This window comes from Hippocampus guttulatus, chromosome 1 (genome assembly GCF_054856545.1).
Source record: "Hippocampus guttulatus isolate MCC_2025c chromosome 1, RoL_Hgut_1.0, whole genome shotgun sequence".
NCBI lineage: Eukaryota > Metazoa > Chordata > Actinopteri > Syngnathiformes > Syngnathidae > Hippocampus > Hippocampus guttulatus.
This window is the reverse complement of record NC_141261.1, coordinates 35,599,057-35,743,235: the sequence shown is the minus strand read 5'-3', so window position 1 is coordinate 35,743,235 and position 144,179 is coordinate 35,599,057. Positions and strand designations below refer to the sequence as shown.

Sequence of the window (144,179 nt, the reverse complement as noted above, 5' to 3'; positions counted from 1 at the left end):
GCCTTATAATACACTTAGACAAAGTCAAAACAAGAAGGCAAAGTCAAGTCAGGGGGACCTCCACCATTAGCTTCCGGTGCTAGCCACAGATTTGCCATGTGGGCCAGCTGCTATTGGCAAGATCACATGTTATTAAGGGAGCGTTTTATTAATTTTACATTTTAAAGCAGTAAACTTGTTGCTTAATCGGTTACATTAAAAGAAAGCCTATTGAAAAAAAAGACATCAATTTGACCCTGGAGCAAGTTTATATTCATTTCCGTGATTTTCTATGGGAAAACTTTTTTCGAAATGCCAATTTATAACGGATAGTGTTCAACTTTGGCGGTTCCACAGTTCACACAGAGAAGTCAAAGCTCCGGTTAATTTGCTCATGGTTGCACTTCCGCTGATCAGTCACACTTGGCTGCAAGACTGCAACTGTAAATATTTAAGCATTTGTATTGATACAACTTCTGATCCCTTTGCTTCGATTGTTTTTTTGGCTCTTGTGGGCTCAGAATTTCTCAGGCCAATCCAATCAAGAACTTAATCGGATTTTAAACATTGTTCACTGTATGAAACCGACCATGCTACTCACCCACCCAAGCTCAAATTTTTCTTTTTCATTGCCATCTTCTCACTGATGCCTGAAAAGTAGGCCATGTTCATTTTTGCAAAGATTTGTCTTTTTTTTTTTTAATTAAAACTGCTGATGCTGTACAACTGAACTTGAGTTTGCTCTCAGATTATTATTGAATTTGCGTACCGGTACTAGAAGAGGCCATTTCACTCATAATGCCATCATGCCACAATACAGTAAACACAAAACATAGTGTTTATAACGATTGGCTGTCCACTCATGCCCTGCAGTTTTATGAGACCCCGACCAACCTCTGCTTAACTCTCTTTCACATATGGAACAATTCTGCTGGTGGTTTGGATGGGAGCACGTGCATGAGCTTGCAGACACACACAGTAAATCGCCTTACACATCAACTCCCGCTGGTTGCATTTCTACTTACACACTACAGCGAAATGCCTACCTCAGCGATATCCAGTTGTTTTTGTATGGCGGCCTCGTTGTGGCCCGTGACCTCCTTTTTTCAATTTTGCTAAACGTGAACAGATTTTCAAGGAAAGGCAGTGAGACATTCCTTGCATTAAAAAAAAAAAAAAGACATCTGACTGAAACACCCACCGGCTTCTCCCTGCCAATGTTTTTGTTTGATTCACATCCCCCACCCCCCTTTCCTACAGTATAGAGCTCCGCGTGAGTGTTGGGTGCTCAGAGGACTGACCCACTTGGCAAAGGATCAGCAGTGTGGTTGTCGTGGGATGAAGACAGTTTCCCTAACCCACAGGCTAGCACATTTCACACACTACCAGTAGGACCGATTTAGAAGAAAACTGCAGCTTTGTTGGGTCTATTAGGTGTCTTTTTACTGATTACTTGCACGCTGGACGCAAAAGCCCTCATTAAGTTCAAACAGTCAAAACGCTGCAGTTAGATTACGCAAAATAAATATTGGCAAAAACCCACTTTATTTCCTCATCGCCAAAGTTTAGCCATTCCACTTCTTTCCTGTGCTTTCAACTAAAAGAAGTGGTAACATATCATTTAGTTTTCAGCGAGAAATGCTGAAACTTGAGTGACCATTCATCTGAACCTTTTGCTTCAAATACCCCAGTTACAAGCCAGCCAAAGATTTCTGGAAGTGGAACAAAACTTCACAAAGTCCACAAGTTTGTCTTTGTCTTTCTGTGTCTTTCATGATGCCAAAACAAAGTGGACAAAGCGGAAAGGTGACTGACACTCATCGAACCAGAAGTTGAACTAGCCCCATATCAAAGTGGGAAACACATCTCTCTCTGTTCTCTCAGTACAAGATGGTTATGCCAACAATAACACTGGTCAAGAGCAAATTTTAATCAGAGATGGCTTTATTTGTCCCAAAATATATTATGAACACTGCTTTAACAATTGCCTTTACTTTTTTCTAGCACATTAGGTTTGTGAGATATTTTCATTTTTGTGTTTTTAAATTTGACCAATAAATGCATTGTAATTTATAGCTCGGACTATTCAGAATTAAAATTCCACCTGTTACTGAACCTAACTCTTTATTACTAAATACTGTACTTTATATTACTATATTAGATTATATATTATGTTATAAACCTGACATGGTAGAGGGGCGCCCACAGGGGTCAGCTGTCGGCCTCACAGTGTCGATTCCAGGCTCCGGTAAGTGTGGCGTTTGCATGTTTTCACCGTGCCTGCGTGTGTTTTCTCTGGGTCCTCGGGTTTCCTCCCACGTTAAAAACACATGCCTGGCAGGTTACTGGAACACTCTAAATTGTCCTTAGGTGTGAGTTTGAGCACGGATGGCTGTTCCTCTATGTATGCTTTGGCTGGCAACCAGTTCAGGGTGTCCCCTGCCTCCTGCCCGAAGACAGCTGGGAGAGGCGCCAGCACCCCCCGCGAAACTCGTAAAGATATGTGGTTTGGATAATGGATGGATGGATGGATGATGTGCTAGATAAACTGTGCAAAACTTGTATCGCTGACAAAAATAATCTGTAAAGATTTTCTGACCAGTGTAATCAAAAGAATGAAATGTAAAATAACCTGTTTAGTCGTACATTATATTCATCTTAATCTCCATCTGCACGTTCATCACCTCATCTGTTTCCGCTAAACGCTAACAAAGTTAAGATTGAGTACACATTTTATTGTGTGTCCTGTTTGAGATTAACAGCAGTGATTTTTTTTTCCATTATCTGTCTTAAAACTAAAAAAGATTCACCCTATGCAAGTTGACTTCCCTTCATGAATCATATTGAGAGTGAGATCGCAATTTATACTTTTATGACTGCGATTGTCCAGTCCTCTTCTTGGACCAAAGACTGCTGGGGCCGCCTCCAGCTTGTTTGTGACTCTGCAGAGGATAAGTGGCAGAAACTCAATGACAGTTAAGAATATTAAATTGTTGCTTGCAAGATTGATAATAAAGTTACTGAGGGTTTACCCTTGAAGAAATAAATGCAATTTCCATGATTCCCTCTTGGAAAATGTATTCTTTTTCCAAAGAATTTGGATACATCGTGCAACATTCGAGAATTGATTGTCAGCTTGCAAAAAAAGAACACCTACAAGCATGTACAAACAGAAGAGCTGAAGACATTCAAAAGCAAACCAAAGAGAACAAAAGTAGAACAGTATTTCAAAATTCTTAAAAGAAAGTATATTGACAACATTGAAACACATTTACAAAGAAAAGATTTCAAGGTATTTAAAAGCAAAGGAAAGAACTCAAAGTACACTGAAAAAAATAGTGTGCTGAAGGTACTCAATTTTATTTGTCAGTGGCTGCACAAAGGAGAATACATTTTTTATAAGTATAGATATAGTCGACTTAAAAAGTGTACTGGAGTGTAGCTTTCTGAAATAGTGACTGTGTCGTGAAATTGATTTTAAAAGTCCTTAATCATAAAATCAAAGGAATGTGGCAGGGGGGGGGGATTATTTTAAAAAACATTTTAACTTATATTGAAAATCATTTATATTTGCGGCTGACTTCTGTGGGCAACCTCAGAGCCCTACTGTGTTTATTTTCCACCAGCAGTTCCCGAATGTATTCAGGACCCAACTACAAGAAGACAAACAAATAAGTCACGTGTGGTGAACTTCAGCCACTCCTAAACGTAGCTCTTGGCAGCCAATGGCACAATCCCCACTCCCCACCACCCACCCCACCCCTAAATGTGCACAGGGTGGCCCGTCAGTGTGTCAAATGAGCTGGAAAGGAGCAAAAACAAAAGGCGAAAAGTGCATCATTCAACATCTCCCGAAAATAGGCCAAATGGCGCCCAATGAATCTTTCCTGGAGGAATACAAACCATGCTTGAAAATGAACAGTATGGAGAGTCATATTCTTGCTAACCTGGGGATTTTCACTGCTGGCAAGGAACATACTTTTTTTTGTCTCTTTGTGATGAAGTCAGGGAAAAGATGCATCATAATGAGTAGACGCATGTGTACCAACAACCACATGTGCACGCCTCTACTTTAGAGTATGTTTGTTGAGTCTTCAGCCATGCTCTGCAATGCCATCCATCAATCAGGTGAGTAGGTGTGCTGGAGCCTATCCCAGCTTACTTTGGCGCAAGACGTGGCGTGCCGTGTATACCCTCGCCTGGTCTCCAATCAATCACAGGACAGATAGAAATACACAACCATCCATCCACTTTCTGATCCGCTTTATCCTACCCCGAACTAGTTGCCAGCCAATCGCAGGGCATCGACGAACAACTCTCACACCGAGGGACAATTTGGAGTGTTCAATCAGCCTGCCATGCATGTTTTTGGAATGTGGGAAGAAACCGGAGTACCCGGAGAAAACCCACGGAGGCACGGGGAGAACAATCAAACTCCACACAGGAAGGCCGGAGCCAGAATCGAACCCTGCACCTCTGCACTATGAGGCCGACGCGCTAACCACTCGTGCACCGGGCCGCAGAATACACAACCATTACCACTCTTATTCGCAGCTATTACAGTTTAGAATCCTCAAACCCACGCAAGCAATGGGAAAACATGCAAAATTATTTATTCTTGGAAAACCTTTCGTTTCCAATTCTGACCCGCAGGATTAGACAAACCTTGACTTGCTGGGAATTAGCAATCAGAGTTGGGAAACTAAAGCATGCAATCTGTCTCTAATTGGATACTTATCCATCGTAGTCACAGGGATATTCTCTTGATATACGTTGATTGCTGTAAACAGCCAGTGAACAAAATTACAGACTTCATCTTCTGCCACTCAAATTGGGCCAAGGCCCTTGTGCTGAAAATGCTTTATTTATCCTTGCTAATCTAAATTTAGATCTGCAAGTATGAATCAAACATCCCCTGTGGATGTGGCAAGGTGCACGTTTCCATCTTACAGTAGGTCACATTCACCTCACTTGTATATTTGTAGGTCAGGAGTGTGGGCACCACTGCAGAAGAAAGCAGAAAATACAATGCATTCAGCCGCCACGGCCTCATTGGAAATTCCCTTTGTGTACTTTCCATGGCATCAGTGCGCCTGTTCCTGTGATTCACTGTTTCACCATACAGAAATGGGGCCATGGCTGAAACTGCGATTGGAAACACCCATTTGCCAAGTGTGACTCAAAGTGAAACATGACAGATTTTTGAGCAGCAGTATATCATTGTCACGTTCACAGTAATATCTTGGATAAAAGCCTCAACAAACACCACATTACACGTTTTCTTTATTGGACGATGATGCAATCAGAACGGCTATTAACTTTACAAGAGTTGGAGTGTTTCTTTGTGCATGTGAAGGCGGCTGTTCGAGGATCAAGACAACAAGTCCCATAATCCCACGCAGTTCCTCCAATTGGCCAGCTATGGAATTTACTATACATTTCCACGCATTAAAAAAAAAAAAATCACAAAACTCTGTGAAAACAAGAATGTTAATGATAAATAGTGAGGTTGTGCATCTGTCGGAAATTAACCATATGGCAGCAATTACTCGCAGCCCACATCCCTCAAATGCAATTTATTAAACTCCACATAGAAAGAAGCCACATTAAGCACGACAGCAACACTTACTGTATTATTATTGACGCCTCACATCTCTGTGTGTCTGTATATGTATTGTTTTACACGTGACGATTAATGATTAGCTATTGTTCAGATTCCTGTTCTGCTGAATGCAGGCCACATATTGGATCGTGTTCTTCCATGAAAACAAACAGTGTGCCCGCATGAACACAGGTATTGATGCTGTTACGCCCTCACTTTCCTTTGTTAGATATTTAGAGACAGCAAATAACTACATTAATGTATAATAAAAATAAGAAAGAGGAATTATTATGTTTGCCCTCTGGGAGAGTGACGTCACGTACGAGCCATGACATGTTTTACCCATATGAAAATTAACAAAAAAAGTTGCCAGTCCACGAACAGCATGTGCTTGTCTCAGCTGGTCCATGACGCAAAAAAGGTTAGTGACCCCTACCCATAGATGATGAAATCCCGAGTTTTCTTGCAATTGTATGGTGAGCAACATTGTCCTTAAACCGTTCGATCATTTTTTCCCCGCAGTTGTTCACAATTATGTGAACTTGGCCCCATCTTTGCTTGTGAATGAGGGAAGCTTCTTTTATAGCCAATCGTGGCACCCACCTCTTCCCAGTTAGCCTGTTCACCTATGGGATGTTGCAAATGGGTGTTTGATGAGCCTTCTACAACTTTCTCCATCTTTTTTTTACCACCAGTCCCAGCTTTTTTGAAACGTGTTGCAGCCATTAAATTGAAAGTTTAGGATAATTTGTTTAAAACAAGTACGGTAAGCGCTTTGAACTTGAAACATCTTGTCTTTGTATCATGTTCAATTAATATTATAAAAGTAAATTATATTGGTTGAAAATAATTTAGAAAAATCATTGTATTCTGTTTGGATGTATGTTGAACACAACGTCCCAACTTCACTGTATATAAAGCATGGAAGCAAGAAATTCCTACTCCCTTGAACATAATAACTGTGTTGAATGAAGACTGATTTCTTTCTTTTTCCTATTTTATCTACCTTATTTTCTGTCAAATTATTACTGTATATGTTTTATGTTCAATAAACAAACGAACCAAACCAAACCAAACCATGGCTTTCGAACAAAATAACAGCAGTGAGGTGAGATTTTCAGTGCTCTGCCTAACAGATTGCATTTATGATGCATGTAATTCAAGAATGCAATCATTTACTTTTGAGAGATGGTAGCAACAAGAATGGCAGTGGTGCAGAGCGTGAAATTTAAAAGAGGGTTTTGCATTTCAAGTAGCCCTGATGGTTTTCACTGTAGAACGTTTGATAGAGCACTGAAACCGAAATGTGAACTTTTGAGAAATAGGATCGGAATGTCAGTGGAAACAAGCACCTTTGTGTTCCAGAAAATAATCAATTAATAATTTTGAGGAAGCCAGCAGCAGTGTAAAAGCCGCATTTGGTTTGATTTAACTCACGACGAGTGTGTGACAATTGGATGTCTGCACCCATCCAATGCTGCTTTTAAAATTTGGTACAGCACACCAGGAAAATTGTCCGAGGAGAGGCCAGCAGCCCAGCATCATTCCTCATCCTGCACTGAACTGACCCAGCTGCACGGAAAGGAAGAGCTGAAAGGAGTTTTGTCATAGGTCACATGGCATGACTTTTTCCTGTGACAGGTTCCATGTCAAACCTGACATCATTCAGAACCTCTAAAATGGCATTGCTAGAGAGATGATGTGTCACGATAACGTTTCTGACGTTTCAAAATGTTTGCATGAATGGAAACATTTTCCCTGCTATCTGTCATTTTGCCTGCGCTTTGCTGGCATCTCTGAGGGTGTTGGTTTGCCCCTGGAGCCCCGTTTCACCCTTTCATGCACGCCTGTAACCTGAAAGCATGATAAGCTGTCCACTGTAGTAACTAACCGCTGTCCCTCAAAGGCTGAAAGACACAAAATTAGTTAATCATATCATCCATGCTCAATCGTCCCAGAATGCATTTTGCATGTTTGCCAGCCGCAATTCTGGTTGCGCCCAGTTAGTCGATCAGCTATCCTCAACTGTTTGCAAAACCCATTTTTGCATGTGCAAAATTTGGTTTACCACATACAACATTTATTTTGAGTTTATGTTGCACTTACTTTCACTCACACACATACACACACACGCAAAATGCTGGGGTGTTTTATCTAACTACTGCGGAGTTATGAAATATTTAATCAATTTTTGGTTTCCGCAAAATCCCTCAATTCAAAACGTATTTTATCTACTCAACTTTAGGGTTATGAAATGTTTTATCCATATAGGAATAGTTGTTCCAATTGTATTAATTTTTATGTTTTATGATGTGTTAAGTTGTATTATTTTTATTTTCATCATTCAACACAATTATTATGTTCAATGATGAAAATAAAAATAATACAATGGTCAACTGGTCACCTGCTCTGTAAAGCACTTGGTTAAAGCTGCAGCTGTTGTGAAACTGCGATATAAATAAAGATGCATTGTATTGTATTGTATTCTGGGTGCCCATGACCCTTGTGAGGATGAGCGGATCAGATAAGTGATGGATTTATATTGAGCATTTGAGTCATGTGTGTCGGTTGTATGTTGTGACATCATCCTACCTTCACGACTTCCATCCATCGACCTGAGACTTCACACACACTTTGCGGTCCAGGCTCCATGAGCACATTATACCTGCTTGATGAGGTAAATTTCAGATTTTATTCACACTACATATGATTTACATTGTCGTTCTGTAAAGCCCTATAAAAAAGCCGCAAAAAGAACAATCCCACGCGGTTACCGTCACCAATTCATACCAACATGGGACGAGGAGTGTGACAGCCACTACAAAGACTTCCTGTCTGCCGCAACCAGTGAAGAAGCAACCAAGACTTCCACGACCTAGTGCAATGCCTCGACGCGAACCGTAAGAAACGTTGGGAAGACACGGTCCAAAGCATAGACTTCACTCACTCCAGCAGAGTAGCTTGGAAGACCTTCAATCGCCTCACAGGACGCAGCTCTCAACCCAAACGCTGCCCTGTCACTGCCAACTCGATTGCACATCAGCTATTAGCTAATGGAAAGTATAAAGAGGCTGACAAAGTCCATGACCTCCAAGTGAAACAAGAATGCACCAGATTATGGAATGCTCCAAGCGTTGATGGCTTCCTCTCAGCTCCCTTTTCCACCAAAGAGCTAACCTCTGTCATCAAACAGATCAAGACTGGCAAAGCTCAGGGCCCTGATAATATTCCATCTGAGTTCTTGAAATACTGTGGCCCAAAATGCATGAACTGGCTACGCAAATACCTCTCAGCCTGTATGAACCACCAGTCTATACCGAAGATCTGGCGGAAAGCTACTGTGGTTTCCCTGCTGAAACCACATAAACCTCCCGATGACCCAAGGAGCTACCGCCCTATCTCACTGCTATGTGTTCCGTATAAGATCTTGGAACGACTTCTCCTGACCAGACTTGACTCAGTGGTTGACCCCCAGCTGCCTAAAGAACAAGCTGTCTTCCGACATGGACACTCTACCACCCAGCAAATAATCAAGCTGACCAGTACTATCGAAGATAGCTTCGAGAAGGGAAACAAGGCTGGAGTTATCTTGGTTGACCTAACTGCGGCATATGACACTGTATGGCATCATGGCCTGATACTGAAGCTTCTCCAGATGATTCCGGACAAGCAAATGGTTCGCTTCCTGAGCAATATTCTGGCAAACCGAAGCTTTGTGCTCAAGACCAGCGACGGACAACGCAGCCGACCCCGCCGCTTGAGAAATGGAGTACCACAGGGATCATGCCTCTTGCCTATGCTCTTTAACATCTATATCAGCGATATGCCCAAAACCAAGTCTCATCAATATGGATATGCTGACGATCTTGCACTATGCTACTCCCACAAAAGCTGGCGCATGGTGGAAGAATCACTAACTGTTGATATGGCATTGATAGCGGAATACCTGAGAAGGTGGAGACTTAAATTGAGCTTGGCAAAGACTACCACCACACCTTTCCACCTAAACAACATGGAATCCAAGCGCCAACTCACTGTCTACTTGCATGGGACTCCACTCCCACATAACTCATCCCCCACGTACCTAGGAGTGAAGCTCGACCGACAGCTCACATATAAACAGCACATAGATGCTCTTCGTGCCAAAGTAACAGCTCGAAACAATCTGCTGAGACGCCTAGCTGGCTCATCCTGGGGTGCAAGCACTCCCACACTCCGTACAAGTGTTCTTGCGCTTACTTACAGCACAGCTGAATACGCAACACCAGTGTGGTGCCGAAGTACCCATTCAAAGAAGATTGATGTTGCCCTCAACGACACCATGAGGATAATCACCGGATGTCTGCGTCCCACCCCCACGGAGTTCCTACCAGTATTGGCAGGCATTGCCCCAGCCAGCTTACGTAGAGAAAAAGCTACCCACTGCCTTGCTCAACATGCTGTGCTGGACAAAAACCATGCCCTAAACCAGTTGATCGCCGAGGTACAACCCGGAAAGCGCCAAAGGCTAAAATCTCGCCACCCTTTTCCTCATCATGCTGCAGAACTTCATGATTCCAACTTTAACATCCTGGAAGCTTGGAGAAGTAGTTGGGATAAAACTGCAAGACCCAACCAGTTCATGGTCCAACCCAACACCGAACCCCCACCTGGCTCAACGCTACCCCGGAAAGTCTGGGTACGACTCAACCGCCTAAGAACTGGGGTAGGCCGTTTCAACGACAACATGTTCTGATGGGGTCTCGTCGAATCACCATTCTGCGACTGTGGACCAGAACTCCAAACTGCAGAACATCTCCTCTACTACTGTCCCATTGATCGACCACCAGATGGCAACTTGAACCTCACAGCACCTAATGAATCTACTGTCCAATGGCTGCAACGTCTGGACATTTAACACCGCAAAGCTGCCCTCATACGCGAGAAGAAGAAGAACATTGTCTGTGTTACGTTTCCTATTGGAGTAGTATTTTCAGTTTTTCTAACTACATCGGTAGTCATTTTGCCGCACACAGCTTCTTCGGCCCCTGTGGTCCTTGGCTATTTACAAACTGGGCGGCCAGATGGTCCAGTGGTTAGCGCGTTGTGGAGTTTGCATGATCTCTCCGGGCCTGCTTGGGGTTTCTCCGGGTACTACGGTTTCCTCCCACATTCCAAAAAACATGCATGGCAGGCTGATTGAACACTCTAAATTGTCGCTAGGTGTGGGTGTGAGCGTGGATGGTTGTTCAGGGTGTCCCCCGCCGAGTGCCCAAAAACGGCTGGGATAGGCTCCAGCACCCCCGCGACCTTTGTGAGGATTCAACGGATCAGAAAATGGATGGATGGATGAATTAATGAAACTTGGTCATGATGCCTGTGGTCATATTTATGTCGAATTTTTCTAACAGTCAATTTGCTAGGATAAAGTTCGCTCAATTTACATGCATGCGCTTTTTTACTTAAATATATTCTAACAGTGTTTCATGTCGATTAGTTCAGCCCGCCACAAATTATTTTAAGGCCAACTATGCACCCTCACTATCTGAATATAGAGAGTGGGAGGTCTCTCCATCCATCCATCCATCCATCTTCTACCGCTTATCCGGGGCCGGGTCGCGGGGGCAACAGCTTTAGCAGGGAAGCCCAGACTTCCCTCTCCCGAGCTACTTCTTCCAGCTCTCCCCGGGGGATCCCGAGGCGTTCCCAGGCCAGCTGGGTGACATAGTCTCTCCAGCGTGTCCTGGGTCTTCCTCGGGGTCTCCTCCCGGTGGGACATGCCCGGAACACCTCACCAGGGAGGCGTTCAGGAGGCATCCGAATCAGATGCCCAAGCCACCTCATCTGGCTCCTCTCGATGTGGAGGAGAAGCGGCTCGACTCTGAGCCCCTCCCGGATGACCGAGCTTCTCACCTTATCTCTAAGCTCGTGACCATAGATGAGGGTTGGAACGTAGATCGACCGGTAAATTGAGAGCTTCGCCCTTTGGCTCAGCTCCTTCTTCACCACGACAGACCGATACAACGTCTGCATCACAGCAGACGCTGCACCGATCCGCCTGTCAATCGCTCGCTCCCTCCTGCCCTCACTCGTGAACAAGACCCCAAGATACTTAAACTCCTCCACTTGGGGCAAGATCTCCCCCCCGACCCGGAGGGGGCACTCCACCCTTTTCCGACTGAGGTCCATGGTTTCAGATTTGGAGGTGCTGATTTTCATCCCAACCGCTTCACACTCGGCTGCGAAACGCTCCAGTGAGAGTTGGAGAGCCCTGTTTGAAGGAGCCAACAGCACCACATCATCTGCAAAAAGCAGGGATGCAATACTGAGGCCACCAAAACGGACCCCCTCAACGCTTCGGCTGCGCCTAGAAATTCTGTCCATAAAGGTTATGAACAGAATCGGCGACAAAGGGCAGCCTTGGCGGAGTCCTAGCCTCACTGGAAACGATTCCGACTTACTGCCGGCAATGCGAACCAAACTCTGACATCGGTGGTATAGTGACCGAACAGCCCGTATCAGGGGGTTCGGTACCCCATACCCAATAAGCACCCCCCACAGAACCCCCCGAGGGACACGGTCAAACGCCTTCTCCAAATCCACAAAACACATGTAGACTGGTCTCTCCATATTTCATAAAATGGCTGTTCAATAATCACCCACAAACTATCTTGTTTTCTTAACCTTGAGTTACATTTTCCTGCTCGTCTGTATGCTTTTGTCTTGATGTATAGTTATGTAAATATATAAAACAATTCACACAAGAACAATTTTATTTTTGCTCAATTTTTTTTTTCAGTTATTGTTTTCATTACGGTGACAAAGTGACCGCTGACAAAATGTTAGAGCACTGTGTGAGTGTGTGTGTGTGTGTATAGGGCCCAATGGCAGAGGTGGAGACAGATTGGCAGAAAGAGTGATGGTGACAACAGTGATCCAAAGAGAACAGTTCCAGGTCAAGGAATGGAATTCAATTGATTGCAGGGCACGGGGCTGGCAGGCAAGGAACAGGGCAAAAATGATCTGAGGTATGTAAGAAACAAGGCAGAACCGTAAAACCACTTGGCTGATCCACAAACTCATGATGGAGTCTGTTGATCTCTCTATGAAGTGGAGTCCGGGACCAGCTTAAGTACTTCACTGATGAAGATTGTTTGCACCTGGCCACAGCATCACTCGCCCCCCCCCCTGCACCCCCCCCCCCACCTCCTCCCACACACACACAAAAGGTAGTCGTGTGGAGATCAAGGTGCAGACACAGAAGACATTGTAGAAAGATTCAAATGTAAGAAAAACAAAGGTGCTGATTGGACAAAGAGGAGACGTGTGTTTTGCAACGGATTACTCTTCCTAAAGTACCCGAACAACTGTCAAGCAAAGTGAATTCGTATGGAGATTTGAATTTGTATTTGGAAAACTGAATATGAAAATCGATTTAAATGAAAAGACATGCGCTGCCAGATGGGGATCCGAGGGCGACTGGAGGGCTTGCGGCACTGGAGTTGGCTTGGTCAGAGGGTGGCTGTATCACTTGCACTGCTGGAGGAGGGTTGGAGGGCAGCCACAGGATTTGCGCCGCTGTAACAGGGTCGAAGGGCGGTCACAGAGCTCCACCGGTGCAGTTTCGGAGGGTGGCCTCAGGGCTAGTGCCGGCACAGCAGGTTTGGTGGACGGCCACAGGGCTTGCACTGGCAGAGCAGGTTCTGTGCTCTGTGTTTTTGTTTTCAATACCAGCTGGAGTGGAGACCACTGCTGATCGTTCCCCATCAAGCCTTGCCTAGTATTTAAGGAATGTCAAGTTTCCAAGTCTTCTGTAGGATTATTGACCTTGCTTGCTGTTATGCTCAAGAGATATTTTCTTCACGTTCATCGTCGCCCCTTTTCTGACAGTTCCTTGTTTTTTAAGTATTTTGGTTTTCCAATTATTCTTGTCTGATTTAAATTTCGTGTGTTTGGGTCCTTGCCATTACGATTTGCGTATTTTCAGTCGTCAAATTTACCTTGCAAGTGCTTTATGTTCATATTTGGTTTTCCTTATCGCCAGGGATTTCTATTCATACTTTATCGGTCCTTCGTTATTCTATAAATAAATATTTTTGTTTCATAGTTTGTCTAGGTCTGCGTTTGTGGGATCCGCACACCATCTGTTTAGGTTACGGGCCTTGTCAGGTTCAGAGAGCAGCCGGAGGGCTTGCACCGCCAGGGCAGATTCAGAGGGCAGCCACAAGATGTGGGCCGCCAGAACAGACTCGGCGGGCGACTGCAGGGCTTGCACGCCTGGAGTAGTCTCAGAGGGCAGCCGCAGGGCTTGTGTTGCAGGAGCAGGATCGGAGGGCGGACGCAGAGTGTGCAGGGTTAAAGAGAGGCCGCAGGATTTGCACTGTTGGAGCAGGGTTGAAGGGTGGCCGCAAGACGTGCGCCATCGGAGCAGTGTTGGGGCCTCGTGCTGCCGAAAACTGGCAAGGGCTTTAGTAACGACTGGGGAAAGGAGTAGAAAAAACATATTCAATGTCAAAATCGGAATCGTAAACAGAAAGTAGCTGAACTAAATCAGGGCCATCTTCACAGTCCAAAAAGTCTGAGTCTAAAAATAAAACATCGGGTGGGAAAATTGAAAAGGAGCGTGAAAAACTAGGACAAGTACATGGCACAGGTGAGAGAGAGATGTGGAGGAAGAGAGAGGCTGTAAGAGGAAGAACGGGGCTTGTGACGGCCTGGGCGACCCATTGAAGAGAAACACGAGGGGTTGCCGGTGAAAAGGTGCAGCAACAGCCGATGTGGCGATCACTCCCTGATTGGAGGTGGAGGGATGGTTAGGAACAGTGTGTGTCAGTACATACTGTCACGTGAGGAGTGGAGTTTGGACTCTGAAGCAGACGTGGAAGTTGAAAAGTAAAAGTCTTTACCTGCGAAAATACAAAGTAACTCCAGAGAGCAGGGCTGAATGCAGAAGACATAGAAGAGAGCTGACATTCTCACACAGAGAAAGCTTGACTACTGACAACATGCCACTGAGTAATCCATTGGTGAGACATCAAGCCTGTTTGACAGAATGCAGGACCAAAGCATAAAAGTGCCAGAGCAACTGAAACATGAAGGAGGAACAAACAGTCACAACAGGTTTGCAGTTTTACAGTTTTATCGGTCATGCTCATCTAATGCAATTAATATTTACACATTGTACGGCAATGTATTAGAATTCATTTTGTGTGTTGGTTAAAGTGGCCGAACATTGGAATAGATAACTAAACAAAAAACATACGTATGTGCAGGTGTTGAAACAACCCAACAATGTAGTAAATTTGAACCACCATTTAGGGAAAGTATTTAAGAAAAACATTTAGTTGAAACAAGACAGAGTTGAGGTTAATTTGGCCCATAATTTGGGAATGATAGATATCAAACACGTTTCTTTGAAACAACCCGGAAATGTTAAAAAAAAAATGACGCAGCACATGGGGATAACAACACATTTAGTTGAAAGCACCAAACATTTCAGTTGATTTGACGCAGCATTTTGGGACAATGTGACAAACACGTGTTTGAAACAACCCTGAATTTTTGTTGATTTGATAAAACATACTGTACAATATAATTACAATGTACCGATCTGGATTGAAAATAAACCAATTTGGATTCGTTTTGATTCATCTGTTTTGCATGTGTGCCTTGGGAAATTAAGACAAGAGTCTAGTTTTTGGGGTGTGATGTGTGGTGAGATTTTTAAAAAATTATAATAATAAAAGAACAAAAACATTGGGTGGATTGTAATAGGATGTGATTGTCTCTTCTGACATTTTTAACTAAACCTCACTTATTAGTAACAATGTTTCAATAGCTAATTTAAAGATGAAAGCCGAGGATCGCCCCAGGTTTAGTTTTATACAGTATGACCAATAAAAGAGATGTTACAGGGTCATCAAGCAAGATATACACTGCCCTCCAGTGGTCACAAATGAATAAGATTTTTCATTTTTTTAAATAATTTGAAAAGTCGTGCAAACGTCGTCATGTTGTCTTTGTTGTATGATATTTACTAACACAAAAACACTGTTGATAGCCATCCCTTTAAAAATGAGCGCTATTCCTGAATCATTGGTGGACAAACTTTGGTCACTTCCGCCAATACTTTTTCCATAAATTTTACATGAAAGCCAAATCTCCCTAACTTCTTATGAGCATTGGTCGATATATATATATATATATAGAGAGAGAGAGAGAGAGAGAGAGTTGGGGGAGGGGGGGTTACAAGCCATAAACAATGCTTTATTTGTTCTTATCAACGGAGATGTTTCTAACAATAAGAAATAACATATGTGAAATTTGTTATTTTCTTCTCTCTACAAATCAAAATTTGACCACAGTGCTATGGTCTCATTCTTCACGCATTCTGCCAGAACTATCACTGATGAACAATTTGTTCTGCGACTCGCCATTCATCCAGCAGGAGGTGCTGTAGGCCATTACATCGCTGGAGATTGTGTATGGCTGCCGCAATCTGTCAGGGATTTTGCTGAAAGTTTGTGACCTTTTTATTCCATACCTTCGATCAAAGCATCGCAAAGGGAGGACTTCCATATAACATGTCACAAGTACTAATAAACCTAATTCCTAAAACGTTTAACATTTGGTATATAGTACATCTGCTGATTGTCCTCAACTGTCTTCGTCTCAACAGTACTCTAACAATGTTGTTCAGATGATGAAATTCCACCAAGAGCTCCTCAAACTCTATCGTAATTGCAATGAATGGATCCCGGGGGGTTTTTTTTATTCCAATGATCAGGAGAAAGTTCATTCCAAGTCCAATAGTGAGGAGAAGGTTCTCTGACTTCTGTCAGTGCGGTTTGCTGCTGGTCTGACTGACGCACATCTACTCTATTTTATCCAGATCGTGAGTCATCCACTTGAGTCCGTTCATGCTTTTGAAGACTGCTTTAATCACTAACAAGCAAACAATCAACATACAATATGACACGGTAAGAGAACCATGTGTCTCAGCAGCTAAACATTTCCTACCTGAACTTTTTCTCCCGCAATACCCAAGATGAAAGCCTCTTATTGGACACTATGTGTGATTAATAAAGACAGGATAACGATGACATAACAAACATAAATAGTGACATAGCTCCAATCTGTTGAGCCACACAACTTATTTCTAATTATATTTGCATTTATTCATTTATTAGTTTTAGTCATTCTTGTTTGATTGACTTGTGATTGTCTTTTTTTTTTCTTCTTCTTTTTTTTCCCCCTTCTGTGCCGTCGCCATCTACTGGTCAGTATGAGAAAGGCTGTCGGTCACAAGCCCTTTTCCCTTCGGTTCTCGTGCTCCATCATATTTTCAGTTTAGAAATACAAACGAGAGAAATGGATCAGACTTTCCCTTACTCGTTCCAGTCAGCAAACGAGAAAATGAAGCAGTATTTTGGTGTTTCCATTTTAAAATGAAATTCAAACATCTATTTTAACTATTCTAGTTTGTATATCGGTTTCGTCATGTAAATTAAGTAAGTACAAATATTTACCAAAAGAGACACGGACCCATCAGCATAGACTGCCCTGGAAAAGCCCATGTGATAATTCATCTATCTTCTGATCCACTTTTCCTTACAAGAGTCGTGGAGCGTGCTGGAGCCTATCCAAGCCGTCTTCGGGCAGTCGGCGGGAGACACCCTGAATTGGTTGCCAGCCAATCGCAGGGCACACAGAGACGAACGACCATTCGCACTCACACTCACACCAAGGGACAATTTAGAGCAGTGGTTCTTAACCTGGGTTCGGTGAACCGGTCTCAGTGTTTCGACGGAGCCTCTGCCATGGAGGTGAAGACACACCCGACTCAAGATGTCAATTAGTTATGACACGGTCTCTTGGCCATCGCTGGCTGCGGGTGATCACATTACATTGCTAATCAGGTGCTTGTCAGTGCTGCGGGAAATTTAGTTCCCTCAGTCGTCACCGTGTAACGGTCTGATAGTATGTCATACAATGTTAAAAAAAAAAACATGCTTATGCCATGCAATTTTAATTACTGTTATTTGTTTTGAATAAATGTGTTTTTTTTAATACACTGTATCTTGAATTTGTGGGGGGAAAAACATTTTTATTTTTCACTAATGAAGGGTTCGATGAATATGCATATCAACTGGTTGGGTTCGGTACCTCTAACAAGGTTAAGAACCACTGATTTAGAATGTTCCAAAAAACAAACCTACAAAAAACAAATTCTCACACGCGAATTCCTCCTAATGACCACCAGAGGACGACTCCGCCATTTGTTTCACAAATGTTTTCAGTCCAAATTCAATGTCTGTCAATCTGTCATTCGACTTCGATGTACCATCAATGCAGCAAAACGTGTACAAATGAAGCCCTATTTATCATATTAATATAGTTTTAACAGCTACATTGTGATTGTGTTTAGAGAGTCACGTTGTCATCCTGAAGGTTTTATCCACAAGTCTAAATAAGCTTCACTTCTCATCATGTTTCAATCTACTACTGGACCATGCAGCCCCTGTTGAGCTCCCCCAGCAATCTTATTTATTTCTTTATTTGTATTTAGCAATACCTGAGAGAGCGGGAGGAGGGAAGGACAGGTTTTCGCTTTACAATTGACGAATGACGAGAAACTAAAAAAAAAACAAAAAAGAAAGAAAGGCCAAGAACGGATGGAAGTGGGTTTTCGTCCGTCAGTGTAACCATCACGACCGACAGACCTCTCATTCCATCACTGACGGACACCCGTTTTGCTGATGACTGACAGAAACCATCCCCGCCTGTCTCGGGGGTTTCATAGAAAGGAATATTCAATTCAATCCCACTGAGAAGCGAATAATTGCGAGTGTTTTTGAAAGCAGTGAATGTTGCGTTCGTCAGGCTTCGTTACAGTCGCAAATGGTGGACATTCGGCTGTACTTTTTTTCTTAAAATGAAATTTTGAACATGTTCAAGGAAAAAAAAATTTAACTATTGGTAAATATCTGGTGAATGTCTGGTAACCATTTTGCGAACATTCGCGACTCTGACGTGAACATGCATTTTTCCAACATTGCCAACAGTCGCTATAGGATCAAGGCTTTAATTAAAAATATATAAATTTAAACTATTTTATTTCATTTGTTGTCCATATTTTCAAGTGGACTATTTCTGTAGTGCTTGCTGTACATTTCATGTCCACGCTTTTGTCCACCATTCTGTTTTTGTACTCGCAATGCATTGTGGTCTATTTTTCCCCTTTGAGTGATTATTGATGCTCATTGCTTTCCAAGTGCAATGTGGGTTATTCTGAGTGCACACTTTATTTTTCTACATGCGCAACGGCGTAACCCCTTAAAGCATAGGTGTCAAACTCAGGTCCTGGAGGGCCGCTGCACTGCATGTTTTCCAAGTCTCCCTGTTGCAACACACCTGATTGAAATGATCAGATCATCAGCAAGCTCTGCGCAAGCCTGACATTGAACCTTTTCATTTGAATCAGGTGTGTTGCAACAGGGAGACTTGGAAAACATGCAGGACAGTGGCCCTCCAGGACCTGAGTTTGACACCTATGCCTTAAACCCTCCAAATTTATAGTTTGGCCTTTGCAAGTTCATCTCTTTTCAGTTTACAAATGGGTAGTGTACCATTATTTGCTGAAAAACTCACCTGTTCTCGGTTTTTGTGCTCGTGGGTCAAACCATAAAAATAATAACTTTGGTGCCATCTTTTGGCATCTTGGTGCCGAGGGGCTTTGCTGAAGTGAGTTGAGGAGTTTCATATATTCACACTTGCACTGCGTGGTCCACTTCAAAGGCCACCGGGCTTCTTTTATGCAGGCGTGATTACACACAAACGAATCCTGGTGTGAATACGAACCATATTAAATGAAAAAAAAAATCAGCATTCTTTTAGACCGAACCATACAAGCGATTGAAGTGAGCTGAGGAGTTTTATTTAAACAAAAATAATTCTTTGATACCATTTCATGGCATCTGCAGGCAATTATGAACCTTTCAGGGGGCATCAACCACTCGCAGATTTCTGTTCTTTGTAGCAGGGCACTGGGGAAAAAAAACTCTGGAGACCCACTTTTGCATCCATCAAATTTCAGTTTCTTTTGTCGTCATTGGCTTGCCGGGTGAGCTGAAGGTTTTCCCAGCTGAATTTTGGCCAGAGACAGGTGACACCATGGACATATCACCATGTTGACTCAGGTTATTATTTTCTTTCTGTAATTTAACAAACAAGACCTCCTTCCCCCAGTGCCACTGAACAACTGTCATTCGGCCATTTGTTTTATAATGTGCCACCGCGGTAACATGCTGGCATCTGAAAACCCCGTCAAGCCGCGTTTTCTTTTTCATCACCTGCCTCCCCCTCCTTCCTCATCCTCCTCTTCACCACTTCCGCCCACTCTCCACTTTTATTAACTCTTGGCCTCAGAGTGGGTGCTCATGGACACGTTTTTCTCAATTTTTGCATACATTTTTCTTCATCTGCATTTTTGCTCAACACGTTGCTAAGCTTGGTCGCACTGTGAATGAGCAGTTGGCATTGCTACCTTACAGCCAGAATGATCCAAGTTCAAATCTTGCCGATATTCCTGCTATTGAATTCTTTCCACAGTGTGTACAGGAGACTGGACCAAACTTGCCATGTTAGTGTTTCTTTCCTGTGTTGAGTTAGTGGTGAGTACCCCGCCTCACCCGAAAGTCAGCATCGCAGACAGTGGAATAGATGGATGTTAATGAATGCTTCCAAAAAACTGATATGGCCTCAAGGTAATTTTCGATAGCACTTGTCGTTTTGGGGTCAGGCCAGAGGCAGGGTAGACTGTCAACTGGTTGCCCAAAAATAGCATGGCACATATGCCTATTGTACAGACCAACAACCACACAACTCCACGTCCACACTTGTGGGCGAGTCTTCACTCAACCTATCCATCCATCCATTCATTTTCAACACCGCTTACCCTGAACAGGGTCGCGGGAAGTTGCTCCATGGAGCCGAAACCAGCTGACTTCGGGTGGAAGGCAGACTGCACCCTGAACTGGTGGCCACTCAGTCGCAGGGCACATATGGAGACAAGTGACCATTCACACCCACACTGAGTGGGAATCGATCCCACGCTGCCTGCAAACAAGCCCGGCGTGTGTACCACTACACCATCAGTGATGCTTCACGCAACCTCACATACGTTTTTGGAGGTGCGGTGGTTGACTGGTTAGCACGTCCGCCTCACAGAGCAGAGGTGCAGGGTTTGATTCCGCCTCCGGCCTTCCTGTGTGGAGTTTGCATGTTCTCCCCGTGCCTGCGTGGATTTTCTCCGGGTTGTCCGATTTTCTCCCACATTCCAAAAACATGCACGGCAGCTGAATGGGAACGCTCTAAATTATCCACAAGTGTGACTGTGAGTGCAAATGGTTGTTGGCCTATGTGTGCCCTGCAATTGGCTGGCAACCAGTCCAGGGTGTTTCCCGCCTACTGTCCGATGGCAACTGGGTTTTAAGCCCCAGCATGCCCGCGACCCTCGTGACAATTAGCGGGTTAGAAAATGGATGGATGGATATGTTTTTGGAGGGAAAGGAAAATTGGGCCTCTTTTTTTTAATCCCTCAAGCAACTTTATTTTACATGACCAGCAACAATCTAGTGACTGTGTGGTGTTGTTGGAGGCCTCTGGGGACTCTGACCCTCCCTCTAGTGCAGCAAAATGCAAATGCAGGCTTCTTGTACAAGGCCACTACTGGTGAATTTAACCAGAGTCAAAACCCCACCGCATGTGGTCAGGGCCCATCAAGATATCACTCAAGAAATAAACCCATGCAACAGGGAGGATATTCAAACCTGAAATCCAAATCTCCTGACTGGGAGGCATGTGTGCCGACCTCCATTTCATGGTGCTTTCCACTCACAACTACTGTACATCGAATTATTTTTACTTTGAAAGCGATCCCTGTTAGTCAATGACAGACTGTTCTTTGTTTCCATTCGTCAATTTCTCCCCTCTTTCACAGTATTATAAGCAACTATTGTCAGGTAAGAATTATCTGGCTAATTTTTTTGTATGGCACAAAAACACTCTTCTCGTCAGCAGTGTTCGCAACCGACTGTTGCCATGGCTCTTGCGAATCTGCCAGCGTCTGGTTGTCAAGGCTGGTATGTTTGACAAAGATATTGTCTGGAATGATGATTCACTTCGCACTCAGTGGCAATGCAGAATGTGTGTGTGTGTGTGTGTGTGTGTGTGTGTGTGTGCAAACTACACAGGAATGCAAACTATTTGCCCACTCTATCAAGGGAACCGAGCATATGAAAGTTCAACAAAAATTACTTCCTTGCAATAAAAGAGGATTAGCGGATTTACCCGACATATTTTGAAGATTGCCACTGACACGATGGTCCGTTTGTTCTGAAGACCCACCGACTTGTGGAGAATTCAATCAGAACAGGCACCACTGTGTGATGAACTTACGATGTTCTCAGTATGGTGATATGAAATGTTGTTTTTTTTTGCTGCAGCGTGGTTGAGCTTTGCCAGAATACGCCCACGGGCCTCATGTGTTCCTCCGTGCCTCTCTAAGTGCACGAGCTGCACACAGAAACACTTAATATTACATTCAATTCATCATGGCTCAGAAATTAGCCCCTGGTGTAAGGTTGCCTCGAAGTACCACCACATTGAAAGTATCCAAAAGATGTTCAGGGGCTAAAAGTATTGAATTAAAATGGACAAATTTGCAAATATGACTACGATTTTTGAGGGTTCAAACTTCGGTCAATGAGGGCGTGAAGTCTAGAGCCAATAAATTCTTTCCTCCTGGAGTTGCCTTGGGCATCTGCAGCCACGTTTATTTGTTTGTGGGTCTTACTGCCTTCACCTTCGTCTTTAGCGATTAAAAGGCATGCTCATTATGCTTGAAATCAAGCTAGTGGAATTGCCACTGAGGAACATTTCATTTATTTTCCTTCAAAATTCCTTCCATTGCTTTCACATGTTTTAAGGTCATTATTCATTTGAGCTGTCAAATATCATCCCTTCATCATATTTTGTTGAATGTGCGCTCAGGGTAGTCGATACAGCCTCACAATTGGTCGACTAAATTGTGTCAGGAGTCGCATCACAAATACACACCAGGAAGTGGGTTCCATGGGTACCATGTTTGAAACATTTTTGGCTCACAAACTGTTCCTTAACTTGACCGATTTACATTGAAGGCATGTCTTGATTGTAATTGTTCAAAAAAATGCCAACTTGCTCCAGCATATTCTTGACTTCTGAAGACGTTAAAATGCTCAATAAAGAATGGTTTGGTCATTATCTGCTTTTACTTGTTCTGAGTTATTCCAAAACTAATTGCAAACTATTGGAAGGAGAAAGCCGAATCACCATTTTCTGCCCCCACCGACAGCAAGCATCATTTAAAAAGTGAGTGAGAGATACTGTACATCATGGCTGCACCTGGTTTTAGCCGGTTTGGAGCCTTTTAATCACCATGTGCTACAATGTAATGTAATGCAATGTACACAGTTTGCTGGCTACATGACAAATCCACCAGTATTAAACCTTCAGGGACAGTGTTAAAAACAGAATGTCGGTGTTGCATTAACACCACTCAGTAATAAAATAGAATTATAAAATGTCCTCCCACATTCCAAAAACATGCATGGCAGGCTGATTGAACACTCAATGTCCCTGTGTGTGACTGTGAGTGTGAATGATTGTTTGTCTCTGTGTGCCTTGTGATTGGCTGGCAAAAGGTTCAGGGTGCCGACTGCCTGCCCTAAGACGGCCGGGATAGGCTCCAGCACCCCCGCGACCCTTGGGAGGATAAAATGGATGGATGGATGGATGAAATCCCATGTATTTGTGAACTTGGAGGAGCCCTTGACCACACGCAAACTCGCCAACGAGTTGTGTGTGGCCTACTAGGTAAGGAGCCATTCAGTCTAATGAGTGTCATTTGTCAGCCACTTGACAACTAATATGCCTATCCTCCAAAATGTAACATGTAAATGAGATGATGTGAAAAGCCAAGTAACCTTCCTCCAATCTGGGAGACATGGCCTCAACAACTAGTATTGGGTTGCACAAACCTCTTGCGTTTCCTCTTTTGGCGATGTAGGTCTACAGGAAATGGATTTGAGTATGTAATGTTAATTGTTTGGTGTCCACATTCGTCTGTGTTGCTTCCATGTAATTCTGAAAGTTCCAAAGGTTCTGCAAGCCTGCTCAACACCTGAACAGCTATCCGGTGTTTCATAAAACGTTTGGCGAACCAGCCAGTTGTCAAGGTGCACAATGAACTCAACATTCACACGTAGAGGGATGCTACATTATCCATAGAAGCACACCAAGTCTTGTCCAGAATGCCGAGAGTTGCTCCTACCTCCTTAGTGAAAAAAAACTACGGAACTGAATGCCAGAATGAGATGTTTACATGTGGGGGGACTGAAAATTATTTTCCTACTTTTGGGGAAATCGTTGACATCTTAACGACGATAAAACATTTCTTTCTTTTGACCACAAATATTATTACAATGGGTTTTGCTGGTTACCCAAATGTATTTCGAATTGAGGAGGATTTGTTCACTCTTATTGACCTGATTTCATGATTGGCATCATCATGGTCAGTTTTCACATGAGAACGATGAAAGAACATCGTGCCCTTCTGCTGTTTTGTATGAGCTGTTTGAAATCGAGATAATCAACGAAATTTTGGGGGAAAGTGAAATCTTGTCATCTTTGTTTGATTTAAGGTCGTGAGACAGACTCCACACTGGATAGTGTTGGTACGAACACTCATTAGTGTTAATTTAAACACTCAGTGTCATTATTAGTGCATCATCAACACTAGTTTTCGTTGCTCTTACACACTATTATGTGTTGAATGTGTAACACTTGTAGTGTGGATGCATATAGACACTTTGTTGAATGAATACCAGCAGATTAGGTTTGTTTCACACTCCTGTCTGCTGCCAGGTTTGCATTCCAAATGAGAGTCTGTTCTCAGTTGCCTTACCTCAAGAGTGTCAAACTCATTTTTGTCACGGGCCACTTTGGAGTTACATCTTCCCTCGGAGGGCCATTGTGACAGTGAAACCACAAAAATGTTGAATTGTCTCATCGCATTATAATAATAATAATAATAATAATAATGCATTTTATTTAAAAGCGCCTTTCATGCCACCCAAGGACACTGTACAGACAATAAGAAAATACAATGTAAAAATTAGTAAACGAGATATTATATAAAAACAGGACATAAAATCATAAAAACATAGGAAATGGAAGAGCTATGTGTTGTAGGCAATCCTGAACAGGTGTGTTTTTAGACGGGACTTGAAAGTGGAAAGAGGTGTGCAGTTTTGGAGGTCTGGAGGTAGGTTGTTCCAAAGCTTTGGAGCAGCGCGACTGAAGGCTCTGGCTCCCATGGTGCTCAGTCGGGCAGGGGGCACTGACAGGTGGAGGGAGGACGAGGATCTGAGGGAGCGAGAGGGGATATGCACCTGGAGAAGGTCGGATAGGTAAGGAGGGGCCAGGTTGTGGATGGCCATATATGTATATAGAAGCAGTTTGTAATTAATGCGATGTTGAACAGGGAGCCAGTGGAGCTGTTGGAGAACGGGGGTGATGTGCTGCTTGGAAGATGTTTTTGTGATGATGCGAGCAGAGGCGTTTTGAACCAGCTGGATTTTATGAAGGGACTTTTGAGGTAGGCCGAAGAGGAGAGCGTTGCAGTAATCAAGGCGGGATGTGACAAGACTGTGGACAAGAATAGCAGTGGTGCGGGGGGTGAGGGAAGGGCGAAGTCTGGTAATATTGCGGAGGTGGAAATAAGCAGTGCGGGTGATGGTGTTGATATGTGAGTGGAAGGTGAGCATGCTCTCCAGGATGACACCCAGACTCTTAACCTGGGGGGAGGGGGACACTAGGGAGCTGTCAATGTTGAAGGAAAAACTGTTTACTTTGGATAAAGTGGATTTGGTGCCAAGAAGGAGGACTTTAGTTTTATTAGCATTTAATTTAAGAAAGTTTGTTGTGAACCATGTTTTGAGTTCGTAGAGGCAAGAGGTGAGGGAGGGGGGTTGGAGTACGGAGTTTGGCTTGCAGGAGAGGTAGAGCTGGGTGTCATCAGCAAAGCAGTGAAAGTGGATATTAAATTTGCGGAGGATATGGCCAAGAGGCAGGAGGTAGATGATGAAGAGAAGGGGACCTAGGACAGATCCCTGTGGTACACCTGTGGTGACTGGGGAGGGCTTTGAGGTGAAGGATTTGAGCTGGACAAACTGAGTGCGGCCAGTGAGGTAGGAGTGGAACCAACTGAGGGGAGTGTGGGAGAGACCAATGGAGGAGAGTCTATTGAGGAGGATAGGGTGAGAGATTGTGTCAAAGGCAGCGCTCAAGTCTAAGAGGATGAGGATGGAGACTAAACCGGAATCAGATGCTATGAGGAGATCATTTACAATACGGATTAGGGCAGTCTCTGTGCTGTGGCGGGGGCAGAAACCGGACTGAAAGGGTTCATAGAGAGAGTGAAGGGACAGGTGGGAGTGGAGTTGAGCAGCAACAGTTTTTTCAAGGATTTTCGAGATAAATGGAAGGTTGGAGATGGGGCGGAGGTTATCAAAGTTGTTGGGGTCAGAGCCATGTTTTTTCAGTGTGGGGGTGATAGCAGCAGTTTTGAGGAGTGATGGGACAATACCAGAAGAGAGTGAGGAGTGGATAATAGCAGATATGAGAGGAAGCACAGAAGGAAGGCAGGATTTAACAAGGGATGAAGGGAGGGGATCAAGCTGGCAAGTGGTGGGCTTGGATTTGAGTATGAGGTTGGATAATTCAGCAGTCGTTGGTGGAACAAAACTGGAGAAGAAATGACAAGGAGAAGAAGGTTCAGATGGGGGGGGGGGGGGGGAGCAGGCAGGTTTTGATGGAGTTGGTGATGGATCTTAAGGATGTTGTGATTGAAGTGTTCCATTATGGAGTTGCAGGTTGCTGTGGAGTACAGGTGGAGGGGGAGAGAGTTTGGTGGCCGGAGGATTTTGTTCATGACGGAGAAGAGAGTTCTTGAATTTCCTTCGTTGGAGAGGATGAGGCCGGAGTAGTAGCTGGATTTGGTTTGTGCAATTTGGTCCTTGTATTTAGTGATATGGGTAGTGTACATGTCCTTATGGATGGTGAGACCGGTTTTCTTATAGAGTCGCTCAAGTTGGCGGTTTTTTGATTTCAATGATCTAAGAGCGGGTGTAAACCAGGGGGCAGATGTAGAGAATGAAGCAGTCCTGGTCTTCAGGGGGGCGAGAGAATTTAGAATATTTGTGAGGCAGGCATTGTAGTGAGCGGTGAGGTCATCCGGGTTTGAAAGGGCGTCTGGGGGCGGGGAACGGTCGATAATGGAGCAGACGGTGTCAATGTTGATATTTTTGGTATTACGAAAAGAAATGAGGCGGGAGGTTTTGATTGTAGAGAGACGGAGTACGGTGTTAAAAGTGAGGAGGAAATGATCGGTTTCAGGAAAAACATCAGCAGTGGGCTTGGAGGGGGAGAGGCCAGAGCAGCAAACCAAGTCCAATGTGTGGCCTTTGATGTGGGTGGGGAAGTCAGTAAGACAGTGTATCGTGAGGCTCTCCAGGTAGGATGTGAAGTCTCTTGTGAGTGGCAGGTCGGGGTTGTCCATGTGAATATTGAAATCTCCCAGCAAAATTAAATTTGGCGAGAGAGTGGATAAGTGTGTGATTAAGCTGGAAAATTCATTGATGAAATCGCTATGTGGCTTCGGGGGGCGATAAACTGTGGCAATGATGGTTGGCGTTGGTCCAGGGAGTTTAAACACCATGCATTCAAAAGAGCTTGATGCAGGAACGGAGACTGGTAAGACTTTCCACTTCTCGCGGTGGATTACCGCGAGGCCTCCTCCACGGCCGTTGCCACGGGGACGGCAGATGTAAACAAAGCCGGGAGGAGTGGAGTCATTCAGAGCAGCGAAGTCGTTTGTTTGTTGCCAGGTTACTGTTAAAAAGAGGAAGTCAAGTTTGCGTTCGGCGAGGACGTCTTGAATGAGGTGTCCCTTGTTCGTAAGTGAGCGGATGTTCAGCAGTCCAAAGTTGACAGCGGAGGTGTCATGTTTGACGGCGGCAGTGCTGTTAGCCGACCTAGCCAGGCGGGCTACTGCATAGTAGTTGGTGTTGCGGCCGCGGTTTCTGGGAGGACGTCGAGAAGTGGACCAGGTCGATTTGATTGAGCCAGGATCTTTGTAGTCAACATGTCTACGCGACCCGCGGTGAATGTAGCGACGTCGAGGCAGGCGAGCGATGTCAGGATGATGGTGCAGTTCCGGCGGTGGAGGCTCCGGTGCAATCCTCCGGATCCGGAGAAGATCCGCGACAGAATAGTGGAGTAGTCCTGTCACTGGATGATGGCAGAACGTCAGGAGTATCAGAAATAACCCAAAGGCGGCGAAGTTGTGCCGCCCCATGACGAGGGAGAAAGGCCGGTGCGGTGACAGCCGGTAAATTTAAGCTACCGGCGTTAGCCCGTGGACTAAGTTACGATTTGGGGTTTGATTGATCGGGTGAAGCTATGATTTGTTACATCAATCACAGTCCAAACAGTCCAAAAACAGAAGGGCAAAAGAAAAATCAGAAGAAATATCTGAGCTTTTGAAAAGTTTTGGAAAAGTTTTGGAGTGAGAAGCGGCGACATACACGCCAGCGTATTTACTACACATGACAATTTGACGTTTCGGGACAGATTTTAGCAAGGATCATGTCATCGCATACATGATAGATTGTGCAAATTAACACATGATTTGATTTCGCGGGCCACATCTGGCCCCCAGGCCTTGAGTTTGACAAGTAAGTGCCTTACCTGGATAGATTATGGTTAAATAAATAAAGATGTTTTTTAATTTTAAAATGAATAGCCTCAAGTCAATGGAGCAAGCCTTCCACTGATTAAAGCAGAGGTCCCCAACCTTTTTTGCCCAACGGACCAGTTTCATGTCAGACAATATTTTCAGGGACCAGCCTTTTAAGGTCGGATAGATACAACAATATAATATGATATGACCTGCATGAAAAGTGTGGTATTTTCGAAACATAATAATAAACACGAATCATGACACGAGGAACGTCCTATCTGGCCGCAACATTCTCTGGTCACTGTGGTAACGTTTAAACGTGCCTTCAAAATAAGATACACAAATAAAAAGTGCGTGAAAAATACGACTCACCATCGCCGTTTATTCTGCAGAGTAGGCTTGGTGCGTGCGAATCTTGAGATGAAGTCGTATTTGAAATAGGACTCCTGATACTGTCTATTAAATGTAGCCTTCTCTTTCTTGAAAGTCGTAGGCTCCTCCTCTTCTGTCTCCTGGCTGGGCCTTTTCGGCTTCCCGAAGAAACTTTTCAAAAGACGTTTGTTTTTTTATGCGGTAACCTATCACGTGAAGCATGCATTCACCTGCGTCAAGAGTGACATACAGTAGACTAATATAACAGAGAATCCGGTAATTTTTCATAATAAAACGTCTTTCAGATTGAAATGAATAAAACGGAAGAAATGTAAATTATTTATTCTTTCTGTGCAGCCCGGAGGTTGGGGACCCCTGGATGAAAGGTGCGAAGGCAGCAAGACTCACAGACGAGGAGCAACTGAGCATTGAAATGTGTCCATCTTCATGTCAGACAATATTTATATAATACCATCTTCAGGATGGACACATTTGGATTGGATCAAATTTTATTGTCAAGTCTACTGTATGTGTAACATGTAACATACAGCACAGATCAAATTTCTTCCCTCTCAACATAAAACAAGAGGAGCCGCTGCAGGTGTCATTTCAATCAAATTTGGTATTATTTTATTTGAAAACCACAGTGGGGGCAGACAAAGAAAAAACCCTGTCCTTGTCCATGTAATTTGTTGTTTTCACATGAATCAGTAGCTCTCGCCTGCACTGGTTAATCCATCATTGTCATAAGCACAAACAACAGTCGGGACTGGTCCGCCCACTCAAAGGCAAAGAGAGGCTACCCTGTTGTCCACCTGAATGAACCCCAATGTACTGGCACCAAGCCGGAAGGCAAAAAGTAAGCCCGTAGCTGCTCAGCGCCTCTTACCGTGTACAACCTCGAGTGGAAAAGAGTCCAGCTCCTCTCGAGGACTGGTACCATGAGAGCCCAAGCAGTCTGTTGAGGCGACCCCAATGATGTCTCGTCCTAGCTTCTCGATCGACCGCACCATCTCGGTCTGTTTCCCTGCCAGAAAAGTGATATTCCACATCCCGAGAGCCAGCTTAGCTGTAGCTGGAGATCGCACCGCCAAGGTCTCTGCCTTCGGCCACCACCAGGCTCACATTGCACCTGACCCCTATGGCCCCTTTTACAGGTAAGAAGCCCAAGAGAAGGGGAATCGGCCGGACCCCGTGCCATGGGTGCAGGCCTGGCCACCAGGCGTTTGCCTTTGAGCTCCACTGGGGAGGGGAAAAGATAATCCACTTTTTATCATCGTCATAGGAGTCTTTAAGCCGAGCTTTGTTTGGCCCTACGCCAAGAACCTGTTTGCCATGGGTGACCCTGCCACGGGCAGAAAGACCCATGCAGACAACTCGGATCACTGGGCCATGCAAACCCCTCCGCCTTGAGGCGTAAAATTGAATTAATTTTTCAAAATGTTTGCCTTCCCCTGATATTTCCTGTATTGATGTTATCTACGGATTTCCACAATTATTTGAATCGAAGCAGTTCAGCATCGAGTTAAATACATTCCATACCTCTCATATTTACTCTGCTGCAACACAACACCAGAAGCTGTGAAATGCTTTTCTATATTCTTATTCTCTCTTGTTTGGTTGCATTGTTCCAAAGAATAGATTTGGGGTTGTTTTTTATTGAAGAACACATTTGAATAACCGTTCTCCGTCAGCGATTCAGTCCTATTTTTGCAATGTGACTCAAAAGCCTGAAGCATAAATTCTTTTAAAGTCTGAACTCGTGTTCAAATGAGTACCGCTTTCAAAACCCCACAATCCTGCTGTTGATTTGCCCTTGTAAAGGTCTGCTCGCGCACACACACACACACACACACACACACACACTCACAAAGACAAATGCTTAAGTATGCACACACCTTGAGTATTGGTATGCTCACACACCTACACAAGCATGTAGGCTGTGTGTGGACGTAAAGGCTGTTCATACATGCCGAGCAGAACAGAGCTATGTAAGGGAGGATCTTTGATCTCAGCCGGGCACACCGGCAGCTTTTCTGCTATTTGCATTTAACCTCCTGAGTCGGCTTTGGCTTGTTGGCCTCTCAACAACGTCACTTGCACAGGCTCCCACACAACTGCTGCTCCAGTGTGTGTGCGTGTGTGTTGCGTTTTTGTTTGTGCTACTTGAAATAAAGATAGAGAAATGAGAAGAAACAATACTGTACCTGCTGAAAGGTAAGAGTGCCAGTGAGAGACATGGGGTGAAACATCGATTGCTCTTGGAGGCAAAACAAAGTTGTGCAAGCGAAAGACTTAGTGAAGAGGAGATGAACAAATGTGGACAAATAGAGAATGGGAGTGTGAGTCCTCTCCCACTGAGTTTCTGGATCTCTGCTCTTTGTGTGCCACTGCACATTCCTTAGCAACAACCACACCAGTCAGCCAGGAGTTCCAAAAATGACACAAAATAAAGGAAAGACATCTTTGGCCAAAGCTCTTGCTGGTGAATTTGTCATCTTTCATTTCTTTCTGTGATGTTGCTCCAATAACTTAGCTGCAAATCCCTTTTCATTCCCTCCTACTTCTCAAACCTTGAGCCATTTTATGCCACACATTATTTGATTGAGGTATCTGATATCACTGTATTCAAAGTCTCAATGTTCGATGGAAGAATTTGATTCTGTCACACGGCTGATTCATTTTATTCGGGTCTTGCAAAGTGAAGGTTGTGTCGTTTTCCTTACTCACCGCATTCTCAAATGCTCTCCCATTCTAAACTCCTTAACAATATGCAGATAACAGAACCAGCGGTTTTCAAAGCCCACTCCAAATACAATATCTTGATTAATAACATCCCGATACGACAATAATTACCACAGCAAATAGTTTAAATTGTGCTCATTTCCTTCATTTCATGTTTTAGGGTCCAGACCAATTTGCTTCTTTTTCAAAAAAAAATTTAAAAACCCACTACCACCCATCTATCCATTCATCCATTTTTTTTTACTAATCGACCACACTCGGGTTGCGGGTGAGCTGGAGCCTACCCAAGTTGACTTGGTGCAAGAGGCGGGATACACCGTGGACTACTCGCCTGCCAATCACAGGACACATCTCAGCACACCACAGCATTCAAACTCACATTGTCACCTCAAGATAATTTCGAGTCGTGCAGGTTTTTGAAATGTGAAGGGAAAACACGTCAACTCTCCACGGGGGGCCAGAGATGAGAGATCGAACCTGGGACCTCTCAACTGTGAGCCAGATGTGCGAAGCCCTTTATCCCCCCCAACCTCCAAACGGGTCCACCCATTCCAAAATCCTTTCTTCGCAGCCATTGACCAGAAGCTGAGATGAAGCCTCAGCATATCATAATCATATCTTAATATTTATATAGGCTTGAGCTGGACCTCCATTTTTTTTTACCTTTTGGCCACTTTATGCTCTTGCCTTTGCGGGAACCGTGTAAAGACTTAGTGGGTTGAGTTTGTTGCGGCAGAACTTGGCTGGACACACACCATTCCTTTTTGCCACAAAAATAATTTGACTGACAGCAACTTTCGGCACATTTGGAAATGTCTTAAAAATATACAAGTGTCACTCACGGGCTCTGCCGCCCATAATGCACTTCCTGGTGTGCCACAGTCAGGGAGTTCACGCTTGTTCCTGTCGGTAATTTGAAATGTAATTACCTATAATTTTAGAGTGCTCCACAAGCCTAACACATTAATCTCTCTCTCTGCTTTTCTGTCTGTCTCCCTACCCCACATACGCTAACCTTCATTTTAGCTGGCTTTATTTATTTATTTATTTTGCATGATGGATTGTATATTTTTTGCCCACATACTTTTTACTGTACATGCTGTCCCCATCCTAACCTTTATAAACCATTTGAGCTCTGCAACACTTTAAAAAATGGCTGTAGTATTTCGAGGAAAATATTGTCAATTCTCAACCTATTAATAATGCAGGCATGAAAGCCATAACACAGTCAAATTGAGTAATATGTGAAATTAAATAGTTTTCTTAAAATTAAAATTACAGCAAGTGTGTGATTATGATCAACTTTTGTTCAAACTACAAATCGTACTAGTATAAACAGAAAAACATACTGTACTCCAATCAATATTTGGTTAAAATGACGCTTAATTATATATATATTTTTTCAGTTTCTTTCAAATCCACCCCATTATGTCAATGATGTTTTTGATTGATTGCTTAGTGAAATACACCATTATACATTGGGGTTGGTGTAATTTGTGTTGCGTGAGTAGTCAATATGCCTTAAAATCCAAAAAGGTAAGAATGATTCAATTTATTTATTAATCTTATTAGTAAATATACACCAATGCTATTTATAGGGCGGGATTAACCTGTATAGTCAGATTTAATTTTCATTTCAGATTGATAAAATATAAATAAATTAGTGCTGTCAGTTTAGGGTTAGGGTTAATCTATCAGGCTTTTATCTGCATTAATTTAACGTGATTAATTTTTTTATCGCGAGATTAACGCGGCAACACGTCACAGCGGATGTTACATTGCTCTATAAAAAAACCGGAAACAAAACAACAAGCGCGCTGCACAGGTCCACGCCCATGTCTGTTTTGCCAGCCATGGCAGCGCGAGACACTGAAAACGGATACTTAAAGAGTTTATGAATGGAAAGATTACTTTTAAAAAGTTGCCAGATGGTTCCACTGACAAGACCAAAGTTACCTGGATGTTTTGCGTAAACTGAGCTATCATCATAGCATGTCGAGTCTGAAATACCACTTAATGGCCAAGCACACAGCTGATGAGAGTACTCCGCCCCCTCGTCTAAGACAGACAGCTATGGATCATTTCAATGCAAAGAAAATGGATAACACGACGAAGAACAAATTTGCTGAAGCCATAGCTAAATAATTTAGCTATACATTTAGTCTAAATGTATGGCAACTGATGCAAGCCTGTCAACATTGTCCACAGCTAGACTCTAGCTGAAATCATTCGCATTGCATCTAACGACTCCACTACGGATTGCCAGCGAGAGCCTCCATTACAAGCTGTGTACAGAAATTGTACGTAGCGGAGAAGGCTAAGGTACACCAAGCGGGAGAAGACACTGTTTCGGGAGAGAAATAAGAGACTAGGTTAATGAGCCTCTGGTGAATAGAGAGCAGGTAGCCTGTTGAGTGTGATGTATGCCACTGACACAATTGTTACTTGTTTGGAACTATTTTGTGTGGAAGGTTACCGTGTTCCGTGTCCATATAAATAAAGGGGGTGGAGCTCCCCTGTGTTCGTCTGACAGTGACGGTGCGCTGAGGCACGTCGAGAGTTCAGCGGTGGAGTGGTAGCGACGACACTGAAAATAAAACGTCTCCAGTGTTGTGCCTCGAACCAAGTGTAGTCATACGAAATGATGTCTACACAAAACCATAGAGAGACATCCGCGCAAGAAGGACCAACAGAATCCACATAGCCTGACTGCTGTGTTCAAAGCAAACTAGAGAAAAACAAAGTATGCAACCATGGCTTAAATCCACACTGTCATGATTCGGTTTAGGGACCAACAGGTGGCACTGTAGGGCTCCCCCGGCAGCTGCACACCTGTTGGTCATTTGGTAATTAGTTGTTTAAAAGGACTCCCAGCCCGAACATTCAGTGTCGGGTCATTGTTGCTTCTTGCTACTGTCATGTGTGTTGTGTTGCTTTTGCTCTTAGTTTCTGTCATGTTTAGTTCATTGTTATGTTTTAGCTTTAGCCATGGTTTTTGTTTGATACTTTGGACTTTGTTTGTTTTGGATGTAGTTTTCTTTGTTTTAAATACAATTCTTCAAATACACCCTGCTCCTCCCTCCTGCCTGCTTTTTGGGGTCCACCACCACCTCGCTACGTGACAGAATGACCCGACCACCTGGACCCCGCAGGTACTAAGGACTGGTCCCTGTTCCACCATGTGCCTGGCGGAGCGCGTCTGCGGCCGACACCCCTTTCCCCTTTCAGGCAGCGCTGGGGATGCGGCTGTCCTGTTTTCGTCTCGTCAAGCCACGTCTACGGTGGGCCGAGTCCCGTCCGCGTCTACGTTGAGCCGAGGCTCGTCACGTGTCTGTTGGAGCTGAGTCGCATTCACGTCGACGACGAGCCGTGCCACGTCCACGCCCACGTCAGGCCGAGCCCCTGTTCACGTCCGGCTGTTCCATGTCCCCCGTTACGTCGAGCTCCGTCCACGTCAGGCCACGCCCAGCCAAAAGGATTGCCGTCGCTTTTGTTCCTGTTCCCTGGCGAGGTGAAGGTCACCGTCGCTTATTGTTCTTGTATTTCGGCGAGGCGAAGGTCGCCGTCGCTTTTGTTCTTGTTCTGCGGCGAGGCAAGGGTTGCCGTCGCTTTTAATTCCTGTTCCCCGGCGAGGCAACCCTTTTGGACAACTTTGGGACATCTGGGACCCCTCCCTTGAGGGAGGGGTACTGTCATGATTCGGTTTAGGGACCAACAGGTGGCACTGTAGGGCTCCCCCGGCAGCTGCACACCTGTTGGTCATTTGGTAATTAGTTGTTTAAAAGGACTCCCAGCCCGAACATTCAGTGTCGGGTCATTGTTGCTTCTTGCTACTGTCATGTGTGTTGTGTTGCTTTTGCTACTGTCATGTGTGTTGCTGTTTGCTCTTAGTTTCTGTCATGTTTAGTTCATTGTTATGTTTTAGCTTTAGTCATGGTTTTTTGTTTGATACTTTGGACTTTGTGTGTTTGGGATTTAGTTTTCTTTGTTTTAATACAATTCTTCAAATACACCCTGCTCCTCCCTCCTGCCTGCTTTTTAGGGTCCACCTCGCAACGTGACACACACAGCCTCTCGCAGTGTTTCGCAAATAGTGGGGCGTATCCCCCTGGGGCGGTGCGAGGCTCCGTCAAGGGGGGCGTGCTTGACCTCAGGGAACATGCTTTTTCTTTTTTTACTGTCCGTTAATAAAGTGCAATTGCACCTCCACTGCATTAGGGGGCAGTGGCGATCTCATTGACAGAGTTTGTGCAGGGAGCATTGTAAGGGAGGAAATATGACGAGGCTATGTAGCGCTTGGCTCCACTGTGACTACGGTGCCAAACGAGGAAAGGTTGGTGTGCTTACTGTGTCTAAAAATGATGGTAGCGGACAGCATGAAGCCAAATAAATTAAGGCGTCACTTAAGACATTACACGCTGATAAGCTACTTGAGTTCTTTTCAGCGAAAACGTGCCGAATATTGCCAACAATAATGCCGCTTTTGTGACTGCTACTTCAGTAAACTAAATACACATTGAGCAGGAGCCGAGAGTTGCTGTGTCCTGCTTCAAACCTCGCTTCGAAAAGCTGTGCATTGCAAAACGTGCTCATTGTAGCCATTAATCCAGACATCATCTTTGATTAAAAAAAAAAAACACAAATTATTTTATATTTTTTTGTTTTGCTGGTTGAAGTTTTTTTAATATTGTGCTCCTGAGATCATGTTGGTGATTAGTTTGAATGCATTATTAGTTATTGATTTAATGTAATTAAAATTTTCAGTATCGTATTGTTTGACATGGTCAGTCAAAAAATATCCATCCATCCATTTTCCGAACTGCTTGATCCTCACTAGGGTCGTGGGGGGTGCTGGAGCCCATCCCAGCTGTCTTCGGGCAGTAGGCGGGGGGCACCCTGAATCGGTTGCCAGCCAATCGCAGGGCACACAGAGACAAAGAACCATCCACGCTCATATTCACACCTAGGGACAATTTTAGAGAGTTCAATCAGCCTGCCACGCATGTTTTTGGAATGTGGGAGGAAACCGGAGCACCCGGAGTAAACCCACGCAGGCCCGGGGAGAACATGCAAACTCCACACAGGGAGGCCGGAGCTGGAATTGCACTGTGAAGTCGACGTGCTAACCGCTGGACTACCGGGCCGCGTAGTCAAAAAATATTTATAGTTAAATTAAGGATTTAATGTTATTTTTGAATTTCAGATGCATCTTTTCTGTTACAGTTAGTTAAGCTATGCTTTGGTCCATATATCTTTTTTTATTCTCTTATACGTTAATAAGGATACAGTGTTATGCAGAGGTGTACTTGTAACAATTTTAAAGATACTATTTATAGTCGTGCGGGTGGGGGGGGCGCGAGATGGTTTCCTCTTCCTGGGGGGGGGGGAGCATGACAGAAAATAATTGAGAACCACTGGCCTATAGTGACTTTTGGCTGAGTTCTAGTTTACCTTAGATGTACACTTTATAATTTTATATTGCTCTGTTTTGATTCCCTAAAAAGAGCTGTTAAAGGAGCTGTTGTGTGACAAAATATTTTTTTCACTGTTGTTGGTGGACAGTAATATTGTGTGAGAGATTATGTGTGAATAACTGCTCCAAGTGAAAAATGTTCATGTAAAATTGAAATTGTAAATATTTGCATTTTGCACATAGAAAACTGATCCATGATTCCATGTTGATGAGAGCATTAAAACGGGAAAAATTAGGACAAAAAAATATATAAAAGGAAATTTAGAAACGATAATGTGTGAGTAATCAAGATTAATTGAGTTAATTTTGACTGTTGTGTTTTTAATCCCGATTAAATATTTTAATCGTTTGATAGCACTAAAATAAATATAAAAAATAGTTACTTTTCCTACTTCCTGTTCTCCTTTTCTCTGTAAATATAACCTTTTTTGTTTAAGTACAAAGTGTGAAAATCGATCTCATTCAGAGTGATTCTCCGTGACTTTTCCCTTTTGTTCCACTGGGCTTTTGGGATTTTCCTCACTGAGAAGAACGAGGAACACCCAGCAGGGCAGCTGTTTGTCTATTTTCTCATGTCAAATATATTTACCATTGCTGTTTCCAAGCTGTTCATTTTTTGTAAATCAGTTATATCCGCGGAGCCTGGAAGGAATCTCTTCTGATGTCGGGCTGTACAAAGAAAAAAAAAACATTGAATTTGATTTATGTTTGCACCTTCTGTTGCTCTGCGTTGTACGTTGTGATGTCCTCTCATTGACATATTGTCATGCTAATAACATAACTAATAACTAACTCAAGTTTTGCCTTTGAGATTAGATGGTGGAGAGTCATTTCCAGCAAAAAAGAAGTCATTTGGCACAAAAAAAAAGAAAATTGAGTTAGACTGTTATTAGCGTGACAACATTGAAAGTAGACGGGAAAAAAGTAAACGAAGCCCCATTCACTCCTGTAGGGCCTTGTCGTCATCTCGCTTGGAAAGGACATTTCCAAGGCAAAAAATGAGAATCTCAAGCGTTGGAGTCTGCGCAATGCGAACTGTCGCAGCTGACTCGCGTTGTTGATTGGATAATTGACGTCGAAGCAAACACTGGCTCACGGCTGTGGCTAATGTCGCCAAAGACAGAGCAGCAACAGTAGCGCACCTTTACACCTGTGTCGGGAAAAACGGAGAGTGTCCGATCACAGCTAAGCAAAGGTAGTGTTTTTTGGTTTTTTTTGCTATAAATCCAGAGAAAGGAACCAAAGCAGAGCTGCAAAACACAAAGGTGAACCCTTGAGTCATCACTCATTGAAGTGCTGTGACTCCTGAATTGTGTCTCCAAATGAACTCTGTAAAAGCTCTCTCTGCAATCACTGACTGTTGTCTCACAGAAGAGGAATTCAAAGTTGACATTTTCTTTTCATTATGTCTCAATGTTGAAATCAGCATAATCCCAAGAGTTTTTCTGAATTGCTAAGAGGTAGGTTTTTTTCCAATGCTAAACTCAAACATTGCATTTGTTCATTGATTCTTCGGTTTGAATGTAAAGTGTTCATTGTGTTGACCACTCACTTCTTGAAAAGTGTTGGCCTATTTTACTGGGATACAAACTTTGCCGTGCCATCCCTCAGTTTCCATGCCAGGCTGTGGAAGGACTTTATAACCACTAAGAAATTTAAAGGTGTCGGCAGGTAGCAGTCGCTGCTCAGGTCCTACTATTTCCGTAGGAATGATTATCCTTCTCTGCAAAGTATGGCACTTTTGAGACCCTAAACATGACCAAAATCTCACCGAACTTTGCACACACATTGGACTTGGTGGGGAACGTTATATTTTAAAGTTGGCGTGCACAAGTACAAAAAAAAGGGTCTGTCGCCGAAATCTTTTAACTTTATACCTTTCATTACTCCACATGGCGCACCCATTACATAAGTGCTCATTTCCACCTCACAGCTCCTTCCTCTTGCGTCATGTGATCGTTCTCCATGTCACCCTATCCTCCACAGTTTTAACAGAGCCCTATCCCAGTAGGTTTGACTCAGTTCAACGAAAATTGGGTAGGCTCATGTCGCACTCTCAGTCATAGACAAAAGTCTTTGGTCGCCATACCCTAACATGTACAGCAACATTTTTTGCGCATTTACAAGAGGTTTCATGCCACTGACTTCAAACTTGGGTATCAAAATATCCATCCATCCATTTTGTAATCCGCTTCTCCGAATGAGGGTCTCGGGCATGCTGGAGCCTATCCCGGCTGTCCTTCGGGCACTAGGCAGGATATACCCTCAACTGGTTGCCAGCCAATTGCAGGGCACACATGGACGAACGACCATTCGCACTCACAATCACACCTGAGGGCAAGTTAGAGTGTTGCATTGACCTGCCACGCATGTTTTTGGAACATGAAAACCCACGCAGGCACGGGGAGAACATGCAAACTCCACACAGTGAGGCCGGAGTTGGAATCTGCACTTTGAGGGCGACGCACGAACCAGTTGACCACTGGGCCGCCCCCAGATGCAGTCCTTGCTTCCCAATTATGAACACTGAAAAATATGAGTCCAACTGTCACCCCTGTACAAACATACTGTCAGTAATAGTTTGACATCCTTGAGAGCCATATGAATATACAGTAAGTCACCCACTGCGTATTGCATGTTGTATTTTCATATCAGATATTTCACTTAAGATGTGAAAACATCCATCCATCCATCCATAAGTTTTTTTTTTCACCATTTAAAACAGTTCATAGTCGTCCAAATAAAACTTGGACAGTTCTGTCTCATGCAAATGTCGAATAAGACTTCCATTCTCATGATCGCGTGATACAGTAGGTCAGCGGTCTCCAAACTACAGCCCGTGTCCACATTTTGCCTGGCCCCCTGAACAATACCAGAGATGCATTGTCATTTTTCTTTTCCAGTCTTCCCACGTGATCAAGATTTGTACCTGCAAAGAACGTAACATACTATTAAATTAGTTAAATTGTGAAGACAATTCAAATTCAAAACGGCTTGCTCACAGACATAATTTCACAAACACAGAGATAGATTACAAAGGGGTTCATTGGTTGTTGAATGGCAAACTTCATGGGAGGGTGGATACTCCAGACACTCAACTATTTCTATACAAGCAAATAAAAAGTCAACTTTACATGATATGTCCCCTTTAACAACACAGTAACAATTGTGCAATTGATGATTGACTCCCTCGTCCATGTTTTTGTCGACAATACACGGCGCATCTTGATTTTCGTAACGCGACCATGTTTGGAAATTTGGCAGACCGCGTTGCGCCCTGCTGGGCATATGGAGTGTCCTCAAAGGTCCTCAAAGGTCCCCGTCCTGCATGTTTTCCATCTCTCCCAGTTGCAGCACACCTGATTCAAAAGAACAGGATCGATATCAGGCTTCTGCATAGCTTGCTGATGATCTGATCATTTGAATCAGGTGTGTTGCAACAGGGAGACATGGACAACATGCAAGGAAACGGCCCTCAAGGACCGCAGGTGGTACTGGAGCCTATCCCAGCTGTCTTCAGGCAGTAGGCGGGTGACACCCTGACCTGGTTGCCGGCCAATCACAGGGCACACATAAACATACAACCATTTGCGCTCATACTCACACATTCACAATTTAGAGTGTTCCATTAACCTGCCATGCATGTTTTTAGGATGTGGGAGGAAACCGGAGTACCCGGAGAAAACCCGCGCAGGCACGTGGAGAACATGCAAACTCCACACAGAAAGCCCAGAGCTGGAATTGAACCCTGCACTGTGAGGTCGAGGGGCCAACCAGTCGACCACCAGGCTGCCTGGCTGAATGCAGCTTCACCATGTGATTTCGTCCTCACCCTTTAATTAATTAAAAGGCCAGGGCAATGCAACGGTTTTAAAACTGGTGTAATGTGTGTGTGTGTGTGTGTCGTCCCCCCCGGTCCTCGTCAGGACTCGTGCGGCTGAGTTCTGGAGTAGCTGTAAGCTTGAAATACTCTTTTTATAATCATCTGAGCGACAGGAAATAAAAGCACGCATCAGCACTTCCTACGAAAGAAACTGGACTCTGGCTATATTCTCGAGATGATAAAGACCAATCTCAGTTACATTTTTAATATGAGGAATAAAACTAAGCTCGGAAACAAAAATGACGTTCTTCGGACATTGTGAGGGTTTAAAATACTGTATTTTTGGTAAAAGTTTCTCTCTCTTCGCTCTTCAGGGCCAATAACTAAAACCTCAGTTTTGTCCTGATTGAGCTGTCGGAAATTTTCTGCCATGCATGACTTAATATCTAAAATACAATTTAAAAGGTGTGTCGCCATGAGATACGGCATTAGACAGCTGTGTATCATCAGCATAGCTGTGGAAGCTGATGCCTTGTCTCCTGATGACATCCCCAAGGGGAAGCATTTAATGATTAAAACGTATTAGCCCTAAAACTGAACCTTGGTGAACCTCACGTTTAATTTTCATGGTTCTGGAGGAACAGGTATCCATACTTACAAAAAACATCTGTCCGTGAGAGAGGAATAAAACCAATTAAAACCAGTACCAGAGATGCCCACCAGGTTTTTAAGTCTGTTTAATAAAATCTGATGGTTTATTATATCAAAAGCAGCGCTGAGATCAAATTGCACCAAGACTAAAACCCGATTTGTATTTCTCAAAATTTTTATTTGTATTTAAAAAATGATTGAGTTGGAGAAAAAAACAAATTTTAGAAAATCTTACTGACAAATATTAAGCTGGATGCAGTTCTGTATGTATGTAAACTGCTCTTCTTCAGAAGGAGCTTCACCAGACGGAGCTTAAAGTTGATAGGGAAGACACCTACCTTCAGAAAGTAATTGACTATCTGTTGCTCAAAGAATCCACAAAATGTCTTTCAAAGTGATGTGGGAATTGGAACTAAAAGGCAGGTTGTTGGATTTACCTTGGAGAAAACTCAACCAAGTGGCCTTGCATCAACCAGGGCAAAACTTTCCACTGTTTCCTCTAGGAAAAATGACTGTCCAGGTTTATTAAAACTTACATTACATGTCCGGTGACTTGCCAGTTATTAAAATTCTGTTGCAAGTGGCATGTAAAATTGATAAGAACTCTGAAAACTCACGAATAAAGTGGAGTGATGGGGATGTCTGGAGACAGTGAAACAGAGAATAGAAGAACTGCTAAAAACAAAGGCATGTTGTTTAAAGGATAAATACCTGTTAAAAATGATCTCCGTTGAGATAAGAGCAGTGTTAAAAATTGATGCAGTCCTGCCTCCTCTTTTAGCATACCTGGTAGAAAAAATCCATCCATTTTCTAATCTGCTTAACCTCACGAAGATCGCGGGGGGCATGCTGGAGCCTATCCCAGCTGTCTTCAGGCAGTAGGCGGGGGACACCCTAAACCGGTTGCCAGCCAATCACAAGGCACACATAGATGCACAACCTTCCGAGCTCCCACTCACACCTACGGACAATTTAGAGTGTTTCATTAACCTGCCACATGTGTTTTTGGAATGTAAAAGGAAACCGGAGTACCCAGAGAAAACCCACACAGGCACGGAGAGAACATGCCAGAGCCACAATCGAACCCTGCACCTCTGTACAGTGAAGCAGACGTGCTCACCAGTTGATAAAAAGGTAACATTTGGTGGGCAACCCTCGGTGAGAGTAACAGGAGCATCTATGCCAAGTCATTTCTCTGACAAAAGAATACCTTCTAGATTGTTGTCAGGTCATTTATAATAAAGGTTTTGTTTAAAAGAGAGCAAACAAATGTTCGCCCCATGCCTGCGTGGGTTTTCTCCAGGTCCTCTGGTTTCCTCCCACATTCCAAAAACATGCCTGGCAGGTTAATGGAACACTCGAAATTGTCCCTAGGTGTGACTATGAGTGTGAATGGTTGCTTGTCTATGTGTGCCCTTCGACTGGCTGACAACCAGTTCAGAGTGTGCCTCGCCTGCTGGGATAGGCTTCAGCACGGTCCGCGATCCTCGTGAGGATAAGCGGCTAGCATAAGGGATGGATGGCTGGACACAGCACACAAAAACCCAAAACGCGACACGGGCTCGCAACCAACTGTAAGCTCTTCAGTCTGTCCTTGCATTTATTCATTCTTATCTGCATTTGCCTGCCTAATTACGTGCTGCCTGCTCTAAATCGTGGTGCCTTGCTCTCTGCTTCTGTTAACAGAACAGAGCGGTAGAACTGCGCATGAGGGGCATTTTACAAAAAAATAGCTTCTGATATTCTTGATCTTATGATTTACAATAAGAGATCAACTGCCCGCTCCTTATTTCTCTTCAGAAGAATCTATCTATCCATTGTCAACAGTGCTTTTTCATCATTGGAGTGGCTGGTGAGATGGATGGTATCCCAGCTGACTTTGAGTACCTGGCAAAAACCAATTTAAGCATGGGGAGAACATGCAAACTAAACACAGAAGGACCTGAAGCGAGACTCAAACCCAAGACTTTGCAGCGCTGAGGTAATCACTAACCGCCCGGAATCATCATGACTTTTTTGCTTTTAAGCCAAGTTGGGCAGAAGCTACCCATTCAACCATATATGTAGTTAACAATTAATGGTTGGTTATCTTTTATAAGCGCTAACAGGTGGCTTTGCCAATGCTGAGAAACAGCTGGCGATGTTTGTGCGTGTGCGCATACGTAGGTGTATGCAGTGGTTAAGTGATGAGCCACTGTGGAGGCTGAGCGCCCTGGAGAGTGGTGTGTGTGGGTTGGAAGCCTCTTCTCCTCCCGGTGATACAGACACACACACACACACCCACGGGGGGGGTGGAGGCAACCGAGCTCTCTTTGCTGCGTGTCCATTGAGCAGTGGAGTGGTCGGAAGCATCAAAAAGATCAGTGTGGTGAGGAGGAGAAAGGAAAGTTGGAAGCACCGAGAGGCGGAAGAAAGCCAAGAGTGTGAAGGGACTGCGGCAAGAGCGGAGCCCTGCGCGGCGGCATCTGGGGGTTGCCTGGGGCTTTCGGAGCCTCAATGACGCCTGGTAAGCATTTCATGTTTCCATTTGCCCATTTGTATGCCTTGCGTGTCCCCTGTGCCGCCCAAGCTTGTGTGTCACTGCAGAGAGAGAGAGAGAGAGAAAGAGAGCAAGGGAAAGGGAGAGTGGGGGGGGGGGGGTGCGCACAGGTGTCCAAACCTTATGGTTTTGCACTGCAGACAGCCTGTTGTGTTTTCAATTAGAACAGCAGCCTCCTTGCGGCAGAGCTGTTGCACGATTAATTCATTTAGTCAGAGCGCGAGCCGGCGTGAAAGTGGGGAAATCAGAATCAGGGAGGGGAATGCCAATCTGCAGCAGCCGTTTGTGTCATGTGCATGTATTTCTGGGTTTCCGTGAAATGTCACGTCGGGTCGATGGAGTGGGAGGAATTGACAGTGCTCATTGGCTTTGCTCAATCTCAGCCAGCCAAACAAATCTCAATATGAACGATTCGGCACTGCACCTGCTGGCTACAACACTCTAGAACAGCCTTTCCCAAAATGAGGATCAGGACCCCAAATCTTTCTTTTTAAATACTCGATGCTAGTGTAGATCATGAAACAGGTTGCACACATATTGTTGGGAAAGGGCTTATTGATTCTTGAAATGTTGTGTTGATCATCATTCATCTCTATGTGACCACCACATTAGGGCCATAATCATACGTGTCTCAATCGAGATAAAACATTTGCCTCACAAAGAATATAACGCCGAAGCTAAATTGATGTGAATGCTTTATTGATTCAACAGTATGTTTCAATATTTTGAGAGGGTCTATGTGTCTTTGAGAGGGTTTAAAGTGCACTGTACTTTCCCGCGGTCTGTGTCTACAATTTTGGCTCATAAATCTCTCAGATATGGCTCTCTACACCACTCCAAACTTACAATTTCAATGATTAACATTGTTAAATGAATATAGCTACCCGATGTTGTCCATTATTACCAAGGTAATGAATGTTTTGATCCAAATCTGCTTCTCCTCCGATCGTACAAGTGTCCATATTGTTATGGCTTGTGGTACATAGCCTATATGGATTGTATCGATATGTATTGTGATAGGAAGAAGTTGGTTATTTTTTTTTTTTTTTTTTTTGGGTATTGAGTTGAGATCGTTTAGGTCGACCCTGTTGGAATCACAAGAATCACTGCATAATCATGCATCAACCTTTTAGGTCACGGATTCCAACACGGGGAGCCACGGGAGGGCCGCACACCGCCGTTTGTGCACCGGGAAGGCAGGGGCTGAAGAATCCCTGCGATTACATCGAAGCAGCACACACGCTGACACACAAGCGCTGCAAAACAGGCACTCCTTCTCGGGGACACGCGGCCAACAATATGGGTAAGTGCAGCTCGTTTTCTCGCTCACGCAGACAGCCGCGTCAAACGGGGAAAGAGGTCGCCCAGGGAGAAGTTTGAGCACTTTGTTTCGTTCGTCCGCATCTTTGCGTCGACCGCACGCGTCAGGCGAGAATCTCACAACTCGACGCAGGATCGGAATGGATAGGAGTCCAAACATTTCTCCGTCGTCGGTTTCTGATCGCCGCTCGCGACGGTTCATTCCAACCTTGGCCGAAGCAAACTTTCGCTATCTCGGCCACGCTTTGCCGCGACCATGCGGCGCCCCTGGAGACCATCGTTGTGCGTCCGTGGAGGGGAAAAAAAGTCTTAGCACTTTCAGTCGTCGTGGGGTTTACTAAATCATCCTAAATTTCCCCTCACCGTGGTGTTTTAATGTAAAAAAAAAAAACTTGAAATGGTTCACTTGTGTGTGGGCCAAGTGCATGTGTGCATGGGTGGGGAGGGGGTGCACAAAGTGTGTGGTCCCCAAGCCACACGCACACGCACGCAAACTCATAGAAGAGCACACGTACTGAAATTCGGGAACATGGACATGCATCTATTTTTCACGCAAGAAAGATTGGGAGCAATTGATTGAGGAATGCAATTACATCGAGGCTTCCTGTTGCTCACCCCCGCCCCTAAATTAAAAAAAAAAGAAATTTGGATTTTCTGCGTGATTTCTTTTTAAGTTGTGTTTCTTTGATAACCACACATGATCTCTTTGCCATCTATCTGCTAAAATAAACTGGCTAACCATAACAAAGCGTTTTTTATGGTTTCAATCCATACGCTCTTTTTTTGTATGATAAATTAATGTCAGTTAGAAAAAATAATTGGCTGGTGCTCAGAGGGATACAGAGTGCTTGTTTACCACTTTGTAGTCGTTGTAAGATTGTTGAAACGCCTCAATATCAAGGTGCTCTTCTAGTTGCTTTTTCCATTTTTTTTAAATCCGAGGCTGGCCAATACCTCGTTTTCAAAATAATATGTGCGTATGAGTTGTGAAGATGCATTTGTTTATTTTGGATTCATTCTGACTGTCGTACAACTTTGGTGTTTACAGTGTGTTTCCGGAGCACTCGTGCTGGCTTGACTCTAGAGAGGAGAAGCTGGGAGACGGGGGTTCGCCCCTGTCTGCTGGAGAGGGGCGAGAGGGGGAAATTCTTCTTGTATTTGGTATGCGATTACCCAGCGGAGAACCCATGACTGGGAGGGCTGTGGGGGTGGGTGGCAAGGGGTTGAATTTAGGATACATTCCTCGCCTTCCTCTTTGAGTTAACTGCATTATCGGAGCTCCTGACAGGATGCCGTCTCACATGATGCCCATAAGCTCCCAGCTGATGTATTTGATCTGGACAAAGTGGTCAGATGACCTCAGCGCTGGCATTTTATTTGACTTTTTTGGTCCTATGGATTAAAACGTAAAAGTGGTGGCGTTGCTGGAATGCGGGAGACTGGACTGCAATGTCTTGTGAGAAGCTGACAAACTTGTCTTTTCAGCCCTTTTTTTTTTTTTAAATAGACACCACGGCTACTCTGTGAAGACATCATGAAACACAAAAAGTGGCCTTGACTTCACTTAATTATTTCATTTCATGCTCTCGAAGTGATGCAGAAAGTTTCGGCTTCACACAATTCCTCTGATTGATTTAATTATAAGCCTATTAAATGTTCTCAGCACAAAAAAGGAACCATCTGATATTAAATGTCATGGGTGCTTTGCATAAGAGTCTTGCGCCGTGCTCTGTATTCCTGTCAGAACCGCAATCGCCCACTTGTTAATCACAATTACTGTAATAAACCAACTGTCAGATTATGCCGCTAAAATGGTTTTCACACAGATCTCCATAATTGCTCTCAGTGTATGTGCACCTGGGAACTCTCTGCTGCCATTAGCTGCCGCACAGTTCGTGGGGGATTGAAGAGCAGGAAATTGTGCCAATCATGTGGGCGTATCATGGACAAGTCGGATCTGTCAGTAGTTTGTGGAAATGATGTTCTTTTGCTGATTGCAAATAAGAATTGTTGCAGTGGCAAAGCGAGGAGGGAGGTTGCACCACAGGGATGCCCACCTTTGGCCCTCAGTCCGTCCGATTTCTGAATAAACGTTCAGGAACGTCGTGTCGTAAAAATCAATCAGAGTCTGCTCGAAAGCGTGCCATCTTTTCCCAAACTGGAACGATACCAAGGTCACATGCAACAGATGATACCTGTTATTTCAAAGTGCGCTATAACGCAGCATTGGCCAGCCAAACGCACAACACAACTCTCCTTTTTCTATTTGAACACTGCGAGGTAGTGGAAAAGTGCACATTTCCAACTGATTTTTACAAAGGCAGCACCTTGACCTCCGTGCAGGCCTCTTTTCCTCTACATCCTCCTCTTCCTTCCATTACTGCTCATCTCTTGAAAGCAGGCCAGCATCCCACACACTTGCACATGTATCCATGCTGCACCATGTTTTTCACGCTCACCCCCCCGCCCCCCTGAACAGCACTTTGTGCTGATTGCCCGCCGTTTCCGTGGAAACGGGCAGCACCTTTTTTTGCTAAGATGCTTCTCAGTACATTCTCCGACTGAGGCGACGGTTTGATGCACATATTATCCATCCATCCATCCATTATCCGAACCGCTTATCCTCAGGAGGGTCGCGGTCGTGCTGGAGCCTATCCCAGCTAACCTCAGGCCTGAGGCAGGGTACACCCTGAACTGGTTGCCAGCCAATTAATGCACGTGAAAAGAAGACTTGGTGGTAGCACATGCTCAAAGCAGGAAACCTTTGTAACAATGGGAAACATTTAACTCTGGGCCCCCACTGACAGCTGCGATTTAAAGACAAGCATATCCAATTAAAAACCGCCATTCATTGTATGCCCCAGCTGCAGTAAATGATCTTGGTTTAAGCCAGCGGTGTCAAACATATGGCCCGCGGGTCGGAACCGGCCCCAAGGAGGTTCAATCAGGCCCGCAGGATAACTTGAAAGTGAAAACATGCATAAAAGACATGGAATGAATATTTTAATAAGGTGCAATTCGTGGAGTATCCACTAGGGGACATAATGTTTTGATAAGAGAAGAAGACAACAGCAGTCTCAGTCTGTCACTGAGAGAGACCCAACACAGCAGACGCTATCAAGGACATGTGAATACTTCATTCTTGACACATTGAATAGCACTCTCCTTAGTTTGTAAGGTGTAGGCAGGGATTAATTTATGATTTTATATGCATGTGTCAATGGTTTAAAAATTCCTTTCTTTATAAATCTCGTTTAATCTTAAAATGCAGTACTATATTTTTCAATACCAATTGCTTAAAGTTTTGTGCCTTTGCACAATCAGTGGGATCAGTTGCAATGCATATATGTGAATGATAAAAGTAAATTGCACATTTGTCTAAGGAAATCTAAGGCGCTTCATGAAATGTTTTGGAAAAGATATGGTCATTAAATTTAAAAAAAAAAACATTTCACTCGTGTTCTTGTGCTTCCTTAGACCAAAACAAAGGAAACACATTTTATTTTGGTTATTTATAGGAGAGTATGGTATAATATCAATGGCCCACTTGACATCTACCGAGGCCGTATGTGGCCCACAATGTGAAATGAGTTTGACACCCCTGGTTTAAGCCATAAAATGACAGCAATTGCTCCTACGAAAAAAAGGAAAATAACATTGAAGTAGTTTTAAAATGGACTACTGTGCTAATTAATAATCATCAATATCAGTAACAGAGAAGGCAATTAAAAATGGTTACCTCTTTCCTCCTGCTCTGTATCAACGCAATAGACACTCAAGTGTTTTGAGCATGTGGATTTCTATCACATGACCCAAGGTTGTTTGTGAATGGGCAGCTCTGAGCGCTTCCATTGGCTGCGTAACAGCCAATCATAGGAGTGGACGGAATGGCGCGTGCGTGTGCGCGTGCCTGCGCGTATGTGCGCGGCTGTTTCGTCCAGTCCTATCTTATTTATCGCAATGGAACGTGCAGGTATCCAATTGTTCATATTAAAACTAGCAGTCAGAGCCACCTGTTTGCCCCTCGCCGAGGCAGAAGCACGGGTGCAGGCGGGTGTGAGATGGCAGTTTTAGAAAGGAAGGAAGGAAGAGAAAGGTCACAGATCATTCCGCTGTTTTCTTTTCTCGCGTTCCTTCTCTCACTGACTATGTCCATCGTAGGGACACAGTGAGACTATGTTAGGTGGTCAGGATTTGAGTGTGTGCGTGTGCGTGTGTGGTGGGGATGGGGGGCGCCCGGGCCAAGCAGAGTTCACATACCTCTTTGCTGGATCATTGCCAGGTTTCACAAAAGGATATATATACAGTAGGTGGGAGATGGAGGAGAGAGCATTGAGAGGGCTATTGCCGCGATTCGGTATAGAGTGCGCCCCCACCTGTGTGTAATGATGTAGGTGCAGAATGAAACGGGTTCAATTCCTCAAAAATCTGCCATGTTTGAAATGCTCTCCTTTGTGCCTTTTCCCCAGGACACCAGAGGGGCATCAAATTAAAGACGCTCCGGAAAAGAAGCACTGCAAAATCTCCACCGCCTGTGCACCGCACGATAGTTAACGTGATCACAATAGGAAGATGCACGATATAGGATTTCAAGAAGCGAATGTATGCATTTGGGCAGCCGACGTCCATCTTGTTCTGTTGTAGCCTCGCAGCTGAACACAACTTGCAGTTGCCGCTTCCCTTTGGCATCCAATGAAGTTCCAGCGTGCCACGGTCGTCATCATTTATGGAATGGAGGGAGACCCTCTCACGTTCATGGGATGCCCAACGCTTGCTCAGTAGTCAGTGTAGATCCTGTGGGGCTGACAGCAGCTACATCTGGCTACTGGGTCTCCGTTGGCCATCTGAGGATGCTTTTGAAGGTTTATCTCGTGACTCGAGCTCCCATTAAACATACTATATGGGCTGAATGTCAATGCTCAAGTAACTGAGGGAAACATTTGGGGTAATTTCTGGACCTGGCATACAGTGTAGGACTCTGTGTGTCAGTCTACAGCTACATTGTCTGCTGGGTTTCAGACATTACTTTGCACAGGTGCTATTTTCAGTGCTTCCACTTTTAGTTGTGAGAAAAATGTCCGAAATTGGAGGAAGCGGAGGCAGTGGCAGATGATTTGACAACTTTGTGTTTATTGACTCATAAAACATTCTTCAAACAATAAAACAATTTTAAATGTCCGTTCCTGTACAATGCTTGCTAAGCAATTTTATTTATATATAGAAAATGTAAGAGGAATTGTTAAAATGACAAAACCTCTTCAAATTTAATGGCAGGTACTCTGGAAAAAAATAACAGCATTCCATCAACAAATATTTTCAAGCAATAAATATGCATTTATAAATAGTGTAAATTTACATCAAGATTAGAAACAACAAAACAACAAATTAAACTTTATTTCATAAGTCTATGTGCAACCCATTTTCTTTGTGACTTGGCTAGTATACGGTGTATGTGTATGTATTTTATATATATATATATATATATATATATATACATATATGTATGTATTACTAGATTTTTTTTCCTTTTTAGTTCAGAAAAAAGTATGGAAAAGAACAAGACAGAAATCAAAAGCTGAGAAAGAATAAAAACATCACATTACAAATTTTGTGAAGATACTGAGTCTCAAAATAGCAACGACAAAGAGCACGCTACTGCCCCTTAGGGAGGACAAACTGAAGACATTCGGGGAAATTGTTAAAAATCAAACGCCAAAGCCTCGATGCAGAAGTGAGAGTGAGAAAAGGTGGTCAAGTCAGTAGTCTTTTAAGGGTGGTATAGCCAGTTATGAACAGTTACGTATCTACAAAATATTTCATCGCGCATGAAAAGAAACTCCACCCTCGTTCTCCTGCTCTCAACCATTTTTGATTAAGTCCTCCACTGAAACGGGCTGAACCATTGTCATTCGTGAGGGCTGAGAGGGGAGAGGGAGAAACAGTCCTGTGAGCAATCTTGGTGCCGCCCCCATCTGGTGGGGGCCTGTGCACCAAATAGGTTGCATAGACAGACACACGCAGCAGCCTCAGCCTCCAGCCGTCGCTATGGAGACCTGCCATGCGGGGAGAGGGGTGGTGGCAAAGGTGTCGAGACGGCCTTGGCTTTCCTGAATATCAGAAAGTGGTCCGTGTCCATAGAGCGTTTTTATTTAAATTGGCTTCACGGTTCCGCTGCAGAAGAAATGCATCTCCTAATGTCAAGATGAAGAGGAATGAAGGGGCGGGGCCTATGGAAGGGGTGAAATGAAAGGAAGAGACAGGCTCAAGTTAGTAAATCATTATTAAAATGCCATTAGCTCCCAAAAGTCTAAACCTACAAAATGATCTTACAAAACAAAAATTGTCGTATCCATGTACGAGGTACGTCAGAAAAGTTTCAGCACTGGGATAAAAAAAAGGATACATTTCAAATCCAAAAGTTTTCCCGCTGGAAGTCATCTCATTGGAGTCTAACACCTGACACTCTTGAAAAAGTTCTGACATCTTATGTGCCGTCGTATCAGTGCAATTCCTCACCATCCCACAATTTCAATACAACAACCGCCAAACCTTCCACTTGATCATCGACACAAGAACATTCCTCTCCATTCCATTTGAAAATAAAGTTTAATCCAATTTCCAATCGATGTTCACGTTTCTTTTGGATTATTCTGTGACTGGATCTTTTCTCCTACACACTTGGAATGAACCATACTTCCGTGACTACAACAAATTACAGCTAACTTCTCATTAGGGTTACACAGGTATGCCGACTGGGTAAAACATTCGACTACATGACAGCTACAGAGACTCACAGCCTCAACACATCAAAACAGCAGCAAGAAAAATAACAGTGCCTCCAATGACAAGTTTGTGAGACTTTTTTTTTTTATGGGTGCCAATGATTTTCTAAACCTCAATCAAAATGGAAAGAACAAACCCAATTAGAGTTGTTAGTTCCCACAACCTTCTAGTTTTTCTTGCGTGGAGTCAATTGTGTCATCAATATGTATACTTACTAATGCAAACTGGTCGTAGACCTGCATGAGGTCTTCCATCCGGTGTTGCTCCAGCACCACAAAGTCGTCCAGTGTGGCGCTGCCTTTGCGGGCGCAGTCCTGGCAGTGGACCACATACTGCTTCTTAGACAGCAGTTCACGGCGCACAAATAACAGGTTGAACACCTCGACCTGAAGACCACAGCGCACAGAGAAATATATGAGAAAAGAGCTCAACTTGTAGAGTGCTGTACCCACCCATAAGTACTTAATGTCATCCTATTTTGAAAAGAAAAGTGGTGTTGATTGATGGTGATGTATGCTGCCTCTGACACAAGCGCTTCAGTAACTTGCTCAAAAATGTATTGAGATGAACCACCAGCAACCTAGTTTGAGTTGAGAAATGACTACTCCACCTACGCCACCAAATAAGCCAAGCTACCTAACGATGTAGACTGTGCAAGAGGTGACACTGGCTCAAAGTACGACACAGAAAATCTCTAATTGTGTTACGAACCTCACAGATGGTACAGTAGTGGGCCGGTTCATCTCTGGTTCTGTTCCTCAGCACTGTTTCTTTGCCAGCCGTCGCTAAGGCTTCCTTCACCCACTGGCACTGCTTCAGCGTCCGTAGCAAACAGTACCTGCAAAACATGTGTCAGTTGGGAAGGTTCTGGTTAACACACACCCAAGAAAATAATAATAAAATGAAAATGAACCATAACAGTAGGGCAAGGAAACGTGTCAAATACGAACTCACTTGATCATCTCAAACAACTTGTGATCGGACACCTTTATGTTGCGTGCCATGTTCCAAGAGAGATGCACCATGGGAACCATGGATTTCACACTTTGGAGCTTATTCCACTCGTAACGCTCCACGGCCAACTTGTACTGATGGGCTTAAAAAAACACAGTCAAAGCAACTTGTCAGCAGCATACAATAATTGAAACTACCAGAGGCAGATCATAATGCACCACATTTACACAGTCACTTCAGTAACTTTTTGGATAAATCGCACATGTCAGAGTAGTTTTAATGTCATGTACTTTATTATTTAGTCCTTTTTATTTATTTTTTTTTAAATGGGGCGGCCCAGTGTCGATTGGTTAACGCATCGGCCTCGCAGTGCAGAGGTGCACTGTTCGATTCGGGCCTTCCTGTGTGGAGTTTGCATGTTCTCCGAGTGCCTGCATGGGTTTTCTCTGGGTACTCCGGTTTCCTCCCACATTCCCAAAACATGCATGGCATGTTAATATTTCCGAACCCCTTCATCATCACTAGGGTTGCGGGGGGTGCAGGAGCCGATCCCAGCTGTCTTCAGGCAGTAGGAGGGGGACACCCTGAACTGGTTGCAGGGCACACAGAAACAACCAACCATTCACACTCATACCTAGGGACAATTTGCTTGCCATGAATGTTTTTTGGAATGTGGGAGGAAACCGGAGTACACGGAGCAGGGATGAGATTTTTCCGCTTTTTTTTCCAGTCAAAATGGACCTATTTTATATTGTTCCAAATCCGTAAAAAAATTCTGGAGGGGGGGGGGGGGGGGGGGTCCGGACTTGTCTTCGGCAGATTCGGGCTTGTAATGGTTACAAGTAACGTTTGCAAGCATCCATTTTGAATCCCGTTTTTATCGCGGCGCATTAGTTTGTCGTTACTTCCTATATGGGCTCAAACCAATGTCTTACTTGTTGTGATTGGTCACTATATCGGCAAATACAAATCACAACCAATCCGTGTTCGCCTTCCGAAACCCCTTGCTCGCGAATGCCGAATGTTATCGAGACTCGTGACGAAGCTAATGTGCGTCAGATAGATGCGAATCTGAAAAACACATTTCAATGGGACTGGTTGGATAGAAAGCTGACGGTGTCCCCAGGAGGAAACAGTAAAGAGGAACCATTGTGCTTGTGTCGAATTTCGTGAAAAAGCTCAATGTCATTCTATACGGATCGAGAGGATGGAAAGCTTTACAGAGTCACGCAACCTCGGTGAAACACCGAAAACAGACATCTCTACTGAAAAGTAACTACTCGATCTCAAGCGCTTTTAGACAGCCTGGAGCAGGTGTAAAAACAAGAGGAGTTGGCTAAAAAGAGAGTGGAAGAAGACGGAGAGGACCAATAAGCGTTTAGTGCTTGCTAAAAAGCTTAAAATGAAGAGAAAATAAAGTATTCTACCTCATGAAACTGTATATTGTTGTATGTACGGTAAATAGACATCCACTTTATATAATAAAATGCATTCATAACCCATATATAGTAAACAGTGTGGGACTTCGCTATCACTGTATGAGGTAAGAATCAACAGCTTTTTTTTAATCACATTTACACAACACTTTATGAATACAAGTAATGAACAAATCTTAAATATGGCAGGGAATGTGTTTCCTTTTGAGCAGAAAATTTGAAGTTACATGTTGGTGCTCACCAGGAATGCATAAGCAAAATTGCACAAATTTTCACTTGAAAGAAGAGTGAACGATCTTGGGATTTTTTTTCTGTTAAAGTTTCAAATAGTATGTAAATTGAATACACTTCATCTTCAGCATGTTTGGAGCCACTTTTGTAAGCAGCCCCTCCCCCGTGCCGGCCACGCCCCTTTCCGCTTTTTTCATCACTAGCCACTCTCATCCCTGATGGAGAAAACCCACGCAAGGACGGGGACATGCAAACTCCACACAGGAATTGAACCGGGTAACCTCTGCACTGTGAAGTCGACATGCTAACCACTCGACTACCGGGCCGCCCTGGCACGTTAATAGAATACTCTAAATTGTCCCTAAATTGTGTGAGCGTGAGCCCAATTGGTTGTTCGTCTCTGTGTGTCCTGTAATTGGCCGGCAACCAGTTGAGGGTGTCCCCCGCCTACTGCCCGAAGACAGTTGGGATAGGCTCCAGCACACCCGCCCTAATTTAGACTTTTGTCTAATTGACCATGCTCTGGCTAAAAAGGAATAAATCAGAAGACTCACCACTTAGTACTTGAATTTTTTTTTTCAGTGAGTATTTATTTGGAGGGCTGCTTACTTTCACTTGAATCACACTGATCTAAATAAAGTAACAGTTCTAGTAAGAACATATTTGGGGCTTTCTGGCAACTGCAGGCTTTGCACATACACTGATGATTTCCTGTAGTATGTCAGTATTGTATTGCACACTACTTGTTTTGTACTAAAAGTTGCGCCCGCTGAGTGTTTAAAAAAAAAAGGAAAAAAAGAATGGTTTCGGTAATATAGAGGTGTGTTTGGAAAGTCACACAATGTAGTCAGGAAATGGAAGCCAATCAGCCGAAAAGGTCAATAATCAGCTGGAAATCACAAATGCCATTGTAAAAGGTCACACTATATTGGAGACAATTTTCCTTTACCAAGGCTCAGCTCAGCTAAAACTGATTCCCCTTGTGGCGGAAAAAATAAAAATAAAAAAAAGGCTCGGGCTGTTTTTTTCTGTTTGAATGTTGTTGAGGCCCCATACCTGTAAGTGGTCCAACGTTCCAGGCGATGTTGTTGCACCAGCCGATGGCCTGCACCCAGTGCACAGTGCCGGTGTTGAGCCATACCAGGTCACCTGGTCGCTGGATAAAGCGGTACACGGGTACGTCAGCCTCATAGAGGTCCTCCAAATTTGGCCACCACGAGCCCATGAGAAAGTTGATATTGTTCCTGAGGGTGCAAGTGACAAAAGGAAAACATAGGAGGTTAAAGCGCTCAACCGTGGTTACCTGGCAACAAACAGCAGCTCAGAATGAGGCCTTACTTTTCACAGAAGTTGCTCATCACACCCCAGTACGCCTCTGGCACAGCAAACCATTCACAGTCTCCCGGCCCGATGTTAATGTTGACGGCGCAGAAATTATTGTGCTCCTGGTGACCTATGGGTAACCAAAAAAGAAAAAAAAAAATTAAATACAAATTGCCGAAAACACCTACACCCACCTTGATCGAAGGAAGAATAAACATGATCCATTTGGTTGAACCGACCTGCTATTCGGCTCCCCGGAACCTTCATGTACAGCTGAACCGTGTTCATTCCCAGGATGGTGTGGCCCACGTGGCTCAGCAAGTTGCCAGCCGATACAACACGAGCGAATGCTGGCAGTTTACTGAGTTCCTGGAGCTGCTGCTTCCACCTGGTGGAGGAAAGTGTGTTTAATTTTTAAAAAAGCACATCAGATTCAAGCTGGCCAAACTCCAGTCACACTTACTTCCTTTCGTCTGACACGTCGATGTTTGTTCCGAACTTGATGTGCTTCAACGGTCCTCTTCTTTTGCGCACAACACTGCCAAATGACCAAGCATACATCCTCAACGATTCTGGCTGCAGACTAACATTATACTATATAAAAATGAGTAACTTCAAATAAGATGCTGGAGTGTTGTGTTTCCAATTTTTTTGTACCTCTCTGCTGCTGGCTCTGTGTCACAGGGTTCCTTGAGTGCCTTTTTTTCATTTTCCTCCTGAAAAATTAGACAGTGGCACAAAACGTGACATTGGACATTTATCTTGATCTTTTGGAATGAACATAAGGATTCTTCTTGGGTGTGTCGTCTTGTCACTGACCCGCAGGGACTCCTGGAAGGAAGCAGCTTGATACTGAGCATACTTGGCGATCGTTGTATGGGCTCGAGCACTTTCACAGCGCCACATTTTCTTGGTGCCCGTCACATCCCAGTTCTCATCCGCGGGTTGTGACAGCTGCGTCCACACTTCCACCAAGTGCTCTGGGTTGGCCTCAACCAATGTCTTTGTGGAAAAAAGGCCCAGGTCTGCAGATAGCCATCAACAACCACATAAAAGCTGGATGATAATACAAAATCTCTTTCGGTTGGCTGCAGCTTGCACATGAAGCAGTTTGGCTTCAAGCACAGGATCATACATCGATTGCAATATTTACCCAGTTTGAGTGCTCCAGCCAGTCCTCTGATGACAGTGACAGGATTGGAGGGATTTGTGCAGAACTGGTGCAGTGGTGGAAAGAAAGCATCTCTCTTGTTCTCCAGCTGGCTCAAACAGGAAACATGGTGTCGAGAAATTGTTATGATTATCTACGTAGGATTTAGGCAAAAAATGTATTTGCTTTTCTGTGGAAGTCTCAAATGTTTCGATCACCGATAGCAACATAAAACATGTTAGATCATTACATTTGCCAACTGAGGAACAGCATGAGTGGCCCCTCCTCCCCCTGTATGAATGCCCTCATTTCATCTGTGGCGATTTAGTGCAATTTCCTTATGGATTCCTCACTGAAAATAGCTCATTTCTACCACCATAACACACAGTTAGCCATCAATCTATGCCTACAACCTGAAATGCCAATGCCTACGCCGGTGTCTCTAAATTCCTGGCGGGCATAAAGCAAGCGATGAAAAGAGCATGGCAAGGATGGCTGTGAGTAGGCCTGTCACGATAGCATTTTTTTCCCCCCGGACGATAAATTTATCACGTAAACGATGGTATGGTGTTGTTGTTTTGTGTGTGTGTGTGTGTGTGCTCATTACCCGTAAGATTTTTCGAATGTAAAATAGGTACAATTGACTAAACAAAGATTGATTTCTAAATACACTAAGAATACTCTCCAATAAAATCTACATTACTTGTTGAGAAGTGTTGAACCTGGTTGTAGAGTCTACTATTTTTTTGTATCCTGTATATATGTTTTTCAGATATGAAACAAAAAAAGGAAAGCACTTTTTAACGAGCGTTGCGTTTCAGGCTGAGTTAAATGACAAAAGCTGGGGAGCCATTTGGAGCCCAAACCACACATAAACTCATGTCCTACGTGCGACATCATCTGGTGGCTCTCTTTTGTTGGCTGTTGCTCAATGACATCGCTTTTCTGCGACACACATTAAGACGATCAAAACTCCCTAACGACTGTTCATCCTTCTCTTTTTCCGGCTAACGGACATGCAGCGATACTGAAATAAATACAATGAAAATCAACCCCTACGACTCGTGGGTTAAATTAATTGCCAAAGACGAAAAAGGACATTCTAGCTTTAATTATAGTTAGTTTTGTAAACGTAAATTCTAATTTCAGTTTTCGTTTTTAAAAAGCATTTTCGGTTTCATTTCATTTTGATCATGACTTTTTTTTTTTTTTTTCCAATTTCGAGTTGCTCCATTAGTTTTCAATTGAGAATGTGCAGTCTTGTGGTAGTTCCTGTTTGTGTAAAAAGCCTAAAGATGAAGGACTGGCAAAAGTTACCAAAACTTGTCATTGGCGTTCAGTGAATTCCGTAAAAATATAAGGACGATCCACAACATTTGACAGCTCTGAAATACTCAATATAGGGAACAGTTTGTCTACATCGCACAGCACTTATTTACACAGAATAACATTATCCTGAGCTCAAGAGAGCAGACATGGGTCAGGTGGAATCTCTCGGTTACTCACATAGATGCTGGGGGTCGGTGGATTGAGTTTGTCTTTGGGCAGGGCTGGCGTAGGAGGAGGGGGCAGCCGTGGCGGCGGGCACTTGTTGAGAAGGATGCTGCTGTTGGACAGCCCATTCTTTCCCAAGTTTCTGCACACACAATTTTGCATGAGCACTGTCTAGTACAGTACAATGAAATGAATGAGATCATTTTCATGCACTTTGTTCATCTCTTATGCAGCATCAATTTATCATCAAATTCAAATGCGGCCCCTTTTTTTTCAGGAAGTCAATCAAATAAATCTTAACATTGGGTGAAATATCTGCATGGCAACAGACTGCCATGCAATTACATAACCATCTCTGATGTTTCAGTGGCTATAAGATACCACTCGGGGGAGCCATTTGCAAAGGAACATTGGCTCCACATTTGTCTCACCTGCAGGCTTTCAGCACATCTGTGGAGCTGGGGTAGATTGATACGGATGATGAAGACGATGAGGATGACGAAGAGGAGCCATGGGGTGGCGTGGCCTTGAGACCGGTGACAGCGGGTGGTTCGGCTTTCAGTGGGCTCTGAGAGTCCTCAGAGATTCCCCCTTTGCCATTTCCATTGATGGCCGGTGTTGTTGTGATAGGTGTGGCGGGGCTGTGGCTGCCGATCTGGGTATGTTCTAAGGATTTGGGGGAGGGTGTGGCCGTGGATATGACAGAGACGGGTGAGGAGGCAGCTGAGCTTCCCTGTGTGTTGGGGGTTGAGGGCAAGCCCGCCGGGTGGATGTTGTTGACTTTGTTGGGAGATGTCGTCGATACAGTCCCTTCTGTCTTTCTGTCACCCTCCTCCATCCTCCCTGCTAGCAGGGCAGATAGTCTTGGATTGTCTGCGCTAAGGCTCTGCTTTTCACCACCTTCTGCCACCTTACCCTCCTCCCCCAAGTGGGTGTGACAGACCAGGCTGTCGGATTGCGCCACTTTGCCATCTGCTGATGACAATGGCGAAGGTGCCCGGCCCTCTGAACTGCCATTACCAAGGGATGGGAATGTGGTGACAAGGGTGGCTGCAATGTTGCCATCTTTGGTAGCGGACACACTGGGTGCTGCCCCACTTGAGGTAGAGGAAGGAGGAAGCGAGGGAGGGGATGGTAGGTGGTTGTGCGCTGGCTGTTGCTGGGCCGTTGTCACGTTGGAATGTCCAACCTGATGGTTGGACTGCGGGGGAGCAATGGAATTAGGGGGATGCGAGTGAGAGGTGGATCCCTCAGTATTGGAGCCCACAAGAGAAACGGACCGCTTCTGTAGCACCTGAAAGAAGGGGAAACCCACTTATTACAACCACTGGGGGGAGGCAACACAGCCTTAGAATTATTTTTGAATGTCAATTCCGATACGTATGGAAATGTTTAGACTGCAACTGGCAGGAAGTTGTATTTTAACAATAATAATCAATGACAGTACAGTCAACCCCTGCACACTCAAGTTTTGGCACCTGTGGATTTGCATATTAAAATCCCAATATATTTTCATATTTCGGAGGGGGGGGGGGCTTTTTTCTTTTGCCATGATCCCCCCCCCCATCCCTATTCAAACATCTCTGCCCATAAGCAGCAAGGCTGGAAACCAACATTGAATGCCTGTGAACTTTGATCCCTCAGATGCACAGCATTAAAAAGCAGCATCACTGTGTCAAGGACATTGCCACGCGGGCTCAGAAACGCTTCAGAAAACAATTGTCAGTTAACACAGGTCGTCGCCACGTCTACAATTTTAAATAAGCCAAAGCCATATATCGACAACTCCAAGATACGGCGGTAGCTTCTCTGGGTCGGAGGATGGACTGGCGCAAAATGGAAAAGTGTTTGGACAAATCCACATTTCAAATTGTGTTTTGACTTCCAGGCTAAAGATGAAAAGGACCGTTTGGATTGTTATTGCTGCAAAGTTCAAAATCCAGCATCTGTGATGGGATGCGTGGGTGTTAGTGCCAATGTCGGTGGTAACTTGCATATCTGTGAAGGCACCATTCATGCCTTACATGCTTTACATGTGTTGCAACAGTGTTGTTTCATAGTAAAACACTGTGTGTCATTGACTGATCTGCCAGCAGTCCTGACCGGTCTCCCATTGAAAATATGTGGCGCATTATGAAACACAAATTCAAACAACGGATACCCCGGACTGATGAGCAACTAAAGTTGTACATCAAGCAAGAAGGGGGAAGAGTTCCACCTATAAAGCTCCCGTCCACAGTTCCCAAACACTCATTGAGTATTGCCAAAGGAAACGTGATGTAACAGTGGTAAACGTGCTCCTGTTACACTTTTTTTTGGGAATGTGTTGCAGGCATCAAATTTAAAATGAGTGACTGTATCCCAATTTGATTGAAATTGTACACACACACATTTCATGTTTTGCGGCTTCAGTGCTTTGCAGGTTAACAAAAAATTCATTAAAAAAATTAAATGAAAAAACTGCCACATTGCGGAAAGACACGTGGTTTCATGTTGATTCGCGAGAGAAGTTTCCCTGCATGCAGAACAAAGAGCTGACGTGACTCAAAGGCTTTGTACATGCCTGTGCACAGCGATCTCAAACAGTTAATATTGCCTTCATAGCGATATCCTACAACCGAGGGATTTCGTTTAAGCTCTGCTCCGTCAAAAGAATTAATTTTTGGCTTTGAGCCCCTCATCATAAGGTGGGAAGACTAGCTCCAAACTGCAGTATCACTTACCTGAGAGGAGTTAAGGTGCAGAGGGCGTGGCGTGGCGTCCTGTGTTTGCGTGCTTGTGCAGGTGTGAGGTAGCAGTGCTGTGTCGCCGCTGCCGGCAGGTTGCAGATAAGGCACATCTCTATTGGGCCCCAAGGCTGTTGGCCCCGTCTGATTATTATTACTACTACTACTACTACAACTACTGTTACTACTACTGTGACTGTCACCCACAGGAAGGGAGACTGAATCTGAATGTCTGTGTCCGAGACCCACAGGCCCATTGGCCAAAGGTTGAGGGGGGCACAGGGGCCGATGAGGTCCCAAATGGGGTCGCGTGGGATGCAGGCTGGGATTCGGGGATGGGAGGGAATGGGCAGTTGGGCCATTTGGGAAGGAGGGGCGCACCTGACCTCCTGCCGCATTCTGCCGCATCTGCAAGTGGAAGAGAAGATACCATGAGCAGTCATTAAGTTAACAAGACGTGCGATAGAAGAGTAGTCCAGCATATGACCATCATTTCTGCTCGTGTGAGTATTGCACAAGTCATCATGTTTACCTGGTGCTGCTGCATCATGGTGAACTGAGTTTCCAGCTGCTCCAACATCTGCAGCTGTGGAGGCTTCAAGCTGGCTCGATTACTCCGTAACTGTTCCAACAACTGTAGCGAATAACAGTAAAACAAAACAAAACGGAAAAAAGCATTGGAATCAGAAGTGAGAATATGAAATGGAATAAATGGTAAACCTACAGAATGCATAGCAGCACGTTCTGTCACACGGTCTTCTGTGTGCAAAGAAACTAATGTTCGGAAGGGGGAAAAATATAACAACCTTCAAAGCTTGAATATCCCTACTGACTGATACCCTCCATCTGAAAATAAATAAATAATTGGAACCATATCATGGAATAAATGCAATGACCAACCTGCAACTTCTGTGGGGAGAGGTACCAGTTGGGAACGGGCTGCTGCACTGGATTAGTGGCCCAGGAATCCATCTGTTAAGAATTCATGGAATAGGGCAAGTTCGGCCCATTAGAAGGTAGCGTCAAAGAATAAATACATGCAAAGACTAATACTTTGCACTTTTACCTTGGCAGGGCTGGAAGCTCGTTTCCTTTTGGCTGGGCAGGTCTGGTCCTCCGCTTGACCCAGCGCGGTCACGTGAGGAGGCAGCGACTGACCTGAACTACCACCTTCTGCAGCGTGGTTGGGTTTACAGGCCTGAAGGACGGAAGAAAGCCGGGGAGTAGCGCAGGCAAAATGAAACAAGGGAAGAGTAAAAAAAGCAAGAGAAGGGCGGGTAAATGTAACAGAAGTCATTGAATAATGGTTGGGTGAGATCAGAGCAGAGTGGAGAGAAAAATGGGAAATTAGGGAGGAAAACAAAACAAGGAATCATTGTTAAAGTGAATGAAAAGGAAATACAAAGCCAAGCAGAGGATTGAAAGTAAGAGAAATGGGAAAAAAGAGACACATGTTGACGTAGGAATAATTTGAACACGTTTAACTAAGACTAGACTGTTATTAAATTATCATGACATGTTTTACTGAAGCATCACAGTGCCATAGCAGCCCTGGGCGGAAAGAGGGCTGCTGATTTCAGTCGTTGCAATGACCAAAAACAAATAGCGCATAACACACTAAGACTATCTGGTGAAATGATTAGATTGGGTACGAGTTTCTGGTGTCCGTTAGTTGCTAGCTACTAAAAATTATAGTATCTGGTGAAAAAATAACTCTCTAAATGTATGATAGCAAAGCTCGGGGCTATTCCAATGGAGGACTGTGTTGGTGTGATAGTGTCTCAGGCGGTAAGGTGGACATTTGGACCAGATTTTGGAAATGCGATCAAATGTAGACCAAATAAACCGAACAGCTCCATCATCAATTAAAATGAATAGAAATGGCACTTATACTGTATGTGTTGCAAGCATTTTGGGTCACCTTGTATATTCAATAGTGCAGCGCTAGTACTTTCCAAGGTCAACATTTCAAATGTTTTTACTTTTTAAAGACAAAGTGATAGCTAGCCATCACCGTGTTGTGCCGCCCGTCATGTTCAGCAATTCAACTTGCCTTTTTATTTTAATATGTTGAACAGTGACCCGTTACTACAAAGGAGATGGAACGTTTACATTCGCTGAGACAATTTTCCCATCGCAACAATGATGCTCGACTCTACGTCTTCCCACCCCGCCCCCTCCATAAGCAGATGCTTCTTCATTCCTTTCTGGGGAGTAAGGCCCTCCTGTCAGCCATGCCCGTCAATAATCTGAAGTCATGACAATCAATGGAAGACACGATCGAGCCGTGATCAAATTGATCCTACCAAATGTCTTTTTTATGATTTAGTGAGTGTTTTTTTCCCTCTCAATTATGTTATATCTTCCCAATAAAATGTAAATGCAGACTTTCTAGTCCATTTAATACTTTTTTTACAGCTATTGTTTTTCTTGTGTGCTCTGGTTCAAGTTGAAAGTCGAACATTATTAGCCGTGCAATTTAAAGGACACATGAACTTGTACTGTGAAGCTGAATGGCTCGTTTGGTCCGATATGGATCCTAAAAATCATTCCACTGATACTTGGATAACTGTAGAAAGTATAACGGTCAAATGTTATTCATGGAAACTTGACGCAACTCCAGCTGACAGCAAGTATACTTTGAAGACTTTGATGCCATCTTTGTTGTCGCTGTACGTTAGCCTCCCTAACATGTGAGTGTGCGCAGTGCATCAATTGAATGCATGCAACAGTACAATTGCTACAGCGCCCCGATAAAAGAAAAAAACATCAAGCTAGTGTACATCTCATTTTACGCCATCAGCAGAATTGTGTGAAATTATTCTTGCTTCAGATTATAAAATATGAAAAACAGTATGACCATTAGAAAATGATATTTAAGGATCATTCGGACCCAGTGAAGAGACCCTGGTCAACACATCAAGGGGCAGTCCGAAAATACAACAGCGATCATGCACATACAAAAACTATAACCTCCGACTGTGAGACAGGTGTAAATTAACAAGTGATGGAACACTAGGGGGCGATAGAAGAAAGAGACTGGAGGTTGGAGGCTGAACCAAGCACAACCTCACTGAAGGCACCCTTGTCACAAGATGAAATGGGTTGGAGAATTTCAATTGCAGTTGCTTGACTTTAGAGCTGCGGCTCTTAAATCAGGAACAGTTTCAAACAGATCAGGTGAAGTTTGCCCCTAAACAGATTTGTCGACAAAGTGCTTGCCGCCTATATCTTGTTCTGTGCGGGGGTGGTGAGGTGAGGGAGAGGGGAGATTAGTGTTTGACTTGAGCGGCGAGAGATGGGTGAAGCCGAGTGACTACTAGAAAGAAAGGGGGTGGCAGGCTGAGTAACACTTGGCTAGACTCCCTCACCATCTAAAAAGGCGCTGTGAAGCAGCCGTTGACCTCCATATTATATCTGAAAGTGCTATCCCAAAACGATTGTGAAAGAGGCAAACTCAAGCATTGGAAGAAACAAACAAAAGATTTTCAGCTGTATAACATTGTGGGAGGTGGAACTCAAGCGCAAGTGTTACCCAACAGTGTATGTGCTGACAGGTGAGACGGCGTGTACATTAGGATTATGTGTTTTGAGCGTCTCAGATCAAAGGGGAGGGATCTGGTCTCTCACCTGCTGTGGCGCACTGCTCAGGCCTCCCTGCCTGGAGGTGAGCTCAGCCGGGATTGGTAGACTCCATGCCTCCTCAATAAGAGGGAGCATTTTACTTTTACTCTGTGGGCTACTGAGCTGGGGGTTACTCAACTGAGCCTAGGGGAATGGAAAACGACGTGAAAAACAAAAAAAAAAAAAAAAAAAAAAAAAGGAAAACACAAAGGGCTTTCTTGCTAAAATTACGATAACCTCAAAATAATATTGACAAAAAAAATAAAAAAGATCAGCAATGGTACAAGCAGGTTACAGCACAAGTGAAGCAGAGCCTTGGAGCTGCATGGCCATGTGTGAAGTGTGGTTCAAATGGGAAGGTAGCAACTGCATGACACTCAGTAACAATAATCCCAAATATGGCCCTTAAGGGCAAGCCATCGCTGTGCCGTCTTGATACAAACTAGTGGGAGTGTGACTCATGCGCAGGGTAGACATGAAACTGTTTTGAAGAGAAGTGACAGCAAATATAGGAATGGCATGACATGGCGACCCTCAGGACCCCAGATGACAACATGCCAACCTTTTGTTTAGTCGGAAATAAATTGCCCTTAAAAATGGCTCCTGACGGTACTGCAGTTGGACCTACTTTGTGTGACGATATATTACGGTGTGACACCTTTACTGTTTTCCTCATCTTTTTGGAAATGTGTCAGAAATGTTTGTACTTGTGTTACAGGTGGCTTTTACATTACATAAAACTGACTAGTCAGCAGTATCGGTGCCCAAAACCGTGAATGTCAGTTTTTTGGAGCACATGTGGCTGGATGACACTGTCTTCTATGAATTGCTGCGCATCTCTCTCTACCCACCTGCAGGCATTTTATTCGGTGGGTCAACATGGTGGCATTGGTGCATGCCTTGCTGCGTGTGGCGTTGATGTAGCACTTGATGGCATCATGCGGCTGGTTGCACGACTCATACAGTGTGCCCAGGTCCATCCAGGCGGCAGCATGGCTGTGGTCCAGCTGCACAGCACAAATGTAAGCCTGCAGCGCATCCATGGGCTGGTTCTGCTGCTGATACAGCACCCTGGGGCAAGATGCAGGAGAGAATAAAGTGTACGGCGTGGTTCAGACAGGAAACCCCAAAGCGATGGAAACAGTAGCAAAACAATATCTGATAAAAATCAGTTCAGTCCTTGAGACTCTAATTGATACCCGATTCATGAGGTGGTATCCATGTGCCATGAACACTACGCCGGATTAAAAAAAAAAAGACACCATGCTGTTGAAATGATTCTATTTTGGCTACCAGACAAGCATGGGCCCAACCAGCAAGCAAAGTTGAATAAAGCCTAGTCTGGACAGTGACATGCACTAGTGACATACTGTTTACATAATGCAGCGATTCTCAATTGTAAGGCATTATTTTGCACAGAAACCTCACAATATATATGCAGTGCAGTGAAAAAGTATTTGACCTCTTCTCGGGTTGTTTTAAATCGTTTTCCCACTTAAATGTTTAAGATCATCAAACAAAGATAACCGAAGTAAATAGTAAATTCAGTATTTAAATTGTAATTATTTATTAGGGGAACAAAACGCCAACCTCAACAAGTGCAACCAAGCATTTTCTCTAACTGGCGAGGACTCTTTCACATCAGAATAATTTTTTTCCCATTCTTCCCTGCAGAGTTGTTTCAACACTGGAGGGTTTTTGAGCATGAACGGCCTAGTTCATGCCACAGATTTCAAGCAGTTTCAAGTCTGTACTCAAAACCTAAACTTTTTAAAATTTTTCAGAAGTTGATTTGCTGATTTATTTTGGATTGCTGTCCTGCTAAAGAACCAAAGTGCGCTTCAGCTTTAAATCACAAACTGATGGCTGAATATTCTCCTTCGGGATTTTCTGGTGAAGAGCAGAATTCATTGTTCCATCAATTACAGCAAGTCATCCAGGTATTGAAGGAGCAAAGCAACCCGTCCATCACACTACAACCTGTTTGACTGTTGATATCTTCTTTTACTGAATACTTACACCAGTCTGGAGATGCAACAATTCATCGACAACAAATCGATTATCACACTAATTGATAATTATCTTTTTTTTTTTTTTTAATAAATGTAATGGAAACTTGTAGTGTTACTTGTCATCTATCCTTAAAAGCTGAGGGGAACAAAAATGGACTCATGGTTTGTGTTGAAATGATGTGACAATTGACAAACCAAATCCTCCCTGCAACAAACATATGTACTTTAAAGAAATGAGTGTTTACCCTATAGAGCACCAGGTATCTGCGCTGGCCTCAGATTTATCGATGGATTGCCGATAGGAGATGAAGGCATCCTGGACCTTTCCAATACTAGAGTAGCACCTGCAGGAGAGACCAGCTTTCAGGGTTGTGCAGGTAATGAAGAGGATTTAGAGAGTGCAGCGTTCCACTAAGCCTCAGACATCCACCATCTAGTACACGTGTTCAGATCAAATATTAAATGTCATTTTTCAACATATTATGAAATTCTTAGTCGAACCCTGCCCAACGCCCCCACCCCCCAAAAAAAAAACATTCAGCGGAAAACAAAATTCCAGCTCACCCCACAAAAAAACCAGGCGATCCAATACAGTAAAAAACGAAAAATCATAGCCATAAAAAAACCTAACCTTCTTGGTGGAGGTAATAAAACAACTGGGAAACATGCATTTGTGTCAGAATGAGTTTACGACATCAGGTGTAACATAAGGGCGTCGCGCCTACCTGCCCAGGAAGTACCATGACTGTCCAGAGTTGGGATCTGCCTCCAGAGATTTCTGCAGACATTGGATAGCATAGCTGTCCCTACTGGCTTTGTCCCCGAGCTGCTCCACTGTGTGGTGCATCCAGCCTGGAGTGACAAAAGCACCCAGAGGGAGTCAGTCACAATATACCTCAGAGTGTAATGGTGCATGTTGAGTGGCATCTTACCAAGCTGTTGCAGGGTAGTGGCTTTCACCTGTGCAGGAAGATCCTCTGTCTGCAGGAGGCTTTCATAGGCCTCCTTGGCAGCCCGATATCTCTTCTGGATGGGAGGAGCAGGGTAGAAGTATTGAGGAAAAAAAGAGTAACCAAGACACCCCTTTCCCCAAATGCTCACCCCCTGGATGCCACTAAAACGCACCATAAAACTGACATTTTCATAGCATGCTCTTGTTCTGACATAGCACAAGGTGTATTGTTGACACTTCTCAACAGCCAGTGAAAGTGATATTACCTCTCGACAAAGACACCATCAGCATATAAAAGAGGGGGAGATGGACTAGTTTCCGTGGCAACCCTGTCGATCGGCTCTGAATAATTTCCTATGCTCTCCCGCATTTGCCACCCACTCATGCACCCTCTTACCCCCTTTCATTTGTCAGCACTTGGCTGAAAGAATCGAAAATAAAGCTTTCTGTGACTTCACTGGGTTACCATTAAAAAAATATATGACAAATTTCTATATAAAAAATGTTGCAGCTCTTCACTTGAATTGAAAATACCAACAAAACAATGATTATGTCCTTTGGAGAGTACAAGCGTGGAAGAAAAACACTTACCTGAATCTCATATAAATGAGCAATGTGGAACTGAACTGCAAGAGGAAAGAAAATAAAGTTAGGTTCAACACTCGAGGGCATTTAAGAAGTCCTCCACATCCTCGTCTTAACATTTTCGGCAAAGTTGTGTGGCAAGGTGAATAAATGGAAGCCCAAGGTCGACTGGCCATAATCTGAGCAGAAGGGCGGCAGCCAAGCCGCCAGCGCCTTCTTGCGTGCCGAACGCCGCAGTGTCTGATCTGAACTGCCTGAGTGACTCTCAGCAGATAGAGCGAGGGATAGAGAGAGAGCGAGCGGGTGAGGAAAAAGGATGGGGGCTGCCCTGAGTCGTGTGTGCATGCGAGAAGAGGTCTCACACACACGCACGCACACGCGCGCACACACACACACACACACGCACACACACACAGAGGCTGGGCAAAAATGGATAAGGCTCTCTCCAAGGTCGCACATAGCAGGTAGGGGAAATGAGGACGCTTCAGTATGTCTACAAATATTCAACCCAGGTCAAAAAACATGATTCTGCAGTGTGTGCGTGTGTGTGTGTGTGTGTGTGTGTGCGCGCATGTAGGAATTCTAATGACATGCAGTATATTATTGTTTTTTTTTTGTTTAGGTCAAAGTGCTATCCTCTGTCCAGTATTTACTGGCCATTACACCTTAAGATGATCTGAGATAGGTACAGTGAAACTCCTCTACACCGAAATCATGTTTGCAGCAAGAAATTTTTCACAACAGGGGGTTTTTGACTGTAGCAAATTGGATCTCAGATGTAAACACACACACACACACAAACAAACAAACGTATGTGTACACGCACACACAAATGTATGTGTATTCTATTTTTATTCCAATAGTGCATAAGTATGAGCACACACTTATTTGACACTTCATGTTGTCAGTGTAGAAAGAAAAAAAGGGAAGGAAATTGCGAAATTTACGATCAGCATTCACTTTCACTTACATCAATTTCTTGGATTATATCTTTTATTTTGCTTCCTCCGTCTTTCATTTTGATCACTTTTACCCTCTCTTCCAGCATCAGAGCTCTTCTTGTCTTGGCTGCTTGACATCCAAAGGTCTGTTTTGTAGCCATTTTAGCAATGCAACGTCCATCCTCGTCTGAATCTAACAATAACAAATACTTTCTGGACCCGGTGGCTTTTCTTTCCACCATCTCACTGTCTCTAACTCGACCTCCCCTCGATCGCCACCCAAGACAGCGTTGCTCAGCTGATGTCATTCAATGAACTTTTAAGCCAGCCACGGGACGCTTCATAGTCCTCGATGGCCATAGTTAGCTCTCGAAGGCTAAAATCCTTACGCTAACTGGAGCGCTTCTCTCTAATTAGCGCTCCAGTTCGCGTAAGGTTTTTAGCATGATAACAAGTAAAGCATTCCAGGAAACGTTCGTTTATTTGAACGTCCGTCGAGCCATAAGCAATTTACTCTGAGCAGCTCATCGGTTGCATTCCACTCTATCTTCTACGGATCTAGCTTCAGTATCTACACACATAGACAGTGAGGTCCCTCTTGGCCAATCGGAGGCCAGGATGATGCTCGGTAAGCCAATGGCAGAGCAGCTATGAGTATGTTGCGTTCAGGAAACTCGCAGCTGTCACCGAAATAAACATCGTTCACTATGGAACGCAGTGCGGTGGTTGCTGTTGCCGTTTCCGAACGAAGCAGTAGAGGTCGCTGTTGGATTAGACTTTGTTGTAGTGAATGTCTTCGCGAGGCTGGAGCAGAGAAAATGATTTCGTATCACGCAACAGGGGTTTTCTTTCGTCGTATGGGGGCAGGAGAATGGGAATGGTGTTAATGCATGAAGATTTCTTCACATTAGGGGGTATTTTCGCCCATGTAGGTTTCGTTCACTGTAGAGGAGTTTCACTGTAGTCACTTTCAACATTTCAAGTAAAGAGATAATGAGGGCTGAACTTACTTTCAGCTTTGGACAAAGTGCAGGGATTGGAGTCAATCAAAGCTAGCTGAAAATGCTGTAAGAGAACAGAAAGTAGGAAAGGCACTTCAGCTGCCTTCACTTGTTCACAGTGACTTTGCAAATTTGGGGGTGGGTCTACCTTTAGGCTTGACTCGTAGTCTGTGTTGACCTTGAACATGAGACCCAGGCGAAGGTGGATCTCCTTGGCTCGGGAAAATCCTGGATCAATGTACAACACTTCCTGGAATGCTTTGATCGCCCTGGGGGGTAAAGAGGTAAGAGAAGTGGCAAAACGCAGGGCTGTTTCAACAAGATGATGCAAAGAAGTTCAACAATAAGAGCGTGACAGCTGAGGCGAGAGCTTGATCTTCCTTAGTGCTGATAAAGGAGACGGACAGCACTCAGTATGGAAGGCCAACCACAGTACTGTGCATGGACAAAATGTACCGCACATTTTAAACATTTAACATAAGGAGAAGGGCTGTCAGCAACAAATCTTTTTAGAATGGATTTTCCTATCAACTTATCCATCGATTAGTCGGGTAATCCGGCAACCGCCCACCTCATTTTTTGTCCACATTTCCCACCTGCTGCATCACAGTTTCGGGGTGCATGTGAGTATAGCAGAAATGCAGGCGACTGTAAAGTCAAAGGTGCTGCCAGAGATTTCAGACAGGATAAAAAGGAACCCTTTCTGGGGCCCCCATAGCTGCTTTTATGGCCGGCATATAATTTTGAATCTGTTTTACATAAAACTGCATTTTATTTATATTTGACTATCATTTCCATATTTGTTTAAAGAACATGGTAGTTAGTTGGTATGGCAAGCACTGAAATCCATCCATTTTGTAATCCGCTCATCCTCACAAGGGTCGCAGGCGTGCTGGAGCCTATCCCAGCTGTCATTAGGAAGTCAGTGGGGTACTCCCTGAACCGGTTGCCAGCCAATTGCAGGGTGCACTTAAATACGATGAAAGTAATTTTGATTCAGTTTGCTGAGATACGAATCGGACACTGTACAAAAAAAAAACACCTTTTCATACGTGACCATAACGTTAACTTAAGAATTATTACATGAATAATTGAAAAAAAAGGAAATTGACGTTCAAATGAAAATAAGTGATTTTGTATTTGGAAGACTAATGTGAAAATATACAAAATTTAATTTTCAGTGAGGATCAAATAGACTGAGAAAAAAAAATGTTACAAATTGAAACTGTACAATTCCGATTCCGTTATTCAATATGATTCAGATTAAAATATACAAATCCATCCATTATGCGAGCCACTTACCTTTTATTTATGTAATTCAAATTTGGTATAAGAGGATAAGCCGATCGGAAAATGAATGAATGAAATTTGGTATAAGCTATATAAATCTAACTTAATCACATTCAGGTTCTGGTGGCAAATATTTCACCCCACAGTGGCACACCTAGTATATGAAACTTCAAGGGTTATTTTTACTAACCATTCATTGGTAATGATGTGTACAAATGTTTGTTTTCCTAACACATTGTCCATCCTTGTTTTCTTAGTTAAAAAAAGACGCTTTCTTTGAACAAAGCTATAAACATTTGAGAAACACTCAAGCTCTGACACCATGCTATCAGTTTTAGTTGAATTATTCATTTTAGTTGTCGTGTTACCTGATGAAACAAAAATGTAATTTAAAACTATGTTTGCATGGAAGGACAAGATGAGAAGAAAAGAGGGCATTGAGAGCACAACAATTTGATGGATGGAAAAATGCCATTCAAGAGCAAACTGCGTCCCAATTGGGACTCCGTGCTCACTGTTAAAGAAAAGTGCAGTTTGCTAGTTTTTAGCCCAGCGTTATTGTTTGCAATTCGATGCTGTATCCTGGTGCAAATTGCGCACGGTAGGATTTCCTACTTGGCCCATGTATTGTATGTGGATTGGTGTCCTACATTGTCATTGCTCGAGTAGTTCTTTGGCCACTTTTTTTAATTTAAATTTGTTGATCAACCTATCAATCACTTTACATTCTTGCTGGTCACCAAGAATTATGATGCCGTTGCAAGTCTCCTGAAATGGGTCAGGGAGAATGGCGAGGAACAAGCAAACGGCAATAATTAAAAACAAACGTGTCTTACACTATGTCATCTTTTGGATAAAAGTGGTTTCCCCAGACAGTAAGAAGTCGCTTCCAAAACAAGTTCTTTGTTTCTGGCTCATCGCAATTCGTGCAAAGCTGTCATCACTCAGTTCACATTGATGCATATCTTAGTCTTTTTATTTCTTTTTTTTCGTTATTTTTTGATTGATTCTCCAATCGGGCGGCCCGGTGGGCCAGTGGTTAGCGCGTCCGCCTCACAGTGCAGAGGTTCAATTCCAGCTCCGGCCTCCTTGTGTGGAGTTTGCATGTTCTCCGCGTGCCTGTGTGGGTTTTTGATCCGGGTACTCCGGTTTCCTCCCACATTCTAAAAACATGCATGGCAGGCTGATTGAACACTCTAAATTCTCCCTAGGTGTGAGTGTGAGCGCGGATGGTTGTCCTTCTCTGTGTGCCCTGCGATTGGCTGGCAAGCGGTTCAGGGTGTCCCCCGCCTACTGCCCGAAGACGGCTGGGATAGGCTCCAGCACCCCCTGCGACCCTTGTGAGGAGAAGCGGATCGGAAAATGGATGGATGGATGGATGATTCTTCCATCGCCTCTGAGGGCAGCTCAAGCAATTGTTATGAAGTCTCGAAACACGAGCGTGCTGTAGAAGTCGACGTTCCCTTTAAAGGCAATGCATGGACGTAGAAAGTAAGTCGTAACTTTCTAAACCAATTTTCATGCGGTTTCCTTTTGTGTTAATGCCAAATCGTGTACCAACTTTATATTCCGCTTGGGGGGAAAAAAGCCCCAAAATTTATTTTAAGATCGCACCCAGTTCCCTTGATGAAATTGTATATAAACGTATTCATATTTGTGAGCGGTGCCACATTTCACCGCGCTCTCGTCTCAGACAAACTCAATCAACGGTAACCGGCGCAAATCCGTGACATTCTGCTGTTTGTGTGGGGGTTTTTTTTCTTTTGAGGGGAGGGGGTTGTTGTGGGATCATTTGACCCGCGGGGGTCACATAACAGGAAGTGGTGATTGTTCTGATTGATAGCAAAGCAAGAGAACCTCTCTTTTCACAAAAGTACACAACTGAAGACAAGAAATCCTAATGGATCGAATTACTATGCGAAGAATACTTCTTTTATGCATAGCTACCAGCAAATCAGGGGGGAGTGTATTTGAGTACATCGGAGAAAAAAAAGCTTTTGAAGGCTGAGTTTTGGAGTGCGTATATTAATCCAAAGCATGTTCTCCTCAAGAAATTCCGGTTGTCATAAAATATAAGTACATATTTCAACAAAAAATGGTTTGGTTGACCTAGTGGGGGGAGCACCGCAGGCACACACATGTGAATGGTCATTACGTCCCCGCCTCTACCTAAATTTGGGCCAGGAAAACACCTTACAATTCGTACACGAACAAAGCCAGTGATCACTTTCTCCGGTTTATATATTTAATCATTTTTCTTTAGTTTAAACAATTAGTTTGGACAGTTTGGAAGTCAATTTAAGATTTGACAATTATCATGTAAGTAAAAATAATTCCTCGATATTCATGATTTAAATACCTTTTAAAGTGCAGTATATTTTTCAGTTCCTCAAAACTTTTGTGGCTTTGTCTGCATAATGGTGATCAGTTTTGATGCTCACATTCAAATGACAAACTGAATTGCACATCTTTCTGAAGAAATCAGACTGTTGATGTTTTTTCATGATTATTGATTCACTGTAAAGATTTTACCAACATACTTGTATTGCTTTACATTAAAACCTTTTGTGGCCATTCTGACCGGATGCAACATTTTGACACACTGTCATTTTTCAGAAATCTTGTCATTGTGCTCATAGATGAGCTCATGCGTATATGTACATCGTGGGGCTTATCATCACCTGCTAAATTTTTATGTGGTTCTGTATTAAACAGGCGCTGAATAAAAGATAACATTTAACATGACTCACCACTGAAAGGCGTTGTAGTGGAAGTAGACCATTCCCAGACCATACAGAAAGGCAGCATTCTGTGTGTGATGAGAAGACTTTTATTCGGATGAGTAAAACAGAATGAAGCCCATCAGTCTAACTTTAAGCCTTGGCACCATGTGAGCATGGTTGTGCTGGCTCACCTTCCAGTAGTCTGACTGTAAACTGTAGTACCTCTGGTATGCCGATAATGCTGTAATTGGGAGAAAAAGAGGGAGGATCACAGTTTTGAGACGGCATATTACATGAACCAAAGCGCACGAAGGAAAGCTCAGCATAGGAAGCGGATGATTTTAAATGAACCAATGAAAGGGGAGCCCCTCAGTCCAGACTCACCTTTTGGGTAAGCCTCCAAGAGGAGGTTGAAGTGGCCGAGTTGGCAAAACACCTCTGGCTCTACTTTTCCCTCCGCCTTGAGGATGAGTGAATCGTAGCAGCGCACAGCCTGAGGGGAACATACGCGCACACGTGATTAAAAAATGTCCCCTATATCCTAAGAGAAAACAGGTACAGAGGCTGGACCAGAGAGTGCAAAGTCATGCAGAACTGCTTCCAGACCGTGAACAAGTTGCCATTATTGTTACTTCAGCCGGACACCAGAATATATTTCGTATCCCTGGCAGGCACATTTAAACTCCAAGAACTCTCTACCTTTGATGTACAATAAATGGCATCCTAATTATTGACTGAAGGAAGCTTGAAGAAGACACATTTAATGTTGGCTGGTGAAATGTCACTGTTCTGTGGTGTGAACTGCTTGTACTGTTTTTGCAGTCCTGTCTTCATTGGGATTCCATTAGTTATAGACGTCCCAGGACTTAATTCACCCACAGCTGCACATATTTTGAAGGATCTTCGTCAGCTTGAAGCAGGGTCCATCATGAACGGTGGCCCGATGGCCCGGACCTGTCTTGCACTGTGTCAGGCCCCCACGTAACTTATAGACGAGGGATTTAACGATGTTCAAACGTCACAATACGATATGATGACATGATGAACCTCATGATACAATAATTATCACAATATTGAATGGAGATTGGTGATAAAAATATATATACTGTATATATTTTTTAAAAAGCTCACAATATTGCAGAAAAACAAACAAAAAAAAAAGTCACGAGATTGGGGTTGCCGGAGGAAGCCCAATACCGTTTTTGTACATATTAACAGCAGTGACAAAGAAAAAGGTGTGGCCAGTCATTTTATTGTCATAGTTATTATGAATCATAATGAGGACATTATCGTGATATCGCCGTTTCGTTACATTCCTGTGATAGACACTGGCCCAAATTTTATGAATAAATACAATAAAATGAAAACATTCTTAGTGTTTCAATATTTAATAAATAATACACACATGGGGGAAAAAAATGTTGGAATCGCCTTTGTTTATGAAAAAAGGGCACAGAAACAATTTGAATCCGAGTAATGAAAAAATTAATTTTAAAAAAATGATGAAAATCAGACATTGCTTTTGAATTGTGGTTCAACAGAATTCTTAAAACTCAAGAACCAGACCTTGACAAAAACTGTGATCCATCACTTAATATTTTGCTGAGCAACAGTTGATTTTTTAACCTTCACTGAGAGTTCTGCACGTCTGTGCATGAACACACACACACACGCACGCACACACACTATAAATACCAGAGTTTTTCCTGCGTTCAAAATTGCATGGGAGCCGCTTCCAGGTAATTTTGTGCCGCCCCCAGCCAGACCGATTAATATCGCTCAACACAGCGTAACGATCCAGCTGTGCTGATTGAGCGATTGATGTCCGTCCATTTGCGGCAGCTATGTATTTTAACTGCAGTTGCAGCGTTGCGTCACTATAGAGGCGCTATATCAACAGCTGTGCACAGGAAAGACCTGAAGCAACTACCGAAGAAAAAAATTGTTGAATAGTGTTTTTCCCTGCTTGTCGGTGTTATCGGCGTCCTGATTTTCCCAAGCATGTCGTGTTTATTTGGTCTGTAACACTAGTGAGAGCGAGGGCCGGAATGCAGGATAGGACGAGTCGGCGAGGTGAGGCAACATGAATCTGTTACTAATTAGGAGCAGAAACGCAAAGTCAAATTATTTTCTATTCCTCTTTTCATATCGTCTTAAAAACAAACGAGACAGGGGCTTTGCAGTGGCTAAATGAATTTACGTGGCTCAGGCATACTGAGGAAGGCATGCACTGTAATTCATGCCGAAAGCACTGCGCCCCAACAGAGCAGGCACCCGCTGCCTTCCTTTTGAGACAGCCATCAACCAACTACAGGCTGGACACATTAAAAAGACATGAGGTGACAACCATTCACAAAGCAGCAGAAGAGAAGGAGAAGTGAAGTAAAGATGGCCGGACCAAAAAAATACTCAACTAATAAAGTTTAAAAAAATAGCAGTAAATAAACAAACAAACAAACACACTAGGTACATTACGACCGTCACATGTTGACGACTGAGAGAACTAAATTTCCCGCAGCGCTGATTGGACAAGCAATGTAATGTGATTGTCTGCAGCCAGTGATGGCCAAGCGGGCGTGTCATAACTAATTGACATGTTGAGTCGGGTGTATCTTAACCTCCATAGCAGAGGCTCTGTCAAACCCCTGAGACGGGTTCGATCGAACCCTGGTTAAGAACCACTGGTTTAGATAGATGGTGTAAAAATGTGTTTTTTGTTCTAACAGAGGAAACTGCAGCATGCTATTGCAGGACAGGTGGACATGGACCACAGAGTGCTTGACGGGTACTTCAAAATAATCTATGAGTGTCTCAAACTAAAGTGGCCCCACTCCATCAGCTATACGTACATCATTTTCCTATGCAGCTTTTTATGAATGAATGCTTGAACATGGTAACAGTTATATTCTTAATGGGACTCCAAGTATGTTTCCTGTAATAGAAAGTGAGTCGGTTCGATTTACAGAATACATGAACATCATGGCGCAAAGTCAATGTGGTACCACCTGTGCCTTAACTTGAGCCACACACACACACACACACATATATATGAGCTGTCAAACGATTAAAATATTTAATCTAATTAAAAATGCAACTGTCATAATTAACTCAAATGAACTAAAAATTAATCATGATGACTCACGCATTTTTTTATCGTTTTTGAATTTCCGTTTTTATTTTTTTGTCCTATTTCTCCCCATTTTAATGCTCTCATCAACATGGAATCATGAATCAGTTTTCTATGTGCAAAATGCAAATATTTTCTGAAATAACAATTTCGAGTTTCAATTTTGCATGAACATTTTTCACTTGGAGCAGTTATTCACACATAATCTCTCACACAATATTACTGTCCATCAACAACAGTGAAAAAAATATTTGTCACACAACAGCTGCTTTAACAGCTCTTTTTATGGAATCAAAACAGAGCAATATAACATTATAAAGTGCACATCTAAGGTAAACTAATACTCAGCCTATAGTGGATTTAAGCCATGGTTGCATTCTTCGTTTTTCTCAAATTTGCTTTGAACACAGCAGTCAGGCTATGTTGATTCTGTTGGTCCTTCTTGCTTGAAAGTCTCTCTACGGTTTTGTGTAGACATCATTTCGGATGACTACACTTGGTTCGATGACAACACTGGAGACGTTTTATTTTCAGTGTGTTTGCTTGGTCACTACCACTGCACCGCTGAACTCTTGACGTGCCTCAGCGGCACACCATCGCTGTCAGACGAACACAGAGAAGATCCACCCACTTTATATATATGGCCACGGAACACTGTAACCTTCCACACAAAATAGTTCCAAGCAAGTAAAATCGTGTCAGTGGCATACATCGTATTCGACAGGCTACCTGCTCTTTATTCACCAGAGGCTCATCAACCTAGTCTCTTATTTCTATCCCGAAACAGTGTCTTCTCCGCTACGTACAATCTCTGTACACAGCTTGTAATGGTAAAATTTGTTCTTCGTCGTGTCATCCATTTTCTTCGCTTTGAAATGATCCATAGCTGTCTGTCTGAGACGAGGGGGCGGAGTACTCATGTCAGCTGTGTGCTTGGCCATTAAATGGTATTTCAGACTTGACGTGCTATGATGATAGCCCAGTTTACGAGTGCAAAACATACAGGTAACTTTGGTCTTGTCAGTGGAACAATCTGGCAACTTTTTAAAAGTAAACTTTCCATTCATAAACTCTTTAAGTATCCAATTTTGGTGTCTTGCGCTGCCGTGGCTGGCAAAACAAACGTGCGTGGACCTATGCAGCGAGCATGCTGTTTTGTTTCTGGTTTATTTATAGAGCAACATAACATCCGCTGTGACGTGTGCCGCGTTAATCTCGCGAGAAAAAAATGTATCCCGTCAAAATTCATTTAAATTAATGCCAATAAAAATGCGCTAAACTGACAGCTCTAATATATATATATATATATACATATATATATATATATATATATATATACACACACATATATATACACATATATATATTCATTCATTCATTCATTTTCCGAACCGCTTTTATCCTCACTAGGGTTGCGGGCGGTGCTGGAGCCTATCCCAGCTGTCTTCGGACAGTAGGCGGGGTATACCCTGAACCGGTTGCCAGCCAATCGCAGGGCACACAGATACGAATAACCATCCGCGCTCACACTCACACTCACACCTAGGGACAATTTTGAGTGTTCAATCAGCCTGCCATGCATGTTTGTTTTGGAATGTGGGAGGAAACCGGAGTACCCGGAGAAAACCCACGCAGGCCTGGGGAGAACATGCAAACTCCACACAGGGAGGCCGGAGCCGGGATCGGAGTTGGGACAGGTGGCAAAAAAAGATGGGAGAAAAGTGAAGAATGCTCATTAAACATCTCTTTGGAAGACCCACAGGTAAACCGGATAACTGGAAACATGTGGGTGCCATGATTGGGAATAAAAGGAGATTCCCTGAATTGCTCAGTCATTCACAAGCAAAGATGGGGTGAGGTTCACCATCATTATCTATGGTCCATAATATCATCAAAAGGTTCAGAGAATCTGGGGAAATCACTGCATGTAAGCGGCAAGGCCGACAACCAACCCTGAATGCTCGTGACCTTCCATCCCTCAGGCGGCACTCCATCTAAAACCAACATTAACGTGTAAAGGATATAACCACACAGGCTTAGGAGCACTTCAGAAAACCAATGGCAGTAAATACAGTTCGGTGCTACATCCCTTAGTGCAACTTAAGTCTATGATGCAAAGTAAAGACATTTATCAGCAACACCGCCGGCTTCTCTGGGGCCAAGCTTATCTTAGATGGACTGATGCAAAGTGTTTTGTGGTCCACATTTCAATTTCTTTTGCTTGTTGTGGAGGTTGTGTCGTCCGGGCTAAGGAAAAGAAGCATCCGGACTGGATCAAAGTTCAAAAGCCAGCATGTGAGATGGTATTGGGCTGTGTTCGTCCCAATGGCATGGGTAACAGACACATCTGTGAAGGCAACATTAATGCTGAAACAAACATACACATTTTGGAAAAACACACTGTAAGCTGCCATCTAAGCAACGTCTTCTTCATGGAGGCCCCTGCTTATATCAGCAAGACAAAGCCAAATCTCATTCTGCAAGTGTAAAAGCAGCGTGGCTTTGTAGTAAAAGAGACAGGTACTGGACTGTCCTGCCTGCAGTCCAGACCTGTCTCCCGGACTGTGAAGCGTAAATGCTGACAATGGAGACCCCGGCCTGTTGAACAGCTGAAGCTGTACATCAAGCAAGAATGGGAAAGAATTCCATGTACAAAGCTTCAACAATTAGTGTTTCTCTGCAACCCTATGCTACGGTACAAGGTAACATCCCTCCATCCATTTTCTGAACCACTTTATCAAATCTCCATACAATAATCTTGCTTTGCCACAAATCGTATCTTGGCTCAGACTGTCCCCTGCTAGCTGTTTCTCACTTATGAAAATAAGCAAAGGTTTCTCCACTTCCTCTAATATTTGTGGCATTTGTTTGCTCAACACACGAGATCCTTTAGCCACATCAGTGACTTTAAGATGGTCTCTCTTTTTTAGGATACTGCTGATCGTCGATTTTGGCATGCCAAACTCCTTACCCAACACGGACACACATACACCTGATTAAGATTTCACTATCAAATCTTTCTTCAATTCAATAGTTTTGCGCACTACTTTCCTCTTTTTTTTCACCAGCTTTACTATTTCCACTTGCTTTCTCTGGTGCCATGATTAGGGGCTGATGCACAATGCAGAAATAACAGTCTGATTTGCATAGATGTAAACAAACACGGTGCCTTTTTTTTTATCTTTATTGAACACGTTCGCTGACATTGGACGCTTTTTTTTTCATCTTTATTGAACACGTCCACTGACATTGGACGCTCTTTTTAAAAAAAAAATCTTTATTGAACAAGTCTGCTCACAATGGAACGCCACACGAGAAGGAAGGCAGAGAACTGATTTTCGGTCGCAATCCAAGGCATAAAAAAATCGAAATGTTTGGTCGAAAACCGATTTGGATTGGATTGGATTAAACTTTATTGTCAAATGTACTGTGTGTGTTGGTCGAGAACAGAGACGTTCGAAAACTGTGTATATATTTCAAATGAAATACTTTGTCATATCGTCCAGCCCTTGTACCACATATACTGTACAGTATTTCTATGACAGTTCGCTCACTTATGACACACAAATGCATCTATGTGCATATCTTGCCCTCTCCCTCCCTCCCAGTCAGATGATTGCCGCCGGATGGTTATTTCATCCCATGGTTCAGTCTTTGAGTTCATAAATTCTCCTCTCTTTACTCTGCTTCCAATGATGCAAGGCTTTCTCAAAGTCAACAACTTATCATCGCAAAAAAAAAAATCCAACTTTAGCTGCTTCCTCTGTGATATTGGATTGGATAAACTTTATTGTCAAATGTACTGTATGTAAAACATAGAGCACAGATGAAATGTTTTCCCTCTCAACACAAAACAAGAGGAGCCGCTGCGGGTGTCCGCGCTGCCATCAAAAGAAAAGTTAATCTCCGCAATATCTCCGCAATAAACTTTCGCAACACTTGTTTTAACGTTACACAACTTGGCAATTGTCTGCTTCCCGCGAGGTGAAGGCCAATCTCGTCTCATGAGAACGGAAATCTCGTCACACGAGATTACTTAACGCGAGATCAAAACAGCAATGGCGGCGATGGTCAAAATGCGATCGTTGCTGGAAAAAAAGATTTACCGTAGTTTTTTTTGTTGTTGTTGTTTTGACTGAGAAATTTCCTTGCGTCCCAAAAACGCAGATTATTTGGAACTGTGCGTCCCGCGGGAAAATCATGCATCTAGGACGCGGGACGCAAAGGTAACGAGATGACTGTATAAGGTTTTATAATTCAAGATTTAAGTAAATATGTGGAGACGTGCGGTCAGGGGAGGCAGGTGAGGCAGAGCCTCACCTCTGAATGCCCATTGCATTGCGCAATCATCACAAACTGGGTTGATACATGCAACTGGCTTGTGCTGCTTGCCGTATATCTGCATGTCGCAAATATAATGTTTAGCCAATTGAATAAGCTACGCTTTTTTGCTTTATATATTTGTAAATCTGACACTAAAGGAGTCAGTGCCTCACCAACCATGCACCTCACCGCACGCCACTGGTTTGTGTACTGCTATAGCAACACTGACGTCACGTTGCCGGCATCAACTATTTAAAATCGCTATTCAGTTTAAATTCATCTCTCCTGTGATTATTTATAATTTTATCTGTGGTTTTATTGTTCTTGTTTTGGTTGTAAAGTGTCCTTGAGTATTTTGAAAGGCACTTATAAATGAAATGTATTATTATTATTCTAAAAAAATTTTAAAAAACTGTATATTTGACGTGATTGCGCCGACATTAACCGTTCGTTGTCTTAATTAAAGATCCGCTAGATTTCAATAAATAACATACACACTGTAAATGGTTTTTGGGGACGAAAATAAAATGATTTTCGGACTTCTACAAATCCAATAGAATACACTGATTTGCAAATCACGTTCACCTTATATTGAATTGATTTAGCGACAAAGACAAGATAAGTAATCTTCACACTAATAAACTTTATTTTTATTTTAGCAAATAATAATGAACTTAGAATTTTATGACAGCAATACTTTCCAAACAAGCTGGGTCAGGTGACAAAAAATAAAAATAAAAAATAAAAAGTTGAGGAATGCTCATCCAACACCTGTTTGCAACATCCCATATGTGAACAGGCTAACTGGGAACAGGTGGGTGCCATGAATGAATATAAACAAAGCTTCCCTGAATGGTCATTCACAAGCAAAGAAAGATGGAGCAAGGTTCACCTCTTTGGTTACAACTGTGTGAGAAAATAGTCAAACAGTTTAAGGATAATGTTCTTCAACATACAACTGCAAGGAATTTAGGGATGTCATCATCTGCTATCCATAATATCAAAATGTTCGGAGAATCACTGCATATGTCAGCGACAACCCTGAAAACCAACACGAATACCCGTGACCTACGATACCTCAGGCAGCACTGCATCAAAAACTGACATAAATGTGTAAAGGATATCACCACATGGGCTCAGGGACACATAAAATACAGTCGATACAGTTCAGTGCTACATCCGTAAATGCAACTTGAAACTCTCATATGCAAAGCAAAAGCCATTTATCAACAACACCAAGAAACGCCGCCGGCTTCTATGGGACTGAACTCATCAAAGATATACTGATGCAAAGTGTAAAAGTGTTTTGTGGTGCGAGTCCACATTTTAAATTGTTCTTAGAAACTGTGGACGTCTTGTCTGAAGTGGAAAAGTATCATTCAGACTGTTATGGACACAAAGTTAAAAAGCCAGCATCTGTGATAATATGGAACTGTGTTAGTCCCGATGGCATGGGTAACAGACACATCTGTGAAGTCAGCATTAATACTGAAAGGTAAATACACATTTTTGAGAATCATATGCTGCCAACCAAGCAACATCTTTTTCATGGACACCTCTGCTTATTTCAGCAAGACAATGCCAAACCACATTCTGCATGTTACAACAGCGTAGTAAAATTGAGTGGGTACAAGACTGTCCTGCCTGCAGTCCAGACCTGTCTCTCATTGAAAATGGGTGCTGCATTGTGAAGCGTAAAAGCTGACAATGGAGACCCCAGAATGTTGAACAGCTGAAGCTGAGCATCAAGCAAGAATGGGAAAGAATTCCACCTACAAAGTTTCAACAATTAATATCCTCGGTTCCGAGATATTTTTTGATTATTGTTAACTCATTCAGTACCAGCCAATTCCGGACCAAGTCTGAAAAGACGTTTAAAAACGTCTTTGGGAGTGAATGAGTTAAAAGAAAGGTGATGTTAGACAGTGGTAAACAAGACAAGTTTTTTGGAATGTGTTACAGCCATAAAATTAGAAACTAATGATTATTTGCTAAAAACAATCTTGTTTTTCAGTTTCAACATCTTGTCTTTGTACTGTAGTGTATTGAAATATAAGTTGAATAAGATTTGCAAATCATTGTATTCTGTGTTTGTTTATGTTTAACACAATGGTATGACTGGTTAGCACATCGGCTTCACAGTGCAGGGTTCTGGCCTTCCTGTCTGGAGTTTGCATGTCCTCCCCGTGCTTGTGCGTGGGTTTTCTCCGGGTACTCCAGTTTCCTCCCACATTCCAAAAACATGAATGGCAGGTTGATTTGGCACGCCAAATTGTCCCTCTGTGTGATTGTGAGTGCGAATAGTTGTTTGTCTATGTGTGACCTGTGACTGACTAGCAAATCGGTTCAGGGTGTCCTCCGCTGAACCGATGACAGCAAGGATAGGCTCCAGAACACCTGCAACCCTTGCGAGGTTAAGTGTATTAGAAAATGGATGGACAAAATCCAAATTACACCGGAAATTGGGTTTGTAGTAGGCCACATGTCATTCAACCATGATTAGATTTGTGACTGGATGATCAAGCATGTGGAGGTGAAACTTCGGCCGACCTTTGCAACAGCTTTCTGTTTTTGCCTTCAGCCGTGGAGGAATGCGACTTGTTTTCAAGTTTACAGCAATGTGTTCTGCTATCCTGGGAATCCAGACTCATCGCCGTACAAGCGATTGAGTCTGGTGGCCGGTCAGATCAAGCGCATTTCTGAGTTGCGGCAAAACTATCAGTGAAGAGCAGATGTGATGATTGGGGAAAAAATATTTTTGAAATAAAAGCTTCCAGTGGCGTCAATTGCTGGGGGTTTTCATTACGCTATGTGTTTCTGGTCATTTCAAATTGAGTTAAATGCGGAATGAAACAAATTCTCGTTTCTCCGGCGTGCCATTTTGAATGTTAAGAGGATGGATTACCGCCGCCGAAGAGTGACATTGCTCACGAAGGATACGTCACAGCAAGTAAACGAATGATTGGACTGTTTGTTAAGAACTGAGGACTAATCATGGTGAAAGGCTTGGTTTCAGACCCACTTTCTTGTGGGTGTGGGATATATCGAAAATGGTACAAAAATAGGTGGGTTTTTGTCTCCGTAAATTTTCTGCTTAAGTCAAATTTGTGGGTGTTCAAAACTTGAGATTCCACTGTATGGCACAAAAAGAATATAGTTATCATTTTTTCTTCTTTCTACCCACATTCTTGCTGCTGGAGGCTGTAAATTTCCCCAGTGCGGGACAAATAAAGGATATCTTATTTAAGCCTTCGAAAGAAAATGAAAGACTGTGATAGAGAATTTCCACACCGAGTAGCCCGGAGATTGCTTGCTTTCAAGGATTTTGCTTGTGTCATTACAACATCCACTTTCGGCTGTGTTTTTTCATAACAAAATGATTTACTTTTTTATACTTTGGTAAATTTTTGACCAAAAAAAATCAGCATTTGGCCCAAAAAAATCAGCACATCCCAATACTATAATTTACTTCCATAAACGCGACGCCACTGGACTTCATGGTTTGTGCGCATGTGTGTTACCTCGAGGACATATTCCATTGACATTAAGTAACATTTGTTTTATTTATCTGAGTGAGTACATAAAAATATTGAAATTTAAAAAAAAAAAGTGTAAATGTCTTTCAATCAAGCTGGACCACTTCACAATACTTTCTTGACACCAATTACTTTGTGTGCATTATTAGACAGTCTTTGGTGCTATCTTATGGTATTATGGGGTGATACAGAAAGGGAACAAAATTTGGATTCAGGTGACTGCTCAGCAAAAAAAAAAAAGTGCAATTCAAAATCTGGCCATGCGAAATGGCAGGGGTTCAGCATAAAGGCACTTTACAAAACTAGGCACTTAAAACAGGCAGTATAAATTGGAGCCTTGTTCTGAACGATGCGTGCCATCAGAAATGTACAAGTGACATGAAGGAGCTGATAAATCACAAACTCTTCTCAGGCATGATGTGTGCACCTGCTCCATCACTGACCGTGGCTGTAATTTGGCAGCCACAACAAAGATAAGATTTTTGTACATATAAGTGCATTCATCACCCAGACCTTTGACTGCATTCTCTAACAAGTCTGGGGCCTGCTGCTGACCCGCGTGCAGCGACTTGAGCAGTGAGCCCCTCCTGGTATCCTGCACCACCTAGCGAGTAGATTTGTGGATAGCTCCTTAGAAGTGAAAGCATCATACATTTGTACACAATAAGCGTAATTCAATTACCAGGCTCAGGAAATTGTTTGTTTGCTCAGAAGTGTGTAGGGAGTGGATGGGTTGAGGTTTTGTTTTTTTTTTTAAACAGAGAAGACAATGCAACAAAGAGTGGGTCTTAAACCTAAGTCAACTCCATGTATAATAACTTCAAATACCTGTACACATAAAGCCCAGCAAAAACGCGCCTTCAACGCACCACAACTGATGCCACCCGACACATCAACAGAGTTCCATCACCAGTCCGCCATGTCCCCGCCATCTTGGAGAGCCATATTAAACGTTACGTGAAACGTTTGTAAAAGTCGAACCCGACCACAATGAGACACACCGCGCGTCCGTGAGGGTAATCCAACGAATTTAGCATTTACACTTCCGCCACAGCAGTCAGCTGAAAAACGCCTATTTTGAGCACCCCGATCTGGAGACTGTTCGTATTGTGTTTCGTGATCGTGCATATAAGCAAGCAGATGAGGCTCAGCCAGCACACAGTGTTGTTTTGCGTTTCGATTTGACACGACACCACACAATAGACACACGCAACGTATTCCACGTAGTGAGGGCACAATCGTTCGACTCGCGTGCTGGGTAAAACCGTGACGACGTTGTGTTGTGGTGCGACGAAAACGTCAGTCACAGCAGGTCCACTTTGACACGCTGAGCGGAACGGCCGACATTTCCCTGCAACGTAGCACTCCGTAGTTCATAACACAAGCACGACTAAACATTTCAACCCCAGCGAGATGTTGTAAACTACACGTTGGGGTACTTGTAAACGACAGAGCCGGAACAGAATGGACGCAGGTGCAGGGTCGCTGATCACCGGATGAAGGGAGCTAAAGATCATGCTAGTATGCTAACACATAGGCTAAACTGGCCTCCGTCTACTCTGCAAGAGGGCCGCTTGCAAGCAGGTTCGCTTTGGGGGCTGATTCCCCGCTGTACATTTTACTTGACTGGTCGAGCTGAGTAAGCCCCGCAGACTAGAGTGCACCTTCGGTCGAACACGGCATCTACTTTCGATGTTCTACCTTCATCAACAGGGCCTTCGTTCTGGCGCCATCTTCATGAAGCTTCTGAAATCCAAATAGTGAGCTGCAAGCAGAAAGACAACATAGGCGGCTCGGCGTTAGTTGCGAAGCGCCTCGGCATGCAGGCGAAGAAATCCACTCGATTTCACACAACACGCGAAGACACGGGCTCACTATTCCCACCTGTCAATTCCGGCCAAACTGTCCCTTTCCTGGGCTGTCAGTGTCGGAAAGTCCTCCTCTGTTTCACTCGCTTTTCCCGCCGCCATTTTCTTTTCCTCATCACCACCATCAGAAGCTGAGCCGAGACTCCGAGCAGCAGCGCAGGCAGCAACGGCGACAGACACACTGCACGATTGCATGGAAAAATCCCAACGCAGGGGCGATCGTCTTACTCCACCGAATCAAACAGAGGCAACCGAAGAAAGGCAAACAATCAAAAACTTTTTCCCAGTCTGAAAAGATGCGATTCGATGTAGTAATTCCTTTCCGGGGGACAGCAGCGCTGTGCGAGCTGATCTTCAGGCGTCACATTTTTTCTTCCCGAAGCGAGATCATACCGTGGCTCAATTGCGACTACCCGAACACATAATCCAAACGTGTAAGTACAGTATTCCTCAATTAAACGCGTTTCGGCCGAGAAGATAAAGTTGTTTTAATTGTGTCACCGAAGCGAACCCACGCGCCGTCGTGGCCACGCCCTCACCCTGTGTTTTAGCCAATCAACATGCGTGCATCCCACCATATGACTTATCTGCCATAGCTTCTCGTTTTAAATAATATACTGTACATCATCCCTGTGCAAACAAGTCTGCGTATGGAGTCTGATCAACAGAAAACTGATCAGAACTATGTCGATAACACCTCTGGTCACGGCGTTAAAGCCACGTTTGACAAAGTAAGACGGCATCTTAATAGCTAATTGTAAATATTGAGATACTTTGTCCCAGAGGTGTCAAATTTAGACTCTATCCACGCCTTTCATGCAATGTGAATTATGTTAGAACTTTCAAATGTGTTGCCACATGCCCGGAGTCCGCTCCCAACAAGAATGAAAGATCCCGATATTTTAATAATAAACTTGTCGGGTTACGTGGCATGGCATCATCGTGTGGGCGCGGCTTATTTTGTCAACATCCTGTTAAATTCTCCAGCCCCTCCAAAATGGCGACCGTGGACCAGAGGGAAGGTGCGCAATGATTTTTGTATGAATTACCGACGGAGTCGCTTCAAATAATTAGATGCATTGAGAATATGTAGTCTCTGTACTTAGTCCCTAATTGTTATTGAAATATTTGCCGTAGCCATTTGATGATGATTTGCCAAAAATACTCCATCCCAACCCCATTATTATGACGTTTTTATTCCAGCTATTTAGGGGTTCTATATATAAATTCGAAGGTACCTGTCAAGAGCTGAATCTTTCGCTCCTGCAGGCCATTCCTTATGATGCCTTGCTGAAAAAGAATTCCGATCAACTTGCATTTTTCTTTGTGAACCTGATCGTTCAGATAAGATAAGATAAGGAACATTTATTGTCTCACAATGAGGACATTTGCAATGTACAGCAGCTAAGTTCGGAGAGAAGAAGTAGAAAAAGTAGAAAAGAAGTATTTGCATGCACAAAATAAAAAAATTTTAAATGAAAAAAAAATACACTGTACAGAACCATTCTGTACAGTGTACAGAATCATTCTGTACAGTGTACCGATTTTTTTAATTTATTGGACAGACTTGTTTAAAATCACACAGCGTAATTTGGGAGGCATTTTATTTAGTATTTTTTAATCAGATTTTTATTTTTGACAATATCTGTAAATTTAGTTTCCTGCTCTTAATTGTGACTGCATACTAGATGGTTTTAAATGCTCCTGAAATTAATTGCTTATTGACGAGCCTGTATTGTGTATGTATGCGACGTCACTGAAGGCCTAAGGTTGAAATGCACGGCCCACCACTGTCAGAATGCAATCTAAAAATACAAAATATGAGATACTGTATAAGCATATTACAGCATTCAACTCATATCAGCAGGGCAGGAAGAGCCGGGGAGTGACAAAGAGGCGTATGAGGTGGTGGATCTGACAGAATACGCTCGGCGGCATCAGTGGTGGAGCAGGATATTTGGGAACAATTCTGGGCCTATAGCTGAGAAATACTCTGTCGCAACCCAGCTCATGATGGGAGGACTCACTGGATGGTAAACGTTCAACATGATATATTTGGTTCAGTGGACTCCCATAGAAAGTATAATATTACCATTCATCATTTGTCCGCATGCAGGTGTGCTGGTTATATCTTCCAGAGAGTGGGTAAAGTGGCTGCCACTGCTGTCGGTGGAGGGTTCCTCCTTTTACAGGCAAGACATACACATTTTTGAGTTTTTTTATATATATACAGTATATATATATATATATATATATATATGAATGTGTGTGTTGAAGTGCTGCCACCCTATAGAAATCCACTTCCAGAATAATTTGTCATAATTTCCACATTTTTATGCCAAGAACATCACGGGATGACTGGTGTTTCATGGCTCAGACCACCACTCTGTAGATGATAATATTTTCATGTTGTATCATTTTACCCTTTTGTTGAGCTTGCCATTCCCCTAACATATTTTTTTTTAAATTCTATTCATATTGCATTTGATCCAAAATAAAATTTACAACTGAATGTGCTCTCAAGATCGCAATCAGTGTTTATTTGTACAAGTATGAGAATATAAATAGTTAAAATGGACAAAAAACAACCAATAGGAAAACATCTATAACATGTATTGGGAATAGAGGTAAGATCTGTCCTAAAAAATCGAGCCCGACCCGACCGGGCCCGAGGGTATTAATGCCCGACCCGGCCCGAGCCCGACCAATGAACTTGATTTGCAGGCCCGAGCTGGAAGCAAATCCGAAATTCCACATTTTATTTGTGAGTATTTTTGGCAGAAAAAACGCAAGATTTCTTAAGGTTAAAATAATCTATACATTTTTATGAACATGATAAATGCATTTGCACAACGAAATAACGCTGAAACACAGAATAAGAGGCCAGACAAAGAGAGATCTTGATGCGCATTTGCTTAAGTACGCAGAGAAATCCTGCCGCCCACTAGGCTTTAAATAGAATAATTCAAATCAAATAAATAGGTAAAGATATATGAAATTATTTCAATAGTTTTGTTTAAACGAAATTTAACATACAAGTTTCAATTTTCGTAATCTGTAATTTGGTGTGACATGTGACACGTGTGACACGGCTGCACTCCTGGTTGGGAGTTAAATAGCAATTACATTACAGCGCCTTCTCTGTTTTATCCAAATTGTTTGTTTTAAAACAAGTATTCCTTAGTTTAGTATCCGCACATTGTTTTAGTATACATTTTTTAAAACATATATTTTTAAAAAAGTCAACGAGAGAGAAGCCTGACCCGAACCCGAAGCAATGATTGACATTTTAGGGCCCGACTCGAATTTCGGCTCGGGCTCGGGCGGCCCGATCTTACCTCTAATTAAGAAGCTTCACACAAGGCAGATTAAGGAAACACTATTAAATCAACATTTGGGTCGCTAACACGGTACTTCCCATTTTCTAATTTGAAACTAAGTCACACAATCTCCAGTGTACTACCTAGCATACTGACGCGAACTTCACGATCGACTCACGGTGACAGGCACATTATAGAACGTCACACAAAAACGAATATTGTGGTGAAATATTGTGGCCTTCTGAGGACTTGACAATGTCATTCAAGAACTGGAATTTCCACAATGCTTTGCTGCAGTTATAGTTAAGACTTGTGAAATTGTTTATTGACAAATGTGTTGTGTCAAGGCTGTTTATAGTATAGTATAGCTAAAGGGGTGTTGTTTCTAGTTGATTGGCGGCAACCAGTTCAGGGTGTACCCTGCCTACTGCCCAAAAGACAACTGGGAGAGGCTCCAGCACGTCCGCGACCCTCTTGAGAATGAGCAATTGGGCTGGATGGATGATTCTCGTTTTGTGTTAAATTATTGCTACTGTTGATTTTAACATGTGCTGAGACTGTAAGTAGCAAAGTCGGTCAGTCAGTCAGTGCTGCTGTGTATATACAGTCAAGTCTATAAATATTTGGACATTGACACAATTTTCAGCACTCCAGCTCTCTATAACGCCACAAGGAATTTGAAATGAAACAATCAGGATGTGCTTGAACTGCAGATCGAGGTTTCATTTGAGGCTATTTACATTCAAGCCATTTTTTATTCTTTTTTTTTTTTTTTTAATGTGCCAACCACTTTTTAAGGCTCCAGAAGTATTTTGACAAACGAACATAAATCATCAATCAAATTGTCACTTTTCAATACTTTGCGTGGAAATCCTTTGCAAACAAGGACATCCTGACGTCTCGAACCCAAGGACATCACCAGACGCTGGGTTTCCCAGTTCATGCTTTTTCTTCGGACATTTTCCTTTCGATTTTGTCTTCTGCAACTGAAATGCATGTTCAGTCGGATTCAGGTCAGGCGATTGACTTGGCCGGTGCAGAACATTCCACTTCTTCGCCTTTAAAAAATTCTTTGGTTGCTTTCGCACTATGATTTGGTTGTAAATACCCTCAAATTAACCTTTTCATTCATAAATACAAAATTGTATTTATGGACCTGACTGTACTTCAATGGCCAATTGTAACAATGCCATATACAGGTGAGCCTCTACTTCTAGTGAGGAAGATCTTGAGTCTTGCACCAGATGCTTTCTTTGTAGATTTGCGAATGATCTTGAATGTTGCGTGACTGAAAAAGATATGAAATGCATTGATATGGCAGACCCCGAACCATGACCCCCGTATTGAATGCTTTGATACAGGTACATATAAAACCCATTATCCTCACTTCTTCACGAGGGTTGCAGGCGTGCTGGAGCCTATCCCGGCAAGCAGTAGGCGGGGGACACCCTGAACTGGTTGCCAGCAAGGCGTGCATAGTCAAACAACCATTCACAATCACACCTAGGGACGATCCACGCGGGCGCGCGCACATACGCACGCACAAACACACACACACACACATGCACGCAGAGGTCAGGATATTGTGTAAGAATATATAGCTAGAAAAAGCGGAACGATGTCTTTCTCAGTTGAGAAATCCTAAATTTGTGCACCTTATTTCCACAGATTGCCAATCACAGTGGCTATGTGCAGGTGGACTGGAAAAAAGTGGAGAATGATGTAAACAAAGCAAAGAAACACCTGAAGAAGAAAGCGAACAAAGCAGCCCCTGAACTCAACACATTCATTGAGGAGGTAAAGGTATCTGTTAAAAAACAAAAGGTGTCTTTCATGCTTATTCCTGTTATAGAATCTTATTTTTCTATAGATTAGTAAACATTTTTGTCCCAATTGAATGCACCACACCCTCCTTTATGAAAATGTCTTTCTTGTGAAAATTAGACCAAGATAGATTTTGTTTCATATCTTTTCCCACCTTTTAACGTGAACTGTAATGCTAACAAATTTAACTGAAAAGCAACTTTTTGAGTCAGGCAGGGGGCATAGGCGTGAGTTAAAAAAAAATAATAATAATTTATGATCCAATTTAAGGGGTGTTCACACTGCACACATTTGCTCCGGTGCTGCACCGATGTATTTTGTTGCGCTATATCTTACACCGGAGCAAATTTTGTGGAGCGTTCACACGTACAAAGCAAGTGAGCGTGTTAACTCCGGTGCAGCCCCACTTGCGTTCACACGGCAGTTTCTGCAGCGGTGCAAAACGATGGTTCTTTTTGAAACATACACAACTCAAGCAACTACTGTACAGGATCGTCCTTCTCCTTCTCGGTCTCTGTGCCTTCTGCTCGAGAGGCGTTCAATGACCGCCCCCGAAAACGTAAATCAACGATGACTTCAATGACACTCAGAAAAGCAAACATATAATGCGCCAAACAGAAAATCAAGAGAGGAAATCACAAAATAAATTCTACGGGGGGGGTGTGAACACACAACAGAGGAACAAACTACACAAACAACTCCGAGACAGTCCAGTCTCCTACAAAAGGAAAGATGACGGAAGTACAACAGAGCACAAAAGCAACGCATTCTAGCCTTATGTAATCAACTCTTCTCATGCGTAGCGAGGCTACTCCCCCGCAAACGAGCATTTGCTCCGGAGAGAAATTTTTAACCCTGTAGCGTTCACACGTACCATTTTACATCGGTGCTGCCCCGCAAACGAGCATTTGCTCCGGAGCAAATTTTTAAACCACCTACCTGAGCAGGGTTAAATTTGCTCCGGTTGAAACCGTTTTCAGGGGCTACACCGGTGTAACTTTGCATGTGTGAACGCTCTACTGGGGCAGCATCGGCGCTGCACCGGAGCAAATGTTGCCGTGTGAACACCCCTTTAGTAAAATCTTGACTCATGACTAAACATTACTTGAATAACAAAAATGGGATGAGATTTGTTTGCACAACAATGCACATACTGAACTGTACTGCTCATGCCACAAAAAGCATGTTCCTTACGAATGGTGCATCACTTCAAGGGGGAATTTGCGGTTTAAAAAAAAAGGCAACTGCACTTTTGTCATGTCTTAAAACTGCCTGTATGACCAGATAATATTGAATAATATTAAAATGATATTTTAAAAAATAACCCCTTAACAGCCTTTAAATTTAATTTTAATTACCGGTATATTGGATTCCCACAAACTCATGCTTTGTCATCGCATTCACATATTTGTTAATTTTTATAACATTTTCAAAAACAATTTTGTTCGGTGGGGGAGTGCAACCCCTGTTTTAGAAACGTTACAAACTCATGTTGGTGGCTTTGTTTTCGGATGTTTTTTAAAAAAGCGGGGGATGGGGGTCAAGTGAAGTGAGGGTCCATTCAAATCCCAAATTGCCCTTGAACGAAAGAAGTAAAACAGAGATCCATCAGGCTCAGTTTGTTTTATGTTTGGTATTATGCTCAATTTTTCGATTTATATTTGTCTTTCTTCATCCACTGTGCTTATTGTCATAATTTCCCCCCCTATCACACAGGCCACAGATTTTATCAAGAGAAACATCGTCTTGTCCAGTGGTTTCGTTGGAGGATTTTTCTTGGGTTTGGCCTCCTAAAAGACACTGACTGCACTCTTATCAGTCACTGAGTAGATCATTTTTGTCTCCATCATTTACATCTCCTTCCCCTTTCTCAATTAATGACGGACATCATTGTGAGCGTTGGATCGTGATAGTTTGAGTTATATATTTACATTTATGGTTGTAAATTACCCAAATTAACACTCATGCTGGATTATACTTCTCATTGTGGACTTAATCCCAAATATTGGTCCACCGCTGTTTTATGTAAGAATGTGTCTAGCCTCATATGCATGAAAACACGGATCCTAGAGGCCACAGCAGCTCCACCAGCAAACGGTATCTGATCGTTGCACATTTTTGCACCATCTTAACCTTCTTTCATTTCTTTGTGCTCTTTCTTGATTTGGGTTATCATGTTGCAACGTACATTCGATACATACTCGCCTCACGACTGTGAAACTAGCAGCAGGACCGACAGACCAAATTACATGCATAAATACCATTTCCTGATTAGCTCACTGTACTGTCCATACTGAAGTCGGACCATGGGGTCGCCCCCTCCAAGAGAAGTCAAACAGGTTTCGTAGGCTACTTTAACAAAGATTTGGTCCATTTACTGTCTCTGTTGTAAATGCATTAATGAATCGCTCCCTGTAACTGTGGGCCGTTCCCCTGATGAAAACAAAGGAGAGAAAATAACGAATCAATAGCACTGCATCGGCCCCGAAGGTGCGCCTGGCATTTATCTTGCCCACTGCTGGCCAGTCCAGCCCAGCTCATGTGCCCAACACAAGAAGTGGAATTAAAAATATATGTCGTGACTTTTGGATTGTCTCGAGTTGCCACTGTGAATCACTCACACAACTTGCTTGGCATCATTTTTATGCCAGTTACTCTTCCTGTCATAACCCGAACCCACTCGTTTATTCCCCCCCGCCGACCCTTTTTTTGCTTTTTTAATCAGCAGTAGCTCGGTATCGTTTGGGATACTGGCCATGAATTGAAACCACTCCTTCACAAATCTACTGCATGCAAGTATTATTTTTTTAATCTTTATCACCTTGCAAATTCATGGAAGAATGAGAATCTCTGTCATCAAGAGTAAGAGCGTAGTGACTGACTGTCGTGCATTTACTGTAGTAGAATTTAAACTTGACATTCATACATGACAAACTGAAATAGGACATCCATTTTTGCTCTTTGCCTTAATTTATTGTTTTTGTACAGTATGCATCTGGGTATGGGTCAATGTGAATATGTGAAATGCCTGTTTTTATTGTTGACATCGAAACCGTAAAATTTTGTTTGGCTCCTTATTTCATCTTAATAATGGACTTTGACATCTGTATTAAAGACTATTCAATGCTGACTGTGTACTTCTGTAAAAGCCAGGAAAAAGCTAATTACTAAACCACATGTTGCAACACAAACTGATTGTGTTCAGTGTTCTGCATGATTATGTACAATATTTTGAAAGAAAAATGTTAGCTTTTATTATAGCTATGCGAGCCATCAAAATAACATGAATATACAATTATACAGTACCCGGCCAAATGCCAAAACATTGGTTGCTTCAACCCAACATGACCACTTAAATAGTGAACAGAAATTGTGTGGATGGGCATCAATGTTTGTTTTCTTGTGAGCAAGCAGGCTGCGTCTTGGTTTATGAAGAATAATAAACAGGCTGAAGGTGTCATGATTCTGGAGGGTGGACTCTCACTGTTGAGGATTCAAACTCTTAACATAAATGGATGTACTCTCACATTTATACAGATCCTCATTAAAATGGAAAGCTTTCCTCTGCCACCCCTCTACAAAGTTCTCAGGCCTGTTGTGAAAAAAAAACGCTGTCTCACAGTTTGGGTGGACAGCAAATAACGCGCTTATTTACATTCATTTTACAGATAAAATCTAAGACACAATCCCAAGATTTAAAAGCAAGCTGAGTGAATTAGACTTGAAAAATGTCAATTTACTCTGCTTCATGACGGGAACGTTAAATGGGCATTTTGAGGAGGGCACACTCTGTGAGCAGCGCCAGTGTGGTGGCCATGCATTTGCTGTTGGAGATCTGAAACAAAAGCACAGAAATAATTACTGTACGCCTTACTTAGTTTTTGCTGGACACACAAATGAAAATGCTGTTTCAGATGAAAGTACCTTAATGCTGCCACTACTTTTGGCTGAGCCCAGGGCTGTGGACACAGAGCTCAGGCTCCCCGCTGATAGATCCACCCTGAAGAACCGATAGAAGTGGCCCATCAGCCCCTTCGTGAGTTTCATCACATCGTCTATATCAATGACTTTGTTTTCTTTCGCCAATTCTGGCCGATCCCCTTTTACACTGCACCATAGCTCCCAAGCATCGACAGGATTTACAGCATAGGTGACCTGAAGCAGAGGCTTAACTGGAAGAGTCCAAATCATTTTGAGTTGCTTGATATTGGACTCCGCATGGCCGTTTGTCCATAATGCCACCAACCACTGCAAGCTGATGTGGTTGATCTCCAAAGACCCAAAGCAGCAGTCAAAGTTCTTCTGGAACCAGGATTTCACCAAAGCAGTGAGTGCCTCTGTCCCGCTGCTGCCAAACAGTGGTAGAGAAATAAACTCTTTTGGGACTGAGTTAATGTAGTCACGGTTGCCATTGACGCATGCAAGCCAGCCCTTCCATACTGGCTTCTGATGTTCATTCTGGCCAGCAGAGAATGACTTTGAGTAGATCTGTAGTAGGAGACAATAGAAGAGTAGACTAAAGGATCTTGCAGATGTAATAATAATAATAATAATAATAATACATTTTATTTGTGGGCGCCTTTCTAGAAACTCAAGGACACCTTACAACAAGCAGTTAAAATCACAAACACAATGTTAAAAACAGCATCAAATAAAATAAGAAAAAAATACAACAGAAAATAGTGAGTAGGCTTGTCTAAACAGATGTGTTTTGAGGCTGGATTTGAAATGTGTTAATGAGTCCGTATTACGAAGGTCAGCGGGGAGTGTGTTCCAGAGCTGGGGAGCAGAGCGACTGAAGGCTCTGTTTCCCATGGTGACGAGGCGAGCAGGGGGGACAGAGAGGAGGAAGAACGAAGAGAGTGGACAGGTGTAGGAATATGGATGAGGTCAGATAGGTATGGAGGGGCTAGGTTATGGATGGATTTGAATGTGAGGAGCAGGATTTTATATTGAATGCGGTGTAAAATGGGGAGCCAGTGGAGATGTTGGAGGACATCTGTCTGAGCATAAGCTCCATAAGCCAGCGCTCACCTGTATTAAAATGGTCTCAGCATCGTAATCTGTTTCAACCAGGCCATGAACCACGGAGAAGGAGACCTTGAAGCTTTGTGTAGCTCCATCATCCACTGCCACCCCTTGCTGCTTCTCTGCAGCCATAAATGCAGACAGTTGCCTGGCGTAGCTCTTCAGCTGGGTATAGCGGAATTGGTAGAGGGGTGTGACATAGGACAGCTGCCATTCTGTTTTCATCAGTGAAGCCAACTGTCTGGGATCCACCTTATCCTGATAAAAGTGTAGGGGACACGACCCATTAATGATAACCTGTCTCTCATCAAGCGAGAAAGGACTTGGGATGACTCACAAGCATATTGTCAGATTTTGGTGCTGTCCTGCTGGTTTTGAACCGCAATGACGTCAGTGCCCTCGTCAAGCAGAGACGCGAAGCAGCCGTCATGCTCTGGTAGGACTGTTGGTAGCTCTTAATTTTACTCTTTCTCTGGACAACACTGTTGGGGGTTCTTGCCACACTGGAAAACAGATTTTTAAATGTACAGTACAGTATTTGAAGAACTTAATGGTGAAGCAGCACATGCACAGTGAAACTAGAGACGCATATCTCACAAAACATCTTGCAATTTAAAATGGCTCAAGAGAAATCAGGTTTTACTGATAAGGCTGTTCATGGTCCTAACAGTGAATTAGATATCTTACGGTATCTTTTAGTTTGAATAACTTTCGGTGTCGGTTGTAAACTCAAGTATTGGTTAAATTACTTCTTTCCTGTGGGAAATTACTTCTTTCCTGTAAGGATATCTAAAACTACATGGTGATGACACGTAAAGGTTAGTCAGCCCTTAACACCTTATTTTTAATGCATTTATGGGTAAATTTTGTCTTTTGAAAACACAAAAGATCACAGGTACGGAATCTTACATAGACCGCGGACCCTTATAAGGAGGGGTTCGACCTTTGTGCGAAAAATAGTAGCGTCAAGTACAAGTTTGTCATACTTTGTCAAGCATATATATCCCACATTGCCTCGCCATAGCGGTAGGCTGTTTCCCTTTTTCATTGCGAACATCAGCCCGTAGTTTTGTTAAATGTAAATCTAGATGTTTCCTAAACTAGACGTTTTTAGTGGACTTTGACAATCAGAAGCAATGGAGAAGTACGGTTCTGATTGGTCGATCGCTGGAGCGAGAAATGTTGGGCCAGCTGTGAATCATCCATTTTACTGATTACAGTCGGGTCGCCGTGAATAGGATATTTTCGCGTGATGTGTAGGCTACCGTGTTACGGTTCGACTGGCTTCCACATTAACTGGGGCCCGATTCCAGCTGTGCTCCTTTGGGCAATGTCAGTTCAGTAACTTTCAGTTGCACATCATGTATTTGTAGTTCTCATGCGGTTCATGGCAAAATAACCACTATATTTTGTCTTTACTGGAAAAAACCCGAGCAGATAGTCTTGCCTTAGAGGGCGGACAGTTTCATTACAAACCCATACAAATGGATTCGCTCCGAACGGCGTCACGTCCCTAAACAAACAAGGACTCCACAATCCAGAATTTGCTAGGATTTATACACACGGGAAACTGGGCAAAATGATTTAGAGACGAAAGCATTGCTCAATGATGAAAACACCGTAGTGACATGATTACCTTTTTTGTCCTGCGGGTACCATCTTTGCCACTCCGATTCAAACAGAAGAGCGCCGGAAACACATTTGAACACCGCGCCCGCATTTCTTCTTCGTTGTATGCAGGAAACTGTCAGTTGCATTACCGCCACTTACCGGTAGGGATTGTGAACGAGTTATCCCGTTAAACTGTCGCACCCAGGAGAGGAGGGAAATAATAAATAGATAAATAAGGAAAACTAACAACCCAACTCTAAGATTCTCCCAACCAAATATTTAGTCTTTAACTATTTGAACTAAATCCACTTTAAAACTGCAGTTTCCATTTCTTTTTTCCAATAGATTTATCATTTGTATGATAAATGACAAGTGTATGTAGGAAAAGTGATTAAGATTACACGGCTGTCTGTATTTTATGTGTTGTGTGTTATATTGTTATTTTGACTTCAACATGGCGCCGCGACAGTGGCTGCTGTCTTGTCCAGGGAAACCAAGACAACAAAAGTATAAAAAATGATGAGATTTATTTAAGAAAAAAAAGAAAAGAAAAAAACATGCAGGGGCACCATTCACAGATCTGTCAAAGGAGCCTTCTCCCTTTCTGCGTCAGCACCGTGCTCTTTGTCCACAAAATGAAAAGCACAGGTACAAAGTGGTGGTCTTTTCAAACAAAGATTCTCAGACAAGGGTCGCTGATGGTGGAGTGGTTCACTCTCCTCACTTGTGTGTGGGCAGCGTGGGATCGGTGATGGTGTGGGTGTGGGTGTGAATGGTTGTTCTTCTCGATATGTGATCTATGACCTATTTTTAATTTTTTTTCTACTTTCTTCCCTCCAAATTTTCCTGCTGTAAATTGCGAATATCTCCATTGTGAGACAAATAAAGGTTTTCTGATCTTTTCTTATCTTAAGACTGTCTGGCGACCAGTTCAGGGTGTAGTCCACGTTCCACCCAAAGTCAGCTGGGATAGGCTCCAGCACCCCCTCGTGATCCTATTCTGGATAAGCAGTTTGGATAATACTGTAGATGGATTTCTTTCTGAGATTCTCATTCCTACATAAGCACTGGAAGCTGTCATGACAGTCTCCTCATCCAGGCAGCCAGTTCAAAATGTTGCTCTTGTAGTCACAGATTCAACTTCTTCTGCGTGTCATTACAACTGCCAGCTTCTCACTTCAAAACTCAAACTTTCACACCAAAAGAGCAAGCTCAAAGCATTCAAAAATATAAACACTATAGACATCATTACACACTACAGCAAAACAATTGAAAACACAATGCTCAATTTGTGATATGGTTCTTTGTTTCATAACTGCCAATGCATATTTAAAAAAAAACTTTACAGTAAAGGATCTTATTAGATCTCTGTAGAGCAGGGGTCCCCAAACTTTTTCCTGTGAGGGCCACATAACTTTTCCCTTCTCTGATGGGGGGGCCGGTGTCAGTTTCTAACAGAAAAAGTGTGACGATCGTAGGGGAGCTTAAAAAATTTATTGTTTTCCAGAAAGCCACACATAACCAAATAACCCTTTCCAGGTTCTTTACAGAAAAAAAGTCAGGAAACAAATAATAACACTATTAATGAAATAAATAATAACTAAATAACCCTCTCTGAGTTCTTCACAGAAAAAACAGGAAATAAATAATAACTAAATAACTCTCTCTGGGTTCTTCATAGAAAAAAAAAGCCATGGAACATTAACTTTCTGTTGTGCCATGCACAATCTTAACAGATAAAGGTTCAGCTCAGCTGTCAGAGCAGAATCTCTCTGACACATATGAGCAGTCTCTTAAAGTTCTTGTGTTCCTTCCTTATAATCCTTTTGTAGGTTCCAGTAAGCTTGTAGACACCGCTATTTGCAGTTAGGGGTTTTTTGGGGCGTTTTTAACACAGTGACGGGTCATTTTGACCCGAGGACAACAGGAGGGTTAAAGGGCTGGGCCAAATGTGCTGACGGGCCGTATCCGGCCCGCGGGCCGTAGTCTGGGGACCCCTGCTGTAGAGGATTAGGCATTTAAATTTGCGAGTTTCATATTGAGTACAAATCTATAGAAATTACTGCATATACACGACTGTAACACAACTCAATGCAAAAACAGAATCTATCTCACACAACAGTATTCTTGAAAACATGTTCAGGGTGTGAAGTTTATTTTTCACAATCACTGTGCAGCACCATGTCCCTGAGCTGCATCGGTCCACATCGCAGGCTATATTCTCTCTTGCCAGGCACCATGGGGAAAACGCCCTGCAACGGCGACTTCATCCTTGGAAGGCCTCCACTGGGATGCCAACATAAGCCAGTTCCATTGCCCGTAGGAGGTTCTCTCGAGTGTATTATTGTCAGTCATAAGCCTCCCATCTCCTCGATGAGAAGAACTCTTATAGGTTTCAGGAAAGGGGAGTAGGGTGGCAGACAGGTGGAATACAATACAGTATTTGTGGAACTTTTTTTCAACACCGCTTATCCTGAACACGGTGACGAGGAGTTGCTGGAACGTATCCCATCTGTCTTCCGGCGGAAGGCATATTACACCATGAGCTGGTCGACAGTCAGTCGCAGGGCACATATAGAGACAAGCAACCATTCACACCCATATCCACATGGTCACTGAGCGGGAACCGACACCACGCTGCCCGCTCCCAATTCAGGTGAGTGTACCACGACACTAGCGACTCTGGGAAACTGAATAAATTACATTAAAATGAATAAAAGCAATGGTTTCCATTCAAATATGTTTACAATTAGAGATACATTAATTTAATCTAACCAGTAATAACGGTGTGTGTGTGTGTGCGCGTGTGTGCGTGTGCGCGCGTGTGTGTGTGTGTGATGAAAAAAAACGACTAAAAATAACCCCCGTATTTTATGTACGTTATGTTGTATTGGTGTTAGAAGGAAGAGAACAATCTATGAGCAAATGTTTTCATCTTAAATCTTGGGGACTTATATTCACCAATCAGGAATGACCGACGAACTACGAAAATAACGCCCCCGCCCACGGACACAGCCTGGTCGCTTCTCCAATTTCGATATTTGTTTCTTTTACTTGACATTTAGAGTCCCATTAGTCAATAACAATACAGATATTATGTTGTCCATAGATTCAATTTTATTTGCTCAACTGCATGATTTGAATTAGATCTCGGGCTACGTATGTATTGGATAGTACTACTTTGATGACAACATCAAAAGCCAATCAGAATGCCATTTGATGGGTATACTGTATACGAACAGTGGACGCGAGGAGAGGGGCTGATGCAAAGCCACTGAAATTGCGGAGGGGGGGCACAAGTATCACCGCACAAGACACGACAAAACAAACGTATTTTGTGTGAAACCCTTTTGAAACCATGGGCATCAGTGAATCGCTGTCAAGATAATACAACCATCCGCGTGACTAAAATTATGCTAACAAATAGATGATCAGTGACAGACATCATGATAATACTGTATTTTATTACACAGAGGATAAAGCAGTTCGAGTAATGGATGGATGGAAGAAGCAGCGACGTGGTGAAAGGTGACGTAAGACATGGAGCTGCAGGAATGCAGGCACATGCGCAGAAAAATCACGCTGGATGGCTGGAACCGTTGCCTGGAAATCAGACGCCCTGTAAACGCCATCTTGGCTCTAAAGTCATCAGAGCATTAAGTGTGGGTCGTGCGCGCGGCGCCATTTTGGCTCACCAGGTTCTTGGGCCACACATTTGTGGAACTCGGAGCGACTGCCAGCATCCGACTAACGGTGGACGTAACGTTTGATGTGTTGGAGGCAATTTGGGGGTTAAGAAGCACATACGGCGTATCCGTCGGCGTTGTGATCGACCCCAAAGTGGAGATTTTCTGCTTAGGTTCGGGGAGCTGAATTTCCCAAATGATATTTTGGGTAGGGTAAACCGTCTGAGATACTGGGCGTACACAGTGCAATCAAGACAGTAGTCCACCGGCGATTGCATCGTCAGCTAGCCCATTAACCTAGAAAGCTAAGCATTTTGGACAGCTACGTTAGCGTGCGGTGGAGCTCAGCACCGTGGTCCGAACTGGAAGTCTGGGTGTTTTTTGATGATGGAGTCAAACACTTCCCACTACAATTCGATGCAATAATGCGGATTCGAGTCATGCAATTGTTTCCCTGCAAAGGAGGAAAATCTCCAGCCCTTGCGGTCTGGTCTGTGGTTCCTGTTGAGCTATCCCGCTAGCTGGCTAGCCCACTCACCGGGATACCCGTACAGTACCAGAGAAGGTGGGGCGGGCGAACGTGGACGCTTTTATCTTCATCCCATTTGGGTCATACGTTCTCCACTGCCTTTGACCTGTCATAGTAACACCTCCGTTAATTAAGCGTGCAGATCTTAAACTATTGTGAAGCGGCTATTTGTGGAGCTCCCCGCGTTTGCCTTTGGACCATGGCGGACGACGACGTGCTTTTTGAAGATGTCTACGAGTTATGTGAGGTGATTGGCAAGTGAGTACGGACACGGCACATTTTCATCGCCTTGTTTTTCCCAAACAGCTATTTTGCATGGCATTTGTTCCGCCGCAACGTTGAATTTCAAAATTGGTGTTGGCACAAAGTCTTGCAACTTGCTTGATTCTGCACTCTTATCTCTTTTTTTCCAATACGACAGTGGCATCACTGCATCCCTTTGCAAATATGAACTGACATGGTGCGTGCGTGTATGTGTGTGCGTGTGTGTGTGCGTGTGTGTGTGCGTGGGCGCGCGTAAGTAATCATGTGACTGGAAATTTGGGGCTCAATGACACAAGATTACAATGCTTAGTTTGCATTTATACTACCTGCCCATTCAGCAGAGGTTAGTTTTCTAAGGGGACGTTACAAAAAAAACGTCAATGTATTTCTCATAAACTCAGGTGACAAATGGCCTGTGAAAACATCACAAACCAAGTGTCAACCCACCTGAAATTATTTGTTCCTATGTGGTGGAAGGTGTTTAGACCTTGTTTTTGGGAAAGAGGACCCCGGCCCGTTGGAAGTACCGCTCACTTTAGTAGATCTTTGGATCATTTCATTTGTACGCACGATCGAGGCACTCTAACATGCGGCTTGCCTTGAGAGATCTGGTTGCTGCTGTGGTCACAAATTCAAGGAAGGTCCTGGAAAATGACCTTGAAATTCCACAGGCTAATCATTTATTAATTAATGAAATTATTTGAGGAAAGAAAAGAGTGGGCTGTGATATATTTCTGAAAACTTTGCTGTAGAAGTCAGGAGTGAGACAAAAGACTTTGGAATTTGGTGTATCACTGTTGAGTTCTGGTATCTTGGAAATTTATCAGAAGGAGGAAGAGGTCATTTTTCCTAAGCCCAGATGCATGAGGGGAAGGCAGTCTGGGCCTTGAGGCTTAAGATAGAAATCATCTCAGCAGGCATTGACAACATCAACTCCTGTTTCCCAGTTTTTTCCCATTTCATCCCTCCTCACTGACACAAAAAAAGACCTGTTAATTTCATTTCTTTTGGGCACTAGACCTATCGTTTTGATTTGTAGTTTCAATTCTCTTTAGTGCTCACACTAGCATTGCACATTTCACACCCATGCTTCCTGTTTCATGTCAGTGCATCCCATCCCATTGGATTTACCTTACTTCCACAATTACCAGTTGAACCAGTCAGCTCCCAGGTTGTCTTCTGAATAGATCAAACTGTGGCGAAAGATGACAAACAGATGTTTGAGTTAAGCCGTGAGAGATTGTTCTTTGCTTCTAATGTTAGAAGACAGACAGACAGACATTGCTGTGTTGCAGAAGCATGTGATACAGTCAAACGTCCTCCTGACCAGTGGTTCTTAACCTGGGTTTGATCGAACCCCAGGGGTTCGGTGAGTCGGTCTCGGGTTCGACTGAGCCTCTGCCATAGAGGGAAGGACACACGTGCCGTAACACGTTAATTAGTTATGACACGCCCGCTTGGCCATCACTGGCTGCAGATGATCACATGACATTGCTTGTCCAATCAGTGCTATGGGAAACTTCGTTCTCTGAGTAGTCAACGTGTGACTGTCGTGATAGCATGTCATTCAATTTAAAAAACAGTATACTTGAAATTTTATTAACTTTTTTCTGTTTTTAATAAATGTGGTTTTTAAAAAAAAATTATATATATCTTGAATTTCTAAAAATATTTATATTTATTTTTCACTCATGAAGGGTTCGGTGAATGTGCATATTAACTCGTTGGGTTCGGTACCTCTAAAAAACGTTAAGAACCACTGCTCCAGACCAATGACTTGTGGGTTGTAGTTTAGTGTCTCACTGTGGACCAACATCCTTGGGATTGGTTGTTAGAAAGAAGTTTGGCCCCTTCGCCTATTTCACTTACAAGCTGCCCATCACAAACCACTGCACAGGGGTGACACTGAACCAAAACTCTGTCATCTACAAGTACGACCATTTAAAAAACCGGAGTGTGTGTGTGTGTGTGTGTGTGTTTGATGAACACCATTGCATTCATTCACACCTGACTTGAGCAGAAGCAGATGATACCCATTTATTTAGATACCCAATTCCAATGAAATTGGGACATTGTGTTAAACATGATTAAAAACAGAATGATTTACAAATCATGTTCAACCTATACTTAGTTGATTACACTACAGAGACAAGAAATATTATGTTCAAACTGATAAAGCTTATTGTTTTTAGCAAATAATCATTAACTTAAAATTTTACGGCTGCAACAGATTCCAAAAAAGCTGGGACAGGGGCATGTTTACCCCTGTTTTACATCACCTTTTCTTCAAACAGGATTCAATAACCGTTTGGGAACATAGGACAGTGACTGTAGAAGCGTTGTTAGTGGAATTCTTTCCCATTCTTGCGCTATGTACAGCTTCAGCCGTTCAACAGTCCGGGGTCTCCTTTTTGTATTTCACACTTCATAATGTGCCCCACATTTTCAATGGGAAGCAGGTTTGGACTGCAGGCAGGCCAGTCGAGTAGCCTTTTAGTATGAAGCCACACTGGTTTAACACATGCAGAATATGGTTTGGCATTGTCCTGCTGAAATAAGCAGGAGCATCCATGAAAAAGACATTGCTTGGATGGCAACGTATGTTTCTCCAAAACCTGAATGTATCTTTTAGCATTAATGGTGCCTTCACAGATGTGTAAGTTAGCTATGCCCCATACCATCACAGATGCTGGCTTTTGAACTTTGCATAACAGCCCGGATGATTCTTTATTTTTACTTCAGCCGGGAGGACAAGGCGTCCACAATTTCTGAGAACAATTTGAAATGAGGCGGAACACTTTTACACTTTGCATCAGTCCGTCTTGGATGAGCTCGGGCTCAGAGAAGCCGGCGGCGTTTCTGGGTGTTGTTTATAAATGGCTTTTGGTTTGCATAGTAGAATTTCAAGTTGAATTTACGAATTTAAGGGAGAACTAGAGTGACACTGGTATTCTGCAGTGTACCTAAGCCCACGGGGTGATATGCTTCCCACATTGACTGTTTTTGTTGCAGTGTCACCTGAGGGATCGAAGGTCACGGGCATTCAGTGTTGGTTTTCAGCCTTGCCGCTAACAAGCAATGATTTCTTCAGATTCTCTGAACTTTTTGATGATATTATGGACCGTAGATGATGAAATCTCTTAATTCCATGCAATTGTACGTTGAGTAAGACTGTCATTAAACTGTGAACTGAGTATTTTCCAACACAGCTCTTCACAAAGAGGTGACTGTCACTCCATCTTTTCTTGTGAATGATTTAGCAATTTGGGGAAGCTCCCTTTATACCCACTCATAGCACCCGCCTGTTAGCTTATTCACTTGTGGGATGTACCAAACAGGTTTTTAATGAGCAGTCCAAAATTATTTTTGCCACCTGTCCCATCTTTTTTGGAACCTGTTGCAGACATAACATTCTAAGTTAATGATTATTTGCTAAAATAAAAATTCAACACGATATAAATACAGTTGAGTTGAGTATATATCTTGTCTTTGTAGCGTATTCAATTAAATATAGGTTGAACGTGATTTGCAAATGAGTGTATTCTGTTTCTATTGATGCTGAACAGAACATTACAACTTTATTGCAATTGGGTTTGTACTTGACCCTGCTGTTTCGACCACACTAATAAATGGACTTACATTAGGCACAGTGAGAGAACATAAAACTGCCCCTGAAACGTAATTTTCTACGCATTTGTTTTTTTTTGCTCTTCATGTTGAGTCTGTAGCTGCACGTGTTAGTCTGTTTAGGCTAGTAAAGCAACCGAGGAGCTCAACGAAAAGTGCCCTCATGTCCAGCACATCCTTTTGCAACAAAAATGTCTGTCATCCAGACGTCTATTGAAAGAATATAAAGTAGGCCTCTGTAAATTCTGGCAAGTGTTTTGATGGTTGCTGCTGTCTGGATGTGAGGAGCATGTGGGCGTTTTGCATGATCCCACAGCTGTGGTGATGTCAGCGTGACATGCGGCCTCTGCACTCCCTCAGACACAGTTGATTCATTTGATAGAGTTAAGTATCATTTTCATGCTATCCATTGAAATGGTACCTCTTCCCCCTGTTGTGTGTAGTGTGCCCCATTTGTAAATTGATTTTCAATGCATTCCCCATTGTTTAATCATGATTACAAATGGGACTTAAACATGAAAGCAGGCATTGTCACCTGGCGCAAATTGCTCAATAGCAGTAATGACGTCTATTGGCATCCTCCAATGAAATGCTCAATTGCTAATAGCTGGAATTTTGAGATTTCCTTGCGAAGGGATGGTCAGCTGCTGTAGCAGTTTCCCCCAATTGGGCAAAGGTCATTGTGGTTGTCATATCATCAGCAGGGAACCGAGTGAGAAGAGTGTTTTCCTTACCAAACTTTGCACATACCTCATGCTGTGCTTACTTGGTTCCGAAAGAAATGGCGGTCAGGGGCAACTTTCAAGCTCACCACATTCCTTTCACTGGTCTTTCACCGCTCTATAAATAGCCTGCATGTCCATACACCATATGCCTACACAACTATGTTAGGGAGCACATTAACAATACCTGCCACCTCTGCGACCATTGGTGTGGTCACTTTTGCCCATGTCCCTATAATAATGCTTTTATTTCAGTATTCACAGCTGTGTGGCTTACAACTGCTCTGTAATTCCTTTGGCAACAGTATGGCAAAACTTCCATATGCCAAACCTCCCACATGGATGTTGGGATATAATTATGAGCCCCTAAGTGCTAACTATGTGCAGACACATGCGTAGGTGTCTGATTAAATTTGTGTCTATTGTAGGGGACCTTTCAGTGTGGTACGCCGCTGCATCAACAGGGACACGGGGCAGCAGTTTGCTGTGAAGATCGTCGATGTGGCCAGCTTCACCTCCAGCCCCGGCCTCAGCACTGAAGGTGAGAAAGGGTGCAGACCAGAGGCGATTGCTCTAAGACTGCAAGGGAAGCTCAGCTTCCCCTAAAATGTCAAAAAAATAAGTGATCAAATATATGTGTGTACATACAATTGTGTGTACATGTCATTGACTAAATATGCGCTACAACGCGCTCAACTTTTGTTCCTAACAGCTTCTTATTACTGGTTACGACGCGACAGCTTCACTGTGCTTTAAACTGTGTGGACGCTGAGCGTCTACAGCGCGGACGCTGGGCGTCGAGAGAGCTCAGGGTAGGTTGTCCCAATGCATTGAAAGGAAACGAGTCATTGGATAAATGCTGTTTTTGTCCCGCCCGTCGGACGCTCAGCGTCTCTGGGAGTCCATGGACAGTGGGCGTGTATCGGCCCGCCCGGACGCTGAGCTTTTCTGCATGATGATTGGATGATCTGTCTGAGGCTGTACAGTGAAACTCCTCTTCAACGAAATCATGTTTGCAGCAAGAAAATTTTCACAACAGGGGGTTTTTCACCGTAGCAAATTTGATCTCAGATGTAAACACACACAAACACAAACGTATGTGTACACGCACACACAATCGTATGTGTACTCTTTTATTTTATTCCAATAGTGCACAAGTATGAGCACACACTTATTTGACACTTCATATTGTCAGTGTAGAAAGAAAAAAAGGGGAAGAAATTGCGAAATTTACGATCAGCATTCACTTTCACTTACATCAATTTCTTAGATAATGTTTTTTATTTTGCTTCCTCCGTCTTTCATTTAGATCACTTTTACCCTCTCTTCCAGCGTCAGAGCGCTTCTTGTCTTAGCTGCTTGACATCCAAAGGTCCGTTTTGTAGCCATTTTAGCAATGCAACGTCCATGCTGCGTCTGAATCTAACAATAACAGATACTTCCTGGAAGTCTCACTGTCTCCACTATCTCACTGTCTCTAACTCGACCTCCCCTCGATCGCCACCCAAGACAGCGTTGCTCGGCTGATGTCATGCAATGAACTTTTAACCCAGCCACGGGACGCTTCGTCGTCCTCGATGGCCATAGTTAGCGCGATGGAACTCGCCCTCTCTCGAATTAGCGCTCCAGTTAACGTAAGGTTTTTAGCATGATAACAAGTAAAGCATTCAAGGAAACGTTCGTTTATTTGCATGTCCGTTGAGCCATAAGCAATTCACTCTGAGCAGCTAATCGGATGCATTCCACGGATCTAGCTACAATATCTACACACATAGACAGTGAGGTCCCTCTTGGCCAATCGGAGGCCAGGATGATGCTCGGTAAGCCAATGGCAGAGCAGCTATGAGTATGTTGCGTTCAGGAAACTCGCAGCTGTGTAAACCAGTGTGGTGGTTGCTGTTGCCGCTTCCGAACGAAGCAGTAGAGGTCACTGTTAGATTAGACTTCATTGTAGTGAATCTTTTCGTGAGGCTAGAGCAGAGAAAATGATTTTGTATAACGCAACAGGGTTTTTTTTCGTCGTATGGGGGGCAGGAGAATGGGAATGGCGTTAATGCATGAAGATTTTTTCACATTAGGGGGTATTTTCGCCCATGTAGGTTTCGTTTGAGGATTTTCGCTGCATCTCTTTTTGATTGACAGCAAAATGAGCCAATCACCGATCTTTTGGTGTAGGCATCTGTGAGAGCATTTTTCAATTCTCATTCTGTTCTGAGTTGAACTGGAGACTTCTTCTAATCATTTTAGCGACACTCTCTTTGTTGAAAACGACTAGCAACCGATTAATATTTTATTTCTGGTGTGTTTTGTTGTAGTTGCTTGTGTTAGCAGACTGATTTATATCACCACAGTTAAGACCTTGGAAAAGACGCTTCGCTTTGTTGGTATGACAGGGTCACAGATCAAATTTTTGAAAAGGAACGGAGAGTAGAATTCACGTATAAGTAAATGGACACATTTTATAATGTAGGCCGAAATTGAGCTTCCCCTCCTTGACAGACCAGCATCCGCCACTGGTGCAGACATCGTTGCCATTGTTGTGCCTAAACCTTGAGCCTTGTGCATGTGGAACATCAGATGGGCAGGGTAAAACCTCTCTGCACACAAGGGCGCTGAATAATTTGCCAGAAATTACACTTTCAATGCCCAATCTGAATTTTGCCTGCGTGTGTATCTGGTCGGCTTCAGGGGCAGGACCTAATTTATGTGGTTGCATGCATGTTTCGATCACATGTGAGAAGCCAGTGAGAACATCAAGAGAGGAAATGAGCCCCAGGAGGAGAACCGCTTAGTCTCTTGTGACTTAGTGCTTCTCAAGTCCAAAACGGACACAAATCTTCTCAAATTGGATTCTATTGTCATGATCCGAAAGCCCACCACACACCGAGCGACATGGTCAAAACTGGTTTATTTGAGTGGCTGCCGGTCAGCCACTGCTTTTGGTAAAATTCAAAATTTGAATCGTTTGTGTACTGAATTGCAATGCTGCGGGGCTCACAGGCCTTCAGAAATACAATAGATCTTTATTTATTTTATATATTGATTTCTTTCTTTTTACTATTTTATCTACCTTATTTTCTGTCAAATTATTACTGTATATGTTTTATGTTCAATAAACAAACCAAACAAACAAACACTTTATATGGTGCCTTCACAGCATCTGCAGCTATAACAAAGCACTTTACAGAACTCAACTCAACTGTATTTATAGAGCACTTTCAGACAGCCATCGCTGCATACAAAGTGCTGTACATGGAGCAACTAACATATACAACAGTAAAGCAACAAATCGGTAACAAAGACGGTAGAAAGCACTGAACAGCAAAACCAAGAACAAATCTGTCATGTTGAGTCAAATGGCAAAGAATAAAAGTGAGTTTTGAGGCGGGTTAACAGTTAACATAAAATAACAAAATTTGGTCGAATAACAAAACACATAAGACGTGGACAGTCATGCAGTCATTTGCGTCAAGACAACTTTCCCGGTGCATTGAATCAATTACGAGACTGTTCTGTTTGTCTGAGAGGATGTTTTGCCTCTCATCCATGCGGGCTTCATCAGTTCATTCTCCAAGGTTTTGTTCGGACTGCACTGATTTGGTGTGGGGAAAAGCCAACTATTTATGTTCCAAATTGGAGGCACGCTCCAACCACGAATGGTATCATTCTTTTGAAATGCAAAGCAACAATTGTTGAGATGCATTGCAGAGAGGCATCTGTCTGTCACCAAGGGTCATTGAATGGAAACTCACTTATCAATATTTCATTCAGTTGTAAAAAAAAAAAAAAAAAAAAGTATTGGAGCTGACTCAACAACTGGCTTAAGTGTCACCCCCCAAACTTTCTCTGGAGAAAAGGAAAGCTGTGACATTGCTGAGCAAGGAAACATCACAAGCTTGAAATCAGATAAGGGGAGATGCAAACTAATTCTTCACACAGTAGACTACCATTACAAGGTACTCACACTTATCAAAACGATGCCACCACACATGAAAGACTCAAAGAGACCCAACCCATGGATCCAAGATCAAAATAACGTAGTACTTACAAATAGGGATATTGCGATCAGGGTTTTAAACTGCCATTACCAATCATCCATGAGTGTGATCGGCTGATACCGATCATATGGATTTGGTATAAAATCTTCAAGTTTAGAGCTGGTAGTATTTTTCTGAATAAATCGATTAATCAGTACTGCCATATTGAATTTGCAATTTGGAGTTTGGATCCAATGGGGGAAAATCAATCTTTGGGCAAACTTTGTGTGGCACAAATACATGTAATTAATGAAGGACATTCAACCTGTTTGTGTGTGAAATTGTCATATCTAAATGCGAACATTTGTCACCTTTTTTTCTTTGAACATACCGTTAGTTTACCTTTTGTGTGAAATTCTGACATCCATGTAAATTCCTCAACGTCACTGGCGATGTGTCGTACATTGCTGGTCAAAATTAATGGAATGTAGAGACAGTAACATGTCTATACTTATTTTCTTCTTACCAGAACAATTGCATATGTAGGGTGATCGGTTGGCGTGTAGAGGCTTTGATCGAATTCACCGATCCCGCACTTTTTCACAAATATCAAGTGATTAATGGCCACCGATTGATCGGGGCATCCCTACATAAAAACATGAGGGGTGGAGGAAAACCATGGGGCCCCTGATTGGCCCGTGCTCCCTATTTTTGTTACCCCCGATTGGGACCATTTTGGGCTGGTTAAAACTTCTTCCACAATATAGCAGAACCTTTCAGTCTGCTGAAAATACAGAGAGGAGCACCTCTCAGACCCATTGACTGCAGCATCAACTCCATTGCATTATGAAGTATGTCGCTAACGTCTTTGCAGCTTTGGTTGGCGATACACCACACCAGGTCCATAACTCTATGGACTTTAAGAATGTCAGAGACCTAAAGTGGTTTCATTTGATGTTACTTCTTTTTTCACATGGATTCCAACCCAGGATCCAGTGGTAATTTGTGAGGCAACGACTACTGCTTGTCGGGCTGCCACAAACGATTATTGTGCTCGTCAACTAATCACCAACAGTAGTCGCGATTAGCTGACTAATCGAATCACATGTAATTGGCGGCATATTGCACCACCAAACAGATACTCAAATGTAACCGAGCCATCATTATTTTATAGCCTGAATTTCTTAAGGCAGGGTTGTAAAACTATTTTTGTCACGGGCCACACCTTGGAGGGCCGTTATGACTGTACACTATACAGTACAAAGAAGTCAAGAATAATGGTTTATTCAAGTATTTTTTTAAGTTACTGTACTGAGGGGTTTCCTAACAAGAAAATCCTTACAATAGCTCTCTTTTTGACTCCATATGAGAATTAGAAATTGTGGTGCAGATCCAGTATTAGCAAGCATCATGGAAGTTAACATTTTTGATTTGCTTTCACGGGGCTCATAAAATGAGGTGGCGGGCCAGATCTGACCTTGACCCCTGTGTGTTACGGTACGTAGAAATTAACAATAAAGACAATGAAGACTTTCGTACTTAAAAATGGTAAGTTGGATACTGGTCTGTATGTATTAAAAACAATGTGGTCAAAACTGCTCTTCTTCAGAAGGGGCTTCACCACCGCCGTTTTAAAGGTGGTTGGGAAGACACCAATCTGAAGAGAGCATTTGACTACCGGTACATTTAAAATCAGTAAAATGTCTTTATAAGTGACATGTGAAGTGTGTCTAAAAGGCAAATTGTTGGATTTACCTGGGAGAAAACTCGGCCAAGTGTCTTTGCATCAACCAGGGCACCTTCCAGTGTTTCTTTCCTCAGGTAAAAATGATTATGCCGGTTTCTTGAAACTTACATTTTGACGAACTAAAAGACTGAATCTTGTGTCTTCCATTTTACTCGAGGAGTCTTCTGCAAAGTCTTCACAGCGAGCATCTGTTGGTGACTCTGGGGATTTTTTTTTTTTAAAGTTGGAGCTGGTTAATAGATCCATGGTGGAGAAAAGAAATCTGGGGCTGTTTTTATTGACTGATAAATCAGATATCCTGGTCTAACTATTTTAAGTTACATAGGTTATAATTATTCAGAACATTTTCAATAATGGATTTGACCTAATGGCTTAAATTGTGCTTCGACTGAGTGTGTTTATATTTGTAAAAATTGACTTGCTTTGTGACTGCTCACAATGTCTTGAGTCTCTTGATTTATAAGTGATCGATGAGTGATTCGAACCAAGACTCAAAGCACCTTTTGTCTCATTTGTCAGATCTGAAGAGAGAGGCCAGCATCTGCCATATGCTGAAACATGCGCACATCGTGGAGTTGCTGGAAACTTACAGCTCAGATGGCATGCTTTACATGGTGTTTGAATTGTAAGTGCATGTATCTCACCCACAGCCTGTGAAATATTCCATAATTAGCTGCTGGAGTATCTAGAAGATGAATTTAGACCTTTGGCAAGCAACTACTTTAATTGCTCGCCCACATTAGAGGGTGAGGCGGAAGTGGACTAACATTTCTGTTCCAATTCCACTTCCACAGAAAAAAAATCCTGTCCCAGTCCCGGATCATCGTTTAAAAGAAATAAATTAATAAATAAAAAGCCCTGAACCATTCCGCTCTCGTTGAATCCAAATCCCACTCCCGTCCAGCTCCCATTCAGAATGACTCCCACTCTCATTTTGGAGGTCAGCGACTTTAATCAAAAATGACTGCGCACCTGTACAGTGGTACCTCTACTTACGAAATTAATTGGTTCTGGAAGAAATTTCGTACCTAGAAAAATTTGTAAGTAGAGATGCATTTTCCATGTAAATGCCCTAATCTGTTCCAAGCCCCCCAAAATTCAGGCATAAATGTTTTCTAAAGCATAAAAATGCATCAAGAGATGGAACAAATACATGTTACAATTAGATTGCACAATAAATGAGAGTTGTGCATAATGTAAAAAATAAAGAATAAAAATGATGGTCATTTAACTTTAAACTGTGTCCTCATCGTTTTTTGCCCTCTTTAGTTCATGTTCTCTCTCAGAAATGGCGTTTGTAAAGACCTGATCCAAGGGCATTTGCTTTTTTCGGTTTTGAACAAACCTTTGAAAATGTCCAAGGCAAACATCAGCATAGTGAGCGATCGACCGACTGGTGAACACTTTTTCCGGGTGATTCACATTTACGTAAAATTATCGGGACCTCGTGGCCCGAGGGGCGATTGACGAGGATTCTCCATCGACATATCTATCTATCGACACACATCGACACATTTGGTAGAGGTCCATCTTAGACAATGGGATGCCAGGATGATGCTCGGGAATAGCCAATGGCAGAGCAGCTATAAGTATGTTGCGTTCAGGAAACTCGGAGCTGCGACTTGCAGCCCATACTGTATTTTTACCTTTTGTATCTTGAAATTTCTTTCATAACAAGAGGCAATATTTTACTTTTGAGACATTTCGTAACTTGAACATTTCGTATGAAGAGACTTTCGTGAGTAGAGTTACCACTGTATATTTTTTTGCCCCTACTGTATAATCGCAGTCCCATCTGCTCTTGTGAACTTTTTATCCCGTATTGTCTCAATCCCGTGACTAAAGATAACGTTTACTCCGATCCAGTGGGCGTCCCACAGGATTCCCGAAAAATGTCAACCTCTAACCCACATCCTTTGTGTGTGAAGAGTTAATATTGGTACACAGTATTTGTTCTTACATACCCACCAGGATGTCTGGTATAGTTGCATAATAATAATAAATAATTGAGGGAATTCTAAACGCTCAGCATAAAAGTGAATTAAAATCACTATACTGCTGCAGTATAACTTCCAATGTGATACAGAGTTAATTAGTTGCCTTATTGCACTCGACCTTGAGAATGCACTCTCTATGATGTAGCTCGTCTTCTGCATTCTGTTCAGAACGCTTTTTGGATCTATATAGTTGCTTCAAGCCAAAATGTAACCACATTATCCTCTTACTTCTAGTATGGATGGAGCTGACCTCTGTTTTGAAATTGTGAAGAGAGCTGACGCTGGGTTTGTGTACAGTGAGGCTGTGGCCAGGTAAGACGCCCATCATCTGAGTTCTCTTTTAAGGGCTGCTGCACACGACCCAATGATTCCAAATCTGACTAGGACCCGATCATGAGTACTGCTGTGTTTCTATCACTTGGCGGACTGTGGTGGGCGGTTGTGTCTTGCTTGCTCTCTTTTAATGTGATAATTGATTTATTTATTTTTTTTGCCTGTGTGAAAGTTTTTGTGCAACTTTGATTGGTTATAATTTGTGACGTCACCACATTGTACAACCGCAACCTACAACAGATATATATATATATTTTTACTTAAATAAGACTTTATATTCACTTTTTTCACAATTTACAGCCCAGTTTCCACCCTCTTTTTTGTTGCCTGTTTTTATGGGGCAGTTCAATTTTTGTTGTTGTTGTTGTTTGTTTTTGTTGTTTGTTTTTGCTGATTTTGTTCACACTGAGTCTTAAAGAGCAAACACACATGCAATTCTGTATAAAGGCCTTAAAAGCACTATTCCATTTTCACAGCACTGCTTAATTATGCTTGTCTATTAGTGTGGCATTTAATTATACTGTACTTTTGTATTAGTGTGCAAAACCGCACAAATTCCAGTGTTGTGAACATTTGCCTGGTTAATTTTCCACTTGATGGATGGGCAAGCACTTGAGAGACACAACTATTTGTATTTTAAAAAGTCATTTTTTTCATCATGTAACCACTTTAAAGTTTGACTAATTTGCAGATGGTGTTAATCTTTTTTTTTTTCCTCGCAGCCATTACATGAGGCAAATTTTGGAGGCACTTCGCTACTGCCACGACAACAATGTAATACACCGTGATGTCAAGGTGAGCTAGCCGACATCTCTCTTTCCACTACACGAGCTACATGTACATCCAGAAATTAATCAGGTTACTGCCATATTGAAATTGCAGTTTGGAGTTGGTATCCAATGGGGAAAAATCTATCTTTGGGCAAACTCTCTTCCTTTGAACGCTAGGTGGTGATGATACTGCTCTCAAATGGTTTAAATGTCGATTTGTTTTACACTTAAGAGGTTGCTTGAAACATTGAATGCTGTTGCTGTAAATTAAGAGCGCGCGAGGAAGGTAGCTCCGTTGTTCAGTTCATGGAAATGTCCATCCCAAAGAAGCGTGGTTTCCAATCAGTCGTCTGGGGTTTGAATACCACTTTTTAAAATTAAAACATGGTCAGATTATAGTATTAACATTTTAAAGTTTGGTTTCAATCGATATAAGGCAGGGGCGTAGCCAGGAATGTGCAATTATTATTAAATTAATTATTATACATGCGCTCCAGAAATTAATGTTACGATTTTATAATAAAAGCTACAAACAACTATCAGCACATGTTACATAGACGTAACTGATTCATTTGTTTTTGGGGGGGGGGTGTATGCCGACTGTGTTTCTGTTTGCTGATGTATTATTTTCGCTATCGACACTCGTCAATTTACCTGCTAACTTGTTGTTTATAGCCAGTTGCTCTCTGCTTCAATGCAGTCAGTTCCAGCCAGAGATCTGTGAAAAGTGTTCTTAACACTTAAGCACTTTTTGTGGTGTTTGGTGACACAGCAGTAGCTATTAGCATGGGCTTCTTTTGTTCTCTAATGGCAGTGCACACCATTATTATCCGTCAGTGACTCTGGGAAATTATGCATGGTAATATCGAGCCAGTTAAGCTAGTCCAAATAAAGGTGTCATTTGTTGTATGATAGTAATGGTGTGCGTGCCGTTTAAAAGCTCAACTAGATTATTAAAATGGACGCTTGATATATGATATGTGGATCTTAGATTTTAGCCCCACATACCTTGGTTTTAATGACAGAGTTTGCATTGCTGGCCACCTTCATCATGTGAAGGTGGTAAACTGCACATGTAACATCTTGTAATTGTTAAGCTGTTCTGAAGTGCACACACTTCGACCAATGTTGTTGTTGTTTTTTTTGCCAATTATTGGTCTCTGGCTTTGTGATCAATTTTTTTTCATGAATGTCCCTTTTCCTTTCTTGCATTCTAACGTGATGTCTTTTACTACAAAGTCTCTGATACATCCACAATGGAAAGTTTACTCACTCCTAACATGGCAGATATTTGCATGACGGAGTGCGGCATGACAACACAGTGGGGTGGCAGTGCTCTGTAAGGACTTGGGCTTTGGAGCCAGAATCAAGTCCTGCCACGGTCACAGTTTTAAAATGGCTTTTAGTTGTTGGAGAGACGCTCGTCTGCTTCCTGGCGACTGTTGAGGTGCCCTTGAGAAAGGCACCATCTCCACTCTGCCACTTCATGAGGTGCAGCACTGTTTGTCCTCCCCTTTCACTCGGACATCTCATCTCATGTGTGATTTGGTTCTGTGTGTGGTGTGTAACACAATGAGTACGTTGAATTTCCCCAAAAAGAATTATTATGAGTACAATAAGTTAAAAATGCAAATAATAGTTTGAGAGTCCCTGTTATGAACAGCTGATTTGTTAGTGGTTGGTACTCAAAATGTTGCACAATTGATAAAAATAGAAAAAGTGCACACTGAACTGTAGATTTTTTTTAATGTTATTGTTGACTAAATCACAAAATAATGTTACTGTGTTCAGCAAATTTTAGTGACACTTATACAGTACAAAGTCTCCACAATTAGCAGTTCATGAAAGCAATACAGTACAATTTAATGGCTCATATAAGTACATTTAAATTGATATGGAACACATTTGAGCTTTTAACATGTTGGCATTATCCTTGACAAGTGTTCCAGCTTCATAAATGCCCCCTTTGGAAAATTAAATTCCCACCCCTGATCTACAATGGTGTACAAAAAAGGGCTCATAACTACAAGAACCAATGCACAATTATCATGCGCGGGCAGGAAAAGTATCGAACAGTTCAAGTTACCCCGAATTTGGTAGGCCTTCTTCTGGTCACCAGATTAGGCATCCAACTTGTGCAACAAGCACAAGGGGTCCAGATGGAGCAGTTTTGAATCCGTCACTGAAATAGCACAGCAGGCATCCAACCACACATTTATTGGTGTTGGTATCTGATTCATTGCTTTCTTAAAACTCAGTGCTTTAAGGATGCCAATTTTTCAGCATGTGGATTAAATTGACCGATACATTCAAACAGAAAGGTCAAAACCAGTTGGGAAGATTCAGTCCACAGTTTTTGTTAACGCCAAAGGTACTGAAGGCCTTCGGAACTCTGTTGTCGAGCTGTTGGATGTGGCTTCATTTTGGAAGAGAGGCCGATTGCCAAGTCGTTTTTCGAGCACATGGAGGGCAGTTTTGCGCACTGAGCCTGATAAAAGAAAGTACATGATCGGATCCAAGCAGCTGTTAAAGGCAGAAAACAACAACATGACCTCATTGGTGTGATCTACCACACGCAAGTAGTCACAGGATGCTGTGGCATTAAGCTGGGCGAGAATGTAGATGGGCCGGAAGGTGTGGTACGGAACAAAGCAAAGTATGAACAGGAAGAGGACAAAGAAGGACTTCTTTGCAGTACGTTCATATCTTAGTGCATTGGGAAGTTCTGGCTTGTCCCGTGACACTTTTATTAACCGGTAGGCGATCTTGGCATAGGACACCGCGAGCATGAGGAAGACAAACCAAAACAATATGACCAGTACAACATTAAAGTAGGCTTTCCCCCTGGCAAATTGCCGCCGCTTGAATTGGAAACATTTGTATTTGTTCTCTTTGTCCTCCGCCGTAGCAATCATGGGAACCAGTGCCACCAGAGACAGGCCCCATAGCGCTCCACATGCCACCCAACTCCACGGCAAACTGCAACCGCACAGCCGCAGCCCCAAGCGTCTCCTCTCCCTGCGCTTTCCTTTGAGCCTCAAGTAGCGATCCAGGCTGATGAGCCCCAGTAGCATGATGCTGATGTACATGTTCATATAGAAGAGATTCCCCACTAGCTTGCAGGCGACATGTCCCAGTAGCCAGCGGTTTCCCATCACGTGGTAGAAGATTCGGAAGGGGAGACATGCCAAAAGCACCAAGTCCGCCACTGCACAGTTGATGAGGAACACAAACACAGAGTTGCGGCTGGCGTGAACAAAAACAAAGACCCACAAGGCAAAGAGGTTACCCGCTAAGCCGAGGAGGAACAATAGGGAATAGACAACAGCTAGAGGCAGACGGAAAGCCGCATCATCTAGTGAGCAACTAGTTGTGTCAGGAGTGACCACAGAGGAGATCAGCATAGTGGGTGTGGGAGGAGATGTGGCTGAGAGCGAGAACACAGAAATGTGAGCAACAACAGTGTTGACCGAAGTTGGTGACCACGCAGCGGAGCTGTTCATTTTGTTTGAAGCTTGGTGTCCTCGGGGTAGACCGGTTTCTGAGGAAATCAAACATAATGGTTTGATATAAGAACAAAGGAATCAATAAAATAGTTTCAACATCTACTTCCACAGTGGCAAAGGTTAAGACAGATGTTTGAATCTCCGTTCGAACCTTTTTGTATGGGGTTTGTATTGTCTCACTCTTTTTCCCCATTTAAAATGAATGGAAATGTAAAAAAAGTAAAATAGAAGGGTGGTTGGGGTGTGGTGTTGATGTATATTCGCGGTTGAAAACTAATCCGCGACTGCAAGGGTGTCAAAGACACAGGCCACATTTTAGGTACCATTTTCCTTGGAGGGCCATTATTCAATTCAATTCAATTGTATTTATAGAGCAGTTTCGAACAGCCATCGCTGCATACAAAGTGCTGTACATGGAGCAATTTAACATATACAATAAACAGTAAAACAAATCGGTAACAAAGACGGTAGAAAGTAGTGATGGGGTCCATGAGGCCTCATGAGGCGTGTTGACACAATGACACACTGTGTTGATACTGTACTGATACTGTGTCGCTGACCACTGCCACCTGCTGGACCTTCAAAATCCCTGCATCCAACCCACTTGACAGACTGAACAAACTGATTTGATGATGACGGGTATACAATGCACTACCTCACTCTACCCACAATAGCCACAAGCGCCATTGTTTATGTTGTTGTTTATGCTGTTTATATTGTTTATGTTGTCTATACTGTTCAGATTACATGTCTTTTTTATACAGTGTAGCTGCTATCCTTTCTTAGCTGTGTGTTTAATGCACAGCATGTTTGCATGCATATATTCACTGAGGATTGAGAGGAAGAAATTTCATCTATGCTGCATGTCATACATAAAGCATATTTGACAATAAAGATGACATTGACCCTTGACAATATCATTCACATCCATGCATTCATATTGTATCATTCAATGTGTTTCAATAATGTGAAAATCATGTGAATGAGGATGCTTGTGGGCTTTGTCTTCACAAATTTTGATTTAGAAAAATAAGATGCTCCAGTGTTTTAAATTTCAGTCTGTTGCGTTTAATGCATGCTATTTCCCCTGTTGTGGAGAACACACACACACAATGGAATAAGACATGTCAAAAATCCGAGAGGCACTTGGTGAGACAAGGAGATTTTAATAAATACCTTATTCTCCAAAAGGAGATCAAAATGGCTCTACACGGCGGACAATTTGTATTTGTCCGGAAGCTGCTCCATAATATGCACGTACTGTAGCAACGTCACTCGAGTGAAGCGCGTCTCAGCAGTCTATAGTCTGCTGCTCTCTGCTGTGAGCGCGAGCACGTACTCGCGGCGCCGACCCAACCCACGCCACATATTAAGCTTTGAACTACGACAACAGCTAAGCTAGCCTAGCCGATGTAATGGTCAGCAGACAAGGTTTACGTTTTATGTGACTTTTAAAAACAACGTGGCAGAGTCATCAAACATGCGGTGTGCTCACTCGCAGTCACTTTCTGGAACTCCCCCTTATAGGCGGGACCTCTCAATCAACTGGAGTATGACGTACAGTACAAACGTTCATAAAGTACTTCTCATATAATAATAGCCTATGATATGACAGCCGACATGACGCTCGAAGTCAGACGGACACATTTTTTCTGATAATCAGTGTGTTTCCCGTATTGCCCAAACATATATTTTTATTCGAGCGAGGGTGAGGTCTGGCTTGTTTCGGCAGTCGGCGTCGTGTCGCCAGACGCACTTCCTTAGATACACTGTGCGGGCTTTTGCTGCGTCAACGCCCCCTGCACTGAGTCGACGCCCCCTGGACTAAGTGGCGCAACCTGGACTGTGCCAAGCAGCCGATGCAGTCTAAACTGCGCCGGTGCAGTTCATGTGTCAATTAGCAGCCTGGACTGTGTCGACACAGCCGATGCAGTCTAAACTGTGCCGGTGCAGTTCATGTGTCAATTAGCAGCCTGGACTGTGTCAACGCAGCCGATGCAGTCTAAACTGCACCGGTGCAGTTCACGTGTCAATCACGTGACGTAATGAAGCAGCACATGCACCGACACGTGGTTTGCTCTGTGAGCCCGGCGCATGCGTCAACGCATCGGTGTCGCTGGACCCATCACTAGTAGAAAGCACCGAACAGTAAAACCAAGAACAAATCTAAAGGGGTGTTCACACGGCAAGATTTGGTCCGGTGCTACGCCGGGGCTGCCCCAGTAGAGCGTTCACACGTGCTAATTAGCTCCGGCGTAGCCCCGGAAAACAGCTTACACCGGACCAAATTTGATCCACCTCAGGGAGGTGGTTTAAAAATTTGCTCCGGAGCAAATGCTCGTTTGCGAAGCAGCACCGATGTAAATTTGCATGTGTGAACGCAACTGGGTTAAATTTGCTCCAGAGCAAATGCCTGTGAAGAGTACGTACGGCGAAAATGCGTAGCTTTCGTGCTCTGTCGGACTTTCGTCATGTGTTTGTTTAATAACGACACAAGACTTGGCTGGTAACATCTTTCCTTTTGTAAGAGACTGGACTGTCTCGGAGTTGTTTATGTAGTTTGTTCCTTTGTTGTGTGTTCACAACCCCCAGCCCCCCATATAATTTATTTTGTGATTTCCTCTCTTGATTTTCTGTTTGGCGCATTACGTGTTTGCTTTTCTGAGTGTCATTGAAGTCATCATTGATTTACGTTTTCGGGGGCGGTCACTCTCGAGCAGAAGGCACGGAGACCGAGAAGGAGAAGGACGTACCTGTCCATTAGTCGCTTGAGTTGTGTATACGTTTTAAAAAGAACCAACACGACAGCTCATTTGTTTTCTGTCGTTTTGCTCCGCTGCAGAAACTGCGGTGTGAACGCAAGTAGGGCTGCACGACGCTGTGCCGGAGTTAACACGCTCAGCGGCTTTGTACGTGTGAACGCTCCACACAATTTGCTGCGGTGCAAAATATATCGCAACAAAATACATCGGTGCAGCGCCGGAGCAAATGTGTGCCGTGTGAACACCCCTTAAGTCATGCTGAGTCGAATGCCAAAGAATACAAGTGAGTTTTGAGGAGGGATTTGAAGATGGGCAGCGAGGAGGCTTGCCGAATGTTCAGTGGGAGGTCATTCCAGAGAGAGGGACCAGCAACAGAAAAGGCGTGATCCCCTCTGAGCCTCAGTTTAGTTCTTGGTACTTCTAATAATGTCTGGTCCACAGACCTGAGGCGCCGGGCAGATGTGTAGGGGCGGATGAGCTCAGAGAGGTAAGGTGGCGCGAGATTATTCAGAGATTTGAAAACAAATAAGAGGATCTTGAAAATAACTCTAAAATGTATGGTGAAGGGATGCCAGAGTAGGAGTTATGGGCTCCCTCTTATAAGTACCAGTCAAGAGGCTTTATATAATTGAAATCATATAAAGAAGTCAAGAATCATAGTTTAGGGAACTATTGTTTAAGTGATTGTAATGGGGTGTTTGGCAACAGAAAAATGCTTTCTCTCTCTTATTACAAATGAGAATTTGACATTTTGGTACATATTTTAGCAAGCTTCATGGCATTTGCCATGTTTCATTTGCTTTTGCAGGCCACATAAAATAATGTGGCGGGCCAGATCTGGCCCCCGGGCCTTGACTTTGACACCCGTGCGCAACTGGCAAGGGTTCCCAACCTTTTTTTATAGATTTTTTTTTTGTCTTGCGAACGACCAAAACTTTTGAGTAAACCCTCATATGTGTTAATAATTCTCCAAAACTTGAAGGTATCCTGCTAACTGTTCATTGAATGAAAGTCATGTCATTTCGTCTGTTTGATTCGAAGATTCACTTCCCAGGCATTGTCTTGTTTTTAACAAAAAAACAAACCCAATGTTGCCTTGGAAATGGTAATATAAATCAAATAAATTAACCTAATGTTTTTTTTAAGTGCCTCTGTTATATATAACATATGTAACATTCACCACATAAAACTGAGCGCCTTTGCTTCAGTCCCCTTTAAACGAGCATTTAAACTTTCAATATCAGGAATGAAACACTTGGATGGAGTTGCACCAATATGGTTTAATTTCATCGCCGATTAATTTTAATCAGAGTTTTTAAATTAAGCTAAGCTCTGTTGGGTCATTTAAAATTAATCTTAGTTTGATAAAACTAAGATAAAACTCGGCGGTCCGGTAGTCAAGTGGTTAGCACGTCGACTTCACGGTGCAAACATATAAAGTTCAATTCCAGCTCCGGCCTCCCTGTGTGGAGTTTGCATGTTCTCCCGGGCCTGCGTGGGTCTTCTCCGGGTACTCCGGTTTCCTCCCACATTCCAAAAACATGCATGGCAGCCTGATTGAACACCCTAAATTGTCCCTAGGTGTGAGTGTGGGCGTGAATGGTTGTTCGTCTCTTTGTGCCCTGCGATTGGCTGGCAACCGGTTCAGGGTGTCCCCCGCCTACTGCCCGAAGACAGCTGGGATAGGCTCCAGAATCCCCCGCGACCCTACTGAGGATAAAGCGGTTTGGAAAATGAATGAATGAATTGATAAAACTCACTTCAATTAGATTTTAACTGAGTTTGAACTGATTTAAATCAATAGGGACATTTGTGAATCTTGAAATTTAAATGAATAATTGGTTATGCAATTAAAAGTGTGCTGTCAGGACCCCAAGACTATTTCAACGGGTGACTGTGCTTAGAGAGGAGGAGGAGGTTGTCTTTCAAAGCAATATGATTCACTGGCGGAGAAAATCATTCCCCTCATCCCGCAGCAGATGGAGCCATTTCATCATAAAATTCAGCATTGAGCCTGTCTCGCAATTTTCATTGAGGAGCTTCATTATTTTGCTCTATTCACCTCATGGTTAAAGTTAAACCTTCTCAATCGTCTGTGTAAAATTAATTCTCAATCACAGTTTGAACAGGAGTTTAAAGTTCTGGTACTACAGAATTACATTAACTTTGAGACTAAATATTTCACTAAGTTTTAAAGTTCATCGGTTTCATTTTAAACTAAGTTGGAAGTTTAGGGCGACAGAATTTCAATTTAAACCATGGTTTCATCTGGTTTTAGTGTTAAACCTTATTCGTGCAACCCAGCCTTAATAACGAATCAAATTCAGATCCCTGGAAACATTTTTACTTTTGCTTCATCAGTTATCTGAGCTCTAAGAGACACACGAGCTGACATGCGGCTGTTGTTATTATGGCGTGGTTGTGCTATAAGTTACTGTTTTCCCGGGAAAACAAGTTTCACCTTTTTATGCATTATGGAATGATTGACATTGTGGGGAAAGAAAATGTTAGGTTTTACTGTTGTACCATTTCGATGTACCACTGCTTGGGGAAACACTGGCCCATGGGCATGGAAGTGATCCAGTGGGGCAAATAAGTATTTAGTCAACCACCAATTGTGCAAGTTCTCCTACTTGAAAAGATTAGAGAGGCCTGTAATTGTCAACATGGGTAAAGCGCAACCATGAGGGACAGAATGTGGGGAAAAAACTCAGAAAATTACATTGTTTGATTTTTAAAGAATTTATTTGCAAATGAAAGTGAAAATAAGTGTTTGGTCAGCTACAAAGAAGAAAGATTTCTGGCTGTCAGAGGTCTAACGTCTTCTAATTCAAGCCAAAAATCAAACACACAAACTCTTTGCCGAGAAGCGAAGTCACTTGGTGGCTCATTTTTATTGCCCGCTGCTAGATGATGTTGTTTTCGTGCGGCACACATAAAGAGGGCTTCAACTCCCAGTCGGCTGAACATTCTTCCGACTGATGCCGAAACAAATACACTTAAAATTACATTTGAAACCGACCCCAAAGGCTCAAGTATTAAAGTAATTTCCAAAGATGAAAACAAAGGAAATTTCCGCTTCTTATTATAGTTGGTTTAGTATACGTAAAAATGTCGTTTCAGTGACTTCTTTTTTCCCCGCATTTTTTTTTTCTTCCAAATTTTATTTGTTAGTTCTTGTGGACCAAAATAACCTTGCACACATATCCTGTCCCCCACGCATCCTTTTACTGCGTAACACTTACCAGCCGTGCTTTACTTGCACTGTTGGGAAAGTCCAAAGCAACATGAGCGCGTTTAGGTCCCAAGTACGTTTCTCCAATCACCTTCAAACAAAACCAGAAGAAATTTGTGCAAACGTGACTGGAAAAAAAAAAAAATCTATGTTTTGCAATATGGACCTTTCACTTCACTTCACTCTCCCAGTGAGTTCTGCACTCGTCGCATCTTCTCTCCTCTTTGTGTCCGCCTGTCACTCTTGCTTCAATGACTGTGAAGTCAGACAGAGGGCTGTCTATGCCCCCCCGCCCCTTTTTCTTTTTTATAATGCTGCACAGTATTTCTCACCACCTTTTCACCCTTCGTCATGAGAAATGTTCAAAAGCAAATTCAGGAAATGGTAAGTTTTGGTTCCCAAGTATTTACCAACCTGGTTGTGTTCTCTTCAAAGTTGTCCATTTACCTGTTTTAAAGGCGGCATTTTGAATCATCGTTTGTGCCTGTGAATGAACCAATGCCATCTTGCATTTGTTCTTTTTTTTTTTTCCTCCCCAATCCATGTATTAATAGAGAAGACATGACAATGGCAACGTGGCCATGGGGGCACAATGGTGGAGGCAAAGTACTTAGGTGATATCTGCACATCGTGCCGTCAAGACGCTCGAAGAGTTTGAAGACTTGCCATTTCGATGTGATGGTGCACACTTCAAATTTCTGTGCTTGACATGATTGGCCTTTGATTCGATGCTCTGATGTGTCTGTGTGTAGCCCCACTGCGTGTTACTGGCATCCAAGGAGAACTCTGCTCCAGTCAAACTGGGAGGCTTTGGAGTGGCAATACAACTGGGAGAGTCGGGCCTGGTTGCTGGAGGTTCGTACACCTTTGTGACCTGAGGAACATCCCGTTTCGGTCTTTTTCGTCAAGCCTGCCACTTTCATGAATGCTGCTTCTTCTAGCTTATATCACGTGGCTCCTCTTTTTCAGGTCGTGTTGGCACTCCCCACTTCATGGCTCCAGAAGTTGTCAAGAGAGAGCCGTACGGCAAGCCAGTGGATGTGTGGGGATGCGGGGTGATTCTTTTCATCCTCCTGTCTGGCTGCCTGCCTTTCTATGGTACAAAGGATCGCCTTTTTGAGGCTATCATCAAGGGAAAGTACAAGGTGAGGAGTTTTTTTTTCTTTTTCTTCCTCTGACATGCATTTCTTTGGACGGTATGAAGGGAACGCGTTTGAAAGAGCAGTAGGCATCCTCTCACTGTGAAAGTACGGCACACTGAGGTGTTGCTTATTTTTCCTGCATGACGAATTTGCGGCAGACGCAGCCTCAGCAGGAAGTCTGCTTTCTTCTGTTCCTCTGCCTGCAACCTGCCATTGCGGTTCTGTTGTCACGCTGCAGTTTACAGCTTCATACGTTGTTCGCAACTGTTGTCCAGATGAACCCACGGCAGTGGGCCCACATCTCTGAGAGTGCCAAAGACCTAGTGAGACGCATGTTAATGCTGGACCCCGCAGAAAGGATCACCGTTTACGAGGCTCTCAACCATCCCTGGCTGAAGGCAAATTTGAACAATTTCCTTGGAGCCATCGTTGTCACGTTTGCATACACCAACATTGCCTCTGTTGATAGGAGAGGGACAGGTACGCCTACAAGATCCACCTGCCTGAAACGGTGGAACAGCTGAGGAAATTCAACGCCAGGAGGAAGCTGAAGGTCAGCACCTTGTTGAGTGTGATGATCTCGGTGAATCAAAGAAAACCAAAAAGGGGGGGGGGTGCCCCATCCTTCTCATCACTGACTTTACAAGCTTTGCCATTTTCTCACTGGGTGCTAGGGTGCAGTGCTGGCTGCTGTGTCAAGCCACAAGTTTAATTCGTACTACGGCGACCCTCCTGAGGAGCTCCATGACTTTTCAGATGACCCAACCTCCTCAGGTGAATACCACAAGGCTTTGCTTGCTGCGGTTAATGCCTGTAGGACAGGGGTGTCAAACTCATTTTTGTCGGGGGCCACTTTGGAGTTACATTTTCCCTCGGCGGGTCGTTATGACAGTGAAACCGAATAAATGTTTCATCATCTCTTCGCATAACTTGTACACAACCAATTGATACATTACTAGTTTTGAAATCACTCAACTCAACTATTTGTTAAATTAGGTATAACATTTTATTTATTTATTTTCCAGACAATGGTCTGTTTTGGTGAAGTTTCTCTTCAACTCTTACCTGGCTGACAGTTTCGGCTGTCACTTAAGCCTTCATCGGAACTGTCACTGCTTCCTTGTGACATGTCTTAAAAACAGCAGTTTGTTTGTTATTGTTGAAGTGAGTGTAAACAGGGTAACAAAATTATTGCAAAATCCCAACGTCATTTATTACACATGACATTTCAGAACTGATTTTAGCAAGGATCATGCAAGTTGACACGCACAATTTTCTTTCGTGGGCCACATAAAATGATGTGGTGGGCCAGATCTGGCCCCCGGGCCTTGACTTTGGCACCTGTGCTCTAGGGCTTCGCGAAGAGCCACAAAGAAAAGCACCTTTGAACAATAGGATGGTCATTTCACCGGCGTTCATTTTGCAATTAAATATGGGCTGCAACTCACAATTATTTGTAATGTGATCAGTTTTGTCAATGAATCGAAACGTTTTAACTTCCACACCTCGAATTCGTACTTATCAAGTATCCAAACCTGGTTGTGCATGTTTCATGTCCGGAACTATCTCTGCGGTTTCTCTTTTTCTTTGAAGTGAGTGCAGGCTGTCTGGTTCGAGCTTCCTTTCTCGGTGGAATCTGATACAGTATTAGCTGCACATCCCTGTCTCAGCCAAGTCTCACTTCCTTCCACGAGAGCTGCAGACTGCGCATGCGTTATTTCTCTTGAAAACCACGTTTCGAATTCAACAGGAATTTGAAAAAAATTACAATTTGCAATGCGGTTTCTTAAACGTTCAAAAGCTCACTCCACTGAATCAACCTGATGTGTTTTCTACTCTGTTGAATACGGAGGCACCTTCAACTCAACTCGGGTTTGCTGAGTCATCCAGCAGCGCTTCTTGTTTTCTTGGTCGATTAGTTGCAGTCGCCTGTACCAGACATGCTGCTGTTCTTCGTGCATGTTTACGGCGTCTTAGCGGCTTATTTTTTGCTTCTGCTGCAGCTGCTCTTTCTGTCACCATATGCCCTGCGTACTCCTTCCATCGGCTTTCCTGTCGTTTTGAAATCAAACTGTTGTGCAACTGTTTCTGTCGACCTCTGCTAATGCCACTCTTGTTCCTGTGCTTTGCTGCCCTTAGGACTGTTAGCTGCAGAAAGTACGTATCCGTGCCCCCACATGTTAGAACCTTGATGTGCGTTCACCCTTTTGCCTACCCCTGCCCCCTTTTTAGTTACATTTGTGTTCAAGGTTCCTCCTGGCCTTTGTTTCCCTCATCTCCCTTTAAAAAAAAACCTAGCTCGAAAAACGTTCATCCCCTTTAGATGACCAAACCCGTCGATGTTGAGGACGAGCAATATACGAGTTGTTGAGATTTTGAATGTAGTTCACGAATTGTGAGAGTATTCAATCAATTTTTCCCCGATGCGTGAATGTGCTGCTCTTTCCAAGCATCCACTCTTTGACTTTGTGAGCTGACTTTCTTCTCATGTCGTATTGATGCCACTGCTACTGTTTCTCTGGTTTTGCTGCATGTGTGGGCAATGCAGCAGGTACTTTGGCTTAAATAGCTGAATGTTTACCTATTTGTGGTTGTGACTTTGCCTGTACTGTGATCGTGCATCTGTCTTCCTTGCCTGTTTGTTGTTGTGTCTTTGTTTTTGTGGGTACATATACCATGACCGGTGTTTGCATTTTGTGTTGTGTTGAATGTTTTGGAGAGAGTGCTCAGTGTGGTTTGATCATCAGCGTGTATGGCATGGATTTTATATTCGGGCGAGTAACATGTTTTTGTTTGCATACTCAGGGGCAGTATCGCAGGTTTTGGACAGTCTCGAGGAGATTCACGCTTTGACAGACTGCAGCGAGAAAGATATGGATTTTCTCCACAGTGTCTTCCAGGATCAACATCTCCACACCCTGTTAGATGTGAGTGGACCTTCCGAAGCTTATAGTTTCCTGTCACACCAAAGTTGATATCACGGCGCATGCGTAATCTGTTGCCTTCATAATCATGTTGGTTATAATACCATTCGTCTTCTATCATAAATGCTCAGGAATGAGCATCTTTGATGGTCGTAAGGGCGGCAAATGATTTAGCTGCTATGGGCTTATTTGACCCAAATGTCATTTTGTGTGGTGCTGGATTGGCAACTTGGCACGTTAAATGACTTATTTAAAACAACATGTCTTCAATCTTGACTGAAAGTGATACTTGTTTTGGTCCCACAGTCACATTTCTTTGCGGCGGTTACCCATGCTTGTCATTTTATGGTGTTGTGCTTTTGCTTTTGCAGTTGTACGACAAAATCAACACCAGGTCGTCACCACAGATTCGAAACCCTCCCAGTGATGGAGTGCAAAGAGCCAAAGAGGTAAGCTTCATGCAAGTCTCATATCATGAACATGTTGGCCTGTCGTTGTGCCTCCGTGAGTCAGTGCTATTCATCTTTGCTTTATTCTTTTTGCTCAAGGTGTTGGAGACAGTCTCCTGCTATCCAGACAACACGGAGGCCAAGGAGCTCAGAAGGATCCTCACGCAACCACACTTCATGGTGTGGGCACGCACACACACACACACACACACACACACACACGCACAAACACTATTGCGGTTTGTCATGAATGTAAATTTTGGGTTCTTAAAGATATGTTTTTTCTAGGGGGGTAGCATTTTTTTCTGAGGTCAAATGATTACACAACATAATAAAGGGAAAAAACCCCTCAGTGGAATTACAAGCTGTTCTGTCAGAAGTAGCGCGCCGCATGCAATCCGCAGAACGGGCCTGGCAACACAAAGCTGCTTAGCACCTGAGCTGGGTTAGTGAGGTTAGACCTGCCAGGGAAAAGCTTGGGGACAGAAGTGATGACTAGAAGTCACTCTGAGGGGCTCGAGCCTACTGTTGCGCGGAATGTTTGCATTTCTCTGATGGCGATGACGGTCAAAGCGGGACCGGTTGTGGACTCGCTCAGAGATTGATCGTAGAGGCACAAGGAATGTGGGGAGGATTTCAAAGGTGAACGGCTTTTTTTGTGTCTTTCGGAGCTGCGGTGTCAATTGTAATGCATAGCGCAGAGTCTGTAGATTAGTATGTATGTATGTATATTGTACATAAGTCTATGCGTGTGTGTCAATGCAGTGTGTTTAAGGTGAATCCCCATCTATTCACGGTTTACAAATTGGCCTTGCCACATCTTTTTTCTTTTGTGAGTTTGAAAAACTCACCCGAACATCCAGAGATGCCACAAGATGGTGTCAACATGCCGGTTAAAAAGAAAGTAGTCATTTTTGTCACGGGAGTATTGTTGAATTGATATATCCCGAGTGAGAGACTATAAGACCTTTTGTGTTTCAGGAGGAGGTGAGTTTTAACCCGGTTTGTTTGTGGAAGTGATGGACATGCGCCGATCGCTTTATTTTGTTCATTTTTAAGGGTCATGTTTCAAGATGAGTCCTCAGGCTCGCAAGCTTCCCCCTTTCCTCCAAATGTCACGATGCCCATTATGGCCAAACAGCTAAATTTTAGTTTCAGCAGAGAACAGGACATTTTTTTTCCATTCCATGTCGGTGTTGGAGTACACACTCTTACCAGCTCCAGCCATCATCTTCACAGGATATTTTGCTTTTGTTCTTTGGTAAATATGCACACTTGGGACTGAAACACATTCATCTCTGGGACACAGAATTGGTCCACTTTCTGAGCAGTATGATAGCTGGGCATTCCCATGGTGTTTATACTCGTGTAAAATTGTGGGTGTGGGAAGAGATGAACGTGACACTCTTAAGGCATCTGGAAATTGCACCCAAGGATGAGCCAGACTTGCACAAGTCCACAATTCCCCGCCAGATATCCTGGAGGAATTCTTTTTACTTTGCCACTAATTTGCCTAACTGACCTAGTCCGGTTTAGTCAGACAGGGAAAAAATAATTCTGGTTTCAACTACATGTCGCTGACGTCCGGTTGAAATCTCCTCGGTCAAAGTAACAAATAACGATTCACATATTGATAGTTGTTCAGTCCCCTCATGGGTATGTTAATTTTTCAAATGACTAAACATGACAAAGTATTGACAATGCAATCTTAACGGCTTAACAAACATGCCACTTTCTTGGTTTCCTGAAAAATGATGCTTTTGGAAATAAAAGGTTTCTGCCTTACACTAGCAATATTATGCACACACACACACACACAGTATAAGTGGATGGGCATGTTCAATTGGTATTAAGTACACTGTTGTGACACACTTTGTCGACCTCTATCCAATTAGGCCGCAATGCCTTGCCATCTCGTGCATGCTGCTTGTTCCACACACATAATACTCACATCCCACTAAAAAGTTCTGTCTTCCTCACAAGCTCAGCTTCACATTTGACGTTCCCTCCTTTTCCTTTAATGCAGTCAGTTGCTCTATGGAACTTGTTGAGTCTTTACAAGTAAACAACTGGGTTCCGCTGCATTGTTATTCTCAGTTCTAATGTAGAGGTAGCTAGTTCCCCCTCCTTGAGTGTCAGTGAGCATGTTGGCAGGTTGATGAGCAAGGGCAGCTTGTAAATGTTAGTAAAAACAAATAATGGGTCAGTAACTTGATCAGTGGCCTGAGAGGATTCGTGCAAGCCATTGTAATGCTACGGGCGTGTATTTTAACTCTGAATGAATGCTTTCCATGTTGCCGCCCAGGCTCTGCTCCAGACACATGATGTGGTAGCCCATGAGGTTTACAGCGACGAGGCGCTCAGAGTAACCCCCCCGCCCACATCCCCTTACCTGAACGGAGACTCGCCAGACAGCGCCAACGGAGACATGGACCTGGAAAACGTTACCAGAGTCCGCCTGGTGCAGTTTCAGAAGAACACGGATGAGGCCATGGTGCTTACACACACACACACACACACACACACACACACACTCGAAATGAAATCATTTTGGAAAATTCCAGACATCTACTTGGACCCCCTAACTCTGTTCTTTGCCCTGTAGCTCAAAACTTCTCTCTGACCTGCTGTTTGTGTGTTTCACAGGGCATTACGTTGAAAATGAATGAACTCAACCATTGCATCGTGGCTCGAATCATGCATGGTGGAATGATTCATCGGCAAGGTGAAGTCCTTTTTGATTTTATATGCTCATGTTATGTCATGTAACTAGCCTAAGTTTTTGTTTCTCAACTTCAGGGACGTTGCACGTCGGAGATGAAATCCGAGAGATTAACGGCATCAGTGTTGCCAATCAAACTGTGGAACAGCTCCAAAAAATGCTTGTAAGTTAGCGGCTGAGTTGCAGCGTGCCACTTCAATAGGATAGCATGATCTTTCTCACGTTACGTCTCATGCCAAATTCATGTTTGCAAACATGTTTTTTAAGTCTTTGTCATCCACAGAGAGAAATGAGGGGAAGCATCACATTCAAGATAGTACCCAGTTACCGGTCCCAGTCCAAGTCTTGTGAGGTACAGAACCAAAACCTGGTATGCTGACGTGTCTGCGTATGTGGTTAAAAGTGAACAAAAGCACAGGAAAATGTTTGTGTTGCAGAACGAGTCACCAGATTTGCCTCAACATTCGGCTGCTAATGGTCACGCAAGTGTCACCAGCTCCATCCTGGTGAGTGTACATTCATTGTGATTTGAAAACCGAAATAGATGTAAGAAAAAGAAAATGTGAGAAGTAGTGCTGTGAATATTTACAAAGATACTTTGGCTACCCAATAGGATCTGCCAGCAACAATTCAGCCCAAACCTCGACAGGTGAGTTCTACGGCAAAGCCCCAGTCGTCTTCCACGTTTGCTTTAGCAGCAACTGCAAAGTGTACCAAATCAGTGTCAGTCCAAATCTGCATGCATGTATGCGAACCATTGCATAACTACAAGGACCGTATTTTACGGACTATAAGGCGCTTAGGAGTATAAGGCTCACCTACAATGAATGGTCTATTTTTAAACTGTTTTCATATATAGGGAGCACCGCATTATAAATCGCTTAAAATAGAAGTTACAATAGTGGTTGCATTATGCATCCACTAGATGGCGCTACACTAAAGGAATACAATACAATACAGCTTTATTTATATAGAGCTTTTACAACTGCTGCATCTGTAACAAAGCGCTTTAAGAACCTTGACCACACTTCTTGATCCATGTATAAGGCGCATTGGATTATAAAACGCACCGTCGGCTTTTGAGAAAATGGAATGCTTTTAGGTGCGCCTGAAAGGGCGGAAAATACGGTACATTGGTTTAACTTCCGTCTTGGACTTGGACATTTAACCTTAGCTCAACTCTGCTCAGGGCTCCACTGAAGTTTTATTCTGACTCCCACTGGAGTGCTCGGCAAGAAAGGCCCTGCTGACATGATGCGCCAGTCATTTTGCAGTAGGGCGTGTCTTGCTTAGCACTCGACTGGAATCCATATTAACAGTCCATCGAACATTTGAATACACGTGTTTGAAGTAATAACACCCAGTGGGGAAAAAAATAAACCATTGTGACAAACAAGAGTTTTCCCTGGCACAACTTCCCTTACAAACCTCAACATTCACAAGCTGCATGATTAATTTGATGCTCAAAAGGGACGCACACATACGGCTGAAGACATATGAACAGACAATTGCATACTGTATGTCAGATTCAGTTTACACTTGTGAGTCGACCTCCTGTTTGTGCCGCACAACTACTCTACTGCATGATTTCTATGTAAGTGTATGATGCTCTCGACTCCATAGATCTCCAGACCTGCTATCCAGGACAAATTGTCCATTAAGGTAAGATGTCTGCTAGAGGAAGCACGTCAAAATAGATCCCGACTCACCCCATCCCTGTCGAAAAACGCTGCCCCCACGGCAATATGATGCATAGGCCCCATACTAGCAGTTACCGTTAGCTAGTATTATGCATTCTCTCAACAGCGTGCTGACTTTGTATTTGTAAAATGTTGATTTGACAGCCACTCCCATTTTCATACGGGCACCTGAAACAATCAGCGCCTTTAATCATATGGCCTCGCATGATGCCATCAACAAAAATCACGTCTGACCTTTCTACTCCTGCAGATCTATGTTCGTGCTCAGTTTGAGTATGACCCGACAAAAGATGACCTCATACCTTGTAAGGAAGCAGGCATTTGCTTCAGGGTGGGTGACATCATTCAGATTATCTCCAAGGATGACCACAATTGGTGGCAGGGAAAGCTTGAGAATACCAAGAACGGTACGGCGGGCCTTATCCCTTCCCCCGAGCTGCAGGAGTGGTGAGTGACAAAATGACCGCTGAAGGTCCCCATGACAACTTTGCAGATTTGCGTCAAAGGGCCTCACGCGTGGCCATGCGGTGTTCACAGGCGTGTGGCATGTATTGCTATGGAGAAGACCAAGCAAGAGCAGCAAGCCAGTTGTACCTGGTTTGGCAAAAAGAAGAAACAGTATAAAGACAAGTACTTGGCCAAGCACAATGCAGGTAAACCATATGCGTTCACGTCAAAGTATATGCTGTGTAATACAGTACACAGTTCGGCGTTGGCAAAGTAAACACCAGAGGCTCAGTAGCCAATTGAAGGTGATGTTCAAGCAGCAGTACTTAAGTATGCAGTCATTTCACAGCATTGTTTGCAAAATCAGATATGCATTTGCGAGATCCTGCTGTGATTTTTTTTTTTTTAATGCGTCCTCAAATTCGTCCTTTCAAGTGCAGTGTTGCCACACTGCATTTGCCTTGCCTTGCTTCTTGCCTCAGAGATCCTCACCTCACTCAGTGTTACTGTATTCCTAATGGACGTAGGCGCTTTGGATGCAACATTTTTGTCTCCTTTGATTTGAATGTATTTTACTAACCCTCGCGCTCCCGCCCTCTGCCCATGTTACACGCTGTCTCATACCCAATGACTTGGCTGCATGTAAGTAACTCCTGAGAGCTGTTATCCAGCTTCCGTTTTCTTCCTCCCCTTCTCCCTGCTTTTATTCCTGGTCCTCCCTAATGTGTGTTTGACCCTGGAATGCAAATGCCTTTTTGTGTGTGTGTGTGTGTGTAAGATACCTATGACTTAAGCTACCTACGACTTTTATGAATACATTCCGAGATATGTCTTTATTTTGGCAGTGTTTGATCAACTAGATCTGGTGACATATGAGGAAGTGGTCAAGCTCCCTTCCTTCAAGAGGAAAACGCTGGTTTTGCTTGGTAAGTCTGGTTGGTGAAGTCTGCTTTCAAGCTTCCACGAAGAATGACAATGAAGCTGTCGTTTCACACACATCTGGACTTCCATTCAGGTGCGCACGGAGTTGGCAGGCGGCATATCAAGAACACGCTTATCACGAAACATCCAGAACGCTTTGCCTACCCCATCCCCCGTAAGAAATATACATATGACACACACGCCTCCACTCACTTGTATACAGTAATGCGGCAGTCTACATTTTTGTCCCGCCTAACTGTCCTATTTGAAGCTGAACCTTTTCCTCATGTCTCCATCAGACACGACTCGGCCTGCAAAGAAGGATGAGGAAAATGGGAAGAACTATTACTTTGTATCTCATGAGCAGATGATGCAGGACATCAGCAACAATGACTACCTGGAGTATGGCAGCCACGAGGATGCCATGTACGGAACCAGGCTGGAGACTATTCGTCAGATTCACGCTCAGGGCATGATCTCCATTCTTGATGTTGAGCCACAGGTGAGGAGCACCACGCTTGTGGACAGCAACAAATGCCCCTCAGAATTCAATCCGCTCCATGAAACTGTTCACTTTTGATTTGTGGCGATTGTGCACAGACTTTCCAGTAAAGAATTGTGGAAATCCTATGTAATGTCAAATAATACAATATCTCCAAAAAGTGAGTAAATCCCTTATTCTTTTTGGAAATATCTTTTCACTTGGATGACACGAAAAGAAATGACACTTTGATACAATGTAGTCAGTTTTTAGAATGTAGGAAATTTACCGTATTGGCCCGAATATTAAAAGACGGCCCTGATTTTAAGACGTTCCCTCTTTTTCAAGACTCAAGTTTGAAAAAAGACTTTTTGAAGACCAAATTAATTTTTATACAGAAAGTAATTACAGTACATCTGAAACAAATGATTATAACAATATATTTGAGAGAAAAAGCATGTTATTTTGCCTCATTCAAATCTAAAGTGCAATGCCATTCGTAAATGAATGGCTTCTGGTTTTTGAAATGTAAATTACATCATAACTTCTCCTCAGCTGCCGGTTAACCTGGCCGATCTTCGACCCACTTTTCTCCAGATTGTCAATACGTTTCTCCATTTTCTGTTATCTCTTCTATTATTTTCTTCTCTTTTCCTTCTGACCGCTATTTTTTTGTTTTTCTTCTTCGTGCTACCGCTATTTTTATTTTTATTCTTCGTGGCAGGGGTTCACTTTGGCCTGGGGAGTCAAGTTCAGCATTCGCTTCAATGATATCTGGCGCCATCTAGCGTCGTGACTGGGTATAATGTCTAGACCCCGAATATAAGACGACCCCCACTTTTTCAGTCTTATTTCAATGCGAAAAACACCGTCTTATATTCGGGCCAATATGGTACTCTCTTCTCCAAATAACTCAACGTACACCCGTTAATGTCAAAATGCCCCTCTGCAAAAGTGAAATCGACCTGGCACCCTAGACTTTGCACCGGTGCGCCCGCCGCCCACCTTTTTTTGGGGGGAGCAGAAGAAAGCAGCACAAAAGTTAGCTTCAGCCACATTTTCGACTGCGTCAGATTCAACACCACAGTTTAATAGGTCCACTCTTAAATAGGTACAGTGAAACTCCTCTCCAACGCACACGCACACACAATCATATGTGTACTCTATATTTTTATTCCAATAGTGCATAAGTATGAGCACACACTTATTTGACACTTCATATAGTGTAGAAAGAAAAAAAGGGAAAGAAATTGCGAAAGTAGCTAATTTGATCTCAGATGCAAACACACACACACACACACACAAACGAATGTGTACACGCACACACGATCGTATGTGTACTCTTTATTTTTATTCCAATAGTGCATAAGTATGAGCACACACTTATTTAATACTTCATATAGTTAGTGTAGAAAGAAAAAAAGGGAAAGAAATTACGAAATTTACGATCAGCATTCCCTTTCACTTACATCAATTTCTTAGATAATGTCTTTTATTTTGCTTCCACCGTCTTTCATTTTGATCACTTTTACCCTCTCTTCCAGCGTCAGAGCGCTTCTTGTCTTAGCTGCTTGACATCCAAAGGTCCGTTTTGTAGCCATTTTAGCAATGCAACGTCCATGCTGCATCTGAATCTAACAATAACAGATACTTCCTGGACCCGGTGGCTTTTCTTTCCACTATCTCACTGTCTCTAACTCGACCTCCCCTCGATCGCCACCCAAGACAGCGTTGCTCAGCTGATGTCATGCAATGAACTTTTAAGCCAGCCACGGGACGCTTCATAGTCCTCGATGGCCATAGTTAGCGCGATGGAACTCGCCTTCTCTCTAATTAGCGCTCCAGTTAGCGTAAGGTTTTTAGCATGATAACAAGTAAAGCATTCGAGGAAACGTTCGTTTATTTGCATGTCCGTTGAGCCATAAGCAATTCACTCTGAGCAGCTAATCGGATGCATTCCACGGATCTAGCTATAGTATCTACACACATAGACAGTGAGGTCCCTCTTGGCCAATCGGAGGCCAGGATGATGCTCGGTAAGCCAATGGCAGAGCAGCTATGAGTATGTTGCGTTCAGGAAACTCGCAGCTGTGACGGAAATAAACATCGTTCACGATGTAAACGAGTGTGGTGGTTGCTGTTGCCGTTTCCGAACGAAGCAGTTGAGCTCGCTGTTGGATTAGACTTCGTTGTAGTGAATCTCTTCGAGGCTAGAGCAGAGAAAATGATTTCGTATAACGCAACGGCTTTTTTTCGTCGTATGGGGGGCAGGAGAATGGGAGTGGTGTTAATGCATGAAAATCTTTTCACATTAGGGGGTATTTTCGCCCATGTAGGTTTCGTTCTCGAGGAGTTTCACTGTAGCTGTCTTTTTAGGCAATACTGACTGGTAAATGATTAACTAACAGTTTGGTCATACACATACATAATGTTATTTGTGGTACAGTTAAGAGAGATGAAGTTCCCAAAAGTATTGGCGCTGTGTGTGCTGTGCTGTGTGTCAGAGTGTTAACTAGGCACTTAATTGAATTGAATTGAATACAACGTTATTGTCAAATGTGCTGTATGTGTAACATACAGCACATTTGAAATTTCTTCCCTCTCAACATAAAACAAGAGGAGCCGCTGCGGGTGTCCGCGCCGCCATCAAAAGAAAAGTCAACAAAAAATAATACAAGACAACACATGAGACACAGACAATCATGCAATTAAGGGTGACAAAGACTGGGTTTATTAATAACAGGGCAAATTCCAGTCACAACACACCTAGCCGTAGTTCACCAAAGAAGATGCTCAGTGTCCTCGCCAAAGGTTTGCCTTGGAAAATAAACATGTGTAGCTGGCATTGCTGCTGAGGAGGTGACGCCCACGGGTACACATAATTTGGTCACAAATTCTCCTACTTCTAACGGAAGTATTGTTCTTCTCAGTTGCTGTTAAGCACATGCCATGATTGACATCGCCGCCTGGGATCGTAAATTCTTATGCGTGGAGTCAGCTTTAAAAAAATAAAATAAATAAATACCCCTCCGCAGCGAACTACGCTGTAGGCAAAAATGTCTGCCACTACCACCCGGAACGTAGCGTAAATGTAGCTTTAACAGGCTCGCACAGGTTCTAGTGACGTTATATAGACAGAAGAAAACAAGAGTGCAACTTTTGCCATTTACACACAAGCATAAACCTCGGTGACACTGGCAAATGCTAAAGGCAAAGTAAACTACACAGACTTGTTGAGGGTTTCTCTCTCTCCCTCATTTTAGGCACTAAAGATTCTCAGAACCGCCGAGTTTGCTCCCTACGTCGTCTTCATCGCAGCTCCCACGATCGCACCAGGCCTGACGGAGGTACAGTGACCGGCTTTCACGCGGCTTCCCTTGCACTCACGTGGTATTTGCCTGTTTTTATCTGTGCGCACACTGACTGTTCGTGCATACAAAACCGGTGTTCTAAACGGCCAGTGTTGTCCTTTTCACCGCGTATTTCTCGACTGCCCTCTTTGCTTTAAGCACGTTTGTCTTTTCTTTGGCATGCCTTTTGTCCATTTGCAATGGAGGTTCCCAAATGGTGTCGCAAACTGCCTGTAAGTATGAAGATGTTTTGCGCGTTTGACTTTGTGGGGTGTGTAGCGTCAAATCCCAAGAGCCCTTTTGAGTGTGTGTTTAGTCGTCGCTCCGTACCTCATTACTCCCGGGATGTGTATGTGTATTTTTGCCAGGATGACTCGCTGCAGCGGCTCCAGAAAGAGTCGGAGATGCTTGAGCAGACGTACGCTCACTACTTTGACCAGACCATCATCAACAACGAGATAGACGACACCTTGCGCCTGCTCGAGGAGGCTGTGGAGCTGGCGTGCAACACCCCTCAGTGGGTCCCGGTGTCCTGGGTGTACTGACATCGTGACAGCAGAGGCTCAGCTCGCTGAGACGTTCACAGCTCCTCCTGAAGGGACGTGTGAGGCCTGCGCAGTCACCTGGAATGTCGTACGATCAAAATCCCGTGTTTGTAGATGAAGCTATAATTGGACAAGAAATAACGGTGCCACCTCATGAAGACTCCACTCTGGCCCTTTTTCCTCTTTCGATGGCCTTGAAGGCCTTAACGTGTACATATATACATATCTATCTCAAATGATATCAATGCTAAAAGATGTTAGATGAAAGCTGTTTTGTCCTTACATAGTTTAAGGCTGTGTGGGGTGTGGTCTATATTTTGTACATTTCTTTTCAACGTAATGGGTGACTGATAACGCTGAGACGGCAATAGCAAGTATGCCGTGAAGCGGGTGCCGCGTGGGCCCTCAAAGGCACTCTTCGCGGAACCCATGTGTCGAAAGCAGTTGAACTTTGAAGCACATCAGAAGCTGCCATGTGTGCACAAGTCAGTCGCCGGACACCAAACCCAACAAAAAGCACAGGAAACTTGGCAGTTTCGTTCTCCCAACCTCTTATTTATTCCACCATTTTGTCAAATGGAGCACGCGTCGCGTTGGCAACTCACCTCTCGTATCCCGTAACGTGTCTCTCCCCAACCTCGCATTTGTTTACATCAGAATTTGCACAAAAAGGACAATGTAGATTACGTTGTCGGCTCACGCGTTTTGGTGTGCTCGTACCCTCCTCTTCTCTGTACGGAGCACCATCGGTGACCCTGCAGGTACAACTAGCACGCAAGTGGAAGGCAAAAAGATGAGGCAAAGTTGAAGTAAACTGCCTGCGAGAGACTTGGGGAAGAGGTTTGTAACATCTATGCACACCCCCCGTTTCTCTTGAGCAGATCACCAAGGCCATTTTTTCCCCTCCACACTAACTGTTGTTATTACTTGTGTGTCAGGAGTCATGCCTGTGCTATAGAAGAGGGTCAAATTTCACGTAGGTTGGACGTATCAAATGTTAGAGCCGATGTTTTGGAACCGAACAGTTGTTTATTTAAAAGAAGAAAAAAAAAGACAAGTATTCTTGTTTTGAGAGTGAGTAAACAAGTCAAAATTTTATGTGTAAATGTTTCAATGGTGAGTACGTCATTTGCGTGAACAACAGAGAGCCAGTGTTTAATAATGTTGAAAAGATGCTCAGTGAGTAACACGCGTCAACAGAAGTAGCACAATGCTTTCCCGTCACGAGTGACATCGTCATGATTATTTTTGAGTACAGTTGCTTTTGTGCCTCTTACAGTGTTCTCATTTTAACTTGTGTAAATGACTTCTGTCCAAAGCAGCTCTTGTGGATGACATGTTGTTTTTTTTTTGTTTTTTTGTTATTTCATTTTGTAAAGAAAAAAATATATACAGTATCTTGAATTGAATGCGTGAAAGCAAAGCGACTTGGTTTCCTTGTGGTTGTGGCTGTTTCGCATTCCATGTTGCTGCGGGGAAAGAAACGGCTGCAAATGACATGTTGCTATGCGTGATCAAATTTGAATTCCCTCTCTGCTCCTTTTGCCAGTGGGGCGAAACACTGCCGTGCTCCAGGGAAGATTACACAGTCTTATGGAGAACAAATCTTGAGTACGAAAGATATTATTTTACAATTATGGGTGTTGACATTTACAGAATCTTAAATAACATGCAGTGGCAACACTTGCCCACGCGAGCGAGGTATCACATCCTGCGTTCACACCGGACGTGTTTTTAACTACAGTATTGGCACCAAATGATCCCACACAGAGAACAATGCAGCGGTGGTGCGAAAGGGAAGTGGGCAAAGGGCAAGGCGGGTGTACCGAAAGCCCTGACATTGTACTTTTTGCACATGATTACATATAAAGTTCTACAACAAAAAAAATACACGATACAAAACAATACATGTCAATGTTAAAGCAATGCCTGCTGTAAGAAAAGGTTATTTCAATAAATGCATAACAACACAAAATATTTTATTTATTCATTAAAAATAGAGAATAGAAATGTACTTCAGAAAAAAAAGTAACATGGGAAGAGAGCTGACTATATGTGATGGATTTGGGATTGGAAGGCGATGTCTTCGAGCCAATGGGCAATCTCTCTCTCTCACGCACACACACACAATTTGCCACCCCCCCTCCCCCTTGCTCAAATTGAGAAAAATCCAGCCAACATGACAAAATGGCATGACAGCTGTGTAGCCAAAGCCAATCAGAGGCCAGCATTCTAACAGCAAATGAAAGACGAGCTGAACGTCCTGTGGCACTCCTGAGCTTTTCAAAGGAGGTGGTTTATTTTCTCAGCATATTTGCATTTACTTCCATTTCACCTGTCGAGTGTAATTTACGTGCACCAAGTATGACTGCACAGCGCACAGTAACCAACCACAGGTAATACCAATTCACCGATTGTCTGATTGAGAAGCGGCATTTTTCTTCGATCTACCGCAAAAAGAAAGGACACTTGTTTGACAGGATGCAAAATATATCATCCATCCATCCATTCTCTAATCCGCTTATCCTCATAAGGGCGTGCTGGAGCCGATCCCAACTGTTTTCGGCGGGCTACACCCTGAACTGGTCACCAGCCAATCACGGGGCACACCTTGACAAACAACACAATCACACCCATGGTCAATTTAGAGCAGTGGTTCTTAACCTGTGTTCGATCAAACCCCTGGGGTTCGATGAATCTGTCTCAGGGGTTGGACGCAGCGTCTGCCATGGAGGTTCAGGCACACCCGACCCGGAGAAAGCCCGCACAGGTACGGGGGAACAGGCAAACTCCACACAGGATGGCCGGACCTGAAATCTAATCTTGCACCTCTGCATTGTGAGGCGAATGTACCGCCCCACTTAATATTGATATTATTATTATATTTTATCATTACTTGTTGAGTGCCCTGCTGGCCCACATGCTGCGCCCTAATAACTGATGGACTCTGCTCATTGAGTCGTTTGTTCTGTGGTCATGCATTTGCAGGTAAACGGAGGCAGAAACCAGCTATGTGCTATCCAGGCACCCAAGTGCCTCCAAGGATGATGATTTTCCTCAAAAGCCTACAGTTTCCTGCCCTACGTAAATCTATGCTAAAGGGGAGAAAGAAATTAAATTGGACGTTTGAAAATGAATATATATGAAGCCAGCAC

General features: G+C 43.2%; 5 protein-coding genes and 2 long non-coding RNA genes across 22 annotated transcripts; 4 read left to right on the top strand and 3 right to left on the bottom strand.

The window, feature by feature from the left end:
- Positions 1-14,377: 14,377 nt before the first annotated feature.
- LOC147211540 (uncharacterized) lies at positions 14,378-18,071 on the top strand. The gene is made up of 3 exons (XR_015100678.1): positions 14,378-14,680; positions 16,452-16,539; positions 17,178-18,071. It is a non-coding gene; the product is annotated as an uncharacterized LOC147211540 (long non-coding RNA).
- Positions 18,072-43,814: 25,743 nt separating this feature from the next.
- On the top strand, positions 43,815-50,504 carry LOC147211539 (uncharacterized). The gene is made up of 3 exons (XR_015102744.1): positions 43,815-43,973; positions 45,140-45,309; positions 49,796-50,504. It is a non-coding gene; the product is annotated as an uncharacterized LOC147211539 (long non-coding RNA).
- Positions 50,437-87,932, bottom strand: LOC147211538 (lysine-specific demethylase 6A-like). 4 transcript variants are annotated; one of them, XM_086128264.1, is made up of 30 exons: positions 87,422-87,932; positions 87,239-87,302; positions 74,936-75,044; positions 74,743-74,792; positions 74,579-74,655; positions 70,687-70,807; positions 70,548-70,602; positions 68,603-68,637; positions 67,992-68,085; positions 67,785-67,911; positions 67,305-67,403; positions 65,899-66,118; positions 65,054-65,191; positions 62,490-62,621; positions 62,324-62,395; positions 61,956-62,057; positions 61,421-61,831; positions 59,129-59,991; positions 58,710-58,839; positions 57,207-57,312; positions 56,873-57,078; positions 56,711-56,769; positions 56,517-56,591; positions 56,293-56,441; positions 56,069-56,183; positions 55,787-55,974; positions 53,064-53,205; positions 52,821-52,947; positions 52,325-52,495; positions 50,437-51,553 (listed from the first exon to the last, which is right to left on the bottom strand). In XM_086128264.1, exons 1-30 carry the CDS (start codon positions 87,598-87,600, stop codon positions 51,524-51,526), a joined length of 4,446 nt encoding a protein of 1,481 aa, XP_085984390.1. In that variant the 5' UTR covers positions 87,601-87,932; the 3' UTR covers positions 50,437-51,523. The 4 variants fall into 4 exon arrangements, with proteins under 4 accessions (XP_085984390.1, XP_085984391.1, XP_085984392.1 ...); XM_086128265.1 differs by having other exon boundaries at positions 74,579-74,637; XM_086128266.1 differs by lacking the exon at positions 65,054-65,191.
- Positions 87,933-88,336: 404 nt separating this feature from the next.
- LOC147211537 (FUN14 domain-containing protein 1) lies at positions 88,337-95,679 on the top strand. Of its 2 annotated transcripts, none has more exons than XM_086128269.1 (5): positions 88,337-88,427; positions 89,273-89,438; positions 89,522-89,597; positions 92,394-92,528; positions 94,266-95,679. In XM_086128269.1, exons 1-5 carry the CDS (start codon positions 88,337-88,339, stop codon positions 94,341-94,343), a joined length of 546 nt encoding a protein of 181 aa, XP_085984395.1. In that variant the 3' UTR covers positions 94,344-95,679. The 2 variants fall into 2 exon arrangements, with proteins under 2 accessions (XP_085984395.1, XP_085984396.1); XM_086128270.1 differs by having other exon boundaries at positions 88,361-88,427; positions 92,394-92,522.
- Positions 95,680-96,103: 424 nt separating this feature from the next.
- On the bottom strand, positions 96,104-99,268 carry cenpl (centromere protein L). The gene is made up of 5 exons (XM_086128268.1): positions 99,214-99,268; positions 97,915-98,080; positions 97,584-97,835; positions 96,474-97,037; positions 96,104-96,384 (listed from the first exon to the last, which is right to left on the bottom strand). The coding sequence occupies exons 1-5, from the start codon at positions 99,234-99,236 to the stop codon at positions 96,310-96,312; spliced, it is 1,080 nt and encodes a 359-aa protein (XP_085984394.1). The 5' UTR covers positions 99,237-99,268; the 3' UTR covers positions 96,104-96,309.
- Positions 99,269-102,572: 3,304 nt separating this feature from the next.
- Positions 102,573-142,451, top strand: LOC147211534 (peripheral plasma membrane protein CASK-like). 12 transcript variants are annotated; one of them, XM_086128251.1, is made up of 29 exons: positions 102,573-103,661; positions 108,445-108,557; positions 114,260-114,365; positions 115,972-116,049; positions 116,793-116,865; positions 127,096-127,198; positions 127,313-127,488; positions 127,761-127,883; positions 127,955-128,038; positions 128,160-128,259; positions 129,625-129,642; positions 130,291-130,412; positions 130,781-130,858; positions 130,958-131,038; positions 133,164-133,352; positions 133,505-133,583; positions 133,658-133,743; positions 133,864-133,950; positions 134,018-134,086; positions 134,194-134,229; positions 135,204-135,242; positions 135,531-135,727; positions 135,818-135,933; positions 136,573-136,653; positions 136,743-136,823; positions 136,948-137,150; positions 140,393-140,476; positions 140,686-140,712; positions 140,848-142,451. In XM_086128251.1, the coding sequence occupies exons 1-29, from the start codon at positions 103,603-103,605 to the stop codon at positions 141,022-141,024; spliced, it is 2,865 nt and encodes a 954-aa protein (XP_085984377.1). In that variant the 5' UTR covers positions 102,573-103,602; the 3' UTR covers positions 141,025-142,451. The 12 variants fall into 12 exon arrangements, with proteins under 12 accessions (XP_085984377.1, XP_085984376.1, XP_085984381.1 ...); XM_086128250.1 differs by having other exon boundaries at positions 130,288-130,412; XM_086128255.1 differs by having other exon boundaries at positions 102,574-103,661; positions 133,864-133,932.
- Positions 118,568-126,590, bottom strand: LOC147211535 (putative G protein-coupled receptor 34). Its single transcript, XM_086128263.1, has 3 exons — positions 126,510-126,590; positions 126,354-126,434; positions 118,568-120,381 (listed from the first exon to the last, which is right to left on the bottom strand). The coding sequence occupies exon 3, from the start codon at positions 120,341-120,343 to the stop codon at positions 119,183-119,185; it is 1,161 nt and encodes a 386-aa protein (XP_085984389.1). The 5' UTR covers positions 120,344-120,381; positions 126,354-126,434; positions 126,510-126,590; the 3' UTR covers positions 118,568-119,182.
- Positions 142,452-144,179: the final 1,728 nt, after the last annotated feature.

Coding starts and splice junctions, on each gene's coding strand:
- LOC147211537 (XM_086128269.1), top strand. CDS start 88,337: ATGGCATCATCGTGTGGGCGCGGCTTATTTTGTCAACATCCTGTTAAA. Junction 89,439..89,521: donor ATGGGAGGACTCACTGGATG/GTAAACGTTCAA, acceptor GTCCGCATGCAG/GTGTGCTGGTTATATCTTCC. Junction 92,529..94,265: donor CATTCATTGAGGAGGTAAAG/GTATCTGTTAAA, acceptor CCTATCACACAG/GCCACAGATTTTATCAAGAG.
- LOC147211538 (XM_086128264.1), bottom strand. CDS start 87,600: ATGCAATCGTGCAGTGTGTCTGTCGCCGTTGCTGCCTGCGCTGCTGCT. Junction 68,638..70,547: donor CACTTTGTCCAAAGCTGAAA/GTAAGTTCAGCC, acceptor TTCCTCTTGCAG/TTCAGTTCCACATTGCTCAT. Junction 62,396..62,489: donor GAGCTTCCAGCCCTGCCAAG/GTAAAAGTGCAA, acceptor AATTCTTAACAG/ATGGATTCCTGGGCCACTAA.
- LOC147211534 (XM_086128250.1), top strand. CDS start 103,603: ATGGCGGACGACGACGTGCTTTTTGAAGATGTCTACGAGTTATGTGAG. Junction 127,199..127,312: donor GTCGGGCCTGGTTGCTGGAG/GTTCGTACACCT, acceptor CCTCTTTTTCAG/GTCGTGTTGGCACTCCCCAC. Junction 140,713..140,847: donor AATGGTGTCGCAAACTGCCT/GTAAGTATGAAG, acceptor TATTTTTGCCAG/GATGACTCGCTGCAGCGGCT.
- LOC147211535 (XM_086128263.1), bottom strand. CDS start 120,343: ATGAACAGCTCCGCTGCGTGGTCACCAACTTCGGTCAACACTGTTGTT.
- cenpl (XM_086128268.1), bottom strand. CDS start 99,236: ATGGTACCCGCAGGACAAAAAAG. Junction 97,038..97,583: donor CTGAGACCATTTTAATACAG/GTGAGCGCTGGC, acceptor CTCCTACTACAG/ATCTACTCAAAGTCATTCTC. Junction 96,385..96,473: donor AAAGTAGTGGCAGCATTAAG/GTACTTTCATCT, acceptor CTTTTGTTTCAG/ATCTCCAACAGCAAATGCAT.